We start from the raw sequence: 140,797 nt of genomic DNA, 5'->3' as shown, positions 1-140,797 counted from the left end.
GTGGGTGGCAGGAGATAGGGGCACCAGGGGAGGGGAAGGGAGGGCAGCTTGTAGGGCAGCTAGGCTTCCCCATTATCCTGGCGGAGCATCAAGGGGACTCTCAGTTAAGAGCCTCACTGTTGCAGCCTTGCTATGGGCTGGAGGTATCAAGGGCAGTGGCACAGTTAGACCACCCCAGGATCACCTACCAGCCAGGAGCTAAGGTGGGTGCATCTGCACCAGCAACCTTGAGCTCACCTCCGGTAATGGGGGCACAGCTTCAGCTTAGTTAAGGAGGTGTGTCTTAAAGGTGGATAGAGAGGGTGCTAGTCAGGTATTGAGGGGAAGGGCATTCCAGAGGTGTGGGGCAGTCAGTGAGAGGTTTAAGGCGGGAGAGGGCTTCAGATACAAAGGGGGTAGCAAGAAGACATCCTTGAGCAGAACGCAAGAGTCAGGATGGTGCATAGCGAGAAATTAGGGCTGAGATGTAAGGAGATGTAAGCAGGGGCAGAAGAGTATAAAGCTTTAAAAGTGAGGAGGAGAATTGAGTGTGTTCCTTATGCCCATCATTCATTACAGAAGGAAGTTCTTTGAAGCTGCTCAGAGGTACAATGAGTTCTCCTACAAAATCATAGTGCATAAAACTGAGAGGATTGAGCATTAAAACAACCATCTGTCCATGTCTGACCATGTCCGTGCATGTCCGTGCATGTCTGACCATGTCTGTCCATGTCTGACCATGTCCGTGCATGTCTGTCCATGTCTGACCATGTCCGTGCATGTCTGTCCATGTCTGACCATGTCCGTGCATGTCTGTCCATGTCTGACCATGTCCGTGCATGTCCGTGCATGTCTGTCCATGTCTGACCATGTCCGTGCATGTCTGTCCATGTCTGACCATGTCCGTGCATGTCTGTCCATGTCTGATCATGTCCGTGCATGTCTGTCCATGTCTGACCATGTCCGTGCATGTCTGTCCATGTCTGATCATGTCCGTGCATGTCTGTCCATATCTGTGCATGTCCGTGCATGTCTGTCCATGTCCGTGCATGTCTGTCCATGTCTGACCATGTCTGACCATGTCTGACCATGTCTGACCATGTCCGTGCATGTCCGTGCATGTCTGTCCATGTCTGTCCATGTCTGACCATGTCTGACCATGTCTGACCATGTCTGACCATGTCTGACCATGTCCGTGCATGTCCGTGCATGTCTGTCCATGTCTGTCCATGTCTGACCATGTCTGACCATGTCCGTGCATGTCCGTGCATGTCTGTCCATGTCTGACCATGTCTGACCATGTCCGTGCATGTCCGTGCATGTCTGTCCATGTCTGTCCATGTCTGTCCATGTCTGACCTGGCAGACTGTCCCTTGCTCCGGAGGTGAAGGGGCGTGGGATCACCCAAATCTCACCCATGTGTGAGTCCCAGCCTCACCCACCAGGGTGGGGGGCCTGTGTATGTAGTGAAGACCCAGGACACAGACGATGCCACGGCGTAAGCACGCTACCAAACCGCTGTAACACGGAAATATTACTTTTATTAATATATATATATTATAATGGAAAGAAGAGCAAGTATTTTAGTAGCTTAACTTATGGTTGTCCGCTCACCAATTTCAGTATTATAATAAATAATCAATCAAAGCACAGCCGGTGCATAGGAATGGTGTTACACACAAACCCAAAACCAGGAGACCAAAGCACAGCCGGTGCATAGGAATGGTGTTACACACAAACCCAAAACCAGGAGACCAAAGCACAGCCGGTGCATAGGAATGGTGTTACACACAAACCCAAAGCCAGGAGACCAAAGCACAGCCGGTGCATAGGAATGGTGTTACACACAAACCCAAAACCAGGAGACCAAAGCACAGCCGGTGCATAGGAATGGTGTTACACACAAACCCAAAGCCAGGAGACCAAAGCACAGCCGGTGCATAGGAATGGTGTTACACACAAACCCAAAACCAGGAGACCAAAGCACAGCCGGTGCATAGGAATGGTGTTACACACAAACCCAAAGCCAGGAGACCAAAGCACAGCCGGTGCATAGGAATGGTGTTACACACAAACCCAAAACCAGGAGACCAAAGCACAGCCGGTGCATAGGAATGGTGGTACACACAAACCCAAAACCAGGAGACCAAAGCACAGCCGGTGCATAGGAATGGTGTTACACACAAACCCAAAACCAGGAGACCAAAGCACAGCCGGTGCATAGGAATGGTGTTACACACAAACCCAAAACCAGGAGACCAAAGCACAGCCGGTGCATAGGAATGGTGTTACACACAAACCCAAAACCAGGAGACCAAAGCACAGCCGGTGCATAGGAATGGTGTTACACACAAACCCAAAACCAGGAGACCAAAGCACAGCCGGTGCATAGGAATGGTGTTACACACAAACCCAAAACCAGGAGACCAAAGCACAGCCGGTGCATAGGAATGGTGTTACACACAAACCCAAAACCAGGAGACCAAAGCACAGCCGGTGCATAGGAATGGTGTTACACACAAACCCAAAACCAGGAGACCAAAGCACAGCCGGTGCATAGGAATGGTGTTACACACAAACCCAAAACCAGGAGACCAAAGCACAGCCGGTGCATAGGAATGGTGTTACACACAAACCCAAAACCAGGAGACCAAAGCACAGCCGGTGCATAGGAATGGTGTTACACACAAACCCAAAACCAGGAGACCAAAGCACAGCCGGTGCATAGGAATGGTGTTACACACAAACCCAAAACCAGGAGACCAAAGCACAGCCGGTGCATAGGAATGGTGTTACACACAAACCCAAAACCAGGAGACCAAAGCATCTCCCAAGTAGTTGCACTCCATCGCTGCTGAGATAGAGGGGGTTAAATACTCCCCGACACAATGTCTAATTGGCTTGTAAGGGTACACAAAGTGACTGCTCCCAGCACTGCGGGGGGACAGTTACCACTAAAAATAATACCATTTTATTAGCAAAAACAACGGCGCACACTCATAATAAAACCAGTTAAAATATGTGTAACCAGGGTCCCTCCGGTCCCCCTGTCTCCCGGTTTCTTTCCCCCTTGCGTGTGTGCTGCTGCGGGGGCTCCCGGCGACCTCAGTGACAGGGCGCCGCCATCTTTGTGTTGGCACGTGAACGGAGGCTTGCGCATGCGCAGAAGCGATGCGGCGGCCATGTTAGGGTTGGCGTGCAGAGTCGTGCATGTACAGGGCGTCGCGAATGCGCAGAGGCCTAAGCGGCGGCCATTACATGTAGAGCCTGAGCAGTGGAGTGTCATTGAAGTAGCGGCAGCCATTACAGGGTTGCGCAGGCGCGGCAGACATAGCGCATGCAGCCCCAATGTTAAAGAGGGCTATAACGGACTACAACTCCCAGCAGCCTCTGGGGACTGCCCTTTCACCCACATCACGTGCAGCCAGCCAGCAAATAGAGTTTGCAGCTTCTCCTGTTGGAGACGGATACAATGTTGCACAGAGAGCACGCTAGTCAGTTGGATCCAGGAAGAGATTGGGGAAGGTAGTGTACAGAGAGCAGTGCTCTGCTGTACTAGGCCACAGACACCCCAGGCCCCAGGTAGGCCCCACTCCCCACTAGGTTAGTGGGTAAGTTCATAGGGAAGGCCCCTTAGGTAGGGACCCTGCCCTTAGCTGAGTGTGAGTCTAGTCAGTGACACAGCTGTAGTGCTGTGTGCTCTGACAAGAAGAGACAGTGTGGCTTGCAGTGCTGTGTGCTCTGACAAGAAGAGACAGTGTGGCTTTGCAGTGCTGTGTGCTCTGACAAGAAGAGACAGTGTGGCTTTGCAGTGCTGTGTGCTCTGACAAGAAGAGACAGTGTGGCTTTGCAGTGCTGTGTGCTCTGACAAGGAGAGACAGTGCGGCTTTGCAGTGCTGTGTGCTCTGACAAGAAGAGACAGTGTGGCTTGCAGTGCTGTGTGCTCTGACAAGAAGAGACAGTGTGGCTTTGCAGTGCTGTGTGCTCTGACAAGAAGAGACAGTGTGGCTTGCAGTGCTGTGTGCTCTGACAAGAAGAGACAGTGTGGCTTGCAGTGCTGTGTGCTCTGACAAGAAGAGACAGTGTGGCTTGCAGTGCTGTGTGCTCTGACAAGAAGAGACAGTGTGGCTTGCAGTGCTGTGTGCTCTGACAAGAAGAGACAGTGTGGCTTTGCAGTGCTGTGTGCTCTGACAAGAAGAGACAGTGTGGCTTTGCAGTGCTGTGTGCGCTGACAAGAAGAGACAGTGACACAGCTGCAGTGCTGTGTGCTCTGACAAGAAGAGACAGTGTGGCTTTGCAGTGCTGTGTGCTCTGACAAGAAGAGACAGTGTGGCTTGCAGTGCTGTGTGCTCTGACAAGAAGAGACAGTGTGGCTTTGCAGTGCTGTGTGCTCTGACAAGAAGAGACAGTGTGGCTTTGCAGTGCTGTGTGCTCTGACAAGAAGAGACAGTGTGGCTTTGCAGTGCTGTGTGCTCTGACAAGAAGAGACAGTGTGGCTTTGCAGTGCTGTGTGCTCTGACAAGAAGAGACAGTGTGGCTTTGCAGTGCTGTGTGCTCTGACAAGAAGAGACAGTGTGGCTTTGCAGTGCTGTGTGCTCTGACAAGGAGAGACAGTGTGGCTTTGCAGTGCTGTGTGCTCTGACAAGAAGAGACAGTGTGGCTTGCAGTGCTGTGTGCTCTGACAAGAAGAGACAGTGTGGCTTTGCAGTGCTGTGTGCTCTGACAAGGAGAGACAGTGTGGCTTTGCAGTGCTGTGTGCGCTGACAAGAAGAGACAGTGTGGCTTTGCAGTGCTGTGTGCGCTGACAAGAAGAGACAGTGTGGCCTGCAGTGCTGTGTGCTCTGACAAGGAGAGACAGTGTTGCTTTGCAGTGCTGTGGGCTCTGACAAGGAGAATGGTGTTACACACAAACCCAAAACCAGGAGACCAAAGCACAGCCGGTGCATAGGAATGGTGTTACACACAAACCCAAAACCAGGAGACCAAAGCACAGCCGGTGCATAGGAATGGTGTTACACACAAACCCAAAACCAGGAGACCAAAGCACAGCCGGTGCATAGGAATGGTGTTACACACAAACCCAAAACCAGGAGACCAAAGCACAGCCGGTGCATAGGAATGGTGTTACACACAAACCCAAAACCAGGAGACCAAAGCACAGCCGGTGCATAGGAATGGTGGTACACACAAACCCAAAACCAGGAGACCAAAGCACAGCCGGTGCATAGGAATGGTGTTACACACAAACCCAAAACCAGGAGACCAAAGCACAGCCGGTGCATAGGAATGGTGTTACACACAAACCCAAAACCAGGAGACCAAAGCACAGCCGGTGCATAGGAATGGTGTTACACACAAACCCAAAACCAGGAGACCAAAGCACAGCCGGTGCATAGGAATGGTGTTACACACAAACCCAAAACCAGGAGACCAAAGCACAGCCGGTGCATAGGAATGGTGTTACACACAAACCCAAAACCAGGAGACCAAAGCACAGCCGGTGCATAGGAATGGTGTTACACACAAACCCAAAACCAGGAGACCAAAGCACAGCCGGTGCATAGGAATGGTGTTACACACAAACCCAAAACCAGGAGACCAAAGCACAGCCGGTGCATAGGAATGGTGTTACACACAAACCCAAAACCAGGAGACCAAAGCACAGCCGGTGCATAGGAATGGTGTTACACACAAACCCAAAACCAGGAGACCAAAGCACAGCCGGTGCATAGGAATGGTGTTACACACAAACCCAAAACCAGGAGACCAAAGCACAGCCGGTGCATAGGAATGGTGTTACACACAAACCCAAAACCAGGAGACCAAAGCACAGCCGGTGCATAGGAATGGTGTTACACACAAACCCAAAACCAGGAGACCAAAGCATCTCCCAAGTAGTTGCACTCCATCGCTGCTGAGATAGAGGGGGTTAAATACTCCCCGACACAATGTCTAATTGGCTTGTAAGGGTACACAAAGTGACTGCTCCCAGCACTGCGGGGGGACAGTTACCACTAAAAATAATACCATTTTATTAGCAAAAACAACGGCGCACACTCATAATAAAACCAGTTAAAATATGTGTAACCAGGGTCCCTCCGGTCCCCCTGTCTCCCGGTTTCTTTCCCCCTTGCGTGTGTGCTGCTGCGGGGGCTCCCGGCAACCTCAGTGACAGGGCGCCGCCATCTTTGTGTTGGCACGTGAACGGAGGCTTGCGCATGCGCAGAAGCGATGCGGCGGCCATGTTAGGGTTGGCGTGCAGAGTCGTGCATGTACAGGGCGTCGCGAATGCGCAGAGGCCTAAGCGGCGGCCATTACATGTAGAGCCTGAGCAGTGGAGTGTCATTGAAGTAGCGACAGCCATTACAGGGTTGCGCAGGCGCGGCAGACATAGCGCATGCAGCCCCAATGTTAAAGAGGGCTATAACGGACTACAACTCCCAGCAGCCTCTGGGGACTGCCCTTTCACCCACATCACGTGCAGCCAGCCAGCAAATAGAGTTTGCAGCTTCTCCTGTTGGAGACGGATACAATGTTGCACAGAGAGCACGCTAGTCAGTTGGATCCAGGAAGAGATTGGGGAAGGTAGTGTACAGAGAGCAGTGCTCTGCTGTACTAGGCCACAGACACCCCAGGCCCCAGGTAGGCCCCACTCCCCACTAGGTTAGTGGGTAAGTTCATAGGGAAGGCCCCTTAGGTAGGGACCCTGCCCTTAGCTGAGTGTGAGTCTAGTCAGTGACACAGCTGTAGTGCTGTGTGCTCTGACAAGAAGAGACAGTGTGGCTTGCAGTGCTGTGTGCTCTGACAAGAAGAGACAGTGTGGCTTTGCAGTGCTGTGTGCTCTGACAAGAAGAGACAGTGTGGCTTTGCAGTGCTGTGTGCTCTGACAAGAAGAGACAGTGTGGCTTTGCAGTGCTGTGTGCTCTGACAAGGAGAGACAGTGCGGCTTTGCAGTGCTGTGTGCTCTGACAAGAAGAGACAGTGTGGCTTGCAGTGCTGTGTGCTCTGACAAGAAGAGACAGTGTGGCTTTGCAGTGCTGTGTGCTCTGACAAGAAGAGACAGTGTGGCTTGCAGTGCTGTGTGCTCTGACAAGAAGAGACAGTGTGGCTTGCAGTGCTGTGTGCTCTGACAAGAAGAGACAGTGTGGCTTGCAGTGCTGTGTGCTCTGACAAGAAGAGACAGTGTGGCTTGCAGTGCTGTGTGCTCTGACAAGAAGAGACAGTGTGGCTTTGCAGTGCTGTGTGCTCTGACAAGAAGAGACAGTGTGGCTTTGCAGTGCTGTGTGCGCTGACAAGAAGAGACAGTGACACAGCTGCAGTGCTGTGTGCTCTGACAAGAAGAGACAGTGTGGCTTTGCAGTGCTGTGTGCTCTGACAAGAAGAGACAGTGTGGCTTGCAGTGCTGTGTGCTCTGACAAGAAGAGACAGTGTGGCTTGCAGTGCTGTGTGCTCTGACAAGAAGAGACAGTGTGGCTTTGCAGTGCTGTGTGCTCTGACAAGAAGAGACAGTGTGGCTTTGCAGTGCTGTGTGCTCTGACAAGAAGAGACAGTGTGGCTTTGCAGTGCTGTGTGCTCTGACAAGAAGAGACAGTGTGGCTTTGCAGTGCTGTGTGCTCTGACAAGAAGAGACAGTGTGGCTTTGCAGTGCTGTGTGCTCTGACAAGAAGAGACAGTGTGGCTTTGCAGTGCTGTGTGCTCTGACAAGAAGAGACAGTGTGGCCTGCAGTGCTGTGTGCTCTGACAAGAAGAGACAGTGTGGCTTTGCAGTGCTGTGTGCTCTGACAAGGAGAGACAGTGTGGCTTTGCAGTGCTGTGTGCTCTGACACGAAGAGACAGTGTGGCTTTGCAGTGCTGTGTGCTCTGACACGAAGAGACAGTGTGGCTTTGCAGTGAGTGCTGTGTGCTCTGACAAGGAGAGACAGTGTGGCTTTGCAGTGCTGTGTGCTCTGACAAGAAGAGACAGTGTGGCTTTGCAGTGCTGTGTGCGCTGACAAGAAGAGACAGTGTGGCTTTGCAGTGCTGTGTGCGCTGACAAGAAGAGACAGTGTGGCCTGCAGTGCTGTGTGCTCTGACAAGGAGAGACAGTGTGGCTTTGCAGTGCTGTGTGCTCTGACAAGGAGAGACAGTGTGGCTTTGCAGTGCTGTGTGCTCTGACAAGAAGAGACAGTGTGGCTTGCAGTGCTGTGTGCTCTGACAAGAAGAGACAGTGTGGCTTTGCAGTGCTGTGTGCTCTGACAAGGAGAGACAGTGTGGCTTTGCAGTGCTGTGTGCGCTGACAAGAAGAGACAGTGTGGCTTTGCAGTGCTGTGTGCGCTGACAAGAAGAGACAGTGTGGCCTGCAGTGCTGTGTGCTCTGACAAGGAGAGACAGTGTTGCTTTGCAGTGCTGTGGGCTCTGACAAGGAGAGACAGTGTGGCTTTGCAGTGCTGTGTGCTCTGACAAGAAGAGACAGTGTGGCTTTGCAGTGCTGTGTGCTCTGACAAGAAGAGACAGTGTGGCTTTGCAGTGCTGTGTGCTCTGACAAGAAGAGACAGTGTGGCTTTGCAGTGCTGTGTGCTCTGACAAGAAGAGACAGTGTGGCTTTGCAGTGCTGTGTGCGCTGACAAGAACAGACAGTGTGGCTTTGCAGTGCTGTGTGCTCTGACAAGAAGAGACAGTGTGGCTTTGCAGTGCTGTGTGCTCTGACAAGAAGAGACAGTGTGGCTTTGCAGTGCTGTGTGCTCTGACAAGGAGAGACAGTGTGGCTTTGCAGTGCTGTGTGCTCTGACAAGAAGAGACAGTGTGGCTTTGCAGTGCTGTGTGCTCTGAAAAGAAGAGACAGTGTGGCTTTGCAGTGCTGTGTGCACTGACAAGGAGAGACAGTGTGGCTTGCAGTGCTGTGTGCTCTGACAAGAAGAGACAGTGTGGCTTTGCAGTGCTGTGTGCTCTGACAAGAAGAGACAGTGTGGCTTTGCAGTGCTGTGTGCTCTGACAAGAAGAGACAGTGTGGCTTGCAGTGCTGTGTGCTCTGACAAGGAGAGACAGTGTGGCTTTGCAGTGCTGTGTGCTCTGACAAGAAGAGACAGTGTGGCTTTGCAGTGCTGTGTGCTCTGACACGAAGAGACAGTGTGGCTTTGCAGTGCTGTGTGCTCTGACAAGAAGAGACAGTGTGGCTTTGCAGTGCTGTGTGCTCTGACAAGAAGAGACAGTGTGGCTTTGCAGTGCTGTGTGCTCTGACAAGGAGAGACAGTGTGGCTTGCAGTGCTGTGTGCTCTGACAAGAAGAGACAGTGTGGCTTTGCAGTGCTGTGTGCTCTGACAAGAAGAGACAGTGTGGCTTGCAGTGCTGTGCGCTCTGACAAGAAGAGACAGTGTGGCTTTGCAGTGCTGTGTGCTCTGACAAGAAGAGACAGTGTGGCTTTGCAGTGCTGTGTGCTCTGACAAGAAGAGACAGTGTGGCTTTGCAGTGCTGTGGGCTCTGACAAGAAGAGACAGTGTGGCTTTGCAGTGCTGTGTGCGCTGACAAGAAGAGACAGTGTGGCTTTGCAGTGCTGTGTGCTCTGACAAGGAGAGACAGTGTGGCTTTGCAGTGCTGTGTGCTCTGACAAGAAGAGACAGTGTGGCTTGCAGTGCTGTGTGCTCTGACAAGAAGAGACAGTGTGGCTTTGCAGTGCTGTGCGCTCTGACACGGAGAGACAGTGTGGCTTTGCAGTGCTGTGTGCTCTGACAAGAAGAGACAGTGTGGCTTTGCAGTGCTGTGTGCTCTGACAAGAAGAGACAGTGTGGCTTTGCAGTGCTGTGTGCTCTGACAAGAAGAGACAGTGTGGCTTTGCAGTGCTGTGTGCTCTGACAAGAAGAGACAGTGTGGCTTTGCAGTGCTGTGTGCTCTGACAAGAAGAGACAGTGTGGCTTTGCAGTGCTGTGTGCTCTGACAAGAAGAGACAGTGTGGCTTTGCAGTGCTGTGTGCTCTGACAAGAAGAGACAGTGTGGCTTTGCAGTGCTGTGTGCTCTGACAAGAAGAGACAGTGTGGCTTTGCAGTGCTGTGTGCTCTGACAAGAAGAGACAGTGTGGCTTTGCAGTGCTGTGTGCTCTGACAAGAAGAGACAGTGTGGCTTGCAGTGCTGTGTGCTCTGACAAGAAGAGACAGTGTGGCTTTGCAGTGCTGTGTGCTCTGACAAGAAGAGACAGTGTGGCTTTGCAGTGCTGTGTGCTCTGACAAGGAGAGACAGTGTGGCTTTGCAGTGCTGTGTGCTCTGACAAGAAGAGACAGTGTGGCTTTGCAGTGCTGTGTGCTCTGACAAGAAGAGACAGTGTGGCTTTGCAGTGCTGTGTGCACTGACAAGGAGAGACAGTGTGGCTTTGCAGTGCTGTGTGCTCTGACAAGAAGAGACAGTGTGGCTTTGCAGTGCTGTGTGCTCTGACAAGGAGAGACAGTGTGGCTTTGCAGTGCTGTGTGCGCTGACAAGAAGAGACAGTGTGGCTTTGCATTGCTGTGTGCTCTGACAAGGAGAGACAGTGTGGCTTTGCAGTGCTGTGTGCTCTGACAAGAAGAGACAGTGTGGCTTTGCAGTGCTGTGTGCTCTGACAAGAAGAGACAGTGTGGCTTTGCAGTGCTGTGTGCTCTGACACGAAGAGACAGTGTGGCTTTGCAGTGCTGTGTGCTCTGACAAGAAGAGACAGTGTGGCTTGCAGTGCTGTGTGCTCTGACAAGAAGAGACAGTGTGGCTTTGCAGTGCTGTGTGCTCTGACAAGAAGAGACAGTGACACAGCTGCAGTGCTGTGCGCTCTGACAAGAAGAGACAGTGTGGCTTTGCAGTGCTGTGTGCTCTGACAAGGAGAGACAGTGTGGCTTGCAGTGCTGTGTGCACTGACAAGAAGAGACAGTGTGGCTTTGCAGTGCTGTGTGCTCTGACAAGAAGAGACAGTGTGGCTTGCAGTGCTGTGTGCTCTGACAAGAAGAGACAGTGTGGCTTTGCAGTGCTGTGTGCTCTGACAAGAAGAGACAGTGTGGCTTTGCAGTGCCGTGTGCTCTGACAAGAAGAGACAGTGTGGCTTGCAGTGCTGTGTGCTCTGACAAGGAGAGACAGTGTGGCTTTGCAGTGCTGTGTGCTCTGACAAGGAGAGACAGTGTGGCTTTGCAGTGCTGTGTGCTCTGACAAGAAGAGACAGTGTGGCTTGCAGTGCTGTGTGCTCTGACAAGAAGAGACAGTGTGGCTTGCAGTGCTGTGTGCACTGACAAGAAGAGACAGTGTGGCTTTGCAGTGCTGTGTGCTCTGACAAGAAGAGACAGTGTGGCTTTGCAGTGCTGTGTGCTCTGACAAGAAGAGACAGTGTGGCTTTGCAGTGCTGTGTGCTCTGACAAGAAGAGACAGTGACACAGCTGCAGTGCTGTGGGCTCTGACAAGAAGAGACAGTGTGGCTTTGCAGTGCTGTGTGCTCTGACAAGAAGAGACAGTGTGGCTTTGCAGTGCTGTGTGCTCTGACAAGAAGAGACAGTGTGGCTTTGCAGTGCTGTGTGCTCTGACAAGAAGAGACAGTGTGGCTTTGCAGTGCTGTGTGCTCTGACAAGAAGAGACAGTGTGGCTTTGCAGTGCTGTGTGCTCTGACAAGAAGAGACAGTGTGGCTTTGCAGTGCTGTGTGCTCTGACAAGAAGAGACAGTGACACAGCTGCAGTGCTGTGGGCTCTGACAAGAAGAGACAGTGTGGCTTTGCAGTGCTGTGTGCTCTGACAAGAAGAGACAGTGTGGCTTTGCAGTGCTGTGTGCTCTGACAAGAAGAGACAGTGTGGCTTTGCAGTGCTGTGTGCTCTGACAAGAAGAGACAGTGTGGCTTTGCAGTGCTGTGTGCTCTGACAAGAAGAGACAGTGACACAGCTGCAGTGCTGTGGGCTCTGACAAGAAGAGACAGTGTGGCTTTGCAGTGCTGTGTGCTCTGACAAGAAGAGACAGTGTGGCTTTGCAGTGCTGTGTGCTCTGACAAGAAGAGACAGTGTGGCTTTGCAGTGCTGTGTGCTCTGACAAGAAGAGACAGTGTGGCTTTGCAGTGCTGTGTGCTCTGACAAGAAGAGACAGTGTGGCTTTGCAGTGCTGTGTGCGCTGACAAGAAGAGACAGTGTGGCTTTGCAGTGCTGTGTGCGCTGACAAGAAGAGACAGTGTGGCTTGCAGTGCTGTGTGCTCTGACAAGAAGAGACAGTGTGGCTTTGCAGTGCTGTGTGCTCTGACAAGAAGAGACAGTGTGGCTTTGCAGTGCTGTGTGCTCTGACAAGAAGAGACAGTGTGGCTTTGCAGTGCTGTGTGCTCTGACAAGAAGAGACAGTGTGGCTTTGCAGTGCTGTGGGCTCTGACAAGAAGAGACAGTGTGGCTTTGCAGTGCTGTGTGCTCTGACAAGAAGAGACAGTGTGGCTTTGCAGTGCTGTGTGCGCTGACAAGAAGAGACAGTGTGGCTTGCAGTGCTGTGTGCTCTGACAAGAAGAGACAGTGTGGCTTTGCAGTGCTGTGTGCTCTGACAAGAAGAGACAGTGTGGCTTTGCAGTGCTGTGTGCTCTGACAAGAAGAGACAGTGTGGCTTTGCAGTGCTGTGTGCTCTGACAAGAAGAGACAGTGTGGCTTTGCAGTGCTGTGTGCGCTGACAAGAAGAGACAGTGTGGCTTGCAGTGCTGTGTGCTCTGACAAGAAGAGACAGTGTGGCTTTGCAGTGCTGTGTGCTCTGACAAGAAGAGACAGTGTGGCTTTGCAGTGCTGTGTGCTCTGACAAGAAGAGACAGTGTGGCTTTGCAGTGCTGTGTGCTCTGACAAGAAGAGACAGTGTGGCTTTGCAGTGCTGTGTGCTCTGACAAGAAGAGACAGTGTGGCTTTGCAGTGCTGTGTGCTCTGACAAGAAGAGACAGTGTGGCTTGCAGTGCTGTGTGCTCTGACAAGGAGAGACAGTGTGGCTTTGCAGTGCTGTGTGCTCTGACAAGAAGAGACAGTGTGGCTTTGCAGTGCTGTGTGCTCTGACAAGAAGAGACAGTGCGGCTTTGCAGTGCTGTGTGCTCTGACAAGGAGAGACAGTGTGGCTTTGCAGTGCTGTGTGCTCTGACAAGGAGAGACAGTGTGGCTTTGCAGTGCTGTGGGCTCTGACAAGAAGAGACAGTGTGGCTTTGCAGTGCTGTGTGCTCTGACAAGAAGAGACAGTGTGGCTTTGCAGTGCTGTGTGCTCTGACAAGAAGAGACAGTGTGGCTTTGCAGTGCTGTGGGCTCTGACAAGAAGAGACAGTGTGGCTTTGCAGTGCTGTGTGCTCTGACAAGAAGAGACAGTGTGGCTTTGCAGTGCTGTGTGCGCTGACAAGGAGAGACAGTGTGGCTTTGCAGTGCTGTGTGCGCTGACAAGAAGAGACAGTGTGGCTTTGCAGTGCAGCCACAGCAGTTAGTTTGGCACTTTCAGTGCGAGGGGGGGTTTGCTTTCTACAGTACAGTGCTATGTGATATCACCGGTGCCAGTTGCATGCGGTGATCGCGGCCTGTGTCTGGGCTCAGACAGGCTCTACTACAAGAGACATTCTGTGGGTGCGACGCTCCACGAGGGAGACACCTCACATGGAGGCGGATTCCTGTTCCTGCGTCAGACCCTTTTTGAAGAGCTTTACACCCAGGCACGGGCGTGTGCCCGGGCAGGTATCTATACGTGCACCAACTATACACACGTGAGCAGCGCTGCCACACATCTGGGCGGGGGTCCAGGACACTGGGACACTGGTGCCGAGCACCCGATTATTGTGGGCACTGCATGGTTGGGTTACTATTGGGCGGAGAGGCCAAGGGCCTGTACAAGGGGATATTGGGGGCCAATGCATGTTTGTTACGCATAGAGCTGTTGATACTCTATATGATGATACTGCGTGTTATGTTACTGATCCCTATAGTAAACCCTTTTAGCCATAACCTTTGGTGTGGGCTGGTTATTTTATAGATGTTCCTATGTGAGGGCCACTCTACACTCCTAGAATCTCACATAGGTGGAGGCGCTGATTGAAGAAACGTTCCAGAGAAGCACCCCAGGTTCCCATCAGCGGAGGCTCAGGCCTCCTGTGAACCTGCAGGTATACGCAACACACCTGGTAACATATAGGTTCCCCCTCTCATACACTCTATATGCGATTGGGTGGGGGAATACCCGTTACATATGGGTGATAAGCTAACCTTTGTATTGTATTGTATTGTATGTCTTTATTTATATAGCGCCATTAATGTACATAGCGCTTCACAGCAGTAATACATGTGGTAATCCAATAAATAACAGATAATATAAATAACAGATCATGGGAATAAGTGCTTTAGACATTAAGGAAGAGGAGTCCCTGCTCCGAGGAGCTTACAGTCTAATTGGTAGGTAGGGAGAACATACAGAGACAGTAGGAGGGAGTTCTGGTAAGTGCGTCTGCAGGGGGCCAAGCTTTATGTATCGTGTGTTCAGAATATCCATAGTGCTATTCATATGCTTCTTTAAGCAAGTGTGTCTTAAGGTGGGTCTTAAAGGTGGATAGAGAGGGTGCTAGTCGGGTACTGAGGGGAAGGGCATTCCAGAGGTGAGGGGCAGTCAATGAAAAAGGTTTAAGGCGGGAGAGGGCTTTAGATACAAAGGGGGTAGAAAGAAGACATCCTTGAGAAGAACGCAAGAGTCTGGATGGTGCATAACGAGAAATTAGGGCTGAGATGTAAGGAGGGGCAGAAGAGTGTAAAGCTTTAAAAGTGAGGAGAAGAATGGAGTGTGAGATGCGGGATTTGATTGGAAGCCAGGAGAGGGATTTCATGAGGGGAGATGCTGAGACAGATCTAGGAAAGAGTAGAGTGATTCTGGCAGCAGCGTTAAGGATAGATTGTAGGGGAGACAGGTGAGAGGCAGGAAGGCCGGACAGCAGGAGGTTACAGTAATCAAGACGGGAGAGAATGAGGGCCTGAGTCAGAGTTTTAGCAGTCGAGCAACAGTGGAAAGGGCGTATCTTTGTTATATTGCGGAGGAAAAAGCGACAGGTTTTAGAAATTTTTTGAATGTGAGGGGCAAATGTGAGAGAGGAGTCGAGTGTGACCCCAAGGCAGCGTGCTTGGGCTACTGGGTGAATGATCGTAGTTCCAACAGTAATGTGGAAGGAGGTAGTAGGGCCAGGTTTGGGAGGAAGTATGAGGAGTTCTGTTTTAGCCATGTTGAGTTTAAGGCGGCGGAGGGCCATCCAGGATGATATAGCAGAGAGACATTCAGAAACTTTGGTTTGTACAGTAGGTGTAAGGTCGGGTGTTGAGAAATATATTTGTGTGTCGTCAGCATAGAGGTGATAATTAAACCCAAAAGATGTTATTAGGTCACCTAGAGAAAGTGTATACAGAGAAAAGAGAAGAGGTCCCAGGACAGAGCCTTGGGGTACCCCCACAGAGAGATCAATAGAGGAGGAGGAGGTATTAGCAGAAGAGACACTGAAAGTACGATGGGAGAGGTAGGATGAGATCCAGGATAGAGCTTTGTTCCGAATGCCAAGAGTATGGAGAATGTGAAGGAGAAGAGGGTGGTCCACGGTGTCAAATGCTGGGAACAAGTGGTGGTCCCCAAATCACTATATGGACAGTCCCTAGTAGTGGTTGCTTGAATGTTCCGTGTATGGGTGAATCATTAGGGAGGTGGGTATAGAGTACCTGTTTGGGTTCCAATTAGCCCCTTAGTTAATGAATTATCCAAGATAAATTGTATACTGATACAAAGATGGATTAAGGGTCATTAACACAACCTCCTCTCCAAGTGTGCAAGTGAACGCTAGCTGTGTTTAGTGGGTGCAGAGGCATTTACTCAATGGGATCGGGAATGTGCAATGCTGGAAATGAAACATACTGCAATATATATGAAGATAAGTTATAGTATCCGCTCATAATAGTAGTCTCGCCAGCATTGCCGTGTATACCTTGTCGGCGCTACAAGCACCCGCCACCCATCACAGCAAACCGCCCCCCAGTATACCGGAACACTCTCACCCGTGACCTCCGCGAAGTCAACGCGATGACGTCATACCCGACGTACGTTTCGCGCTCGGGGCTAGCACTTTCTCAACTTGGGAGGGAAGTATTTTAGTAGCCAAAAAGAGCTAAAAACTTAAAATGTCTGTGAGAGCCGCGACCATAGCAGTACTGGGTAATGTACATAGAGTATACATGCACAAAAAGGTAAGTACACAAAGCTATATGGAGTACCCCAATATATAGATATATGTACAGTGTCTATAGATACTCTGGGAGTAAGTAGGTTTGTGGTTATACCTATTAGTACAGGGGCGGCCAACTCCAGCCCTCAAGGGTCACCAACTCTGACTCAGGCCCTCATTCTCTCCCGTCTTGATTACTGCAACCTCCTGCTGTCCGGCCTTCCTGCCTCTCACCTGTCTCCCCTACAATCTATCCTAAATGCTGCTGCCAGAATCACTCTACTCTTTCCTAGATCTGTCTCAGCATCTCCCCTCATGAAATCCCTCTCCTGGCTTCCGATCAAATCCCGCATCTCACACTCCATTCTTCTCCTCACTTTTAAAGCTTTACACTCTTCTGCCCCTACTTACATCTCATCCCTAATTTCTCGCTATGCACCATCCAGACTCTTGCATTCTTCTCAAGGATGTCTTCTTTCTACCCCCTTTGTATCTAAAGCCCTCTCCCGCCTTAAACCTTTTTCACTGACTGCCCCACACCTCTGGAATGCCCTTCCCCTCAGTACCCGACTAGCACCCTCTCTATCCACCTGTAAAACCCACCTTAAGGCCTGGGACCCGATGCGCCCGGCGGCGCGGGCGGCTGCACGCGAGTTCCCCACCAGCAGGGGAATCCTCCCGAGCCGGTCCCGGTCCCCCCTGGCTGCACAGCTCACTACACGCTGTGACGCGTCAGCCGCTACGGGGTACAAGAGAATGGTGATCCCTAGCGTTGACGCGTCACGTGGTGTGGCTGTGAGCCAATGAGGAGGGGAGGCTTCGGGAGGAGGGGAGGCTTCGGGGAGCGGGGAGGAGTGTGGAGTGTCTGTCTCTGTGTGCGTGCGTGTGTGTGTGTATGCGTGTGTGTGTGTATGTATGCGTGTGTGTGTGTGTGTGTGTATGTATGCGTGTGTGTGTATGTATGCGTGTGTGTGTGTGTGTGTGTGTATGTATGTATGTGTATGAGTGCCTGCCTGCGTGTGTGTGTGTGAGAGAGAGAGAGTGCCTGCGTGTGTGTATGACAGCCCGAGCCCGTGGAGGGAGGGGGGGGGGAGAGTAGCGGGTCCCTCCGCTCAAGCCATGCCCCCCCTCCCGCTCAAGCCTCCCACTCCCGCCCACCTCCCGCTCCCGCTCCCTACAGACCGCATATCGCGGTCTGTGTATGTCAGCGCCCCGCCTGTCTGCAGTGCGGGAGCGCTGACGGAGGGAGCGGGGCCTTAGCCTAAGACACACTTGCTTAAAGAAGCATATGAATAGCACTGTGGATATTCTGAACACATGATAGATAAAGCTTGGCCCCCTGCAGACGCACTTACCAGAACTCCCTCCTACTGTCTCTGTACGTTCTCCCTACCTACCAATTAGACTGTAAGCTCCTCGGGGCAGGGACTCCTCTTCCTTAATGTTACTTTTATGTCTGAAGCACTTATTCCCTTGATCTGTTATTTATATTATCTGTTATTTATATGATTACCACGTGTATTACTGCTGTGAAGCGCTATGTACATTAATGGCGCTATATAAATAAAGACATACAACTAACTAACTAACCAACTAACTAACTGCTAAACTGAGACTGTGTGAGCGAAACGAAAGCTGACGTCTGTAGCCTGCTGTGTTGATGTGACGATGTGACGATGTGACGATGTGACGATGTGACAATGTGACGAGCCACAATGTGACCCTTCGGAATATATCCTAACTGCTGCGTAGTTACACAGGTGCAGAAACCCGTGTTATGAGTGTGATGGCGCGCAGAGCCAGGTATAAGTGCAATTCTTACATAAGAACGTGCGTACTGACTTATTCACTATAACAATATAAAATATAAGCAGATCATTTTCTCTCGTCTGCGATTGGTTGGTTCCCGCACCTTGGCGAACAGCGTCCTGCGCAGCCGTGATCACTTCACGCAACGCTTTTCACCGGATCCCCGGTTTCGTCAGGAGTCTCCGGTGAAACGCGTTGAGTGAAGGGATCGCTGCTCACGGTGTTGCTGGTTCTCCGATTCTACGTCCGGGCATTACAACCAGGGGGTGCGGGAACCAACCAATCGCAGACGAGACGCGGGGAGAGGACAGGAGCGCTGGGAGCACTCGGGGTCCCAGCTGGTGACGACGCGATCTTCTGTCTGATAAATGCCTGTTATATTCTGACACCATCACTGGAAGATACATTATTATCAGTCCGCACTATCCGGCTTTTTATTCTGCCCACGATGGTTGCCACACACCCAGGCGCATAGGGACATATATTGCCACTGATTTATTAGCAGTATGTGAGTACACATTCTATAGGTTACTGAAGACCGAACCTGCCCACCCTGAGAGACGTATTGCACTATTTGTCTTTCTGTCACATATTTGCTCTCCCCGTAACCTGGACTTCGACGTTGTTACAAAGCCCAGACTGGCAGCTGGACGTGCGCTGGTACTGTGCCATGCTGTGTCCCACGCCAGTTACGCTCGCAATACGGTCACAGCAGCTTATCAGAGTTCAGCCAATAGCATGTGAATAACTGATCCGCTGTTAATGACCCATTTATAAGTTTAACCCTTTGTGAGCCCCCCTCTTCCCTGCGTGCCAGATTGCGATCTCCCCTAGGAAACGAACGGCAGGCCTCATGATATACAGTAGCAGTTATGTCATGGGACCCTCAAAGGGTTAATCCCACTCTCCTCTGTCCCGTCTGAGAACGTTCGCCGCTGTAGCGCGCTCTCTGCGGATTGTTCTGCAGCACGCTATCTGCGGATTGTTCTGCAGCGTGCTCTCTGCGGATTGTTCTGCTAGCCGCTCTTCCCTGCGCTCCCACTATCCCCATCTCCAAAACGCAACCACAATCCCACCTCATGGAGAAAACCTTCCAGGGGTCTTCCCCTAATGCCCGCCAGCCTCTGGGAAGTGGGTGTTCAGAGGGTGCTCTCTGCCCGTCCCACAGTATTTCTGCCCCTGACACTTTATTAGACACTCACACTGTTTGCAGGACTAAAATCATACTGCTCAGATTGTAAGCTCTTGGGAGCAGGCCCTCCCTCCCACAATGACTATTTAAGTTAGACGCACGCGTCCCTGTATAGTATTGTTCACGTGTACAGCGCAGGTTCAGCGTTATATTATAATAAATACATACTAATGTTGCTTTTAGTTTTTGGAATTGTTGGAATCTACATTTATTTCCTATAAATAGCTGCATTTGCATAGAAACGCGTGGGAAATGGTACTGCCAAAAAAACCAGCACATTTACCAAAGAGAGAGGTTTCCGGAGAAATCGCGGGATTTGGGGCGTTGATAAACTTCATGCACTTTTTGTTCCCCACTTCTGCATCAGTTTTTCAGCTGGAAGATCTCGACCTACGAACCCCCAAAGTGACCCGGCAAAAGGTCGCCAGGAGCGGCGACTGGGAGTCAGCGATGTTCCCCCGCGTCAGAGAGGCCGTGGGAGAAACCTTCCGGGTGTTTCTGAATCGCCTACGGCGAGGAGCGGGAAATACATCCAGAATATGGACGTGGAATGTGTCCGCTGCCCTGCCCTGATCAGATGTTCCCGTCGCACAGACACACGCCGTGGAACAAACAATGTAACCCCCAGTGCAGTCCCTCGTGCCCCCCACACAGAGTGTTTCCCTCTCCTCGTTGCATCCCCGGGGGTCTGCTCCCCGTGCTATGACACCGTACATGGGTATCCCAGCTCCGGGAGTTATCAGGGAGGATCTGGTCTTGCAGAGGACTTTCCTGGAGCAGATTGAGGTGTAGCCGCTAATTTATCACCCTCTTGTTTATCAGCCGTGTGCAATAGGTTACCGATTCCCTGGCACTGTGTGTGTTTATTTGGGTGAATGTTGCAATAATATTCACCTTGGTGATCTTTATAAAAAGGACTTTACGCTTTGGGTGGGACACTTGAACACATCCATTGTAATTCTTTACATGTGGAGGGGAATCGCATTGCTTAAAACAGCAATACGGTGTAGCTCTGGTTCCTAGCGAACGCAGGCCACTACCATATGCTGTATAACCTGCAGGCTCACAGGGCCTGAGCCTCCGCCACGGAGAGCCTGGGGTACGTACAATACTTATAACTTGGTGCAGCGCCTCCACCTGCGACAGCTTCCGCCCGAGGGGAAGGGGTTCTTCGCAGGAACTTATGTACATTAACACACACACACAGCAATATACCTTAACCAATTAACTTTACTGGCCCGAACTCAATGACACAACCTCTCTCTTATTCTATCAGAAACCGGTGTCCCTCTGTGAGGGGACACTACACTCAGCGTCCTGCCGAACGCTCACTCTCCCCCTCCCTTCACCGGGTGATCCCACCCCGTGTCCAGTTCCCTCTGGTAATAAGTCCCCCCACCCTCCAGTGAGACAGTGAATGTATATGTATGTGACTGCGCAGCCACCGTGTCCTGAGTGAATGATGGTACCGTTGGTGCACTTGACGTTTACCTGCCGGGCACTCCTGTACCCGGTCCTGCAACAGTCTTCACAAAGGATCAGCGTGGGCCTAGATGACGTCACCTGTAGGTATCCGGGGCGATCCCACCCAGACACGTAGCAACTTGGTAGCGGGGTCTGCGCCCAGACCTCCCGCCGACTTAGAACTGTCCCGGTAGCGATCACGTAACAGCAAGGGAATCCGGAACCTGTCTGTGGCCAGTCCCTAACTCAGCTTCACACTACTGGGGCTCAGGTCCTAACTGGGCCTGGGGCATGAGGCCTAGGTAGGGGGAGGACTGCCTCCCTACACCGAAGCTCCTTCTCCTTCCTCCTACAGCCAGCTCTGACACAACGTGAGCGCCCCCACCTCCTTTTCCTCCCTTCCTCGCACCTGATTGGTCCTTGCACGTCACGGGGACCCGTGGGGCTGATGGGACCCGTAGTTCCCCAACCTCCCTCCTATCCGAGCTCTCCTCCTTCGCGGGCTTATCTCACTTTGTCCCGCGCATGCGCAACCTCCTGCCGGACCAGATCTGCGCCTGCGCCAACCTTAACATGGCGGCTCCCTCTACGCGGAACCTCCGTTATCGGAGCGTTCCCTAGGTGCAGCCTCTCCCACCCCACAACAACCAATGGTGGTAAAAGGGTCCCGGCTACAACGGGTTACGGGTTATAATTTTAACACAATATATATTTATTTTCTTATTATAGGTGTAACCAGGTCCCCTCTGGTCCCCCGGTTCTGCAGCACTTACCCCTTTCCTCCGCTTACCTGATAACTGGGGGGGCTGTAGCGGGTTGCTAGGGAGGCGAGCGCATCGCTGGAGGCTCCGCGGCTCTCTCTGCAGGGCGCCGCCATGTTGGTGTGCGGGCACATGCGCAGAGGGAGTCTTGACAGCCATTGCAGTTCGCGCATGAGCAGGACATCAGGCGCGCGAGGTGAAGGCTCTGTGGGGACTACAACCCCCAGCAGCCTTAGGGGCTGCACTCACATGTCGCGAACCAGCCAATAGGGATGCCTGATTCCCCTGCACAGGACTGGATACATTTGGCGCACTCAGACCTCGGGTTTCAGTCGGAGCTGGGACACAGAGAGGTGAGGGTGTATGTGTGCAGGGGTCTATGACCCCTGTACTAGGCCAGAATACCCTACCCCCAGTAGGCCCCGACTCCCCTGAAAGCTTGTGGCTGCTACAGGGACAGGCCCTTAGACAGGGACACTGCCCCATTAGCTTCTCAGTATCAGGGACACAGCAGCGATGCTGCGCAGCACTGGCGGCCTGTGGTCTGGGACCAGACCATTGCTGCATCCTAGAGACTATCTTCGTGTGGGACACTCCAGCTGGATACCACCTTACGCGGAGGCGGACTCCATCGCGGAGGCGGACTTCATCGCTGGATCAGCGGATCCTGTCTGTTATCCGTTGGCGCGCCCGGGGGCTGGAACACCCGACAGGTATCTACTACACTAAGTGCACCAATCATTACACCTAGACTAGTGGGCAGCGCTGTCTCACACATTGAGGGGTTGGGTGTGGGACACTTGGGACACGGTGTTGGGAACACGGTGGTGGGTTATGGCCGTGCCAGGCTTGGTGGGTAGCTGTGGGCGGGACATATGTTCTGGCCAATAGGAAAAGCACCTACGATCGCCATCTTTTCCTTAGTCAGCCCATTGCCTCCCACTGGGCAGGCGCCACTGCATCCAGCAGACCAGAAGGTTTCCCCCCAGGAGGTCTCTGTTCTCCAGAACCAGTACTCCACCCTGCCCCATCCACTTAGCACCCCGACAGCTCTCAACATCCCGTCTCCTCCTCCATCTATGGACTCTACGCAGACTAGCTGGCACCTTAACGATATGCCTGGGCTGTCTGTATAGAGCCTTATAGTAAACGCAAAACACAATATAAAGTACACTTTATTACAGAATATACTTTGGGGGACCTTATACTTGTAGCCCCGGTAAGAAATAGGGGCTATATATCTTTCTCCTACTGGTGTAAGTCCTGTTAAGGGCAGGCCACCAGTAGCTATCATGGGTTTCCCCAGCTTCAAGCCCTGCCAGGATTGGTGGAGGTAGGCACCTGACTCTGTGGCTTATGCAAGAGACCCAGGGGAAGGGCCTGCTGACATCATGATGGGCAGGGCTGTCTCGATTTAGTGGGCTGCTCCTGTGAGTCTGGAGTTAGTTAGTGAGTTAGTACTTTTGGAGAGGAGTGTTGGAGTGCTGCACGTCAGAGAGAGAGTGCTGAAGCAGAGTTTGAGCTTGGAGCATGCCAGGGAGAGGAGTAGAGCTGATAGCACAATAGTGAAGTGGACCAATGCCCCTCACCCTGCAGAGGGGGAGGGGAGAGTTAGCCTCACCCTGAGGGCCTATACCTTGGGGTGGAAGATGTGGAGTACTGGAGCTCCAGACAGCCCATCCTGAGGGTGTTCTTCTGGAGGAAGGAGAAGCCTGTACCCTGTCTTGCTGTATGCTGTAAATCTGCTGGTGGCGAATAAAGACATTGCTGCTTTTATCTAAGACTGTGTGTGAGATTGGAATCTCTCTTCCCTGAGTGGGTATTCTCTGTAAGGGTTCCACCCCATATCCCTGGGGCTTATAGAGATGGAGGCGCTGCACCGTTGCTAGAGAAGATGGAGGCCTATACCCCAGAAGCCTGTCCCTGTTATCCCCAATACCAACGTGGGAGACTCAGGCCCTCCTGTTCCTCACAGGTATGCACCACCAACATGCATGTAGCCAGCCCTCACTACACCCTAGAGGTCCAGTCTGCGACCAGGGGGGGGGGGGGGGACATGGGTTACATACTTATAAGGGAAATAACTTGGGGATATTTGGGCTCGAAATCCAGGAGTCTGGGGGACACAGGGAAGCCTCAGTGTAATTCACCCTGCGTACCGGCAAATCATGCCCGCTCGCTGGGGAGAATTAAATGATTACCAGCAACTTTGGCCCCCCAACTCCTGCAACCAAAATAATTGTATTTCCACCCAAATATCCCCCTTAAAATGGACACACAAGAAATGTCACAGTTCTAGGGCTAAGGGAACATGAAATAGGAAAAAACAGGTTCATGGTATTTTCCTGCATGTACCGTCCCGGGTCCCTGGCTTATGGAGGTACCAGGGACCCCATGGGTTCAGGGGTAACCAGCGGGGTTAACCTTTATTAGATAGCCTGGTTACCCCCTCCCGTCACAAGGGGGTCTCCGGAGGGAAGTATCCCTGGAAGCAGGGGGTCTCCGGAGGGAAGTAACCCTGGAAGCAGGGGGTCTCCGGAGGGAAGTATCTCTGGAAGCAGGGGGTCTCCGGAGGGAAGTAACCCTGGAAGCGGGGGGTCTCCGGAGGGAAGTATCTCTGGAAGCAGGGGGTCTCCGGAGGGAAGTAACCCTGGAAGCGGGGGGTCTCCGGAGGGAAATATCTCTGGAAGCGGGGGTCTCCGGAGGGAAGTATCTCTGGAAGCAGGGGGTCTCCGGAGGGAAGTATCTCTGGAAGCAGGGGGTCCCCGGAGGGAAGTATCTCTGGAAGCAGGGGGTCTCCGGAGGGAAGTATCTCTGGAAGCAGGGGGTCTCCGGAGGGAAGTATCTCTGGAAGCGGGGGGTCTCCGGAGGGAAGTATCTCTGGAAGCAGGGGGTCTCCGGAGGGAAGTATCTCTGGAAGCGGGGGGTCTCCGGAGGGAAGTATCTCTGGAAGCGGGGGGTCTCCGGAGGGAAGTATCTCTGGAAGCGGGGGGTCTCCGGAGGGAAGTATCTCTGGAAGCGGGGGGTCTCCGGAGGGAAGTATCTCTGGAAGCGGGGGGTCTCCGGAGGGAAGTATCTCTGGAAGCGGGGGGTCTCCGGAGGGAAGTATCTCTGGAAGCAGGGGGTCTCCGGAGGGAAGTAACCCTGGAAGCAGGGGGTCTCCGGAGGGAAGTATCTCTGGAAGCAGGGGGTCCCCGGAGGGAAGTATCTCTGGAAGCGGGGGGTCTCCGGAGGGACGTATCTCTGGAAGCGGGGGGTCTCCGGAGGGAAGTATCTCTGGAAGCAGGGGGTCTCCGGAGGGAAGTATCTCTGGAAGCAGGGGGTCTCCAGAGGGAAGTATCTCTGGAAGCGGGGGGTCTCCGGAGGGAAGTATCTCTGGAAGCAGGGGGTCCCCGGAGGGAAGTATCTCTGGAAGCAGGGGGTCCCCGGAGGGAAGTATCTCTGGAAGCAGGGGGTCTCCAGAGGGAAGTATCTCTGGAAGCGGGGGGTCTCCGGAGGGAAGTATCCCTGGAAGCAGGGGGTCTCCGGAGGGAAGTATCTCTGGAAGCGGGGGGTCTCCGGAGGGAAGTATCTCTGGAAGCAGGGGGTCTCCGGAGGGAAGTATCTCTGGAAGCAGGGGGTCCCCGGAGGGAAGTATCTCTGGAAGCAGGGGGTCCCCGGAGGGAAGTATCTCTGGAAGCGGGGGGTCTCCGGAGGGAAGTATATCTGGAAGCAGGGGGTCTCCGGAGGGAAGTGTCTCTGGAAGCGGGGGGTCTCCGGAGGAAGTATCTCTGGAAGCGGGGGGTCTCCGGAGGGAAGTATCTCTGGAAGCAGGGGGTCTCCGGAGGGAAGTATCTCGGGAAGCACAGGGTCTCCGGAGGGAAGTATCTCGGGAAGCAGGGGGTCTCCGGAGGGAAGTATCTCTGGAAGCAGGGGGTCTCCAGAGGGAAGTATCTCTGGAAGCAGGGGGTCCCCGGAGGGAAGTATCTCTGGAAGCGGGGGGTCTCCGGAGGGAAGTATCTCTGGAAGCAGGGGGTCCCCGGAGGGAAGTATCTCTGGAAGCAGGGGGTCCCCGGAGGGAAGTATCTCTGGAAGCAGGGGGTCTCCGGAGGGAAGTATCTCTGGAAGCGGGGGGTCTCCGGAGGGAAGTATCTCTGGAAGCAGGGGGTCTCCGGAGGGAAGTATCTCTGGAAGCAGGGGGTCCCCGGAGGGAAGTATCTCTGGAAGCGGGGGGTCTCCGGAGGGAAGTATCTCTGGAAGCAGGGGGTCCCCGGAGGGAAGTATCTCTGGAAGCAGGGGGTCCCCGGAGGGAAGTATCTCTGGAAGCAGGGGGTCTCCGGAGGGAAGTATCTCTGGAAGCGGGGGGTCTCCGGAGGGAAGTAACCCTGGAAGCAGGGGGTCTCCGGAGGGAAGTATCTCTGGAAGCAGGGGGTCCCCGGAGGGAAGTATCTCTGGAAGCAGGGGTTCTCCGGAGGGAAGTATCTCTGGAAGCAGGGGGTCTCCGGAGGGAAGTATCTCTGGAAGCAGGGGGTCCCCGGAGGGAAGTATCTCTGGAAGCAGGGGTTCTCCGGAGGGAAGTATCTCTGGAAGCAGGGGTTCTCCGGAGGGAAGTATCCCTGGAAGCAGGGGGTCCCCGGAGGGAAGTATCTCTGGAAGCAGGGTGTCTCCGGAGGGAAGTATCTCTGGAAGCAGGGTGTCTCCGGAGGGAAGTATCTCTGGAAGCGGGGGGTCTCCGGAGGGAAGTATCTCTGGAAGCAGGGGGTCTCCGGAGGGAAGTATCTCTGGAAGCGGGGGGTCCCCGGAGGGAAGTATCTCTGGAAGATGGGGGTCTCCGGAGGGAAGTATCTCTGGAAGCACGAGGTCTCCGGAGGGAAGTATCTCTGGAAGCAGGGGGTCTCCGGAGGGAAGTATCTCTGGAAGCGGGGGGTCTCCAGAGGGAAGTATCTCTGGAAGCAGGGGGTCCCCGGAGGGAAGTATCTCTGGAAGCAGGGGGTCTCCGGAGGGAAGTATCCCTGGAAGCAAGGGGTCTCCGGAGGGAAGTATCTCTGGAAGCGGGGGGTCTCCGGAGGGAAGTATCTCTGGAAGCAGGGGGTCTCCGGAGGGAAGTATCTCTGGAAGCGGGGGGTCCCCGGAGGGAAGTATCTCTGGAAGCGGGGGGTCTCCGGAGGGAAGTATCTCTGGAAGCAGGGGGTCTCCGGAGGGAAGTATCTCTGGAAGCGGGGGGTCTCCGGAGGGAAGTATATCTGGAAGCAGGGGGTCTCCGGAGGGAAGTATCTCTGGAAGCAGGGGGTCTCCGGAGGGAAGTATCTCTGGAAGCAGGGGGTCTCCGGAGGGAAGTATCTCGGGAAGCAGGGGGTCTCCGGAGGGAAGTATCTCTGGAAGCGGGGGGTCCCCGGAGGGAAGTATCTCTGGAAGCGGGGGGTCTCCGGAGGGAAGTATCTCTGGAAGCAGGGGGTCTCCGGAGGGAAGTATCTCTGGAAGCAGGGGGTCCCCGGAGGGAAGTATCTCTGGAAGCAGGGGGTCTCCGGTGGGAAGTATCTCTGGAAGCAGGGGGTCTCCGGAGGGAAGTATCTCTGGAAGCAGGGGGTCTCCGGAGGGAAGTATCTCTGGAAGCAGGGGGTCTCCGGAGGGAAGTATCTCTGGAAGCAGGGGGTCTCCGGAGGGAAGTAACCCTGGAAGCAGGGGGTCTCCGGAGGGAAGTATCTCTGGAAGCAGGGGGTCTCCGGAGGGACGTATCTCTGGAAGCAGGGGGTCTCCGGAGGGAAGTATCTCTGGAAGCAGGGGGTCTCCGGAGGGAAGTATCTCTGGAAGCGGGGGGTCTCCGGAGGGAAGTATCTCTGGAAGCGGGGGATCTCCGGAGGGAAGTATCTCTGGAAGCAGGGGGTCCCCGGAGGGAAGTATCTCTGGAAGCGGGGGGTCTCCGGAGGGAAGTATCTCGGGAAGCGGGGGGTCTCCGGAGGGAAGTATCTCTGGAAGCGGGGGGTCTCCGGAGGGAAGTATCTCTGGAAGCGGGGGGTCTCCGGAGGGAAGTATCTCGGGAAGCGGGGGGTCTCCGGAGGGAAGTATCTCTGGAAGCGGGGGGTCTCCGGAGGGAAGTATCTCGGGAAGCGGGGGGTCTCCGGAGGGAAGTATCTCTGGAAGCGGGGGGTCTCCGGAGGGAAGTATCTCTGGAAGCAGGGGGTCTCCGGAGGGAAGTATCTCGGGAAGCAGGGGGTCTCCGGAGGGAAGTATCTCTGGAAGCAGGGGGTCTCCGGAGGGAAGTATCTCGGGAAGCAGGGGGTCTCCGGAGGGAAGTATCTCTGGAAGCAGGGGGTCTCCGGAGGGAAGTATCTCTGGAAGCAGGGGGTCTCCCGAGGGAAGTATCTCTGGAAGCAGGGGGTCTCCGGAGGGAAGTATCTCTGGAAGCAGGGGGTCTCCGGAGGGAAGTATCTCTGGAAGCAGGGGGTCTCCGGAGGGAAGTATCTCTGGAAGCAGGGGGTCTCCGGAGGGAAGTATCTCTGGAAGCAGGGGGTCTCCGGAGGGAAGTATCTCTGGAAGCGGGGGGTCTCCGGAGGGAAGTAACCCTGGAAGCGGGTGGTCTCCGGAGGGAAGTATCTCTGGAAGCGGGGGGTCTCCGGAGGGAAGTATCTCTGGAAGCGGGGGGTCCCCGGAGGGAAGTATCTCTGGAAGCGGGGGGTCTCCGGAGGGAAGTATCTCTGGAAGCAGGGGGTCTCCGGAGGGAAGTATCTCTGGAAGCAGGGGGTCCCCGGAGGGAAGTATCTCTGGAAGCAGGGGGTCTCCGGAGGGAAGTATCTCTGGAAGCAGGGGGTCTCCGGAGGGAAGTATCTCTGGAAGCAGGGGGTCTCCGGAGGGAAGTATCTCTGGAAGCAGGGGTTCTCCGGAGGGAAGTATCTCTGGAAGCAGGGGGTCCCCGGAGGGAAGTATCTCTGGAAGCAGGGGGTCTCCGGAGGGAAGTATCTCTGGAAGCAGGGGTTCTCCGGAGGGAAGTATCTCTGGAAGCAGGGGGTCCCCGGAGGGAAGTATCTCTGGAAGCAGGGGGTCTCCGGAGGGAAGTATCTCGGGAAGCAGGGGGTTTCCGGAGGGAAGTATCTCTGGAAGCAGGGGGTCTCCGGAGGGAAGTATCCCTGGAAGCAGGGGGTCTCCGGAGGGAAGTATCTCTGGAAGCAGGGGGTCCCCGGAGGGAAGTATCTCTGGAAGCGGGGGGTCTCCGGAGGGAAGTAACCCTGGAAGCGGGTGGTCTCCGGAGGGAAGTATCTCTGGAAGCGGGGGGTCTCCGGAGGGAAGTATCTCTGGAAGCGGGGGGTCCCCGGAGGGAAGTATCTCTGGAAGCGGGGGGTCTCCGGAGGGAAGTATCTCTGGAAGCAGGGGGTCTCCGGAGGGAAGTATCTCTGGAAGCAGGGGGTCCCCGGAGGGAAGTATCTCTGGAAGCAGGGGGTCTCCGGAGGGAAGTATCTCTGGAAGCAGGGGGTCTCCGGAGGGAAGTATCTCTGGAAGCAGGGGGTCTCCGGAGGGAAGTATCTCTGGAAGCAGGGGGTCTCCGGAGGGAAGTATCTCTGGAAGCAGGGGGTCTCCGGAGGGAAGTAACCCTGGAAGCAGGGGGTCTCCGGAGGGAAGTATCTCTGGAAGCAGGGGGTCTCCGGAGGGACGTATCTCTGGAAGCAGGGGGTCTCCGGAGGGAAGTATCTCTGGAAGCAGGGGGTCTCCGGAGGGAAGTATCTCTGGAAGCGGGGGGTCTCCGGAGGGAAGTATCCCTGGAAGCGGGGGGTCTCCGGAGGGAAGTATCTCTGGAAGCAGGGGGTCTCCGGAGGGAAGTATCTCTGGAAGCGGGGGGTCTCCGGAGGGAAGTATCTCTGGAAGCGGGGGATCTCCGGAGGGAAGTATCTCGGGAAGCAGGGGGTTTCCGGAGGGAAGTATCTCTGGAAGCAGGGGGTCTCCGGAGGGAAGTATCCCTGGAAGCAGGGGGTCTCCGGAGGGAAGTATCTCTGGAAGCAGGGGGTCCCCGGAGGGAAGTATCTCTGGAAGCGGGGGGTCTCCGGAGGGAAGTAACCCTGGAAGCGGGTGGTCTCCGGAGGGAAGTATCTCTGGAAGCGGGGGGTCTCCGGAGGGAAGTATCTCTGGAAGCGGGGGGTCCCCGGAGGGAAGTATCTCTGGAAGCGGGGGGTCTCCGGAGGGAAGTATCTCTGGAAGCAGGGGGTCTCCGGAGGGAAGTATCTCTGGAAGCAGGGGGTCCCCGGAGGGAAGTATCTCTGGAAGCAGGGGGTCTCCGGAGGGAAGTATCTCTGGAAGCAGGGGGTCTCCGGAGGGAAGTATCTCTGGAAGCAGGGGGTCTCCGGAGGGAAGTATCTCTGGAAGCAGGGGGTCTCCGGAGGGAAGTATCTCTGGAAGCAGGGGGTCTCCGGAGGGAAGTAACCCTGGAAGCAGGGGGTCTCCGGAGGGAAGTATCTCTGGAAGCAGGGGGTCTCCGGAGGGACGTATCTCTGGAAGCAGGGGGTCTCCGGAGGGAAGTATCTCTGGAAGCAGGGGGTCTCCGGAGGGAAGTATCTCTGGAAGCGGGGGGTCTCCGGAGGGAAGTATCCCTGGAAGCGGGGGGTCTCCGGAGGGAAGTATCTCTGGAAGCAGGGGGTCTCCGGAGGGAAGTATCTCTGGAAGCGGGGGGTCTCCGGAGGGAAGTATCTCTGGAAGCGGGGGATCTCCGGAGGGAAGTATCTCTGGAAGCAGGGGGTCCCCGGAGGGAAGTATCTCTGGAAGCGGGGGGTCTCCGGAGGGAAGTATCTCGGGAAGCGGGGGGTCTCCGGAGGGAAGTATCTCTGGAAGCGGGGGGTCTCCGGAGGGAAGTATCTCTGGAAGCGGGGGGTCTCCGGAGGGAAGTATCTCGGGAAGCGGGGGGTCTCCGGAGGGAAGTATCTCTGGAAGCGGGGGGTCTCCGGAGGGAAGTATCTCGGGAAGCGGGGGGTCTCCGGAGGGAAGTATCTCTGGAAGCGGGGGGTCTCCGGAGGGAAGTATCTCTGGAAGCAGGGGGTCTCCGGAGGGAAGTATCTCGGGAAGCAGGGGGTCTCCGGAGGGAAGTATCTCGGGAAGCAGGGGGTCTCCGGAGGGAAGTATCTCTGGAAGCAGGGGGTCTCCGGAGGGAAGTATCTCTGGAAGCAGGGGGTCTCCCGAGGGAAGTATCTCTGGAAGCAGGGGGTCTCCGGAGGGAAGTATCTCTGGAAGCAGGGGGTCTCCGGAGGGAAGTATCTCTGGAAGCAGGGGGTCTCCGGAGGGAAGTATCTCTTGAAGCAGGGGGTCTCCGGAGGGAAGTATCTCTGGAAGCAGGGGGTCTCCGGAGGGAAGTATCTCTGGAAGCGGGGGGTCTCCGGAGGGAAGTAACCCTGGAAGCGGGTGGTCTCCGGAGGGAAGTATCTCTGAAAGCGGGGGGTCTCCGGAGGGAAGTATCTCTGGAAGCGGGGGGTCCCCGGAGGGAAGTATCTCTGGAAGCGGGGGGTCTCCGGAGGGAAGTATCTCTGGAAGCGGGGGGTCTCCGGAGGGAAGTATCTCTGGAAGCGGGGGGTCTCCGGAGGGAAGTATCTCTGGAAGCGGGGGGTCTCCGGAGGGAAGTATCTCTGGAAGCGGGGGGTCTCCGGAGGGAAGTATCTCTGGAAGCGGGGGGTCTCCGGAGGGAAGTATCTCTGGAAGCTGGGGGTCCCCGGAGGGAAGTATCTCTGGAAGCAGGGGGTCTCCGGAGGGAAGTATCTCTGGAAGCAGGGGGTCTCCGGAGGGAAGTATCTCTGGAAGCAGGGGGTCTCCGGAGGGAAGTATCTCTGGAAGCGGGGGGTCTCCGGAGGGAAGTATCTCTGGAAGCAGGGGGTCCCCGGAGGGAAGTATCTCTGGAAGCAGGGGGTCTCCGGAGGGAAGTATCTCTGGAAGCAGGGGTTCTCCGGAGGGAAGTATCTCTGGAAGCAGGGGGTCCCCGGAGGGAAGTATCTCTGGAAGCAGGGGGTCTCCGGAGGGAAGTATCTCGGGAAGCAGGGGGTTTCCGGAGGGAAGTATCTCTGGAAGCAGGGGGTCTCCGGAGGGAAGTATCCCTGGAAGCAGGGGGTCTCCGGAGGGAAGTATCTCTGGAAGCAGGGGGTCCCCGGAGGGAAGTATCTCTGGAAGCAGGGGGTCCCCGGAGGGAAGTATCTCGGGAAGCAGGGGGTCTCCGGAGGGAAGTATCTCGGGAAGCAGGGGGTCTTCCTCCAAGGCATTTAAATTAATGCCGGGGGATAGCGTGAGGTCTCTGTAACTTCACTTACCTTGTCTTTAGCGACGCCATGGCAACACGGCGTGATGTGACATCACGGTGGCATGGCAACGTGATGTCACCTCGCGAGAGCCGGTAAGGGGGGTGGGGGGGGGGTGCGAGCAGGAAGGGGGCACAGTAGGGAAAGATTGCACACCCCTAAGTTAGAGGAGGCGTTATACAGAGCAGCTATATAAGCATTTATGGGACTAGTTAAAGGGAGCAGTTAGGCGGGAGTTATAGGAAGCGTAATAGGAGCAGTTGGGGAGGAGTTATTGTAACGGTGAGGGGGTAACCAGGCGCACTAATAAAGGTTACGCCCGTTTGGTTACCTCTGATCCATATTTTGGGGTTCCAGAGTGTTAGCTCTTGAGCCTAACTGTTGTATATACATGCCATGTAATTATGCAACAATACAGAATGCGTTTTTACCTTTCCAGGGATGCCAGCGAGCAGGGTGCCAGCAAGCAGGGAGTGCCAGCGCCCAGGGAGTGCCAGCGAGCAGGGAGTGCCAGCGAGCAGGGAGTGCTGGGCTATGAGTTTCACTGGAGGTTTTGCGGAGAAAGTGTTGTCAGAATGTGTCTAGATAATCGGGGTCCAGAGTTGCTGGATACCCCAAAAATATATCCGAGAATCATGCCTGATTCCGGGATACATATAGGCACATTGCCCCGGCAATATCTCCCCTTGAAAACGCTTGCGCGACTCACCGCTAGGGTTCCCTGCTTCAGCACAGCCCAGAAAGGTAAATGGGACATAGGGATGTTTGGTGTCCCTGTAACTATGAGGTCCTTAGTTTAAGGGGGATTCCCAGGTCACTCAGAACCAGTATAGAGGTTCTGGGGTGCTCCAACCATATATAAAGTTGTGAGGGGATTTTTAAAGTCCAGTCCAAGCCTGTTAGACAGTGTGTGGGGAATAAAGGCTAATAGAAAATACAGTGCCGCTTTTATTCTATTCCCCATACCCAGAGACCTTGGACAGGAAACAGTATATTGTATTAATAGTTGTTTAATACGGTATGTACTGTTGTGCACGGTATTTTAAGCTGGGACTTTCAGAACCAATGTTCTGAATGAGTCACTGGGTTACCAGCTTGGTGCCAGCATGTCTACTCAGACATCGGAGATGAAAGCCACAGAGGATGCCAGAGGTGTGAAGAACATTTGGGCAGGAGGGAAGGGCTCAAGTACCCACGTCCTGGGATGAATGGAAGTCCTCTGGGCTCCCATTTACCCCACCAGACCTTGGAGGAACCTGACCCAGCGGGTGGCTTCTGAATAGCAAGTGGCTAAGGTGGCAATCTTGCGCATGGCTCTTGGCTGATTCAGAATCCCCACTTGCCCAGCTTCAGAAGACTGGCATCGCTCTGATAGCAGTTATAGGGAGCGATTATAGCAGTTAGGGGAGGAGTTATAGCAGTTAGGGGAGCAGTTAGGGGAGGAGTTATAGGAGCAGTTGGGAGAGGGGTTATAAGAAGGAGTTATAGGGAGTAGTTATAGCAGTTAGGGGAGGAGCTATAAACAGTTAGGGGAGGAGCTATAGAAACACTTAGCGGGGCAGTTAAGGGAGGCATTATAGGAGCAGTTATGGGAGGAGTTATAGGAGCAGTTAGGGGAGGAGTTATAGGGAGTGGTTATAGGAGCAGTTAGGGGAGGAGTTATAGGGAGCGGTTATAGGAGCAGTTAGGAGAGGGATTATAGGAGCAGTTAGGAGGGGTTATAGGGAGGGGTTATAGGAGCAGTTAGGAGAGGGGTTATAGGAGCAGTTAGGAGAGGGGTTATAGGGAGCGGTTATAGGAGCAGTTAGGAGAGGGGTTATAGGGAGGGGTTATAGGAGCAGTTAGGGGAGCGGTTATAGGAGCAGTTAGGAGAGGGGTTATAGGGAGCGGTTATAGGAGCAGTTAGGAGAGGGATTATAGGGAGCGGTTATAGGAGCAGTTAGGGGAGGAGTTATAGGGAGCGGTTATAGGAGCAGTTAGGGGAGGAGTTATAGGGAGCGGTTATAGGAGCAGTTAGGAGAGGGGTTGTAGGGAGCAGTTAGGGGAGGAGTTATAGGGAGCAGTTGGGGGAGGAGTTATAGGGAGCGGTTAGGAGGGGTTATAGGAGCAGTTAGGAGAGGGGTTATAGGAGCAGTTGGGGGAGGAGTTATAGGGAGTGGTTATAGGAGCAGTTAGGAGAGGGGTTACAGCATTTCGATGAGTTGTAAGGAGGGGTTATAGGAGCAGTTAGGAGAGGGGTTATAGGAGCAGTTAGGGGAGGCGTTATAGGAGCAGTTAGGGGAGGGATTATAGGGAGCGGTTATAGGAGCAGTTAGGAGAGGGGTTATAGGAGCAGTTAGGAGAGGGATTATAGGGAGCGGTTATAGGATCACTTAGGAAAGGGATTATAGGGAGCGGTTATAGGAGCAGTTAGGAGAGGGGTTATAGGGAGTGGTTATAGGACCAGTTAGGAGAGGGGTTGTAGGAGCAGTTAGGAGAGGGGTTATAGGGAGCGGTTATAGGAGCAGTTAGGAGAGGGGTTATAGGGAGCGGTTATAGGAGCAGTTAGGAGAGGGGTTATAGGGAGCGGTTATAGGAGCAGTTAGGAGAGGGGTTATAGGGAGCGGTTATAGGAGCAGTTAGGAGAGGGGTTATAGGAGCAGTTAGGAGAGGGGTTATAGGGAGGGGTTATAGGAGCAGTTAGGGGAGGCGTTATAGGAGCAGTTAGGGGAGGGGGTGCAGCATTTTGATGAGTAAGGAGGGGTTATAGAAGCCACGCACATTAGGTGACTCCCCCGGGCAACCTGGCGTTTTTCTTGTTCCTAGGAGGGATTGTGATTGGTCGGTAAGAGAACATCATTTTTATGTCACTGGCAGATTGGTCATGTGATCACCTTCCAGCCCCCAAAGTGTTAAAGGGGCGGTCTCTCCTAGAAGCAAAAGATGCCAATATCAGTAACCAGGTTAAGGGGTCACACCTTGATGCATCTTTTACCAAAATGTCACACCTGTAACCATTTAAAACCCCTGCTGCTTTGTGACCCTTGTGAATGGGGATGTGGGGGGGGGGGGGGGGGCTCGTTCCCCTGGCTGCTCCCGTTTCAGTCCCCCCCTATATTTGGCTCTGATAAGGACAGGCTTGGATTGGGGATGTGGAAACTCCCCATCGCCAAATACCTCCCTATTCCCAGACCTCCCACACAGGAATGTGTGCTTTGCTGCACAAGGGACAAATACAGCCCAATATTTGCTTTAAACGGTATATGCTTACAAAGTGCTCTGCGGTCATGTACCCGGGACAGCCCCCTCCCCGCCTGACCGAACCGTTCATCATACTGAACACGTGTGCAGCACAGAATAAGTGAATAAACTGTATATAGCTCACAAGTCTCTTCTTCACCTTGCACATGTTGGTTGTATCCCTGCAGCGCCGAAGAGACGTGGGAGGTGTAAAGGTTTGTGATAATCACATTGCTGAAGAACTTTCCATCTGGTCGACTAAAGCGCATCATGTTACTGGGAGGGAAAGGGTGCTGGGGACGGGAGGGAAAGGGTGCTGGGGACGGGAGGGAAAGGGTGCTGGGGACGGGAGGGAAAGGGTGCTGGGGACGGGAGGGAAAGGGTGCTGGGGACGGGAGGGAAAGGGTGCTGGGGACGGGAGGGAAAGGGTGCTGGGGACGGGAGGGAAAGGGTGCTGGGGACGGGAGGTTTGACTTCTGGGCTTACAACAGCAATACATGGGAAACACTCAGCCCTGTGAGCGGTCTCCTGTTTCTACCAGTGCTGAGGAACGGGATAATAATAATAAAAGGACACAGAAAAGAGACTCGTGTGACTTTGCGTGTTCTTTTAAGAGATAAAGGAGAAGTGCTTTGGAGTTCCAGTAGCCGCGAAGGTCACTCGCAGATTGTGACTCGTGCCCCTCACTGTTTCCCAGCTCAGGCAATGGGAGTGAACGATGTCAGATAATCTCACACTTTATCCCTCAAAAACATACAAAAGACCAAATGAAACAAAGAAGTCCATAAAATTCTCATGCACCAACACCCTGCTCCCCATCTCACCCCCCAACACCCTGCTCCCCATCTCATCCCCCAACACCCTGCTCCCCATCTCATCACCCAACACCCTGCTCCCCATCTCATCCCCAACACCCTGCTCCCCATCTCATCCACCAACACCCTGCTCCCCATCTCATCCAGACAAACATCTCCCTCTCCCCATCTCATCCAGACAAACATCTCCCTCTCCCCATCTCATCCAGACAAACATCTCCCTCTCCCCATCTCATCCAGACAAACATCTCCCTCTCCCCATCTCATCCAGACAAACATCTCCCTCTCCCCATCTCATCCAGACAAACATCTCCCTCTCCCCATCTCATCCAGACAAACATCTCCCTCTCCCCATCTCATCCAGACAAACATCTCCCTCTCCCCATCTCATCCAGACAAACATCTCCCTCTCCCCAGACCATTGCAGGGTTTCTCCTTCTCCGCTTACCCAACTAGGTTATCTTTCCCACCAAAACAAAGACACAGAGCTGGTGTCTCCTTCAGACTCACAGAGATCTCCGGCGCCCATGGGACCGGGCTCCGGTTTAAATGAAAAACCATCCGACATTGAACACCGTACAGAGACCCCTCTGCCTCTTCTCATGTGCCGATGCAAAGTCCTTCTGGGCCTCAGTCCATCCAACCAGGGAAGGAAGGGGCCCTCGGGGCGACACCTGCCAGCTGGAGCTCATTTCCAGAAGACCACGTTCCAGAGCTGTAGCCAGCACGGGTAGACGAAGAGCGCAATGAATGGGAAGAGCATGGAGCCATAGAGGTAGTGGTCCAACATGCCCCCAGCTATGGCCTGCAGGAAGAGCTGCCAGCACTCGAGCAAGCTGACGGGATACTCTATCAGCTCTCGGTACAGGAAGATGCTGCCCATGAGGGTGGTGGCTGGAGTGACTAGCACGAGGAGAGCTGCGTACAGGACCCTGGGAAGAGAGAGAAGAGAGGGGACGACTCGCATTATTACACGACTAGAACGGTGTGATAAGCTGGGAACTGCGAAGGTGGCATGTAAATAGCAAAGCAAGAGACAAACTCCATCGTATCTTCATCATAATTTAATATTGCAGGAGACACGGGTGCCCAATGCTCCATCAAATTGACAAAACATATATGGTAATGAGCTGTACTTCGGCTCTGCTTTACCCAACGCGTTACTCTCACCGAAAGAGTTTAAATCCTGAAACGCGTTGGGTCAGGCGTGACGTCGGCGCAGGGCAGACAGCCATTACTTGTTGTGCATTGCTTGTGACCCGAATTGCTTATTCGTGGCTAATATTATCGGAAGATACTACTCTCTGGCGTTTGTTGGTCCCCGGTTTTGCCGGGTACCGGATTATACGGAGAGGTTCTCTCCGGCACAGGACACGGCCCGTTCGGGTTCTTATCGGCACTACAACGGTTCCTACAGTCTAACAGACTGGGGGCTTTGCACACCGCGCTTGGACATGTGCTTCTGTTGCATTTTGCATAGCCCTTAAAGCCCAGAGGGAGAAACGCGTCGGCCCACTTCTGTCTTTCTATGATCCCCCAGTACTTTATGGCGAGGGATGGTGCTGCTGTGATCTGTGATAACAAAGGTAGAAGTTTGTTTCTCCCCCTGACTTGGTGCTGAGCGGTTCTGGTTCTCTCTGCTGGTGGAGATTACGGCTGGCGCTGAACACTCGCCCATATCAGGGATTTGCCGGAGCGGGCACTTACTTGGGTCCGGCAGGTTGGACGATGGCCGCTACAGGGACGATAGTGACGGCAAGCAGGAAGCCCAGAGAGAAGTTTATCAGAGCGATGCAGCCCAGCAGCACCGCCAGGTACAGGAGCGAGATCAGCTTCAGGGTCATCCAGCCCTGCTCTGATCCGGCACCGCTCAGGGCCCTGTGAAGGGAGGACAGAGGCAGAACCGACATCAGCCCAGGTGTAACACACGTGGTCTGCAAGCTCACACATGCGCCACGTGGTCCGCAAGCTTACACATGCTCCGCAAGCTTACACATGCGCCACGTGGTCCGCAAGCTTACACATGCTCCGCAAGCTTACACATGCTCCACGTGGTCTGCAAGCTTACACATGCGCCACGTGGTCCGCAAGCTTACACATGCTCCGCAAGCTTACACATGCTCCACGTGGTCTGCAAGCTTACACATGCTCCGCAAGCTTACACATGCTCCACGTGGTCTGCAAGCTTACACATGCGCCACGTGGTTCGCAAGCTTACACATGCGCCGCGTGATCTGCAAGCTTACACATGCGCTGCGTGGTCTGCAAGCTTACACATGCGCCGCGTGATCTGCAAGCTGACACATGCGCCGCGTGATCTGCAAGCTTACACATGCGCTGCGTGGTCTGCAAGCTTACACATGCTCCGCGTAGTCTGCAAGCTTACACATGCGCCACGTGGTTCGCAAGCTTACACATGCGCCGCGTGATCTGCAAGCTTACACATGCGCTGCGTGGTCTGCAAGCTTACACATGCGCTGCGTGGTCTGCAAGCTTACACATGCTCCGCGTGGTCTGCAAGCTTACACATGCTCCGCAAGCTTACACATGCTCCGCGTGGTCTGAAAGATAACACATGCTCCGCGTGGTCTGCATGCATACATATGCTCCGCAAGCTTACACATGCTCCACGTGGTCTGAAAGATAACACATGCTCCGCGTGGTCTGCATGCATACATATGCTCTGCAAGCTTACAAATGCTCCGCAAGCTTACAAATGCTCCGCATGGTCTGCACGCTTACACATGCGCCGCGTGGTCTGCAAGCTCACACATGCGCCACGTGGTCTGCAAGCTTACACATGCTCCGCGTGGTCTGCAAGCTCACACATGCTCCGCGTGGTCTGCAAGCTCACACATGTTCCACGTGGTCTGCACGCTTACACATGCGCCGCGTGGTCTGCAAGCTAACACATGCGCCGCGTGGTCTGCAAGCTCACACATGCTCCGCTAGCCCTGTGTGCTGGTATAATACTCCTCGGTCAGTACCTGTGAGTATTGTGGGGCAGTGCCAGCCCTGTATGTGTGTATATAATACTCCCCGGTAGTACCTGTGAGTATTGTGGGGCAGTGCCAGCTCTGTGTGTGTATATAATACTCCCCGGTCAGTACCTGTGAGTATTGTGGGGCAGTGCCAGCCCTGTGTGTGTATATAATACTCCCCGGTCAGTACCTGTGAGTATTGTGAGGCAGTGCCAGCCCTGGGTGTGTGTATATAATACTCCCCGGTCAGTACCTGTGAGTATTGTGGGGCAGTGCCAGCCCTGGGTGTGTGTATATAATACTCCTCGGTCAGTACCTGTGAGTATTGTGGGGCAGTGCCAGCCCTGGGTGTGTATATAATACTCCCCGGTCAGTACCTGTGAGTATTGTGGGGCAGTGCCAGCCCTGGGTGTGTGTATATAATACTCCTCGGTCAGTACCTGTGAGTATTGTGGGGCAGTGCCAGCCCTGGGTGTGTGTATATAATACTCCCCGGTCAGTACCTGTGAGTATTGTGGGGCAGTGCCAGCCCTGTGTGTGTGTATATAATACACCCCGGTCAGTACCTGTGAGTATTGTGGGGCAGTGCCAGCCCTTGGTGTGTGTAAATAATACTCCCCAGTCAGTACCTGTGAGTATTGTGGGGCAGTGCCAGCTCTGTGTGTGTATATAATACTCCCCGGTCAGTACCTGTGAGTATTGTGGGGCAGTGCCAGCCCTGTGTGTGTGTATATAATACTCCCCGGTCAGTACCTGTGAGTATTGTGGGGCAGTGCCAGCCCTGTGTGTGTGTATATAATACTCCCCGGTCAGTACCTGTGAGTATTGTGGGGCAGTGCCAGCCCTGTGTGTGTGTGTATAATACTCCCCGGTCAGTACCTGTGAGTATTGTGGGGCAGTGCCAGCCCTGTGTGTGTATAATACTCCCCGGTCAGTACCTATGAGTATTGTGGGGCAGTGCCAGCTCTGTGTGTGTATATAATACTCCCCGGTCAGTACCTGTGAGTATTGTGGGGCAGTGCCAGCCCTGTGTGTGTGTATATAATACTCCCCGGTCAGTACCTGTGAGTATTGTGGGGCAGTGCCAGCCCTGTGTGTGTATAATACTCCCCGGTCAGTACCTATGAGTATTGTGGGGCAGTGCCAGCTCTGTGTGTGTATATAATACTCCCCGGTCAGTACCTGTGAGTATTGTGGGGCAGTGCCAGCCCTGTGTGTGTATATAATACTCCCCGGTCAGTACCTGTGAGTATTGTGGGGCAGTGCCAGCCCTGTGTGTGTGTATATAATACTCCCCGGTCAGTACCTGTGAGTATTGTGGGGCAGTGCCAGCCCTGGGTGTGTGTATATAATACTCCCCGGTCAGTACCTGTGAGTATTGTGGGGCAGTGCCAGCCCTGTGTGTGTATAATACTCCCCGGTCAGTACCTGTGAGTATTGTGGGGCAGTGCCAGCCCTGTGTGTGTGTATATAATACTCCCCGGTCAGTACCTGTGAGTATTGTGGGGCAGTGCCAGCCCTGTGTGTGTGTGTATATAATACTCCCCGGTCAGTACCTGTGAGTATTGTGGGGCAGTGCCAGCCCTGTGTGTGTGTATATAATACTCCCCGGTCAGTACCTGTGAGTATTGTGGGGCAGTGCCAGCCCTGTGTGTGTGTATATAATACACCCCGGTCAGTACCTGTGAGTATTGTGGGGCAGTGCCAGCCCTTGGTGTGTGTAAATAATACTCCCCAGTCAGTACCTGTGAGTATTGTGGGGCAGTGCCAGCTCTGTGTGTGTATATAATACTCCCCGGTCAGTACCTGTGAGTATTGTGGGGCAGTGCCAGCCCTGTGTGTGTGTATATAATACTCCCCGGTCAGTACCTGTGAGTATTGTGGGGCAGTGCCAGCCCTGTGTGTGAGTATATAATACTCCCCGGTCAGTACCTGTGAGTATTGTGGGGCAGTGCCAGCCCTGTGTGTGTGTATATAATACTCCCCGGTCAGTACCTGTGAGTATTGTGGGGCAGTGCCAGCCCTGTGTGTGTATAATACTCCCCGGTCAGTACCTATGAGTATTGTGGGGCAGTGCCAGCTCTGTGTGTGTATATAATACTCCCCGGTCAGTACCTGTGAGTATTGTGGGGCAGTGCCAGCCCTGTGTGTGTGTATATAATACTCCCCGGTCAGTACCTGTGAGTATTGTGGGGCAGTGCCAGCCCTGTGTGTGTGTATATAATACTCCCCGGTCAGTATCTGTGAGTATTGTGGGGCAGTGCCAGCCCTGGGTGTGTGTATATAATACTCCCCGGTCAGTACCTGTGAGTATTGTGGGGCAGTGCCAGCCCTGTGTGTGTATAATACTCCCCGGTCAGTACCTATGAGTATTGTGGGGCAGTGCCAGCTCTGTGTGTGTATATAATACTCCCCGGTCAGTACCTGTGAGTATTGTGGGGCAGTGCCAGCCCTGTGTGTGTGTATATAATACTCCCCGGTCAGTACCTGTGAGTATTGTGGGGCAGTGCCAGCCCTGTGTATGTGTGTATATAATACTCCCCGGTCAGTACCTGTGAGTATTGTGGGGCAGTGCCAGCCCTGGGTGTGTGTATATAATACTCCCCGGTCAGTACCTGTGAGTATTGTGGGGCAGTGCCAGCCCTGGGTGTGTGTATATAATACTCCTCGGTCAGTACCTGTAAGTATTGTGAGGCAGTGCCAGCCCTGGGTGTGTGTATAATACTCCCCGGTCAGTACCTGTAAGTATTGTGAGGCAGTGCCAGCCCTGGGTGTGTGTATAATACTCCCCGGTCAGTACCTGTGAGTATTGTGGGGCAGTGCCAGCCCTGGGTGTGTGTATATAATACTCCTCGGTCAGTACCTGTGAGTATTGTGGGGCAGTGCCAGCCCTGGGTGTGTGTATATAATACTCCTCGGTCAGTACCTGTAAGTATTGTGAGGCAGTGCCAGCCCTGGGTGTGTGTATAATACTCCCCGGTCAGTACCTGTGAGTATTGTGGGGCAGTGCCAGCCCTGGGTGTGTGTATATAATACTCCTCGGTCAGTACCTGTGAGTGTTGTGGGGAGGTGCCAGCCCTGGGTGTGTGTGTTTATAATACTCCCCGGTCAGTACCTGTGAGTATTGTGGGGCAGTCCCAGCCCTGTGTGTGTGTATATAATACTCCCCGGTCAGTACCTGTGAGTATTGTGGGGCAGTGCCAGCCCTGTGTGTGTGTATATAATACTCCCCGGTCAGTACCTGTGAGTATTGTGGGGCAGTGCCAGCCCTGGGTGTGTGTATATAATACTCCCCGGTCAGTACCTGTGAGTATTGTGGGGCAGTGCCAGCCCTGGGTGTGTGTATATAATACTCCCCGGTCAGTACCTGTGAGTATTGTGGGGCAGTGCCAGCCCTGTGTGTGTATAATACTCCCCGGTCAGTACCTGTGAGTATTGTGGGGCAGTGCCAGCCCTGTGTGTGTGTATATAATACTCCCCGGTCAGTACCTGTGAGTATTGTGGGGCAGTGCCAGCCCTGTGTGTGTGTGTATATAATACTCCCCGGTCAGTACCTGTGAGTATTGTGGGGCAGTGCCAGCCCTGTGTGTGTGTATATAATACTCCCCGGTCAGTACCTGTGAGTATTGTGGGGCAGTGCCAGCCCTGTGTGTGTGTATATAATACACCCCGGTCAGTACCTGTGAGTATTGTGGGGCAGTGCCAGCCCTTGGTGTGTGTAAATAATACTCCCCAGTCAGTACCTGTGAGTATTGTGGGGCAGTGCCAGCTCTGTGTGTGTATATAATACTCCCCGGTCAGTACCTGTGAGTATTGTGGGGCAGTGCCAGCCCTGTGTGTGTGTATATAATACTCCCCGGTCAGTACCTGTGAGTATTGTGGGGCAGTGCCAGCCCTGTGTGTGAGTATATAATACTCCCCGGTCAGTACCTGTGAGTATTGTGGGGCAGTGCCAGCCCTGTGTGTGTGTATATAATACTCCCCGGTCAGTACCTGTGAGTATTGTGGGGCAGTGCCAGCCCTGTGTGTGTATAATACTCCCCGGTCAGTACCTATGAGTATTGTGGGGCAGTGCCAGCTCTGTGTGTGTATATAATACTCCCCGGTCAGTACCTGTGAGTATTGTGGGGCAGTGCCAGCCCTGTGTGTGTGTATATAATACTCCCCGGTCAGTACCTGTGAGTATTGTGGGGCAGTGCCAGCCCTGTGTGTGTGTATATAATACTCCCCGGTCAGTACCTGTGAGTATTGTGGGGCAGTGCCAGCCCTGGGTGTGTGTATATAATATTCCCCGGTCAGTACCTGTGAGTATTGTGGGGCAGTGCCAGCCCTGTGTGTGTATAATACTCCCCGGTCAGTACCTATGAGTATTGTGGGGCAGTGCCAGCTCTGTGTGTGTATATAATACTCCCCGGTCAGTACCTGTGAGTATTGTGGGGCAGTGCCAGCCCTGTGTGTGTGTATATAATACTCCCCGGTCAGTACCTGTGAGTATTGTGGGGCAGTGCCAGCCCTGTGTATGTGTGTATATAATACTCCCCGGTCAGTACCTGTGAGTATTGTGGGGCAGTGCCAGCCCTGGGTGTGTGTATATAATACTCCCCGGTCAGTACCTGTGAGTATTGTGGGGCAGTGCCAGCCCTGGGTGTGTGTATATAATACTCCTCGGTCAGTACCTGTAAGTATTGTGAGGCAGTGCCAGCCCTGGGTGTGTGTATAATACTCCCCGGTCAGTACCTGTAAGTATTGTGAGGCAGTGCCAGCCCTGGGTGTGTGTATAATACTCCCCGGTCAGTACCTGTGAGTATTGTGGGGCAGTGCCAGCCCTGGGTGTGTGTATATAATACTCCTCGGTCAGTACCTGTGAGTATTGTGGGGCAGTGCCAGCCCTGGGTGTGTGTATATAATACTCCTCGGTCAGTACCTGTAAGTATTGTGAGGCAGTGCCAGCCCTGGGTGTGTGTATAATACTCCCCGGTCAGTACCTGTGAGTATTGTGGGGCAGTGCCAGCCCTGGGTGTGTGTATATAATACTCCTCGGTCAGTACCTGTGAGTGTTGTGGGGAGGTGCCAGCCCTGGGTGTGTGTGTTTATAATACTCCCCGGTCAGTACCTGTGAGTATTGTGGGGCAGTCCCAGCCCTGTGTGTGTGTATATAATACTCCCCGGTCAGTACCTGTGAGTATTGTGGGGCAGTGCCAGCCCTGTGTGTGTGTATATAATACACCCCGGTCAGTACCTGTGAGTATTGTGGGGCAGTGCCAGCCCTTGGTGTGTGTAAATAATACTCCCCAGTCAGTACCTGTGAGTATTGTGGGGCAGTGCCAGCTCTGTGTGTGTATATAATACTCCCCGGTCAGTACCTGTGAGTATTGTGGGGCAGTGCCAGCCCTGTGTGTGTGTATATAATACTCCCCGGTCAGTACCTGTGAGTATTGTGGGGCAGTGCCAGCCCTGTGTGTGTGTATATAATACTCCCCGGTCAGTACCTGTGAGTATTGTGGGGCAGTGCCAGCCCTGTGTGTGTGTATATAATACTCCCCGGTCAGTACCTGTGAGTATTGTGGGGCAGTGCCAGCCCTGTGTGTGTATAATACTCCCCGGTCAGTACCTATGAGTATTGTGGGGCAGTGCCAGCTCTGTGTGTGTATATAATACTCCCCGGTCAGTACCTGTGAGTATTGTGGGGCAGTGCCAGCCCTGTGTGTGTGTATATAATACTCCCCGGTCAGTACCTGTGAGTATTGTGGGGCAGTGCCAGCCCTGTGTGTGTGTATATAATACTCCCCGGTCAGTACCTGTGAGTATTGTGGGGCAGTGCCAGCCCTGGGTGTGTGTATATAATACTCCCCGGTCAGTACCTGTGAGTATTGTGGGGCAGTGCCAGCCCTGTGTGTGTATAATACTCCCCGGTCAGTACCTATGAGTATTGTGGGGCAGTGCCAGCTCTGTGTGTGTATATAATACTCCCCGGTCAGTACCTGTGAGTATTGTGGGGCAGTGCCAGCCCTGTGTGTGTGTATATAATACTCCCCGGTCAGTACCTGTGAGTATTGTGCGGCAGTGCCAGCCCTGTGTGTGTGTGTATATAATACTCCCCGGTCAGTACCTGTGAGTATTGTGGGGCAGTGCCAGCCCTGGGTGTGTGTATATAATACTCCCCGGTCAGTACCTGTGAGTATTGTGGGGCAGTGCCAGCCCTGGGTGTGTGTATATAATACTCCTCGGTCAGTACCTGTAAGTATTGTGAGGCAGTGCCAGCCCTGGGTGTGTGTATAATACTCCCCGGTCAGTACCTGTAAGTATTGTGAGGCAGTGCCAGCCCTGGGTGTGTGTATAATACTCCCCGGTCAGTACCTGTGAGTATTGTGGGGCAGTGCCAGCCCTGGGTGTGTGTATATAATACTCCTCGGTCAGTACCTGTGAGTATTGTGGGGCAGTGCCAGCCCTGGGTGTGTGTATATAATACTCCTCGGTCAGTACCTGTAAGTATTGTGAGGCAGTGCCAGCCCTGGGTGTGTGTATAATACTCCCCGGTCAGTACCTGTGAGTATTGTGGGGCAGTGCCAGCCCTGGGTGTGTGTATATAATACTCCTCGGTCAGTACCTGTGAGTGTTGTGGGGAGGTGCCAGCCCTGGGTGTGTGTGTTTATAATACTCCCCGGTCAGTACCTGTGAGTATTGTGGGGCAGTGCCAGCCCTGGGTGTGTGTATATAATACTCCCCGGTCAGTACCTGTGAGTGTTGTGGGGCAGTGCCAGCCCTGTGTGTGTGAGTGTATATATAATACTCGGTCAGTACCTGTGAGTATTGTGGGGCAGTGCCAGCCCTGGGTGTGTGTATATAATACTCCTCGGTCAGTACCTGTGAGTGTTGTGGGGAGGTGCCAGCCCTGGGTGTGTGTGTTTATAATACTCCCCGGTCAGTACCTGTGAGTATTGTGGGGCAGTGCCAGCCCTGGGTGTGTGTATATAATACTCCCCTGTCAGTACCTGTGAGTATTGTGGGGCAGTTCCAACCCTGGGTGTGTGTATATAATACTCCCCGGTCAGTACCTGTGAGTATTGTGGGGCAGTGCCATCCCGGTGTGTGTGTGTATATAATACTCCTCGGTCAGTACCTGTGAGTATTGTGGGGCAGTGCCAGCCCTGGGTGTGTGTATATAATACTCCCCGGTCAGTACCTGTGAGTATTGTGGGGCAGTGCCAGCCCTGTGTGTGTATATAATACTCCCCGGTCAGTACATGTGAGTATTGTGGGGCAGTGCCAGCCCTGGGTGTGTGTATATAATACTCCTCGGTCAGTACCTGTAAGTATTGTGAGGCAGTGCCAGCCCTGGGTGTGTGTATAATACTCCCCGGTCAGTACCTGTGAGTATTGTGGGGCAGTGCCAGCAGTGGGTGTGTGTATATAATACTCCTCGGTCAGTACCTGTGAGTATTGTGGGGCAGTGCCAGCTCTGTGTGTATATAATACTCCCCGGTCAGTACCTGTGAGTATTGTGGGGCAGTGTCAGCTCTGTGTGTGTATATAATACTCCCCGGTCAGTACCTGTGAGTATTGTGGGGCAGTGCCAGCCCTGGGTGTGTGTATATAATACTCCTCGGTCAGTACCTGTGAGCATTGTGGGGCAGTGCCAGCCCTGTGTGTGTATATAATACTCCCCGGTCAGTACCTGTGAGTATTGTGGGGCAGTGCCAGCCCTGGGTGTGTGTATAATACTCCCCGGTCAATACCTGTGAGTATTGTGGGGCAGTGCCAGCTCTGGGTGTGTGTATATAATACTCCCCGGTCAGTACCTGCGAGTATTGTGGGGCAGTGCCAGCCCTGGGTGTGTGTATATAATACTCCCCGGTCAGTACCTGTGAGTATTGTGGGGCAGTGCCAGCCCTGGGTGTGTGTATATAATACTCCCCGGTCAGTACCTGTGAGTATTGTGGGGCAGTGCCAGCCCTGGGTGTGTGTATATAATACTCCCCGGTCAGTACCTATGAGTATTGTGGGGCAGTGCCAGCCCTGGGTGTGTGTATATAATACTCCCCGGTCAGTACCTGTGAGTATTGTGGGGCAGTGCCAGCCCTTTGTGTGTGTATAATACTCCCCGGTCAGTACCTGTGAGTATTGTGGGGCAGTGCCAGTCCTGTGTGTGTGTATAATACTCCCCGGTCAGTACCTGTGAGTATTGTGGGGCAGTGCCAGCTCTGGGTGTGTGTATATAATACTCCCCGGTCAGTACCTGTGAGTATTGTGGGGCACTGCTAGTCCTGTGTGTGTATAATACTCCCCGGTCAGTACCTATGAGTATTGTGGGGCAGTGCCAGCTCTGGGTGTGTGTATATAATACTCCCCGGTCAGTACCTGTGAGTATTGTGGGGCAGTGCCAGCCCTGGGTGTGTGTATATAATACTCCCCGGTCAGTACCTGTGAGTATTGTGGGGCAGTGCCAGCCCTGGGTGTGTGTATATAATACTCCCCGGTCAGTACCTGTGAGTATTGTGGGCCAGTGCCAGCCCTGTGTGTGTGTATAATACTCCCCGGTCAGTACCTGTGAGTATTGTGGGGCAGTGCCAGCCCTGTGTGTGTGTGTATAATACTACCCGGTCAGTACCTGTGAGTATTGTGGGGCAGTGCCAGCCCTGTGTGTGTGTGTATAATACTCCCCGGTCAGTACCTGTGAGTATTGTGGGGCAGTGCCAGCCCTGGGTGTGTGTATATAATACACCCCGGTCAGTACCTGTGAGTATTGTGGGGCAGTGCCAGCCCTTGGTGTGTGTAAATAATACTCCCCAGTCAGTACCTGTGAGTATTGTGGGGCAGTGTCAGCTCTGTGTGTGTGTATATAATACTCCCCGGTCAGTACCTGTGAGTATTGTGGGGCAGTGCCAGCCCTGGGTGTGTGTATATAATACTCCTCGGTCAGTACCTGTGAGCATTGTGGGGCAGTGCCAGCCCTGTGTGTGTATATAATACTCCCCGGTCAGTACCTGTGAGTATTGTGGGGCAGTGCCAGCCCTGGGTGTGTGTATAATACTCCCCGGTCAGTACCTGTGAGTATTGTGGGGCAGTGCCAGCTCTGGGTGTGTGTATATAATACTCCCCGGTCAGTACCTGCGAGTATTGTGGGGCAGTGCCAGCCCTGGGTGTGTGTATATAATACTCCCCGGTCAGTACCTGTGAGTATTGTGGGGCAGTGCCAGCCCTGGGTGTGTGTATATAATACTCCCCGGTCAGTACCTGTGAGTATTGTGGGGCAGTGCCAGCCCTGGGTGTGTGTATATAATACTCCCCGGTCAGTACCTATGAGTATTGTGGGGCAGTGCCAGCCCTGGGTGTGTGTATATAATACTCCCCGGTCAGTACCTGTGAGTATTGTGGGGCAGTGCCAGCCCTTTGTGTGTGTATAATACTCCCCGGTCAGTACCTGTGAGTATTGTGGGGCAGTGCCAGTCCTGTGTGTGTGTATAATACTCCCCGGTCAGTACCTGTGAGTATTGTGGGGCAGTGCCAGCTCTGGGTGTGTGTATATAATACTCCCCGGTCAGTACCTGTGAGTATTGTGGGGCACTGCTAGTCCTGTGTGTGTATAATACTCCCCGGTCAGTACCTATGAGTATTGTGGGGCAGTGCCAGCTCTGGGTGTGTGTATATAATACTCCCCGGTCAGTACCTGTGAGTATTGTGGGGCAGTGCCAGCCCTGGGTGTGTGTATATAATACTCCCCGGTCAGTACCTGTGAGTATTGTGGGGCAGTGCCAGCCCTGGGTGTGTGTATATAATACTCCCCGGTCAGTACCTGTGAGTATTGTGGGCCAGTGCCAGCCCTGTGTGTGTGTATAATACTCCCCGGTCAGTACCTGTGAGTATTGTGGGGCAGTGCCAGCCCTGTGTGTGTGTGTATAATACTACCCGGTCAGTACCTGTGAGTATTGTGGGGCAGTGCCAGCCCTGTGTGTGTGTGTATAATACTCCCCGGTCAGTACCTGTGAGTATTGTGGGGCAGTGCCAGCCCTGGGTGTGTGTATATAATACACCCCGGTCAGTACCTGTGAGTATTGTGGGGCAGTGCCAGCCCTTGGTGTGTGTAAATAATACTCCCCAGTCAGTACCTGTGAGTATTGTGGGGCAGTGTCAGCTCTGTGTGTGTATATAATACTCCCCGGTCAGTACCTGTGAGTATTGTGGGGCAGTGCCAGCCCTGGGTGTGTGTATATAATACTCCTCGGTCAGTACCTGTGAGCATTGTGGGGCAGTGCCAGCCCTGTGTGTGTATATAATACTCCCCGGTCAGTACCTGTGAGTATTGTGGGGCAGTGCCAGCCCTGGGTGTGTGTATAATACTCCCCGGTCAGTACCTGTGAGTATTGTGGGGCAGTGCCAGCTCTGGGTGTGTGTATATAATACTCCCCGGTCAGTACCTGCGAGTATTGTGGGGCAGTGCCAGCCCTGGGTGTGTGTATATAATACTCCCCGGTCAGTACCTGTGAGTATTGTGGGGCAGTGCCAGCCCTGGGTGTGTGTATATAATACTCCCCGGTCAGTACCTGTGAGTATTGTGGGGCAGTGCCAGCCCTGGGTGTGTGTATATAATACTCCCCGGTCAGTACCTATGAGTATTGTGGGGCAGTGCCAGCCCTGGGTGTGTGTATATAATACTCCCCGGTCAGTACCTGTGAGTATTGTGGGGCAGTGCCAGCCCTTTGTGTGTGTATAACACTCCCCGGTCAGTACCTGTGAGTATTGTGGGGCAGTGCCAGTCCTGTGTGTGTGTATAATACTCCCCGGTCAGTACCTGTGAGTATTGTGGGGCAGTGCCAGCTCTGGGTGTGTGTATATAATACTCCCCGGTCAGTACCTGTGAGTATTGTGGGGCAGTGCCAGCCCTGGGTGTGTGTATATAATACTCCCCGGTCAGTACCTGTGAGTATTGTGGGGCAGTGCCAGCCCTGGGTGTGTGTATATAATACTCCCCGGTCAGTACCTGTGAGTATTGTGGGCCAGTGCCAGCCCTGTGTGTGTGTATAATACTCCCCGGTCAGTACCTGTGAGTATTGTGGGGCAGTGCCAGCCCTGTGTGTGTGTGTATAATACTACCCGGTCAGTACCTGTGAGTATTGTGGGGCAGTGCCAGCCCTGTGTGTGTGTGTATAATACTCCCCGGTCAGTACCTGTGAGTATTGTGGGGCAGTGCCAGCCCTGGGTGTGTGTATATAATACTCCCCGGTCAGTACCTGTGAGTATTGTGGGGCAGTGCCAGCCCTGGGTGTGTGTATATAATACTACCCGGTCAGTACCTGTGAGTATTGTGGGGCAGTGCCAGCCCTCCCCGGTCAGTACCTGTGAGTATTGTGGGGCAGTGCCAGCCCTGTGTGTGTGTATAATACTCCCCAGTCAGTACCTGTGAGTATTGTGGGGCAGTGCCAGCCCTGGGTGTGTGTATATAATACACCCCGGTCAGTACCTGTGAGTATTGTGGGGCAGTGCCAGCCCTTGGTGTGTGTAAATAATACTCCCCAGTCAGTACCTGTGAGTATTGTGGGGCAGTGCCAGCCCTGGGTGTGTGTATATAATACTCCCCGGTCAGTACCTTTGAGTATTGTGGGGCAGTGCCAGGCCTGGGTGTGTATATAATACTCCCCGGTCAGTACCTGCGAGTATTGTGGGGCAGTGCCAGCCCTGGGTGTGTATATAATACTCCCCGGTCAGTACCTGTGAGTATTGTGGGGCAGTGCCAGCCCTGGGTGTGTATATAATACTCCCCGGTCAGTACCTGTGAGTATTGTGGGGCAGTGCCAGCCCTGGGTGTGTGTATATAATACTCCCCGGTCAGTACCTGTGAGTATTGTGGGGCAGTGCCAGCCTTGTGTGTGTATATAATACTCCCCGGTCAGTACCTGTGAGTATTGTGGGGCAGTGCCAGCCCTGGGTGTGTGTATATAATACTCCCCGGTCAGTACCTGTGAGTATTGTGGGGCAGTGCCAGCCCTGGGTGTGTGTATATAATACTCCCCGGTCAGTACCTGTGAGTATTGTGGGGCAGTGCCAGCAGTGGGTGTGTGTATATAATACTCCCCGGTCAGTACCTGTGAGTATTGTGGGGCAGTGCCAGCCCTGTGTGTGTATATAATACTCCCCGGTCAGTACCTGTGAGTATTGTGGGGCAGTGCCAGCCCTGGGTGTGTATATAATACTCCCCGGTCAGTACCTGTGAGTATTGTGGGGCAGTGCCAGCCCTGTGTGTGTATATAATACTCCCCGGTCAGTACCTGTGAGTATTGTGGGGCAGTGCCAGCCCTGGGTGTGTGTATATAATACTCCCCGGTCAGTACCTGTGAGTATTGTGGGGCAGTGCCAGCCCTGCCACATATATAGCGATGGCGATCAGTACCACGGCCTCGGACTCTGACACGGGGAAGTGTTCCGTGGCCATCTCCTGGCCCAGGACGGGCAGGTAGTAGAGGCAGAGGCCCGTGGCGTGAGCGATCACTATGGGGGTGACCAGAGACAGGAACCCAGGCCTGGAATCCTAAACACAAGGACAGGGTCAGAAGGTCACCGCAGGCAGGAACACGGTGACCATCACCGACGCCACGGCCCGGCGCTTACTGGCAGAGTACGGGTGAGAGGGGCCCTGCGCTTACCGGCAGAGTACGGGTGAGAGGGGCCCTGCGCTTACCGGCAGAGTACGGGAGAGGGGGGCCCGGCACTTACCGGCAGAGTACGGGAGAGGGGCCCGGCGCTTACCGGCAGAGTACGGGTGAGAGGGGCCCGGCGCTTACCGGCAGAGTACGGGTGAGAGGGGCCCGGCGCTTACCGGCAGAGTACGGGTGAGGGGCCCTGCGCTTACCGGCAGAGTATGGTAGAGGGGCCCTGCGCTTACCGGCAGAGTACGGGAGAGGGGCCCGGCGCTTACCGGCACAGTACGGGTTACATTAGGAAGCGAAAGTCTTAGAGGCATTAGAGGGGCGTCGGCGTTAGAGGGGCGTCGGCATTAGAGGGGCGTCGGCATTAGAGGGGCGTCGGCATTAGAGGGGCGTCGGCATTAGAGGGGCATTAGAGGGGCGTCGGCCTTGGAGGGGCGTCGGCCTTGGAGGGGCGTCGGCCTTGGAGGGGCGTCGGCCTTGGAGGGGCGTCGGCCTTGGAGGGGCGTCGGCCTTGGAGGGGCGTCGGCCTTGGAGGGGCGTCGGCCTTGGAGGGGCGTCGGCGTTGGAGGGGCGTCGGCGTTGGAGGGGCGTCGGCGTTGGAGGGGCGTCGGCGTTGGAGGGGCGTCGGCGTTGGAGGGGCGTCGGCGTCGGCGTGGCGTCGGCGTTGGAGGGGCGTCGGCGTTGGAGGGGCGTCGGCGTTGGAGGGGCGTCGGCGTTGGTGGGGCGTCGGCGTTGGAGGGGCGTCGGCATTAGAGGGGCGTCGGCATTAGAGGGGCGTCGGCATGAGAGGGGCGTCGGCACTAGAGGGGCGTCGGCACTAGAGGGGCGTCGGCACTAGAGGGGCGTCGGCACTAGAGGGGCGTCGGCACTAGAGGGGCGTCGGCACTAGAGGGGCGTCGGCACTAGAGGGGCGTCGGCACTAGAGGGGCGTCGGCACTAGAGGGGCGTCGGCACTAGAGGGGCGTCGGCACTAGAGGGGCGTCGGCACTAGAGGGGCGTCGGCATTAGAGGGGCGTCGGCACTAGAGGGGCGTCCTCTTACACACGGCTCCAGAATGTGCTGCAGCGCCCCCTAGCAGAGAATGGGTTAATCTCACCCTCTAAGACTTTACATAATCCCTGCTCTCCCCTCACATCACCCCCCCCCCCCCCCACACATTCAAATGTACCCCCCCACATCCAGGTGTACTTGCTCTCCCCTCACATGACACCCCCACATGCAGGTGTACCCCCCCCCACCCCACATGCAGGTGTACACCCCCCCACCCCCTACTTCCAGGCGTACCTGCTCCCCTCTCACATGTTCCCCCCCAGACCCAGCTGCACCTGCTCCCCTCTCATGACCCCCCCCTACTTCCAGGTGTACCTGCTCCCCCCTCACATGTCCCCCCCAGACCCAGCTGCACCTGCTCCCCCCTCACATGTCCCCCCCAGACCCAGGTGTACCTGCTCCCCCCTCACATGTCCCCCCCAAACCCAGCTGTACCTGCTCTCCTCCGCCTGCTGTCTCCCCGTCCTCCGTCACTCCCTCTGACCGGCTCAGCTTAATCCACAGGTCCAGAGAGTGGTCACCAGGTTAAGGAAACGGTGGTAATGACCTTAGACATGCAGAGGGTGCGTCTCCGGCCGTGTCCCGGGGCGGCATGGGGGGGGGGGGAGGGCGGTTACAGCCTCACCAGGAGTGAGGGAGAGGTGTGAGAAGGGAGAGGTGTGAGGAGGGAGAGGTGTGAGGAGGGAGAGGTGTGAGGAGGGAGAGGTGTGAGGAGGGAGAGGTGTGAGGAGGGAGGGAGAGGTGTGAGGAGGGAGAGGTGTGAGGAGGGAGGGAGAGGTGTGAGGAGGGAGAGGTGTGAGGAGGGAGGGAGAGGTGTGAGGAGGGAGAGGTGTGAGGAGGGAGGGAGAGGTGTGAGGAGGGAGAGGTGTGAGGAGGGAGGGAGAGGTGTGAGGAGGGAGGGAGAGGTGTGAGGAGGGAGGGAGAGGTGTGAGGAGGACGTGTTACACGGCCTCCGGCCACCTTGTCTCTGGGTACTTCCTGAGCTGGGTCAGGGCGGCCCCCCCCCTCCTTGGTCAGGGCGGCCCCCCCCCCCTCCTTGGTCAGGGCGGCCCCCCCCTCTCTCTGGGTCAGGGCAGCCCCCCCCCCTCTCTCTGGGTCAGGCCCCCCCCTCTCTCGCTGGGTCAGGCCCCCCCTCTCTCGCTGGGTCAGGCCCCCCCCTCGATGGGTCAGGCCTCGCCTCTCTCGCTGGGTCAGGCCCCCCCCCCTCGCTGGGTCAGGCCCCCCCTCTCTCGCTGGGTCAGGCCCCCCCCCTCTCTCGCTGGGTCAGGCCCCCCCCCTCTCTCGCTGGGTCAGGCCCCCCCTCTCTCGCTGGGTCAGGCCCCCCCCGCTCTCGCTGGGTCAGGCCCCCCCCTCTCTCGCTGGGTCAGGCCCCCCCCCTCTCTCGCTGGGTCAGGCCCCCCCCCTCTCTCGCTGGGTCAGGCCCCCCCCTCTCTCGCTGGGTCAGGCCCCCCCCCCCTCGCTGGGTCAGGCCCCCCCTCTCTCGCTGGGTCAGGCCCCCCCCTCTCTCGCTGGGTCAGGCCCCCCCCTCTCTCGCTGGGTCAGGCCCCCCCCCTCGCTGGGTCAGGCCCCCCCTCTCTCGCTGGGTCAGGGCCCCCCTCTCTCGCTGGGTCAGGGCCCCCCTCTCTCGCTGGGTCAGGCCCCCCCCCTCTCTCGCTGGGTCAGGCCCTCCCCCTCTCTCGCTGGGTCAGGCCCCCCCCTCTCTCGCTGGGTAAGGCAGGCCCCCCCCTCTCTCGCTGGGTCAGGCCCCCCCCTCTCTCGCTGGGTCAGGCCCCCCCTCTCTCGCTGGGTCAGGCCCCCCCCGCTCTCGCTGGGTCAGGCCCCCCCCTCTCTCGCTGGGTCAGGCCCCCCCTCTCTCGCTGGGTCAAGCCCCCCTCTCTCTCGCTGGGTCAGGCCCCCCCCCCCTCGCTGGGTCAGGCCCCCCCTCTCTCGCTGGGTCAGGCCTCCCCCTCTCTCGCTGGGTCAGGCCCCCCCCCCCTCGCTGGGTCAGGCCCCCCCTCTCTCGCTGGGTCAGGCCTCCCCTCTCTCGCTGGGTCAGGCCCCCCCCCCTCGCTGGGTCAGGCCCCTCCTCTCTCGCTGGGTCAGGTCCCCCCTCTCTCGCTGGGTCAGGCCCCCCCTCTCTCGCTGGGTCAGGACCCCCTCTCTCGCTGGGTCAGGCCCCCCCCCTCTCTCGCTGGGTCAGGCCCCCCCCCTCTCTCGCTGGGTCAGGCCCCCCCTCTCTCGCTGGGTCAGGACCCCCTCTCTCGCTGGGTCAGGCCCCCCCCTCTCTCGCTGGGTCGGTCCCCCCCTCTCTCGCTGGGTCAGGCCCCCCCCTCTCTCGCTGGGTCGGTCCCCCCCTCTCTCGCTGGGTCAGGCCCCCCCTCTCTCGCTGGGTCAGGCCCCCCCTCTCTCGCTGGGTCAGGCCCCCCCCCTCTCTCGCTGGGTCAGGCCCCCCCCTCTCTCGCTGGGTCAGGCCCCCCCCCTCTCTCGCTGGGTCAGGCCCCCCCTCTCTCGCTGGGTCAGGCCCCCCCCTCTCTCGCTGGGTCAGGCCCCCCCCTCTCTCGCTGGGTCAGGCCCCCCCCTCTCTCGCTGGGTCAGGCCCCCCCCTCTCTCGCTGGGTCAGGCCCCCCCTCTCTCGCTGGGTCAGGTCCCCCTCTCTCGCTGGGTCAGGCCCCCCCTCTCTCGCTGGGTCAGGACCCCCTCTCTCGCTGGGTCAGGCCCCCCCTCTCTCGCTGGGTCAGGCCCCCCTCTCTCGCTGGGTCAGGCCCCCCCTCTCTCGCTGGGTCAGGCCCCCCCCCTCTCTCGCTGGGTCAGGCCCCCCCTCTCTCGCTGGGTCAGGCCCCCCCCCCTCTCTCGCTGGGTCAGGCCCCCCCCCTCTCTCGCTGGGTCAGGCCCCCCCTCTCTCGCTGGGTCAGGCCCCCCCCGCTCTCGCTGGGTCAGGCCCCCCCCTCTCTCGCAGGGTCAGGCCCCCCCTCTCTCGCTGGGTCAGGCCCCCCCCCCCTCGCTGGGTCAGGCCCCCCCTCTCTCGCTGGGTCAGGCCCCCCCTCCCTCGCTGGGTCAGGCCCCCCTCGCTGGGTCAGGCCCCCCCCTCTCTCGCTGGGTCAGGCCCCCCTCGCTGGGTCAGGCCCCCCCCTCTCTCGCTGGGTCAGGGCCCCCCTCTCTCGCTGGGTCAGGCCCCCCCCCTCTCTCGCTGGGTCAGGCCCCCCCCTCTCTCGCTGGGTCAGGCCCCCCCCTCTCTCGCTGGGTCAGGCCCCCCCCTCTCTCGCTGGGTCAGGCCCCCCCCTCTCTCGCTGGGTCAGGCCCCCCCTCTCTCGCTGGGTCAGGCCCCCCCTCTCTCGCTGGGTCAGGACCCCCTCTCTCGCTGGGTCAGGCCCCCCCTCTCTCGCTGGGTCAGGCCCCCCCTCTCTCGCTGGGTCAGGCCCCCCCTCTCTCGCTGGGTCAGGCCCCCCCCCTCTCTCGCTGGGTCAGGCCCCCCCCCTCTCTCGCTGGGTCAGGCCCCCCCTCTCTCGCTGGGTCAGGCCCCCCCCGCTCTCGCTGGGTCAGGCCCCCCCCTCTCTCGCAGGGTCAGGCCCCCCCTCTCTCGCTGGGTCAGGCCCCCCCCCCTCGCTGGGTCAGGCCCCCCCTCTCTCGCTGGGTCAGGCCCCCCCCTCTCTCGCTGGGTCAGGCCCCCCCCCCTCGCTGGGTCAGGCCCCCCGCCCCTCGCTGGGTCAGGCCCCCCCTCTCTCGCTGGGTCAGGCCCCCCCTCTCTCGCTGGGTCAGGTCCCCCCCTCTCTCGCTGGGTCAGGCCCCCCCCTCTCTCGCTGGGTCAGGCCCCCCCCTCTCTCGCTGGGTCAGGCCCCCCTCGCAGGATCAGGCCCCCCCCCTCGCTTGGTCAGGCCCCCCTTCTCTCGCTGGGTCAAGCCCCCCTCTCTCGCTGGGTCAGGCCCCCCCTCTCTCGCTGGGTCAAGCCCCCCTCTCTCGCTGGGTCAGGCCCCCCCTCTCTCGCTGGGTCAGGCCCCCCCTCTCTCGCTGGGTCAGGCCCCCCCTCTCTCGCTGGGTCAGGCCCCCCCCCTCTCTCGCTGGGTCAGGCCCCCCCCCCCTCGCTGGGTCAGGCCCCCCCCCCTCGCTGGGTCAGGCCCCCCCCCCTCGCTGGGTCAGGCCCCCCCCCCCCTCGCTGGGTCAGGCCCCCCCCTCTCTCGCTGGGTCAGGCCCCCCCCCTCTCTCGCTGGGTCAGGCCCCCCCCTCCCTCGCTGGGTCAGGCCCCCCCCTCTCTCGCTGGGTCAGGCCCCCCCCCCCTCGCTGGGTCAGGCCCCCCCCTCTCTCGCTGGGTCAGGCCCCCCCTCTCTCGCTGGGTCAGGCCCCCCCCTCTCTCGCTGGGTCAGGCCCCCCCCTCTCTCGCTGGGTCAGGCCCCCCCCCTCTCTCGCTGGGTCAGGCCCCCCCCCCTCGCTGGGTCAGGCCCCCCCTCTCTCGCTGGGTCAGGCCCCCCCCCCTCTCTCGCTGGGTCAGGCCCCCCCTCTCTCGCTGGGTCAGGCCCCCCCTCTCTCGCTGGGTCAGGCCCCCCCTCTCTCGCTGGGTCAGGCCCCCCCCCTCTCTTGCTGGGTAAGGCCCCCCCTCTCTCGCTGGGTCAGGCCCCCCCCCTCTCTCGCTGGGTCAGGCCCCCCCCCTCTCTCGCTGGGTCAGGCCCCCCTCTCTCGCTGGGTCAGGCCCCCCCCCTCTCTCGCTGGGTCAGGCCCCCCCCCTCTCTCGCTGGGTCAGGCCCCCCCCCCTCTCTCGCTGGGTCAGGCCCCCCCCCTCTCTCGCTGGGTCAGGCCCCCCCCCTCTCTCGCTGGGTCAGGCCCCCCCTCTCTCGGTCAGGCCCCCCCTCTCTCGCTGGGTCAGGCCCCCCCCCTCTCTCGCTGGGTCAGGCCTCCCCTCTCTCGCTTGGTCAGGCGGCCCCCCACTCTCGCTGGGTCAGGCCCCCCCCCCTCTCTCGCTGGGTCAGGCCCCCCCCTCTCTCGCTGGGTCAGGCCCCCCCATCTCTCGCTGGGTCGGGCCCCCCCCTCTCTCGCTGGGTCGGGCCCCCCCCTCTCTCGCTGGGTCGGCCCCCCCCCTCTCTCGCTGGGTCAGGCCCCCCCCCCTCGCTGGGTCAGGCCCCCCTCTCTCGCTGGGTCAGGCCCCCCCCTCTCTCGCTGGGTCAGGCCCCCCCCCTCTCTCGCTGGGTCAGGCCCCCCCCCTCTCTCGCTGGGTCAGGCCCCCCCCCTCTCTCGCTGGGTCAGGCCCCCCCTCTCTCGGTCAGGCCCCCCCTCTCTCGCTGGGTCAGGCCCCCCCCTCTCTCGCTGGGTCAGGCCCCCCCTCTCTCGGTCAGGCCCCCCCTCTCTCGCTGGGTCAGGCCCCCCCCCTCTCTCGCTGGGTCAGGCCCCCCCTCTCTCGCTGGGTCAGGCCCCCCCCTCTCTCGCTGGGTCAGGCCCCCCCCCACTCTCGCTGGGTCAGGCCCCCCCCCTCTCTCGCTGGGTCAGGCCCCCCCCCTCTCTCGCTGGGTCAGGCCCCCCCCCCTCTCTCGCTGGGTCAGGCCCCCCCCTCTCTCGCTGGGTCGGGCCCCCCCCTCTCTCGCTGGGTCGGGCCCCCCCCTCTCTCGCTGGGTCGGCCCCCCCCCTCTCTCGCTGGGTAAGGCAGGCCCCCCCCCTCGCTGGGTCAGGCCCCCCCTCTCTCGCTGGGTCAGGCCCCCCCCTCTATCGCTGGGTCAGGCCCCCCCCTCTCTCGCTGGGACAGGCCCCCCCCTCTCTCGCTGGGTCAGGCCCCCCCCCCTCTCTCGCTGGGTCAGGCCCCCCCCCTCTCTCGCTGGGTAAGGCAGGCCCCCCCCTCTCTCGCTGGGTCAGGCCCCCCCCCTCGCTGGGTCAGGCCCCCCCTCTCTCGCTGGGTCAGGCCCCCCCCTCTATCGCTGGGTCAGGCCCCCCCCCTCTCGCTGGGTCAAGCCCCCCTCTCTCGCTGGGTCAGGCCCCCCTCTCTCGCTGGGTCAGGCCCCCCCTCTCTCGCTGGGTCAGGCCCCCCCCCTCTCTCGCTGGGTCAGGCCCCCCTCTCTCGCTGGGTCAAGCCCCCCTCTCTCGCTGGGTCAGGCCCCCCTCTCTCGCTGGGTCAAGCCCCCCTCTCTCGCTGGGTCAGGCCCCCCCTCTCTCGCTGGGTCAGGCCCCCCCCCTCTCTCGCTGGGTCAGGCCCCCCCCCCTCTCTCGCTGGGTCAGGCCCCCCTCTCTCGCTGGGTCAAGCCCCCCTCTCTCGCTGGGTCAGGCCCCCCTCTCTCGCTGGGTCAGGCCCCCCCCTCTCTCGCTGGGTCAGGCCCCCCCTCCCTCGCTGGGTCAGGCCCCCCCTCTCTCGCTGGGTCAGGTCCCCCCTCGCTGGGTCAGGCCCCCCCTCTCTCGCTGGGTCAGGCCCCCCCCTCTCTCGCTGGGTCAGGCCCCCCCTCTCTCGCTGGGTCAGGCCCCCCCCTCTCTCGCTGGGTCAGGCCCCCCCCCCTCGCTGGGTCAGGCCCCCCCTCTCTCGCTGGGTCAGGCAGGCCCCCCCCCTCGCTGGGTCAGGCCCCCCCTCTCTCGGGCCAATATCCTAAAGTGTGATAAGACCGTGGCTAGGTGTAAAGATCTCCTGGAAGCCAGGTTAACATTAATAAGCTTGTATGAAAACTCTGGTGCATGCTGGGAGGAAACAAAACACGAAATTAAGGTTTTTTTCAAGAAGAAAGCGCGTAATTATCATAATTTGAAGTATAAGAAATATTTGTCACTCAGACTGAAATTATATCGCGCTTTTTCTGCCATACAAAGCGGGGAAGAGGTAAAGGCAGAATACATCCGTGACATAAAAGGACAAATGAAGGAGTGACAGTATAATCGCCTCTCCTCCCTGTATAATCGCCTCTCCTCCCTGTATAATCGCCTCTCCTCCCTGTATAATCGCCTCTCCTCCCTGTATAATCGCCTCTCCTCCCTGTATAATCGCCTCTCCTCCCTGTATAATCGCCTCTCCTCCCTGTATAATCGCCTCTCCTCCCTGTATAATCGCCTCTCCTCCCTGTATAATCGCCTCTCCTCCCTGTATAATCGCCTCTCCTCCCTGTATAATCGCCTCTCCTCCCTGACCCACGAGGGGGAATGTGGGGATTTTACACGTTTCACACCTGATATTTTTGAGCAGTGTAAAGAAAGGAAACAGAAGAGGGCTTTATATGAGTTATGGGATGAAAAGCAGGAATCTGTCACAGATCCGGCGAAATTACTTGACTTGGCGACTTCTTTTTATGAGAAAATATATAATGGGAAAAAGATAGCAAAAAGCAACACTGACAAAGTTTTAAAACAATGTAATACGCCTAAATCAGAACCAGAGGATTGTGCGGCCATAGTTTCCCCCATCTCTGTAACGGAGGTAGAAACAGCTATCAGATCCTTGGGAAAAAACAAAACTCCTGGTTCTGATGGCTTAACTTCCGAGTTCTATCAGTTTTTCTGTGAGGTTCTGAGCCCAGTACTGAGCGATCTGTACAATGAGGCTTTGAATGAGACCGGATTATCATCCTCGCAGTCTCAGTCCATATTAACTTTACTGTATAAAAAAGGTGACAGTAGAGATATAAAAAACTGGCGCCCAATAGCGTTATTGAATACGGATTATAAAATTCTAGCAAAGATTTTGTGTACCAGGTTGGGATCTGTAGCGGAAACGCTCATAAGTACGAGCCAGTCCTGTGGGATCCAAGGAAGGAAGATCGCCATCTGTCTTATAAGTGTCAGAGAGATATTTGAGCAGGCAAAAAGTGGGGCCTTAGAAGGTTACATTGTTAATTTAGATCAGGAGAAGGCCTTTGATAGAGTCAATCATTTGTATTTTTTTAGTGTCTTAGAGACTTATGGTTTGCCAACTCAGTTCATATCATGGTTGAAAACTCTATATGACAAAGCCGAAGGGAAACCAATTGTAAATGGCTGGATTGGATCCTGCTTTCGTATTAGATCAGGAGTACGTCAAGGATGTCCACTCAGCCCCTTACTATATGTGTTTGCTATAGACCCTTTTTTACGTATGTTAGAAGACAATAGAGACATCCAGCCAATACCAAAGATTTGTATAAAATGTATAGCGTATGCAGATGATGTATCTATTCTAATAACATCAAGAAAATGTTATGAAAGTATACTTTCTGAATTTAAAAAATACTCTGACATCTCAGATTCCCAGATAAATAAAAGTAAGTCCATTGCACTGTGGATAGGACCCTGCATACAGCTGCACCGGAGACAGAGAAACTGCATGCAACTGCACCTGATACAGAGAGACTACAAGCAGCTGAGGGTTACAGCCAGGTGCAGGAATTAGCAGCCACACCCAAGGCAGACACACAGCAAACAGCCCAGGCTAAGAGCCTGAATGATGCTGGCAGTACACCTGAGACAGAGCAGCAAACAGCCCAGGCACAGGAAGAAGTGTCTGAAATAGAAAGGCTGAAGCAGTGGAGAACGCTGAAGCAGTTGAGGCTTTTGAGGCGCAAGAAATGGAGATTCCTAAAGTGGGAGAGAAATCCATACAGCCTGCAGCAGCATCAAAGCCCTTGGCAGAAACAGGAGCGGCAAAGGCAAAGTCCTTAGGTGAAGCAGGAACTGCAGCAAAACCAACAGGAGCGGCTGAGCCAGCTCCCCCCCAGCAGTCAGCATGGAGTACAAGACGCCCAGGTACATCTTATATGTCATTTGATGATGCCAGAAAGCGCAGGAACGTAGTCAGGCTGCATTATTGGGGGGATATGGTTCCTATACCGGACAGATTTGTTGTAGGAAAAGACTTGATGAAAGTTTCTCTTGGCTTCCAACCCAGTGAGGTTTATGCTTTGTTACATGCTCCTAATAGCAGGAACTATGAAGTCAGCTTTAAGACACCAGAAGGGCTAGAAAAATTCTGGTTTCGTTACAGAGAAGTGAAGGATAATCCAGAATGGGAATTCTTTAAAGTTATCCAGGTATCTCGCCCTGTGACCGTGGAAGTGAATATTATCTTTGATATTGAGACTGTAGCGGTTGAAGATATATGTTTTTGGCTACAAAGACAGTGCGATGTTCTGTCCGATCCAGTGAAAAGTATGGATACTGAAGGTTTCTGGAATGGGGGCTACAAGTTTTAAGTTAAGCTCAGGTACACACACAATGTGGCATGTCACCTCCCAAACACCATATATATTGGAAGGGATCGCGGGCGATGTTTTTATTGGGGACAGCCTAAAAAGTGTTTTAAATGTGATTCCCCCAGGCACTTAAGCTCAGCGTGTGACAAAATCAGGTGCACTTTGTGTGGTTCTATTGGTCATCACAGCTCTGAGTGTGACAAGGATATTGTCTGCAACCTGTGCTATAAATGTGGTCATTCCTTTAAATATTGCCCAGAAGCCGAACACAACCATTATGGGCAGAATGACACAGAGTCATCAGAAAGCCTTCAACTTGCACCTGCAGAAGAGGTTTTAAAGTCTCTGGGTCTGACATATACGTTTCCAGCCCAAAGGGGGTCAGACGGAGAGCACAGGAGTGATCTGAGTTTTGTACCTAACACAGAGAATTCTACTCAGGAAGGTGATGTACCCTGCAAAGATGGCGGCGAACCCTGCAAAGATGGCGGCGAACCCTGCAAAGATGGCGGCGAACCCTGCAAAGATGGCGGCGAACCTCGCAAAGATGGCGATAATGAATGGGAAACAATAACAAGTAAAAACAAGACTGCCCAAACCAGCTCAGCTAGCAAGAAAACTACAGAAACTGTCCAAGAAGAGATCTCGCTGCACAATACATATGAGGTATTGGGGGAAAAGAGTTGGGGCGAAAAGATGGATGACGCAGAACCCGATATGTCGGACAGTCAGACCTCGCATCGGTCTGGATCTATTCAGGACATTGAGATGGCCGGACCATCAAATAAGAGAAATCTGCCATCAGAGAGTCCCCCCGGGAGAAAGAAAATGGTCAAAAAGAAAAATGGTGCAAAAAAGAAAAAAAAAAAGGTGATGGTGATTCACTAAATATGCAAAGTGCCGCTCTCCGCTGAAGGAGGCAACTAATTAATGTGTATAGTACAGGCATACCCCGGTTTAAGGACACTCACTTTAAGTACACTCGCGAGTAAGGACATATCGCCCAATAGGCAAACGGCAGCTCACGCATGCGCCTGTCAGCACGTCCTGAACAGCAATACCAGCTCCCTACCTTTCCCGAAGCTGTGCGCAAGTGTGGAGACTATAGAGCCTGTTACAAATGAGTTATTTATATCAGTTATGCACGGATATGACGATTGCAGTAGAGTACATGCATTGATAAATGGGAAAAAAGGTAGTGCTTCACTTTAAGTACATTTTCGCTTTACATACATGCGCCGGTCCCATTGCGTACGTTAATGCGGGGTATGCCTGTATTAAGGGAAAAAGATACAGACTCAAGTCTTTTCTATTCTAAAGGACATTAAGAATTAGATTTTCTTTTTGCAGGAAACTTGCCTGATTACTTTGTGTTATTTATCTATCAGTAAAGTGTATAAAGCAGGGGGAATCTGAGAGGTTGGAGAGATGCGTTTAGATATCTTTGAAAAGGGAATCTCTCTAAGATAAATGTAATGTGTATGTGATTCTCTGGGTGCTATTCTGTAAGTATTGTGTGTATTTGTAAATATTTGTATTTTGTATTTAAAATAAAAAAGATTCCCCTCACACTCACTACTACACCATGTATACACAGCACAGGTACAGCGCGGGCAGCGGCAGTGCCAGCCTCCCCCTCACACACACTACTACACCATGTATACACAGCACAGGTACAGCGCGGGCAGCGACAGTGCCAGCCTCCCCCTCACACACTACTACACCATGTATACACAGCACAGGTACAGCGCGGGCAGTGCCAGCCTGCCCCTGACACACACTACTACACCATGTATACACAGCACAGATACAGTGTGGGCAGCGGCAGTGCCAGCCTCCCCCTCACACACACTAGTACACCATGTATACACAGCACAGATACAGCGTGGGCAGCGGCAGTGCCAGCCTCCCCCTCACACACACTAGTACACCATGTATACACAGCACAGGTACAGCGCGGGCAGCGACAGTGCCAGCCTCCCCCTCACACACACTACTACACCATGTATACACAGCACAGGTACAGCACGGGCAGCGGCAGTGCCAGCCTCCCCCTCACACACACTACTACACCATGTATACACAGCACAGGTACAGCGCGGGCAGCGGCAGTGCCAGCCTCCCCCTCACACACACTACTACACCATGTATACACAGCACAGGAACAGCGCGGGCAGCGGCAGTGCCAGCCTCCCACTCACACACAGGAAGGGGAGGAGCTGTGAGCCAAGATGGCGGCAGACCCTGGAGGAGGGAGAGGAGTGGGAACCAGGTCTAAGCTAATCTGAATGCGGATAAGAAAGTTTCACTGGAAGCTAAAGTGCAGAAACTTCTGCAAAAGAAAGAGTCAGAAAATATGGAAAAAGAGATGAATGAAAATGTTGGGCAGAAAGAATCTGAAATGGAGAATACTGAAAGTCCGGCTCAGAACCAGACGGGTAAGAGAACTGCGGCTAAAACCAGCTCAAGGTCTAATGAAGCCAGGAGTAAAAGGCAGGCAGAGCATGAGAAAAGGAGACTTGGGGGTCACAAAAATTGTTATCCCACAAATTGGCAAGGACGTACACACTAATGCACAGGCAAATACAGCTACACCTGAGACAGAGACCCTGCAAGCAACTGCACCTGACGCAGTGACCCCGCAAACAACTGTACCTGACGCAGAGACCCTGCATACAGCTGCACCGGAGATAGAGAAACTGCACCTGATACAGAGAGACTACAAGCAGCTGATGGTTGCAGACAGGTGCAGGAATTAGCAGTCACACCCAAGGCAGACATGCAGCAAACAGCCCAGGTTGAGAGCCTGAATGATGCTGGCAATACACCTGAGACAGAGCAGCAAACAGCCCAGGCACAGGAAGAAGTGTCTGAAATAGAAATGGCTGAAGCAGTGGAGAACGCTGAAGCAGTAGAGGCTTTTGAGGCGCAAGAAATGGAGATTCCAAAAGTGGGAGAGAAATCCATACAGCCTGCAGCAGCATCAAAGCCCTTAGCAGAAACAGGAGCGGCAAAAGCAAGGTCCTTAGCTGAAGCAGGAACGGCAGCAAAAACCAACAGGAGCGGCTGAGCCAGCTCCCCCACAGCAGTCAGCATGGAGTACAAGACGCCCAGGTACATCTTATTTGTCATTTGATGATGCCAGAAAGCGCAGGAACGTAGTCAGGCTGCATTATTGGGGGGATATGGTTCCTATACCGGACAGATTTGTTGTAGGAAAAGACTTGAACAAAGTTTCTCTTGGCTTCCAACCCAGTGAGGTGTTTGCTTTGTTACATGCTCCTAGTAGCAGAAACTACGAAGTCAGCTTTAAGACACCAGAAGGGCTAGCAAAATTCTGGTTTCGTTACAGAGAAGTGAAGGATAATCCTGAATGGGAATTCTTTAAAGTTATCCAGGTTTCTCGCCCTGTGACCGTGGAAGTGAATATTATCTTTGATATTGAGACTGTAGCGGTTGAAGATACAGGCATACCCCACATTAACGTACGCAATGGGACCGGAGCATGTATGTAAAGCGAAAATGTACTTAAAGTGAAGCACTACAGTACCTTTCCCCACTTATCGATGCATGTACTGTACTGCAATCGTCATATACGTGCATAACTGATGTAAATAACACATGTGTAACAGGCTCTATAGTCTCCCCGCTTGCGCACAGCTTCGGTGCAGGTAGGGAGCTGGTATTGCTGTTCAGGACGTGCTGACAGGTGCATGCGTGAGCTGCCGTTTGCCTATTGGGCGATATGTACTTACTCGCGAGTGTACTTAAAGTGAGTGTCCTTAAACCGGGCTGCAAAGACAGTGCGATGTTCAGTCCGGTCCAGTGAAAAGTATGGATGCTGAAGGTTTCTGGAATGGGGGCTACAAGTTTAAAGTTAAGCTCAGATACACACACAATGTGGCATGTCACCTCCCAAACGCCATATATATTGGAAGGGATCGCGGGCGATGTTTTTATTGGGGACAGCCTAAAAAGTGTTTTAAATGTGATTCCCCCAGGCACTTAAGCTCAGCGTGTGACAAAATCAGGTGCACTTTGTGTGGTTCTATTGGTCATCACAGCTCTGAGTGTGACAAGGACATTGTCTGCAACCTGTGCTATAAATGTGGTCATTCCTTTAAAGATTGCCCAGAAGCCGAACACAACCATTACAGGCAGAATGACACAGAGTCATCAGAAAGCCTTCAACTTGCACCTGTGGAAGAGGTTTTAAAGTCTCTGGTTCTGACATATACGCTTCCAGCCCAAAGGGGGTCAGACGGAGAGCACAGGAGTGATCTGAGTTTTGTACCTAACACAGAGAATTCTACTCAGGAAGGTGATGTACCCTGCAAAGATGGCGGCGAACCCTGCAAAGATGGCGGCGAACCCTGCAAAGATGGCGGCGAACCCTGCAAAGATGGCGGCGAACCCTGCAAAGATGGCGGCGAACCCTGCAAAGATGGCGGCGAACCGCGCAAAGATGGCGGCAAACCTCGCAAAGATGGCTATAATGAATGGGAAACAATAACAAGTAAAAACAAGGCTGCCCAAACCAGCTCAGCTAGCAAGAAAACTACAGAAACTGTCCAAGAAGAGATCTCGCTGCACAATACATATGAGGTATTGGAGGAAAAGAGTTGGGGTGAAAAGATGGATGACGCAGACCCGATATGTCGGACAGTCAGACCTCGCATCGGTCTGGATCTATTCAGGACATTGAGATGGCCGGACCATCGAATAAGAGAAATCTGCCATCAGAGAGTCCCCCGGGAGAAAGAAAATGGACAAAAAGAAAAATGGTGCAAAAAAGAAAAAAAAGTAAGTATTGTGTGTATTTGTAAATAATTCTATTTTGTATTTAAAATAAAAAAGATTCCCCTCACACACACTACTACACCATGTATACGCAGCACAGGTACAGCGCGGGCAGCGGCAGTGCCAGCCTCCCTCTCACACACACCACAGGTACAGCGCGGGCAGCGGCAGTGCCAGCCTCCCCCTCTCACACACTACTACATCATGTATACCCAGCACAGGCAAAGCACGGGCAGTGGCAGTGCCAGCCTCCCCCTCACACACACTACTACACCATGTATACCCAGCACAGGTACAGCGCGGGCAGCGGCAGTGCCAGCCTCCCCCTCACACACACTACTACACCATGTATACACAGCACAGGTACAGCGCGGGCAGCGGCAGTGCCAGCCTCTCCCTCACACACCCCACTACACCATGTATACACAGCACAGATACAGCGCGGGCAGCGGCAGTGCCAGCCTCCCTCTCACACACACTACTACACCATGTATACACAGCACAGGTACAGCGCGGGCAGCGGCAGTGCCAGCCTCCCCCTCACACACACTACTACACCATGTATACACAGCACAAGTACAGCACGGGCAGCGGCAGTGCCAGCTTCCCCCTCACACACACTCCTACACCATGTATACACAGCACAGGTACAGCGCGGGCAGTGCCAGCCTCCCCCTCACACACACTACTACACCATGTATACACAGCACAGGCACAGCGCGGGCAGTGCCAGCCTCCCCCCCCTCACACACACTACTACACCATGTATACACAGCACAGGTACAGCGTGGGCAGTGCCAGCCTCCCCCTCACACACACTACTACACCATGTATACACAGCACAGGCACAGCACGGGCAGCGGCAGTGCCAGCCTCCCCCTCACACACACTACTACACCATGTATAAACAGCACAGGTACAGCGCGGACAGCGGCAGTGCCAGCCTCCCCTCACACACACTACTACACCATGTATACACAGCACAGGTACAGCGCGGGCAGTGCCAGCCCCCCCTCACACACACTACTACACCATGTATATACAGCACAGGTACAGTGCGGGCAGCGGCAGTGCCAGCTTCCCCCTCACACACACTACTACACCATGTATACACAGCACAGATACAGCGCGAGCAGCGGCAGTGCCAGCCTCCCCCTCACACACACTACTACACCATGTATACACAGCACAGGTACAGCGCGGGCAGTGCCAGCCTCCCCTCACACACACTACTACACCATGTATACCCAGCACAGGCACAGCACGGGCAGCTTCAGTGCCAGCTTCCCCCCCACACACACTACTACACCATGTATACACAGCACAGGTACAGCGCGGGCAGTGCCAGCCTCCCTCTCACACACACTACTACACCATGTATACACAGCACAGATACAGCGCGGGCAGCGCCAGCCTCCCCCTCACACACACTACTACACCATGTATACACAGCACAGGTACAGCGCGGGCAGTGCCAGCCTCCCCTCACACACACACTACTACACCATGTATACACAGCACAGGTACAGCGCGGGCAGCGGCAGTGCCAGCCTCCCCCTCACACACACTACTACACCATGTATACACAGCACAGGTACAGCGCGGGCAGCGCCAGCCTCCCCCTCACACACACTACTACACCATGTATACACAGCACAGGTACAGCGCGGGCAGCGGCAGTGCCAGCTTCCCCCTCACACACACTACTACACCATGTATACACAGCACAGATACAGCGCGAGCAGCGGCAGTGCCAGCCTCCCCCTCACACACACTACTACACCATGTATACACAGCACAGGTACAGCGCTGGCAGCGGCAGCCTCCCCCTCACACACACTACTACACCATGCATACACAGCACAGGTACAGCGCGGGCAGTGCCAGCCTCCCCCTCACACACACTACTACCCCATGTATACACAGCACAGGTACAGCACGGGCAGTGCCAGCCTCCCCCTCACACACACTACTACACCATGTATACACAGCACAGGTACAGCGCGGGCAGCGCAGTGCCAGCATCCCCCTCACACACACTACTACACCATGTATACACAGCACAGATACAGCGCGAGCAGCGGCAGTGCCAGCCTCCCCCTCACACACACTACTACACCATGTATACACAGCACAGATACAGCGCGAGCAGCGGCAGTGCCAGCCTCCCCCTCACACACACTACCACACCATGTATACAAAGCACAGGTACAGCGCGGGCAGTGCCAGCCTCCCCCTCACACACACTACTACACCATGTATACACAGCACAGGTACAGCGCGGGCAGCGGAAGTGCCAGCCTCCCCCTCACACACACTACTACAGCATGTATACACAGCACAGGTACAGCGCAGGCAGCGGCAGTGCCAGCCTCCCCCTCACACACACTCCTACACCATGTATACACAGCACAGGTACAGCGCGGGCAGTGCCAGCCTCCCCCTCACACACACTACTACACCATGTATACACAGCACAGGTACAGCGGCAGTGCCAGCCTCCCCCTCACACACACTACTACACCATGTATACACAGCACAGGTACAGCGCGGGCAGTGGCAGTGCCAGCCTCCCCCTCACACACACTACTACAGCATGTATACACAGCACAGGTACAGCGCGGGCAGCGGCAATGCCAGCCTCCCCCTCACACACACTACTACACCATGTATACACAGCACAGGTACAGCGCGGGCAGTGCCAGCCTCCCCCTCACACACACACTACTACACCATGTATACGCAGCACAGGTACAGCGCGGGCAGTGCCAGCCTCCCCCTCACACACACTACTACACCATGTATACACAGCACAGGTACAGCGCGGGCAGCGGCAGTGCCAGCCTCCCCCTCACACACACTTCTACACCATGTATACACAGCACAGGTACAGCGCAGGCAGCGGCAGTGCCAGCCTCCCTCTCACACACTACTACACCATGTATACACAGCACAGGTACAGCGCGGGCAGCGGCAGTGCCAGCCTCCCCCTCACACACTACTACACCATGTATACACAGCGCAGGTACAGCGCGGGCAGCGGCAGTGCCAGCCTCCTCCTCACACACTACTACAGCATGTATACACAGCACAGGTACAGCGCAGGCAGCGGCAGTGCCAGCCTCCCCCTCACACACACTACTACACCATGTACACACAGCACAGGTACAGCGCGGGCAGCGGCAGTGCCAGCCTCCCCCTCACACACACACAGCACAGGTACAGCGCGGGCAGCGGCAGCCTCCCCCTCACACACACTACTACACCATGTATACACAGCACAGGTACAGCGCAGGCAGCGGCAGTGCCAGCTTCCCCCTCACACACACTCCTACACCATGTATACACAGCACAGGTACAGCGCGGGCAGTGCCAGCCTCCCCCTCACACACACTACTACACCATGTATACACAGCACAGGTACAGCGCGTGCAGGGGCAGTGCCAGCCTCCCCCCCACACACACTACTACACCATGTATACACAGCACAGGTACAGCGCGGGCAGTGCCAGCCTCCCCCTCACACACACTCCTACACCATGTATACACAGCACAGGCACAGCACGGGCAGCGGCAGTGCCAGCCTCCCCCTCACACACACTACTACACCATGTATACACAGCACAGGTACAGCGCGGGCAGCGGCAGTGCCAGCCTCCCCCTCACACACACTACTACACCATGTATACACAGCACAGGTACAGCGCAGGCAGCGGCAGTGCCAGCCTCCCCCTCACACACACTACTACACCATGTATACACAGCACAGGTACAGCGCGGGCAGTGCCAGCCTCCCCCTCACACACACTACTACACCATGTATACACAGCACAGGTACAGCGCGGGCAGCGGCAGTGCCAGCCTCCCCCTCACACACACTTCTACACCATGTATACACAGCACAGGTACAGCGCGGGCAGTGCCAGCCTCCTCCTCACACACACTTCTACACCATGTATACACAGCACAGGTACAGCGCGGGCAGCGGCAGTGCCAGCCTCCCCCTCACACACACTTCTACACCATGTATACACAGCACAGGTACAGCGCAGGCAGCGGAAGTGCCAGCCTCCCTCTCACACACTACTACACCATGTATACACAGCACAGGTACAGCGCGGGCAGCGGCAGTGCCAGCCTCCCCCTCACACACACTACTACACCATGTATACACAGCACAGGTACAGCGCGGGCAGCGGCAGTGCCAGCCTCCCCCTCACACACACTACTACACCATGTATACACCGCACAGGTACAGCGCGGGCAGTGCCAGCCTCCCTCTCACACACTACTACACCATGTATACACAGCACAGGTACAGCGCGGGCAGCGGCAGTGCCAGCCTCCTCCTCACACACTACTACAGCATGTATACACAGCACAGGTACAGCGCAGGCAGCGGCAGTGCCTGCCTCCCCCTCACACACACACAGCACAGGTACAGCGCGGGCAGCGGCAGTGCCAGCCTCCCCCTCACACACACACAGCACAGGTACAGCGCGGGCAGCGGCAGTGCCAGCCTCCCCTCACACACACACTACTACACCATGTATACACAGCACAGGTACAGCGCGGGCAGCGGCAGTGCCAGCCTCCCCCTCACACACACTACTACACCATGTATACACAGCACAGGTACAGCGCAGGCAGTGCCAGCCTCCCCCTCACACACACTACTACACCATGTATACACAGCACAGGTACAGCGCAGGCAGTGCCAGCTTTCCCTTCACACACACTACTACACCATGTATACACAGCACAGGTACAGCGCAGGCAGCGGCAGTGCCAGCCTCCCCCTCACACACACTACTACACCATGTATACACAGCACAGGTACAGCGCAGGCAGCGGCAGTGCCAGCCTCCCCCTCACACACACTACTACACCATGTATACACAGCACAGGTACAGCGCAGGCAGTGCCAGCCTCCCCCTCACACACACACACACAGCACAGGTACAGCGCGGGCAGCGGCAGTGCCAGCCTCCCCCTCACACACACACAGCACAGGTACAGCGCGGGCAGCGGCATTGCCAGCCTCCCCCTCACACACACACAGCACAGGTACAGCGCGGGCAGCGGCAGTGCCAGCCTCCCCCTCACACACACACAGCACAGGTACAGCGCGGGCAGCGGCAGTGCCAGCCTCCCCCTCACACACACACAGCACAGGTACAGCGCGGGCAGCGGCAGTGCCAGCCTCCCCCTCACACACACACAGCACAGGTACAGCGCGGGCAGCGGCAGTGCCAGCCTCCCCCTCACACACACACAGCACAGGTACAGCGCGGGCAGCGGCAGTGCCAGCCTCCCCCTCACACACACACAGCACAGGTACAGCGCGGGCAGCGGCAGTGCCAGCCTCCCCCTCACACACACACAGCACAGGTACAGCGCGGGCAGCGGCAGTGCCAGCCTCCCCCTCACACACCATGACGCGATAGAAGGATTTTTCCATCACACGTAGTGCGTTAGTTTTTGGGCCGTAGCAAAGGATATCTTGAGGATGAGGATGAGGATGATGAAGCCAATGGCCGGCATGTAGATCCCGATCGAGACGAAGCGGGACAAGGAGGGCATCAGGTAGAAGAAGTAGGACTGGTGGAGGCGCTCCGATAGGTTGTTCAGTTTCCGGAACATTCCTTCTAGGGTCCTGGGGAGAACAAGGAAAGTGGCAGAAAGGAGGGACGTCTCCAACCGTGTCTGTCAATCCCACCAGGGGGCAGTCTCCAACCGTGTCTGTCCCTCCCACCAGGGGGCAGTCTCCAACCGTGTCTGTCCCTCCCACCACGGGGCAGTCTCCAACCGTGTCTGTCCCTCCCACCACGGGGCAGTCTCCAACCGTGTCTGTCCCTCCCACCAGGGGGCAGTCTCCAACCGTGTCTGTCCCTCCCACCAGGGGGCAGTCTCCAACCGTGTCTGTCCCTCCCACCAGGGGGCAGTCTCCAACCGTGTCTGTCCCTCCCACCAGGGGGCAGTCTCCAACTGTGTCTGTCCCTCCCACCACGGGGCAGTGTCCAACCGTGTCTGTCCCCAACCGTGTCTGTCCCTCCCACCAGGAGCAGTCTCCAACCGTGTCTGTCCCTCCCACCAGGGGGCAGTCTCCAACCGTGTCTGTCCCTCCCACCACGGGGCAGTCTCCAACCGTGTCTGTCCCTCCCACCAGGGGGCAGTCTCCAACCGTGTCTGTCCCTCCCACCAGGGGGCAGTCTCCAACCGTGTCTGTCCTTCCCACCAGGGGGCAGTCTCCAACCGTGTCTGTCCCTCCCACCACAGGGCAGTCTCCAACCGTGTCTGTCCCTCCCACCAGGGGGCAGTCTACAACCGTGTCTGTCCCTCCCACCACGGGGCAGTCTCCAACAGTGTCTGTCCCTCCCACCAGGGGGCAGTCTCCAACCGTGTCTGTCCCTCCCACCACGGGGCAGTCTCCAACCGTGTCTGTCCCTCCCACCAGGGGGCAGTCTCCAACAGTGTCTGTCCCTCCCACCAGGGGGCAGTCTCCAACCGTGTCTGTCCCTCCCACCAGGGGCAGTCTCCAACCGTGTCTGTCCCTCCCACCACGGGGCAGTCTCCAACCGTGTCTGTCCCTCCCACCAGGGGGCAGTCTCCAACAGTGTCTGTCCCTCCCACCAGGGGGCAGTCTCCAACCGTGTCTGTCCCTCCCACCAGGGGCAGTCTCCAACCGTGTCTGTCCCTCCCACCAGGGGGCAGTCTCCAACCGTGTCTGTCCCTCCCACCACGGGGCAGTCTCCAACCGTGTCTGTCCCTCCCACCACGGGGCAGTCTCCAACCGTGTCTGTCCCTCTCACCACGGGGCAGTCTCCAACCGTGTCTGTCCCTCCCACCAGGGGGCAATCTCCAACCGTGTCTGTCCCTGCCACCACGGGGCAGTCTCCAACCGTGTCTGTCCCTCCCACCACGGGGCAGTCTCCAACCGTGTCTGTCCCTCCCACCACGGGGCAGTCTCCAACCGTGTCTGTCCCTCCCACCACGGGGCAGTCTCCAACCGTGTCTGTCCCTCCCACCAGGGGGCAGTCTCCAACCGTGTCTGTCCCTCCCACCAGGGGGCAGTCTCCAACCGTGTCTGTCCCTCCCACCAGGGGGCAGTCTCCAACCGTGTCTGTCCCTCCCACCAGGGGGCAGTCTCCAACCATGTCTGTCCCTCCCACCAGGGGGCAGTCTCCAACTGTGTCTGTCCCTCCCACCACGGGGCAGTGTCCAACCGTGTCTGTCCCCAACCGTGTCTGTCCCTCCCACCAGGAGCAGTCTCCAACCGTGTCTGTCCCTCCCACCAGGGGGCAGTCTCCAACCGTGTCTGTCCCTCCCACCACGGGGCAGTCTCCAACCGTGTCTGTCCCTCCCACCAGGGGGCAGTCTCCAACCGTGTCTGTCCCTCCCACCAGGGGGCAGTCTCCAACCGTGTCTGTCCTTCCCACCAGGGGGCAGTCTCCAACCGTGTCTGTCCCTCCCACCACAGGGCAGTCTCCAACCGTGTCTGTCCCTCCCACCAGGGGGCAGTCTACAACCGTGTCTGTCCCTCCCACCACGGGGCAGTCTCCAACAGTGTCTGTCCCTCCCACCAGGGGGCAGTCTCCAACCGTGTCTGTCCCTCCCACCACGGGGCAGTCTCCAACCGTGTCTGTCCCTCCCACCAGGGGGCAGTCTCCAACAGTGTCTGTCCCTCCCACCAGGGGGCAGTCTCCAACCGTGTCTGTCCCTCCCACCAGGGGCAGTCTCCAACCGTGTCTGTCCCTCCCACCACGGGGCAGTCTCCAACCGTGTCTGTCCCTCCCACCAGGGGGCAGTCTCCAACAGTGTCTGTCCCTCCCACCAGGGGGCAGTCTCCAACCGTGTCTGTCCCTCCCACCAGGGGCAGTCTCCAACCGTGTCTGTCCCTCCCACCAGGGGGCAGTCTCCAACCGTGTCTGTCCCTCCCACCACGGGGCAGTCTCCAACCGTGTCTGTCCCTCCCACCACGGGGCAGTCTCCAACCGTGTCTGTCCCTCTCACCACGGGGCAGTCTCCAACCGTGTCTGTCCCTCCCACCAGGGGGCAATCTCCAACCGTGTCTGTCCCTGCCACCACGGGGCAGTCTCCAACCGTGTCTGTCCCTCCCACCACGGGGCAGTCTCCAACCGTGTCTGTCCCTCCCACCACGGGGCAGTCTCCAACCGTGTCTGTCCCTCCCACCACGGGGCAGTCTCCAACCGTGTCTGTCCCTCCCACCAGGGGGCAATCTCCAACCGTGTCTGTCCCTCCCACCACGGGGCAGTCTCCAACCGTGTCTGTCCCTCTCACCACGGGGCAGTCTCTAACCGTGTCTGTCCCTCCCACCAGGGGGCAGTCTCCAACCGTGTCTGTCCCTCCCACCAGGGGACAGTCTCCAACCGTGTCTGTCCCTCCCACCACGGGGCAGTCTCCAACCGTGTCTGTCCCTCCCACCACGGGGCAGTCTCCAACCGTGTCTGTCCCTCCCACCACGGGGCAGTCTCCAACAGTGTCTGTCCCTGCCACCATGGGGCAGTCTCCAACCGTGTCTGTCCCTCCCACCAGGGGCTATGTCCAACCGTGTCTGTCCCTCCCACCACGGGGCTACGTCCTGCACTATTACCCTTTCCCATTTTCATCTATCAGTCTCTTTCAATACTTCTCACAATTACCACACTTTCCCTCTCACTCTCTCCCTACCTGTGGAACGTGCTTCCCTCTCACTAATCTCTCCCTACCTGTGGAACGCGCTTCCCTCTCACTAATCTCTCCCTACCTGTGGAACGCGCTTCCCTCTCACTAATCTCTCCCTACCTGTGGAACGCGCTTCCCTCTCACTCATCTCTCCCTACTTTTGGAACGCGCTTCCCTCTCCCACTAATCTCTCCCTACCAGTGGAACGCGCTTCCCTACCTGTGGAACGGGCTTCCCTCACTAATTTCTCCCTACCTGTGGAACGGGCTTCCCTGTCTCCCTACCTATGGAATGCGCTTCCCTCCCTAATCTCTCCCTACCTGTGAAACGGGCTTCCCTGTCTCCCTACCTGTGGAACGCGCTTCCTTCCCTAATCTCTCCCTACCTGTGGAACGGGCTTCCCTCACTAATTTCTCCCTACCTGTGGAACGGGCTTCCCTCACTAATCTCTCCCTGCCTGTGGAACGCGCTTCCCTCTCCCTACCTGTGGAACGCGCTTCCATCTCTCCCTACCTGTGGAACGGGCTTCCCTGTCTCCCTACCTGTGGAATGCGCTTCCCTCCCTAATCTCTCCCTATCTGTGAAACGGGCATCCCTCTCTCCCTACCTGTGGAACGCGCTTCCCTCTCTCCCTACCTGTGGAACGCGCTTCCCTCTCTCCCTACCTGTGGAACGCGCTTCCCTCTCTCCCTACCTGTGGAACGCGCTTCCCTCTCTCCCTACCTGTGGAACGCGATTCCCTCTCTAACTACATGTGGAACGCGCTTCCCTCTCTCCCTACCTGTGGAACGCGCTTCCACTCAATTGTCCAGCACCTGAAGTTTTCACATTCAGAGCCCAGCTGAAAACTAATCTCTCTAAAGAACCAGCTGATTAAACTCTGAGTCTCTGCTACGACCTCCAGATGAGCCGCATCTCCCCTGTTTGCACTTATAATAATGTATCTGTAAGCCTCACAATATACCACTTAGAGTGTAAGCTCTGTGTGGCAGTGTCTCCTTTTGCCTTACGTTGTTATTTGTGTGTTGCACTTATCCCCACTGATGTGTCGTTTATTTACCTTGTATGGTCATTTTATAAGGCGCTGCGTAAATTGTCAGCGCTATATAAATACAATTCTACATACAATAAAAGCAGAAAGGACCCATGGTCTCTGTCCCCCCTCTCCCTCCCCCCCCCCACATGGTGACGGTGACAAAGATGGCCTCCAACCACAAGGTTACGTAGTGACAAGATGGACTAATGACTACAGAAAGCCTTGGTACGATACAGAAGACACAAAGAACAGCTCCCGTGCCTGGCGAGTCAGTCCCCAGGGGATCCTGCATCTCGTCTTCTCTACTGACCCCAACAATACCGCACCCCAATAATCCCGCACCCCAACAAAACCGCACCCCAATCATACCGCACCCAAATCATACCACACCCCAATCATACCGCACCCCAATCATACCGCACCCCAATCATACCTCACCCCAACAAAACCGCACCCCAACAATACCGCACCCCAATAAAGGTGTCGGGAACAGTAATGAGGGGGGGTATACTTACTTTCCCAGGAGGTTCATGTCGTACTTATACGGGCGGAAGCTGTTGATGCCGCGCAGGGTGATGGCCTCGATGTGGTAGCGCAGGAAGAGGCCGTGATCTCCCTGGGGGCGGCCGGAGCCCTGCTTAAGCACCATGAGCAGCATGGTGTGCAGGTTGTGGATGTATCCGGGCAAGGTGTCATAGTCCCCGCGCTGCAGCTGCACGAGAGAGAGACCTCCGTGTCACAGAAAGGAGCGGGGCGGGAGCACAGGAAGGAGGCAGGTCCGGAGCGGGAGCACAGGAAGGAGGCAGGTCCGGAGCGGGGACGGGAGCACAGAAAGGAGGCAGGTCCGGAGCGGGGACGGGAGCACAGAAAGGAGGCAGGTCCGGAGCGGGGACGGGAGCACAGGAAGGAGGCAGGTCCGGAGCGGGGACGGGAGCACAGAAAGGAGGCAGGTCCGGAGCGGGGACGGGAGCACAGAAAGGAGGCAGGTCCGGAGCGGGGACGGGAGCACAGAAAGGAGGCAGGTCCGGAGCGGGGACGGGAGCACAGGAAGGAGGCAGGTCCGGAGCGGGGACGGGAGCACAGAAAGGAGGCAGGTCCGGAGCGGGGACGGGAGCACAGAAAGGAGGCAGGTCCGGAGCGAGGACGGGAGCACAGGAAGGAGGCAGGTCCGGAGCGGGGACGGGAGCACAGGAAGGAGGCAGGTCCGGAGCGGGGACGGGAGCACAGAAAGGAGGCAGGTCCGGAGCGGGGACGGGAGAACAGAAAGGAGGCAGGTCCGGAGCGGGGACGGGAGCACAGAAAGGAGGCAGGTCCGGAGCGGGGCGGGAGCAGAGAAAGGAGGCAGGTCCGGAGCGGGGACGGGAGCACAGAAAGGAGGCAGGTCCGGAGCGGGGACGGGAGCACAGAAAGGAGGCAGGTCCGGAGCGGGGACGGGAGCACAGAAAGGAGGCAGGTCCGGAGCGGGGACGGGAGCACAGAAAGGAGGCAGGTCCGGAGCGGGGACGGGAGAACAGGAAGGAGGCAGGTCCGGAGAGAGGACGGGAGCACAGAAAGGAGGCAGGTCCGGAGCAGGGACGGGAGCACAGAAAGGAGGCAGGTCCGGAGCGGGGACGGGAGCACAGGAAGGAGGCAAGTCCGGAGCGGGGACGGGAGCACAGAAAGGAGGCAGGTCCGGAGCGGGGACGGGAGCACAGGAAGGAGGCAGGTCCGGAGCGGGAGCACAGGAAGGAGGCAAGTCCGGTGCGGGGACGGGAGCAGAGAAAGGAGGCAGGTCCGGAGCGGGAACGGGAGCACAGAAAGGAGGCAGGTCCGGAGCGGGGTCGGGAGCACAGAAAGGAGGCAGGTCCGGAGCGGGGACGGGAGCACAGGAAGGAGGCAGGTCCGGAGCGGGGACGGGAGCAGAGAAAAGAGGCAGGTCCGGAGCGGGAACGGGAGCACAGGAAGGAGGCAGGTCCGGAGCAGGGACGGGAGCACAAAGGAGGCAGGTCCGGAGCGGGGACGGGAGCACAGAAAGGAGGCAGGTCCGGAGCGGGGACGGGAGCACAGGAAGGAGGTAGGTCCAGAGCGGGGACGGGAGCACAGAAAGGAGGCAGGTCCGGAGCGAGGACGGGAGCACAGAAAGGAGGCAGGTCCGGAGCGGGGACGGGAGCACAGAAAGGAGGCAGGTTCGGAGCGGGGACGGGAGCACAGAAAGGAGGCAGGTCCGGAGCGGGGACGGGAGCACAGGAAGGAGGCAGGTCCGGAGCGAGGACGGAAGCACAGAAAGGAGGCAGGTCCGGAGCGGGGACGGGAGCACAGAAAGGAGGCAGGTCCGGAGCAGGGACGGGAGCACAGAAAGGAGGCAGGTCCGGAGCGGGGACGGGAGCACAGGAAGGAGGCAGGTCCGGAGCGGGGACGGGAGCAGAGAAAGGAGGCAGGTCCGGAGCGGGGACGGGAGCACAGAAAGGAGGCAGGTCCGGAGCGGGGACGGGAGCACAGGAAGGAGGCAGGTCCGGAGCGGGGGCGGGAGCACAGGAAGGAGGCAGGTCCGGAGCGGGGGCGGGAGCACAGGAAGGAGGCAGGTCCGGAGCGGGGACGGGAGCAGAGAAAGGAGGCAGGTCCGGAGCGGTAACGGGAGCAGAGAAAGGAGGCAGGTCCGGAGCGGCGACGGGAGCAGAGAAAGGAGGCAGGTCCGGAGCGGGGACGGGAGCACAGAAAGGAGGCAGGTCCGGAGCGGGGACGGGAGCACAGGAAGGAGGCAGGTCCGGAGCGTGGACGGGAGCACAGGAAGGAGGCAGGTCCGGAGCGAGGACGGGAGCACAGGAAGGAGGCAGGTCCGGAGCGTGGACGGGAGCACAGGAAGGAGGCAGGTCCGGAGCGGGGACGGGAGCACAGAAAGGAGGCAGGTCCGGAGCGGGGACGGGAGCACAGAAAGGAGGCAGGTCCGGAGCGGGGACGGGAGCACAGAAAGGAGGCAGGTCCGGAGCGGGGACGGGAGCACAGGAAGGAGGCAGGTCCGGAGCGGGGACGGGAGCACAGGAAGGAGGCAGGTCCGGAGCGTGGACGGGAGCACAGAAAGGAGGCAGGTCCGGAGCGAGGACGGGAGCACAGGAAGGAGGCAGGTCCGGAGCGGGGACGGGAGCACAGAAAGGAGGCAGGTCCGGAGCGGGGACGGGAGCACAGAAAGGAGGCAGGTCCGGAGCGGGTACGGGAGCACAGGAAGGAGGCAGGTCCGGAGCGTGGACGGGAGCACAGGAAGGAGGCAGGTCCGGAGCGGGGACGGGAGCACAGGAAGGAGGCAGGTCCGGAGCGTGGACGGGAGCACAGAAAGGAGGCAGGTCCGGAGCGGGGACGGGAGCACAGAAAGGAGGCAGGTCCGGAGCGTGGACGGGAGCACAGGAAGGAGGCAGGTCCGGAGCGGGGACGGGAGCACAGGAAGGAGGCAGGTCCGGAGAGGGAACGGGAGCACAGGAAGGAGGCAGGTCCGGAGCGGGGACGGGAGCACAGAAAGGAGGCAGGTCCGGAGCGAGGACGGGAGCACAGAAAGGAGGCAGGTCCGGAGCGAGGACGGGAGCACAGGAAGGAGGCAGGTCCGGAGCGGGGACGGGAGCACAGGAAGGAGGCAGGTCCGGAGCGGGGACGGGAGCAGAGAAAGGAGGCAGGTCCGGAGCGGGGACGGGAGCACAGAAAGGAGGCAGGTCGGGGAGCAGAGAAAGGAGGCAGGTCCGGAGCGGGGACGGGAGCACAGGAAGGAGGTAGGTCCGGAGCGGGGACGGGAGCACAGAAAGGAGGCAGGTCCGGAGCGGGGACGGGAGCACAGGAAGGAGGCAGGTTCGGAGCGGGGACGGGAGCACAGAAAGGAGGCAGGTCCGGAGCGGGGACGGGAGCACAGGAAGGAGGCAGGTCCGGAGCGGGGGCGGGAGCACAGGAAGGAGGCAGGTCCGGGAGCAGAGAAAGGTAGGCAGGTCCGGAGCGGGGACGGGAGCACAGAAAGGAGGCAGGTCCGGAGCGAGGACGGGAGCACAGAAAGGAGGCAGGTCCGGAGCGAGGACGGGAGCACAGAAAGGAGGCAGGTCCGGAGCAGGGACGGGAGCACAGGAAGGAGGCAGGTCCGGAGCGGGGACGGGAGCACAGAAAGGAGGCAGGTCCGGAGCGGGGACGGGAGCACAGGAAGGAGGCAGGTCCGGAGCGGGGACGGGAGCACAGGAAGGAGGCAGGTCCGGAGCGGGGACGGGAGCACAGGAAGGAGGCAGGTCCGGAGCGGGGGCGGGAGCACAGGAAGGAGGCAGGTCCGGAGCGAGGACGGGAGCACAGAAAGGAGGCAGGTCCGGAGAGAGGACGGGAGCACAGAAAGGAGGCAGGTCCGGAGCAGGGACGGGAGCACAGGAAGGAGGCAGGTCCGGAGCGGGGACGGGAGCACAGAAAGGAGGCAGGTCCGGAGCGGGACGGGAGCACAGGAAGGAGGCAGGTCCGGAGCGGGGACGGGAGCACAGGAAGGAGGCAGGTCCGGGAGCAGAGAAAGGAGGCAGGTCCGGAGCGGGGACGGGAGCAGAGAAAGGAGGCAGGTCCGGAGCGAGGACGGGAGCACAGAAAGGAGGCAGGTCCGGAGCGGGGACGGGAGCACAGGAAGGAGGCAGGTCCGGAGCGAGGATGGGAGCACAGGAAGGAGGCAGGTCCGGAGCGGGGACGGGAGCACAGAAAGGAGGCAGGTCCGGAGCGGGGACGGAAGCACAGAAAGGAGGCAGGTCCGGAGCGGGGACGGGAGCACAGGAAGGAGGCAGGTCCGGAGCGGGGACGGGAGCACAGGAAGGAGGCAGGTCCGGGAGCAGAGAAAGGAGGCAGGTCCGGAGCGGGGACGGGAGCAGAGAAAGGAGGCAGGTCCGGGAGCAGAGAAAGGAGGCAGGTCCGGAGCGGGGACGGGAGCAGAGAAAGGAGGCAGGTCCGGAGCGAGGACGGGAGCACAGAAAGGAGGCAGGTCCGGAGCGGGGACGGGAGCACAGGAAGGAGGCAGGTCCGGAGCGGGGACGGGAGCACAGAAAGGAGGCAGGTCCGGAGCGAGGACGGGAGCACAGAAAGGAGGCAGGTCCGGAGCGGGGACGGGAGCAGAGAAAGGAGGCAGGTCTGGAGCGGGGACGGGAGCAGAGAAAGGAGGCGGGTCCGGAGCGGGGACGGGAGCACAGAAAGGAGGCAGGTCCGGAGCGAGGACGGGAGCACAGAAAGGAGGCAGGTCCGGAGCGGGGACGGGAGCAGAGAAAGGAGGCAGGTCCGGGAGCACAGGAAGGAGGCAGGTCCGGAGCGGGGACGGGAGCACAGGAAGGAGGCAGGTCCGGAGCGGGGACGGGAGCACAGGAAGGAGGCAGGTTCGGAGCGGGGACGGGAGCACAGAAAGGAGGCAGGTCCGGAGCGGGGACGGGAGCACAGAAAGGAGGCAGGTCCGGAGCGAGGACGGGAGCAGAGAAAGGAGGCAGGTCCGGAGCGGGGACGGGAGCAGAGAAAGGCGGCAGGTCCGGAGCGGGGACGGGAGCACAGAAAGGAGGCAGGTCCGGAGCGGGGACGGGAGCACAGAAAGGAGGCAGGTCCGGAGCGGGGACGGGAGCACAGGAAGGAGGCAGGTCCGGAGCGGGGACGGGAGCACAGAAAGGAGGCAGGTCCGGAGCGGGGACGGGAGCACAGGAAGGAGGCAGGTCCGGAGCGGGGACAGGAGCACAGAAAGGAGGCAGGTCCGGAGCGGGGACGGGAGCACAGGAAGGAGGCAGGTCCGGAGCGGGGACGGGAGCACAGAAAGGAGGCAGGTCCGGAGCGGGGGCGGGAGCACAGTAAGGAGGCAGGTCCGGAGCGGGGACGGGAGCACAGGAAGGAGGCAGGTCCGGAGCGGGGACGGGAGCACAGAAAGGAGGCAGGTCCGGAGCGGGGACGGGAGCACAGAAATGAGGCAGGTCCGGAGCGAGGACGGGAGCACAGGAAGGAGGCAGGTCCGGAGCGGGGACGGGAGCACAGAAAGGAGGCAGGTCCGGAGCGGGGACGGGAGCACAGGAAGGAGGCAGGTCCGGAGCGGGGACGGGAGCACAGGAAGGAGGCAGGTCCGGAGCGGGGACGGGAGCACAGAAAGGAGGCAGGTCCGGAGCGGGGACGGGAGCACAGGAAGGAGGCAGGTCCGGAGCGGGGACGGGAGCACAGAAAGGAGGCAGGTCCGGAGCGGGGACGGGAGCACAGGAAGGAGGCAGGTCCGGAGCGGGGACGGGAGCACAGAAAGGAGGCAGGTCCGGAGCGGGGACGGGAGCACAGAAAGGAGGCAGGTCCGGAGCGGGTACGGGAGCACAGAAAGGAGGCAGGTCCGGAGCGGGGACGGGAGCACAGAAAGGAGGCAGGTCCGGAGCGAGGACGGGAGCACAGGAAGGAGGCAGGTCCGGAGCGGGGACGGGAGCACAGGAAGGAGGCAGGTCCGGAGCGGGTACGGGAGCACAGAAAGGAGGCAGGTCCGGAGCGGGGACACGAGCACAGAAAGGAGGCAGGTCCGGAGTGGGAGCGGGAGCACAGGAAGGAGGCAGGTCCGGAGCGGGGACGGGAGCACAGGAAGGAGGCAGGTCCGGAGCGGGAGCACAGGAAGGAGGCAGGTCCGGAGCGGGGATGGGAGAAGAGAAAGGTAGGCAGGTCCGGAGCGGGGACGGGAGCACTGAAAGGAGGCAGGTCCGGAGCGGGGACGGGAGCACAGAAAGGAGGCAGGTCCGGAGCGTGGACGGGAGCACAGAAAGGAGGCAGGTCCGGAGCGGGGACGGGAGCACAGGAAGGAGGCAGGTCCGGAGCGGGGACGGGAGCACAGGAAGGAGGCAGGTCCGGAGCGGGGACGGGAGCACAGAAAGGAGGCAGGTCCGGAGCGGGGACGGGAGCACAGGAAGGAGGCAGGTCCGGAGCGGGGACGGGAGCACAGAAAGGAGGCAGGTCCGGAGCGGGAGCACAGGAAGGAGGCAGGTCCGGAGCGGGGACGGGAGCACAGGAAGGAGGCAGGTCCGGAGCGGGGACGGGAGCACAGAAAGGAGGCAGGTCCGGAGCGAGGACGGGAGCACAGGAAGGAGGCAGGTCCGGAGCGGGGACGGGAGCACAGAAAGGAGGCAGGTCCGGAGCGGGTACGGGAGCACAGAAAGGAGGCAGGTCCGGAGCGGGGACACGAGCACAGAAAGGAGGCAGGTCCGGAGTGGGAGCGGGAGCACAGGAAGGAGGCAGGTCCGGAGCGGGAGCACAGGAAGGAGGCAGGTCCGGAGCGGGGACGGGAGCACAGGAAGGAGGCAGGTCCGGAGCGGGGACGGGAGCACAGAAAGGAGGCAGGTCCGGAGCGAGGACGGGAGCACAGGAAGGAGGCAGGTCCGGAGCGGGGACGGGAGCACAGAAAGGAGGCAGGTCCGGAGCGGGGACGGGAGCACAGAAAGGAGGCAGGTCCGGAGCGGGGACGGGAGCACAGGAAGGAGGCAGGTCCGGAGCGGGGACGGGAGCACAGGAAGGAGGCAGGTCCGGAGCGGGGACGGGAGCACAGGAAGGAGGCAGGTCCGGAGCGGGGGCGGGAGCACAGGAAGGAGGCAGGTCCGGAGCGAGGACGGGAGCACAGAAAGGAGGCAGGTCCGGAGCGAGGACGGGAGCACAGAAAGGAGGCAGGTCCGGAGCAGGGACGGGAGCACAGGAAGGAGGCAGGTCCGGAGCGGGGACGGGAGCACAGAAAGGAGGCAGGTCCGGAGCGGGACGGGAGCACAGGAAGGAGGCAGGTCCGGAGCGGGGAAGGGAGCACAGGAAGGAGGCAGGTCCGGGAGCAGAGAAAGGAGGCAGGTCCGGAGCGGGGACGGGAGCAGAGAAAGGAGGCAGGTCCGGAGCGAGGACGGGAGCACAGAAAGGAGGCAGGTCCGGAGCGGGGACGGGAGCACAGGAAGGAGGCAGGTCCGGAGCGAGGATGGGAGCACAGGAAGGAGGCAGGTCCGGAGCGGGGACGGGAGCACAGAAAGGAGGCAGGTCCGGAGCGGGGACGGAAGCACAGAAAGGAGGCAGGTCCGGAGCGGGGACGGGAGCACAGGAAGGAGGCAGGTCCGGAGCGGGGACGGGAGCACAGGAAGGAGGCAGGTCCGGGAGCAGAGAAAGGAGGCAGGTCCGGGAGCAGAGAAAGGAGGCAGGTCCGGAGCGGGGACGGGAGCAGAGAAAGGAGGCAGGTCCGGGAGCAGAGAAAGGAGGCAGGTCCGGAGCGGGGACGGGAGCAGAGAAAGGAGGCAGGTCCGGAGCGAGGACGGGAGCACAGAAAGGAGGCAGGTCCGGAGCGGGGACGGGAGCACAGGAAGGAGGCAGGTCCGGAGCGGGGACGGGAGCACAGAAAGGAGGCAGGTCCGGAGCGAGGACGGGAGCACAGAAAGGAGGCAGGTCCGGAGCGGGGACGGGAGCAGAGAAAGGAGGCAGGTCTGGAGCGGGGACGGGAGCAGAGAAAGGAGGCAGGTCCGGAGCGGGGACGGGAGCACAGAAAGGAGGCAGGTCCGGAGCGAGGACGGGAGCACAGAAAGGAGGCAGGTCCGGAGCGGGGACGGGAGCAGAGAAAGGAGGCAGGTCCGGGAGCACAGGAAGGAGGCAGGTCCGGAGCGGGGACGGGAGCACAGGAAGGAGGCAGGTCCGGAGCGGGGACGGGAGCACAGGAAGGAGGCAGGTTCGGAGCGGGGACGGGAGCACAGAAAGGAGGCAGGTCCGGAGCGGGGACGGGAGCACAGAAAGGAGGCAGGTCCGGAGCGAGGACGGGAGCAGAGAAAGGAGGCAGGTCCGGAGCGGGGACGGGAGCAGAGAAAGGCGGCAGGTCCGGAGCGGGGACGGGAGCACAGAAAGGAGGCAGGTCCGGAGCGGGGACGGGAGCACAGAAAGGAGGCAGGTCCGGAGCGGGGACGGGAGCACAGAAAGGAGGCAGGTCCGGAGCGGGGACGGGAGCACAGGAAGGAGGCAGGTCCAGAGCGGGGACGGGAGCACAGAAAGGAGGCAGGTCCGGAGCGGGGGCGGGAGCACAGTAAGGAGGCAGGTCCGGAGCGGGGACGGGAGCACAGGAAGGAGGCAGGTCCGGAGCGGGGACGGGAGCACAGAAAGGAGGCAGGTCCGGAGCGGGGACGGGAGCACAGAAAGGAGGCAGGTCCGGAGCGGGGACGGGAGCACAGGAAGGAGGCAGGTCCGGAGCGGGGACGGGAGCACAGAAAGGAGGCAGGTCCGGAGCGGGGACGGGAGCACAGAAAGGAGGCAGGTCCGGAGCGGGGACGGGAGCACAGGAAGGAGGCAGGTCCGGAGCGGGGACGGGAGCAGAGAAAGGAGGCAGGTCCGGAGCGGGGACGGGAGCACAGAAAGGAGGCAGGTCCGGAGCGAGGACGGGAGCACAGGAAGGAGGCAGGTCCGGAGCGGGGACGGGAGCACAGAAAGGAGGCAGGTCCGGAGCGGGGACGGGAGCACAGGAAGGAGGCAGGTCCGGAGCGGGGACGGGAGCAGAGAAAGGAGGCAGGTCCGGAGCGGGGACGGGAGCACAGAAATGAGGCAGGTCCGGAGCGAGGACGGGAGCACAGGAAGGAGGCAGGTCCGGAGCGGGGACGGGAGCACAGAAAGGAGGCAGGTCCGGAGCGGGGACGGGAGCACAGGAAGGAGGCAGGTCCGGAGCGGGGACGGGAGCACAGGAAGGAGGCAGGTCCGGAGCGGGGACGGGAGCACAGAAAGGAGGCAGGTCCGGAGCGGGGACGGGAGCACAGGAAGGAGGCAGGTCCGGAGCGGGGACGGGAGCACAGAAAGGAGGCAGGTCCGGAGCGGGGACGGGAGCACAGGAAGGAGGCAGGTCCGGAGCGGGGACGGGAGCACAGAAAGGAGGCAGGTCCGGAGCGGGGACGGGAGCACAGAAAGGAGGCAGGTCCGGAGCGGGTACGGGAGCACAGAAAGGAGGCAGGTCCGGAGCGGGGACGGGAGCACAGAAAGGAGGCAGGTCCGGAGCGAGGACGGGAGCACAGGAAGGAGGCAGGTCCGGAGCGGGGACGGGAGCACAGGAAGGAGGCAGGTCCGGAGCGGGTACGGGAGCACAGAAAGGAGGCAGGTCCGGAGCGGGGACACGAGCACAGAAAGGAGGCAGGTCCGGAGTGGGAGCGGGAGCACAGGAAGGAGGCAGGTCCGGAGCGGGGACGGGAGCACAGGAAGGAGGCAGGTCCGGAGCGGGAGCACAGGAAGGAGGCAGGTCCGGAGCGGGGATGGGAGCAGAGAAAGGTAGGCAGGTCCGGAGCGGGGACGGGAGCACAGAAAGGAGGCAGGTCCGGAGCGGGGACGGGAGCACAGAAAGGAGGCAGGTCCGGAGCGTGGACGGGAGCACAGAAAGGAGGCAGGTCCGGAGCGAGGACGGGAGCACAGGAAGGAGGCAGGTCCGGAGCGGGGACGGGAGCACAGAAAGGAGGCAGGTCCGGAGCGGGTACGGGAGCACAGAAAGGAGGCAGGTCCGGAGCGGGGACACGAGCACAGAAAGGAGGCAGGTCCGGAGCGGGAGCGGGAGCACAGGAAGGAGGCAGGTCCGGAGCGGGAGCACAGGAAGGAGGCAGGTCCGGAGTGGGAGCGGGAGCACAGGAAGGAGGCAGGTCCGGAGCGGGAGCACAGGAAGGAGGCAGGTCCGGAGCGGGGACGGGAGCACAGGAAGGAGGCAGGTCCGGAGCGGGGACGGGAGCACAGAAAGGAGGCAGGTCCGGAGCGAGGACGGGAGCACAGGAAGGAGGCAGGTCCGGAGCGGGGACGGGAGCACAGAAAGGAGGCAGGTCCGGAGCGGGTACGGGAGCACAGAAAGGAGGCAGGTCCGGAGCGGGGACACGAGCACAGAAAGGAGGCAGGTCCGGAGTGGGAGCGGGAGCACAGGAAGGAGGCAGGTCCGGAGCGGGAGCACAGGAAGGAGGCAGGTCCGGAGCGGGGACGGGAGCACAGGAAGGAGGCAGGTCCGGAGCGGGGACGGGAGCACAGAAAGGAGGCAGGTCCGGAGCGGGGACGGGAGCACAGGAAGGAGGCAGGTCCGGAGCGGGTACGGGAGCACAGAAAGGAGGCAGGTCCGGAGCGGGGACACGAGCACAGAAAGGAGGCAGGTCCGGAGTGGGAGCGGGAGCACAGGAAGGAGGCAGGTCCGGAGCGGGGACGGGAGCACAGGAAGGAGGCAGGTCCGGAGCGGGAGCACAGGAAGGAGGCAGGTCCGGAGCGGGGATGGGAGCAGAGAAAGGTAGGCAGGTCCGGAGCGGGGACGGGAGCACAGAAAGGAGGCAGGTCCGGAGCGGGGACGGGAGCACAGAAAGGAGGCAGGTCCGGAGCGTGGACGGGAGCACAGAAAGGAGGCAGGTCCGGAGCGAGGACGGGAGCACAGGAAGGAGGCAGGTCCGGAGCGGGGACGGGAGCACAGAAAGGAGGCAGGTCCGGAGCGGGTACGGGAGCACAGAAAGGAGGCAGGTCCGGAGCGGGGACACGAGCACAGAAAGGAGGCAGGTCCGGAGCGGGAGCGGGAGCACAGGAAGGAGGCAGGTCCGGAGCGGGAGCACAGGAAGGAGGCAGGTCCGGAGTGGGAGCGGGAGCACAGGAAGGAGGCAGGTCCGGAGCGGGAGCACAGGAAGGAGGCAGGTCCGGAGCGGGGACGGGAGCACAGGAAGGAGGCAGGTCCGGAGCGGGGACGGGAGCACAGAAAGGAGGCAGGTCCGGAGCGAGGACGGGAGCACAGGAAGGAGGCAGGTCCGGAGCGGGGACGGGAGCACAGAAAGGAGGCAGGTCCGGAGCGGGTACGGGAGCACAGAAAGGAGGCAGGTCCGGAGCGGGGACACGAGCACAGAAAGGAGGCAGGTCCGGAGTGGGAGCGGGAGCACAGGAAGGAGGCAGGTCCGGAGCGGGAGCACAGGAAGGAGGCAGGTCCGGAGCGGGGACGGGAGCACAGGAAGGAGGCAGGTCCGGAGCGGGGACGGGAGCACAGAAAGGAGGCAGGTCCGGAGCGAGGACGGGAGCACAGGAAGGAGGCAGGTCCGGAGCGGGGATGGGAGCAGAGAAAGGTAGGCAGGCCCGGAGCGGGGACGGGAGCAGAGAAAGGTAGGCAGGCCCGGAGCGGGGACGGGAGCACAGGAAGGAGGCAGGTCCGGAGCGGGAGCACAGGAAGGAGGCAGGTCCGGAGCGGGGACGGGAGCACAGGAAGGAGGCAGGTCCGGAGCGGGGACGGGAGCACAGAAAGGAGGCAGGTCCGGAGCGAGGACGGGAGCACAGGAAGGAGGCAGGTCCGGAGCGGGGACGGGAGCACAGAAAGGAGGCAGGTCCGGAGCGGGTACGGGAGCACAGAAAGGAGGCAGGTCCGGAGCGGGGACACGAGCACAGAAAGGAGGCAGGTCCGGAGTGGGAGCGGGAGCACAGGAAGGAGGCAGGTCCGGAGCGGGGACGGGAGCACAGGAAGGAGGCAGGTCCGGAGCGGGGACGGGAGCACAGGAAGGAGGCAGGTCCGGAGCGGGGACGGGAGCACAGAAAGGAGGCAGGTCCGGAGCGAGGACGGGAGCACAGGAAGGAGGCAGGTCCGGAGCGGGGACGGGAGCACAGAAAGGAGGCAGGTCCGGAGCGGGGACGGGAGCACAGGAAGGAGGCAGGTCCGGAGCGGGGACGGGAGCACAGAAAGGAGGCAGGTCCGGAGCGAGGACGGGAGCACAGGAAGGAGGCAGGTCCGGAGCGGGGATGGGAGCAGAGAAAGGAGGCAGGTCCGGAGCGGGGACGGGAGCACAGGAAGGAGGCAGGTCCAGAGCGGGGATGGGAGCAGAGAAAGGAGGCAGGCCCGGAGCGGGGACGGGAGCACAGGAAGGAGGCAGGTCCAGAGCGGGGATGGGAGCACAGGGGGAGGGCAGGAAGTGACCGGCGATGTGACCAGGAGGTGACAGGGGGGCAGCACAGGGGGGACAGGAAGTGACCGGCGATGTGGCCCCAAGGTGACCAGGAGGTGAGAGACAGTACAGGGGAGGGGGCAGGAGGTGACCGGCGATGTGGCCCCGAGGTGACCAGGAGGTGACAGAGGGAAGCACAGGGGGGCAGGAAGTGACTGGCGATGTGGCCGCGAGGTGACCAGGAGGTAACACAGAGGGGCAGCACCGGGCGGGGGGGGGGGGGCAGGAGGTGACCGGTGATGTGGCCCCGAGGTGACCAGGAGGTAACACAGAGGGGCAGCACCGGGCGGGGGGGGGGGGGGGGGCAGGAGGTGACCGGTGATGTGGCCGCGAGGTGACCAGGAGGTGAGAGGCAGCACGGGGGGGTGGGGGGGCGAAGGTGACCAGGCCTCACCTTGCCCTGGAGGGTGCAGAGCAGAGAGTTCTTCTGGCAGAAGGCGTGGAACAGATTCACCAGGTCCAGGTTTGGCAGCTGCCCGTTCAGCCCTTCCAGCGCCACGTCGAAGCTGGTGAGCACATCGCTGCCCACCTCCAGGGAGATAGCGGCCTGAATGGCACCAGCTCGCCCTATCATCACCGAGGACTTTATCTCTGGGAGGATACAAGGGAGAGGGTGAGAACAAAGCCCCCGGACCCTCCCAGTGTGTGCGATAGCCCCTGGACCCTCCCAGTGTGTGCGATAGCCCCGGTCTCACAGTGTGGGAGATGGCCCCGGTCTCACAGTGTGGGAGATAGCCCCGGTCTCACAGTGTGGGAGATAGCCCCGGTCTCACAGTGTGGGAGATGGCCCCGGTCTCACAGTGTGGGAGATGGCCCCGGTCTCACAGTGTGGGAGATAGCCCCGGTCTCACAGTGTGGGAGATGGCCCCGGTCTCACAGTGTGGGAGATAGCCCCGGTCTCACAGTGTGGGAGATAGCCCCTGGACCCTCCCAGTGTGTGTGCAATAGCCCCGGTCTCCCAGTGTGCGATATAGCCCCGGTCTCACAGTGTGGAGATAGCCCCGGTCTCACAGTGTGGGAGATAGCCCCGGTCTCACAGTGTGGGAGATAGCCCCGGTCTCACAGTGTGGGAGATGGCCCCGGTCTCACAGTGTGGGAGATAGCCCCGGTCTCACAGCGTGGGAGATAGCCCCGGTCTCACAGCGTGGGAGATAGCCCCGGTCTCACAGCGTGGGAGATAGCCCCGGTCTCACAGCGTGGGAGATAGCCCCGGTCTCACAGCGTGGGAGATAGCCCCGGTCTCACAGTGTGGGAGATAGCCCCGGTCTCACAGTGTGGGAGATAGCCCCGGTCTCACAGTGTGGGAGATAGCCCCGGTCTCACAGTGTGGGAGATAGCCCCGGTCTCACAGTGTGGGAGATGGCCCCGGTCTCACATTGTGGGAGATAGCCCCGGTCTCACAGTGTGGGAGATAGCCCCGGTCTCACAGTGTGGGAGATAGCCCCGCTCTCACAGTGTGGGAGATAGCCCCGCTCTCACAGTGTGGGAGATAGCCCCGCTCTCACAGTGTGGGAGATAGCCCCGCTCTCACAGTGTGGGAGATAGCCCCGCTCTCACAGTGTGGGAGATAGCCCCGCTCTCACAGTGTGGGAGATAGCCCCGCTCTCACAGTGTGGGAGATAGCCCCGCTCTCACAGTGTGGGAGATAGCCCCGCTCTCACAGTGTGGGAGATAGCCCCGCTCTCACAGTGTGGGAGATAGCCCCGCTCTCACAGTGTGGGAGATAGCCCCGCTCTCACAGTGTGGGAGATAGCCCCGCTCTCACAGTGTGGGAGATAGCCCCGCTCTCACAGTGTGGGAGATAGCCCCGCTCTCACAGTGTGGGAGATAGCCCCGGTCTCACAGTGTGGGAGATAGCCCCGGTCTCACAGTGTGGGAGATAGCCCCGGTCTCACAGTGTGGGAGATAGCCCCGGTCTCACAGTGTGGGAGATAGCCCCGGTCTCACAGTGTGGGAGATAGCCCCGGTCTCACAGTGTGGGAGATAGCCCCGGTCTCACAGTGTGGGAGATAGCCCCGGTCTCACAGTGTGGGAGATAGCCCCGGTCTCACAGTGTGGGAGATAGCCCCGGTCTCACAGTGTGGGAGATGGCCCCGGTCTCACAGTGTGGGAGATGGCCCCGGTCTCACAGTGTGGGAGATGGCCCCGGTCTCACAGTGTGGGAGATGGCCCCGGTCTCACAGTGTGGGAGATGGCCCCGGTCTCACAGTGTGGGAGATGGCCCCGGTCTCACAGTGTGGGAGATGGCCCCGGTCTCACAGTGTGGGAGATGGCCCCGGTCTCACAGTGTGGGAGATGGCCCCGGTCTCACAGTGTGGGAGATGGCCCCGGTCTCACAGTGTGGGAGATGGCCCCGGTCTCACAGTGTGGGAGATGGCCCCGGTCTCACAGTGTGGGAGATGGCCCCGGTCTCACAGTGTGGGAGATGGCCCCGGTCTCACAGTGTGGGAGATGGCCCCGGTCTCACAGTGTGGGAGATAGCCCCGGTCTCACAGTGTGGGAGATAGCCCCGGTCTCACAGTGTGGGAGATAGCCCCGGTCTCACAGTGTGGGAGATAGCCCCGGTCTCACAGTGTGGGAGATAGCCCCGGTCTAACATTGTGGGAGATGGCCCCGGTCTCACAGTGTGGGAGATGGCCCCGGTCTCACAGTGTGGGAGATGGCCCCGGTCTCACAGTGTGGGAGATGGCCCCGGTCTCACAGTGTGGGAGATGGCCCCGGTCTCACAGTGTGGGAGATGGCCCCGGTCTCACAGTGTGGGAGATGGCCCCGGTCTCACAGTGTGGGAGATGGCCCCGGTCTCACAGTGTGGGAGATGGCCCCGGTCTCACAGTGTGTGCGATGGCCCCGGTCTCACAGTGTGGGAGATAGCCCCGGTCTAACATTGTGGGAGATAGCCCCGGTCTCACAGTGTGGGAGATGGCCCCGGTCTCACAGTGTGGGAGATGGCCCCGGTCTCACAGTGTGGGAGATGGCCCCGGTCTCACAGTGTGGGAGATGGCCCCGGTCTCACAGTGTGGGAGATGGCCCCGGTCTCACAGTGTGGGAGATAGCCCCGTGACAGTCTTCCCGGCACAGGGCGACACCAAGGGCTGTCCCTGCCGGCACAAGGAGGCACGACACTTGCAGCCATGCTGATTAACCCCCTCCCTGCCCGAGTAGAGCCCCCAGGCGCCGTGGGGTCTCGGTTACCGGTCACGTTGACGTCGTGGTACCCCTCCAGCCACGCCTCCATCCCCATCAGGTCATGCTCGTTCACCAGGAAGATGATGTCCTTGGCCCAGTATATCTGCCCTGCGGGGGACACAGAGAAGCTCCTGTAACCAGGCCCGGGAAACCACAAGCCGCCACGTGCTGCGTCTCCGGGATCAGAAAGCCACGGTCCCTCACTACCGCATGGGACCTCCCACTGACCACGTGCCCCGGCCAGACGAGCACACAGTACCGTGGCATGAGAACACAGAGCAGGGCGCTCCGCGCGGGGAGACTCTGCCCTGTGTGTGTGCGTGCTCCGTATAGTGACTCTGCCCTGTGTGTGTGCGTGCTCCGTATAGTGACTCTGCCCTGTGTGTGTGTGCTCAGTATAGTGACTCTGCCCTGTGTGTGTGTGCTCAGTATAGTGACTCTGCCCTGTGTGTGTGCGTGCTCCGTATAGTGACTCTGCCCTGTGTGTGTGCATGCTCCGTATAGTGACTCTGCCCTGTGTGTGACTCTGCCCTGTGTGTGCGTGCTCCGTATAGTGACTCTGCCCTGTGTGTGTGTGCGTGCTCCGTATAGTGACTCTGCCCTGTGTGTGTGCGTGCTCCGTATAGTGACTCTGCCCTGTGTGTGTGCGTGCTCCGTATAGTGACTCTGCCCCGTGTGGTTGCGTGCTCCGTATAGTGACTCTGCCCTGTGTGTGTGCGTGCTCCGTATAGTGACTCTGCCCTGTGTGTGTGCGTGCTCCGTATAGTGACTCTGCCCTGTGTGTGCGTGCTCCGTATAGTGACTCTGCCCTCTGTGTGCGTGCTCCGTATAGTGACTCTGCCCTGTGTGCGTGCTCCGTATAGTGCCTCTGCCCTGTGTGTGCGTGCTCCGTATAGTGACTCTGCCCTGTGTGTGTGCGTGCTCCGTATAGTGACTCTGCTCTGTGTGTGCGTGCTCCGTATAGTGACTCTGCCCTCTATGTGCGTGCTCCGTATAGTGACTCTGCCCTGTGTGTGACTCTGCCCTGTGTGTGCGTGCTCCGTATAGTGACTCTGCCCTGTGTGTGCGTGCTCCGTATAGTGACTCTGCCCTCTGTGTGCGTGCTCCGTATAGTGACTCTGCCCTGTGTGTGTGCGTGCTCCGTATAGTGACTCTGCCCTGTGTGTGCGTGCTCCGTATAGTGACTCTGCTCTGTATGTGTGCGTGCTCCGTATAGTGACTCTGCCCTGTGTGCGTGCGTGCTCCGTATAGTGACTCTGCCCTGTGTGTGCGTGCTCAGTATAGTGACTCTGCCCTGTGTGTGTGTGCGTGCTCCGTATAGTGACTCTGCCCTGTGTGTGTGCATGCTCCGTATAGTGACTCTGCCCTGTGTGTGTGCGTGCTCCGTATAGTGACTCTGCCCTGTGTGTGCGTGCTCCGTATAGTGACTCTGCCCTGTGTGCGTGCTCCGTATAGTGACTCTGCCCTGTGTGTGTGCGTGCTCCATATAGTGACTCTGCCCTGTGTGTGCGTGCTCCGTATAGTGACTCTGCCCTGTGTGTGCGTGCTCCGTATAGTGACTCTGCCCTGTGTGTGTGCGTGCTCCATATAGTGACTCTGCCCTGTGTGTGTGCGTGCTCCGTATAGTGACTCTGCCCTGTGTGTGTGCGTGCTCCGTATAGTGACTCTGCCCTGTGTGTGCGTGCTCCGTATAGCGACTCTGCCCTGTGTGTGTGCGTGCTCCGTATAGTGACTCTGCCCTGTGTGTGCGTGCTCCGTATAGTGACTCTGCCCTGTGTGTGTGCGTGCTCCATATAGTGACTCTGCCCTGTGTGTGTGCGTGCTCCGTATAGTGACTCTGCCCTGTGTGTGTGCGTGCTCCGTATAGTGACTCTGCCCTGTGTGTGTGCGTGCTCCGTATAGTGACTCTGCCCTGTGTGCGTGCTCCGTATAGTGACTCTGCCCTGTGTGTGTGCGTGCTCAGTATAGTGACTCTGCCCTGTGTGTGTGCGTGCTCCGTATAGTGACTCTGCCCTGTGTGTGTGCGTGCTCCGTATAGCGACTCTGCCCTGTGTGTGTGCGTGCTCCGTATAGTGACTCTGCCCTGTGTGTGCGTGCTCCGTATAGTGACTCTGCCCTGTGTGTGTGCGTGCTCCGTATAGTGACTCTGCCCTGTGTGTGCGTGCTCCGTATAGTGACTCTGCCCTCTGTGTGCGTGCTCCGTATAGTGACTCTGCCCTGTGTGCGTGCTCCGTATAGTGCCTCTGCCCTGTGTGTGCGTGCTCCGTATAGTGACTCTGCCCTGTGTGTGTGCGTGCTCCGTATAGTGACTCTGCTCTGTGTGTGCGTGCTCCGTATAGTGACTCTGCCCTCTGTGTGCGTGCTCCGTATAGTGACTCTGCCCTGTGTGTGTGCGTGCTCCGTATAGTGACTCTGCCCTGTGTGTGCGTGCTCCGTATAGTGACTCTGCCCTGTGTGTGCGTGCTCCGTATAGTGACTCTGCCCTCTGTGTGCGTGCTCCGTATAGTGACTCTGCCCTGTGTGTGTGCGTGCTCCGTATAGTGACGCTGCCCTGTGTGTGCGTGCTCCGTATAGTGACTCTGCTCTGTGTGTGTGCGTGCTCCGTATAGTGACTCTGCCCTGTGTGCGTGCGTGCTCCGTATAGTGACTCTGCCCTGTGTGTGCGTGCTCAGTATAGTGACTCTGCCCTGTGTGTGTGTGCGTGCTCCGTATAGTGACTCTGCCCTGTGTGTGTGCATGCTCCGTATAGTGACTCTGCCCTGTGTGTGTGCGTGCTCCGTATAGTGACTCTGCCCTGTGTGTGTGTGCATGCTCCGTATAGTGACTCTGCCCTCTGTGTGCGTGCTCCGTATAGTGACTCTGCCCTGTGTGCGTGCTCCGTATAGTGACTCTGCCCTGTGTGTGTGCGTGCTCCGTATAGTGACTCTGCCCTGTGTGTGCGTGCTCCGTATAGTGACTCTGCCCTGTGTGTGCGTGCTCCGTATAGCGACTCTGCCCTGTGTGTGTGCGTGCTCCGTATAGTCACTCTGCCCTGTGTGTGCGTGCTCCGTATAGTGACTCTGCCCTGTGTGTGTGCGTGCTCCGTATAGTGACTCTGCCCTGTGTGTGTGCGTGCTCCGTATAGTGACTCTGCCCTGTGTGTGTGCGTGCTCCGTATAGTGACTCTGCCCTCTGTGTGTGCGTGCTCCGTATAGTGACTCTGCCCTGTGTGTGTGCGTGCTCAGTATAGTGACTCTGCCCTGTGTGTGCGTGCTCCGTATAGTGACTCTGCCCTGTGTGTGCGCTCAGTATAGTGACTCTGCCCTGTGTGTGTGCGTGCTCCGTATAGTGACTCTGCCCTGTGTGTGTGCGTGCTCAGTATAGTGACTCTGCCCTGTGTGTGTGCGTGCTCCGTATAGTGACTCTGCCCTGTGTGTGTGCGTGCTCCGTATAGTGACTCTGCCCTGTGTGTGTGGGTGCTCCGTTTAGTGACTCTGCCCTGTGTGTGTGCGTGCTCTGTATAGTGACTCTGCTCTGTGTGTGACTCTGCTCTGTGTGTGACTCTGCCCTGTGTGTGCGTGCTCCGTATAGTGACTCTGCCCTGTGTGTGTGCGTGCTCCGTATAGTGACTCTGCCCTGTGTGTGTGGGTGCTCCGTTTAGTGACTCTGCCCTGTGTGTGTGCGTGCTCTGTATAGTGACTCTGCTCTGTGTGTGACTCTGCCCTGTGTTCGTGCGTGCTCCGTATAGTGACTCTGCCCTATATGTGTGGGTGCTCAGTATAGTGACTCTGCCCTGTGTGTGTGCGTGCTCCGTATAGTGACTCTGCCCTGTGTGTGCGTGCTCCGTATAGCGACTCTGCCCTGTGTGTGTGCGTGCTCCGTATAGTGACTCTGCCCTGTGTGTGCGTGCTCCGTATAGTGACTCTGCCCTGTGTGTGTGCGTGCTCCGTATAGTGACTCTGCCCTGTGTGTGCGTGCTCCGTATAGCGACTCTGCCCTGTGTGTGCGTGCTCCGTATAGCGACTCTGCCCTGTGTGTGTGCGTGCTCCGTATAGTGACTCTGCCCTGTGTGTGCGTGCTCCGTATAGTGACTCTGCCCTGTGTGTGTGCGTGCTCTGTATAGTGACTCTGCTCTGTGTGTGACTCTGCCCTGTGTTCGTGCGTGCTCCGTATAGTGACTCTGCCCTATATGTGTGGGTGCTCCGTATAGTGACTCTGCCCTGTGTGTGTGCGTGCTCCGTATAGTGACTCTGCCCTGTGTGTGCGTGCTCCGTATAGTGACTCTGCCCTGTGTGTGCGTGCTCCGTATAGCGACTCTGCCCTGTGTGTGTGCGTGCTCCGTATAGCGACTCTGCCCTGTGTGTGTGCGTGCTCCGTATAGTGACTCTGCCCTGTGTGTGCGTGCTCCGTATAGTGACTCTGCCCTGTGTGTGCGTGCTCCGTATAGTGACTCTGCCCTGTGTGTGTGCGTGCTCCGTATAGTGACTCTGCCCTGTGTGTGCGTGCTCCGTATAGTGACTCTGCCCTGTGTGTGCGTGCTCCGTAGAGCGACTCTGCCGTGTGTGTGCGTGCTCCGTATAGTGACTCTGCCCTGTGTGTGCGTGCTCCGTATAGTGACTCTGCCCTGTGTGTGTGCGTGCTCCGTATAGTGACTCTGCCCTGTGTGTGTGCGTGCTCCGTATAGCGACTCTGCCCTGTGTGTGCGTGCTCCGTATAGCGACTCTGCCCTGTGTGTGCGTGCTCCGTATAGCGACTCTGCCCTGTGTGTGTGCGTGCTCCGTATAGTGACTCTGCCCTGTGTGTGCGTGCTCCGTATAGTGACTCTGCCCTGTGTGTGTGCGTGCTCTGTATAGTGACTCTGCTCTGTGTGTGACTCTGCCCTGTGTTCGTGCGTGCTCCGTATAGTGACTCTGCCCTATATGTGTGGGTGCTCCGTATAGTGACTCTGCCCTGTGTGTGTGCGTGCTCCGTATAGTGACTCTGCCCTGTGTGTGCGTGCTCCGTATAGTGACTCTGCCCTGTGTGTGCGTGCTCCGTATAGCGACTCTGCCCTGTGTGTGCGTGCTCCGTATAGTGACTCTGCCCTGTGTGTGCGTGCTCCGTATAGCGACTCTGCCCTGTGTGTGCGTGCTCCGTATAGTGACTCTGCCCTCTGTGTGCGTGCTCCGTATAGTGACTCTGCCCTGTGTGCGTGCTCCGTATAGTGACTCTGCCCTGTGTGTGCGTGCTCAGTATAGTGCCTCTGCCCTGTGTGTGCGTGCTCCGTATAGTGACTCTGCCCTTTGTGTGTGCGTGCTCCGTATAGTGACTCTGCCCTGTGTGTGCGTGCTCCGTATAGTGACTCTGCCCTGTGTGTGCGTGCTCCGTATAGTGACTCTGCCCTGTGTGTGTGCGTGCTCCGTATAGTGACTCTGCCCTGTGTGTGCGTGCTCCGTATAGTGACTCTGCCCTGTGTGTGTGCGTGCTCCGTATAGTGACTCTGCCCTGTGTGTGTGCGTGCTCCGTATAGTGACTCTGCCCTGTGTGTGTGCGTGCTCCGTATAGTGACTCTGCCCTGTGTGTGCATGCTCCGTATAGTGACACTGCTCTGTGTGTGTGCGTGCTCTGTATAGTGACTCTGCCCTGTGTGCACGTGCGTGCTCAGTATAGTGACTCTGTCCGGTGTGTGTGCGTGCTCAGTATAGTGACTCTGCTCTGTGTGTGTGCGTGCTCCGTATAGTGACTCTGCCCTGTGTGTGTGCTCCGTATAGTGACTCTGCCCTGTGTGCGTGCTCCGTATAGTAACTCTGCCCTCTGTGTGCGTGCTCCGTATAGTGACTCTGCCCTGTGTGCGTGCTCCGTATAGTGACTCTGCCCTCTGTGTGCGTGCTCCGTATAGTGACTCTGCCCTGTGTGCGTGCTCCGTATAGTGACTCTGCCCTGTGTGTGTGCGTGCTCCGTATAGTGACTCTGCCCTGTGTGTCTGCGTGCTCCGTATAGTGACTCTGCCCTGTGTGTGTGCGTGCTCCGTATAGTGACTCTGCCCTGTGTGTGTGCGTGCTCCGTATAGTGACTCTGCCCTGTGTGTGTGCGTGCTCCGTATAGTGACTCTGCCGTGTGTGTTCGTGCTCCGTATAGTGACTCTGCCCTGTGTGTGTGCGTGCTCCGTATAGTGACTCTGCTCTGTGTGTATGCGTGCTCCGTATAGTGACTCTGCCCTGTGTGTGACTCTGCCCTTTGTGCGCGTGCGTGCTCCGTACAGTGACTCTGCCCTGTGTGTGTATGTGCTCAGTATAGTGACTCTGAACTGTGTGTGTGCGTGCTCCGTATAGTGACTCTGCCCTCTTTGTGCGTGCTCCATATAGTGACTCTGCCCTGTGTTGCTCCGTATAGTGACTCTGCCCTCTGTGTGCGTACTCCGTATAGTGACTCTGCCCTGTGTGTCTGCGTGCTCCGTATAGTGACTCTGCCCTGTGTGTGTGCGTGCTCCGTATAGTGACTCTGCCCTGTGTGTGTGCGTGCTCCGTATAGTGACTCTGCCCTGTGTGTGTGCGTGCTCCGTATAGTGACTCTGCCCTGTGTGTGTGCGTGCTCCGTATAGTGACTCTGCCCTGTGTGTGTGCGTGCTCAGTATAGTGACTCTGCCCTGTGTGTGCGTGCTCCGTATAGTGACTCTGCCCTGTGTGCACGTGCGTGCTCAGTATAGTGACTCTGCCCTGTGTGTGCGTGCTCAGTATAGTGCCTCTGCCCTGTGTGTGCGTGCTCCGTATAGTGACTCTGCCCTGTGTGTGTGCGTGCTCCGTATAGTGACTCTGCCCTGTGTGTGTGCGTGCTCCGTATAGTGACTCTGCCCTGTGTGTGCGTGCTCCGTATAGTGACTCTGCCCTGTGTGTGTGTGTGTGCATGCTCCGTATACTGACTCTGCCCTGTGTGTGTGCGTGCTCCGTATAGTGACTCTGCCCTGTGTGTGTGCGTGCTCCGTATAGTGACTCTGCCCTGTGTGTGCGTGCTCCGTATAGTGACTCTGCTCTGTGTGTGACTCTGCCCTGTGTGCGCGTGCGTGCTCCGTATAGTGACTCTGCCCTGTGTGTGTGCGTGCTCCGTATAGTGACTCTGCCGTGTGTGCTCCGTATAGTGACTCTGCCCTGTGTGCGCGTGCGTGCTCCGTATAGTGACTCTGCCCTGTGTGTGCGTGCTCCGTATAGTGACTCTGCCCTGTGTGTCTGCGTGCTCCGTATAGTGACTCTGCCCTGTGTGTGTGCGTGCGTGCTCAGTATAGTGACTCTGCCCTGTGTGTGCGTGCTCCGTATAGTGACTCTGCCCTGTGTGTGTGTGTGCGTGCTCAGTATAGTGACTCTGCCCTGTGTGTGCGTGCTCCGTATAGTGACTCTGCCCTGTGTGTCTGCGTGCTCCGTATAGTGACTCTGCCCTGTGTGTGTGCGTGCTCCGTATAGTGACTCTGCCCAGTGTGTGTGCGTGCTCCGTATAGTGACTCTGCCCTGTGTGTCTGCGTGCTCCGTATAGTGACTCTGCCCTGTGTGTGTGCGTGCATGCTCAGTATAGTGACTCTGCCCTGTGTGTGCGTGCTCCGTATAGTGACTCTGCCCTGTGTGTGTGTGTGCGTGCTCAGTATAGTGACTCTGCCCTGTGTGTGCGTGCTCCGTATAGTGACTCTGCCCTGTGTGTCTGCGTGCTCCGTATAGTGACTCTGCCCTGTGTGTGTGCGTGCTCCGTATAGTGACTCTGCCCAGTGTGTGTGCGTGCTCCGTATAGTGACTCTGCCCTATGTGTGTGCGTGCTCCGTATAGTGACTCTGCCCTGTGTGTGTGCGTGCTCCGTATAGTGACTCTGCCCTGTGTGTGCGTGCTCCATATAGTGACTCTGCCCTGTGTGTGCGTGCTTCATATAGTGACTCTGCTCTGTGTGTGACTCTGCCCTGTGTGCGCATGCGTGCTCAGTATAGTGACTGTGCCCTGTGTGTGTGCGTGCTCCGTATACTGACTCTGCCCTGTGTGTGTGCGTGCTCCGTATAGTGACTCTGCCCTGTGTGTGTGCGTGCTCCGTATAGTGACTCTGCCCTGTGTGTGTGCGTGCGTGCTCCGTATAGTGACTCTGCCCTGTGTGTGCGTGCTCCGTATAGTGACTCTGCCCTGTGTGTGTGCATGCTCCGTATAGTGACTCTACCCTGTGTGTCTGCGTGCTCCGTATAGTGACTCTGCCCTGTGTGTGTGCGTGCTCCGTATAGTGACTCTGCCCTGTGTGTGTGCGTGCTCCGTATAGTTACTCTGCCCTGTGTGTCTGCGTGCTCCGTATAGTGACTCTGCCCTGTGTGTGTGTGTGCGTGCTCCGTATAGTGACTCTGCCCTGTGTGTGTGCGTGCTCCGTATAGTGACTCTGCCCTGTGTGTGCGTGCTCCGTATAGTGACTCTGCCCTGTGTGTGTGCGTGCTCCGTATAGTGACTCTGCCCTGTGTGTGTGTGTGCGTGCTCCGTATAGTGACTCTGCCCTGTGTGTGTGCGTGCTCCGTATAGTGACTCTGCCCTGTGTGTGTGCGTGCTCCTTATAGTGACTCTGCCCTGTGTGTGTGCGTGCTCCGTATAGTGACTCTGCCCTGTGTGTCTGCATGCTCCGTATAGTGACTCTGCCCTGTGTGTGTGCGTGCTCCGTATAGTGACTCTGCCCTGTGTGTGCGTGCTCCGTATAGTGACTCTGCCCTGTGTGTGCGTGCTCCATATAGTGACTCAGCCCTGTGTGTGTGTGCTCCATATAGTGACTCTGCTCTGTGTGTGACTCTGCCCTGTGTGCGCATGCGTGCTCAGTATAGTGACTCTGCCCTGTGTGTGTGCGTGCTCCGTATAGTGACTCTGCTCTGTGTGTGACTCTGCCCTGTGTGCACATGCGTGCTCAGTATAGTGACTCTGCCCTGTGTGTGTGCGTGCTCCGTATAGTGACTCTGCCCTGTGTGTGTGCGTGCTCCGTATAGTGACTCTGCCCTGTGTGTGTGCGTGCTCTGTTTAGTGACTCTGCCCTGTGTGTGTGTGTGCTCTGTATAGTGACTCTGCCCTGTGTGTGTGCTCCGTATAGTGACTCTGCCCTGTGTGTGCGCGTGCTCCGTATAGTGACTCTGCCCTGTGTGTGCGTTCTCTGTATAGTGACTCTGCTGTGTGTGACTCTGCCCTGTGTGCGCGTGCGTGCTCAGTATAGTGACTCTGCTCTGTGTGTGTGTGCTCCGTATAGTGACTCTGCCCTCTGTGTGCGTGCTCAGTATAGTGACTCTGCCCAGTGTGTGTGCGTGCTCCGTATAGTGACTCTGCCCTCTGTGTGCGTGCTCCGTATAGTGACTCTGCCCTGTGTGTGACTCTGCCCTGTGTGCGCTCAGTATAGTGACTCTGCCCTGTGTGTGTGCGTGCTCCGTATAGTGACTCTGCCCTGTGTGTGCGTGCTCCGTATAGTGACTCTGACCTGTCTGTGTGCGTGCTCCGTATAGTGACTCTGCCCTGTGTGTGTGCGTGCTCCGTATAGTGACTCTGCCCTGTGTGTGTGCGTGCTCCGTATAGTGACTCTGCCCTGTGTGTGTGCGTGCTCCGTATAGTGACTCTGCCCTGTGTGTGTGCGTGCTCCGTATAGTGACTCTGCCCTGTGTGTGCGTGCTCCGTATAGTGACTCTGCCCTGTGTGTGTGCATGCTCCGTATAGTGACTCTGCCCTGTGTGTCTGCGTGCTCCGTATAGTGACTCTGCCCTGTGTGTGTGCGTGCTCCGTATAGTGACTCTGCCCTGTGTGTGTGCGTGCTCCGTATAGTGACTCTGCCCTGTGTGTGCGTGCTCCATATAGTGACTCTGCCCTGTGTGTGTGTGCTCCATATAGTGACTCTGCTCTGTGTGTGACTCTGCCCTGTGTGCGCATGCGTGCTCAGTATAGTGACTCTGCCCTGTGTGTGTGCGTGCTCCGTATAGTGACTCTGCTCTGTGTGTGACTCTGCCCTGTGTGCACATGCGTGCTCAGTATAGTGACTCTGCCCTGTGTGTGCGTGCTCTGTTTAGTGACTCTGCACTGTGTGTGTGCGTGCTCCGTATAGTGACTCTGCCCTGTGTGTGCGTGCTCCGTATAGTGACTCTGCCCTGTGTGTGCGTGCTCCGTATAGTGACTCTGCCCTATGTGTCTGCGTGCTCCGTATAGTGGCTCTGCCCTGTGTGTGCGTGCTCTGTATAGTGACTCTGCCCTGTGTGTGTGCTCCGTATAGTGACTCTGCCCTGTGTGAGCGCGTGCTCCGTATAGTGACTCTGCCCTGTGTGTGCGTTCTCTGTATAGTGACTCTGCTGTGTGTGACTCTGCCCTGTGTGCGCGTGCGTGCTCAGTATAGTGACTCTGCTCTGTGTGTGTGCGTGCTCAGTATAGTGACTCTGCCCAGTGTGTGTGCGTGCTCCGTATAGTGACTCTGCCCTCTGTGTGCGTGCTCCGTATAGTGACTCTGCCCTGTGTGTGACTCTGCCCTGTGTGCGCTCAGTATAGTGACTCTGCCCTGTGTGTGTGCGTGCTCCGTATAGTGACTCTGCCCTGTGTGTGCGTGCTCCGTATAGTGACTCTGCCCTGTCTGTGTGCGTGCTCCGTATAGTGACTCTGCCCTGTGTGTGTGCGTGCTCCGTATAGTGACTCTGCCCTGTGTGTGTGCGTGCTCCGTATAGTGACTCTGCCCTGTGTGTGTGCGTGCTCCGTATAGTGACTCTGCCCTGTGTGTGTGCGTGCTCCGTATAGTGACTCTGCCCTGTGTGTGCGTGCTCAGTATAGTGACTCTGCCCTATGTGTGTTTGTGCGTGCTCCGTATAGTGACTCTGCCCTGTGTGTGCGTGCTCCGTATAGTGACTCTGCCCTGTGTGTGTGGGTGCTCCGTATAGTGACTCTGCCCTATGTGTGTGCGTGCTCCATATAGTGACTCTGCCCTATGTGTGTGCGTGCTCTGTATAGTGACTCTGCCCTGTGTGTGCGTGCTCCGAATAGTGACTCTGCCCTGTGTGTGTGCGTGCTCCGTATAGTGACTCTGCCCTGTGTGTGTGTGTGTGTGTGTGTGTGCGTGCTCCGTATAGTGACTCTGCCCTCTGTGTGCGTGCTCCGTATAGTGACTCTGCCCTGTGTGTGTGCGTGCTCTGTATAGTGACTCTGCCCTGTGTGTGCGTGCTCTGTATAGTGACTCTGCATGGTGTGTGTGCGTGCTCCGTATAGTGACTCTGCCCTGTGTGTGTGCGTGCTCCGTATAGTGACTCTGCCCTGTGTGCGTGCGTGCTCCATATAGTGACTCTGCCCTGTGTGCGTGCGTGCTCCGTATAGTGACTCTGCCCTGTGTGTGTGCGTGCTCCGTATAGTGACTCTGCCCTGTGTGTGTGCGTGCTCTGTATAGTGACTCTGCCCTGTGTATAGTGACTCTGCCCTGTGTGTGTGCATGCTCCGTATAGTGACTCTGCCCTCTGTGTGTGCGTGCTCCGTATAGTGACTCTGCCCTGTGTGTGCGTGCTCAGTATAGTGACTCTGCCCTGTGTGTGCGTGCTCCGTATAGTGACTCTGCCCTGTGTGTGTGCGTGCTCCGTATAGTGACTCTGCCCTGTGTGTGTGCATGCTCCGTATAGTGACTCTGCCCTCTGTATGTGCGTGCTCCGTATAGTGACTCTGCCCTGTGTGTGTGCGTGCTCCGTATAGTGACTCTGCCCTGTGTGTGTGCGTGCTCCGTATAGTGACTCTGCCCTGTGTGTTCGTGCTCAGTATAGTGACTCTGCTCTGTGTGTGACTCTGCCCTGTGTGCGCTCAGTATAGTGACTCTGCCCTGTGTGTGTGAGTGTTCCGTATAGTGACTCTGCCCTGTGTGTGTGCGTGCTCCGTATAGTGACTCTGCCCTGTGTGTGTGCGTGCTCCGTATAGTGACTCTGCCCTGTGTGTGTGCGTGCTCCGTATAGTGACTCTGCCCTGTGTGTGTGCGTGCTCCGTATAGTGACTCTGCCCTGTGTGTGTGCGTGCTCCGTATAGTGACTCTGCCCTGTGTGTGTGCGTGCTCCGTATAGTGACTCTGCCCTGTGTGTGTGCGTGCTCCGTATAGTGACTCTGCCCTGTGTGTGTGCGTGCTTCGTATAGTGACTCTGCCCTGTGTGTGCGTGCTCCGTATAGTGACTCTGCCCTGTGTGTGTGCGTGCTCCGTATAGTGACTCTGCCCTGTGTGTGTGCGTGCTCTGTATAGTGACTCTGCCCTGTGTGTGTGCATGCTCCGTATAGTGACTCTGCCCTGTGTGTGCGTGCTCAGTATAGTGACTCTGCCCTGTGTGTGCGTGCTCCGTATAGTGACTCTGCCCTGTGTGTGTGTGTGTGTGTGTGTGCGCGTGCTCCGTATAGTGACTCTGCCCTCTGTGTGCGTGCTCCGTATAGTGACTCTGCCCTGTGTGTGTGCGTGCTCTGTATAGTGACTCTGCCCTGTGTGTGCGTGCTCTGTATAGTGACTCTGCCCTGTGTGTGTGCGTGCTCCGTATAGTGACTCTGCCCTGTGTGTGTGTGTGTGTGTGTGTGTGCGTGCTCCGTATAGTGACTCTGCCCTCTGTGTGCGTGCTCCGTATAGTGACTCTGCCCTGTGTGTGTGCGTGCTCTGTATAGTGACTCTGCCCTGTGTGTGCGTGCTCTGTATAGTGACTCTGCCCTGTGTGTGTGCGTGCTCCGTATAGTGACTCTGCCCTGTGTGTGCGTGCTCCGTATAGTGACTCTGCCCTGTGTGTGCGTGCTCCGTATAGTGACTCTGCCCTGTGTGTGTGCGTGCTCCGTATAGTGGCTCTGCCCTGTGTGTGCGTGCTCCGTATAGTGACTCTGCCCTGTGTGTGTGCGTGCTCCGTATAGTGACTCTGCCCTGTGTGCGTGCGTGCTCCGTATAGTGACTCTGCCCTGTGTGCGTGCGTGCTCCGTATAGTGACTCTGCCCTGTGTGTGTGCGTGCTCCGTATAGTGACTCTGCCCTGTGTGTGTGCGTGCTCTGTATAGTGACTCTGCCCTGTGTATAGTGACTCTGCCCTGTGTGTGTGCATGCTCCGTATAGTGACTCTGCCCTCTGTGTGTGCGTGCTCCGTATAGTGACTCTGCCCTGTGTGTGCGTGCTCAGTATAGTGACTCTGCCCTGTGTGTGCGTGCTCCGTATAGTGACTCTGCCCTGTGTGTGTGCGTGCTCCGTATAGTGACTCTGCCCTGTGTGTGTGCATGCTCCGTATAGTGACTCTGCCCTCTGTATGTGCGTGCTCCGTATAGTGACTCTGCCCTGTGTGTGTGCGTGCTCCGTATAGTGACTCTGCCCTGTGTGTGTGCGTGCTCCGTATAGTGACTCTGCCCTGTGTGTGTGCGTGCTCCGTATAGTGACTCTGCCCTGTGTGTGTGCATGCTCCGTATAGTGACTCTGCCCTGTGTGTGTGCGTGCTTCGTATAGTGACTCTGCCCTGTGTGTGCGTGCTCCGTATAATGACTCTGCCCTGTGTGTGTGCGTGCTCCGTATAGTGACTCTGCCCTGTGTGTGTGCGTGCTCCGTATAGTGACTCTGCCCTGTGTGTGTGCGTGCTCCGTATAGTGACTCTGCCCTGTGTGTGTGTGAGTGTTCCGTATAGTGACTCTGCCCTGTGTGTGTGCGTGCTCCGTATAGTGACTCTGCCCTGTGTGTGTGCGTGCTCCGTATAGTGACTCTGCCCTGTGTGTGTGCGTGCTCCGTATAGTGACTCTGCCCTGTGTGTGTGCGTGCTCCGTATAGTGACTCTGCCCTGTGTGTGTGCATGCTCCGTATAGTGACTCTGCCCTGTGTGTGTGCGTGCTTCGTATAGTGACTCTGCCCTGTGTGTGCGTGCTCCGTATAGTGACTCTGCCCTGTGTGTGTGCGTGCTCCGTATAGTGACTCTGCCCTGTGTGTGTGCGTGCTCTGTATAGTGACTCTGCCCTGTGTGTGTGCATGCTCCGTATAGTGACTCTGCCCTCTGTGTGTGCGTGCTCCGTATAGTGACTCTGCCCTGTCTGTGTGCGTGCTCAGTATAGTGACTCTGCCCTGTGTGTGCGTGCTCCGTATAGTGACTCTGCCCTGTGTGTGTGCGTGCTCCGTATAGTGACTCTGCCCTGTGTGTGTGCATGCTCCGTATAGTGACTCTGCCCTCTGTATGTGCGTGCTCCGTATAGTGACTCTGCCCTGTGTGTGTGCGTGCTCCGTATAGTGACTCTGCCCTGTGTGTGCGTGCTCAGTATAGTGACTCTGCTCTGTGTGTGACTCTGCCCTGTGTGCGCTCAGTATAGTGACTCTGCCCTGTGTGTGTGAGTGTTCCGTATAGTGACTCTGCCCTGTGTGTGTGCGTGCTCCGTATAGTGACTCTGCCCTGTGTGTGTGCGTGCTCCGTATAGTGACTCTGCCCTGTGTGTGTGCGTGCTCCGTATAGTGACTCTGCCCTGTGTGTGTGCGTGCTCCGTATAGTGACTCTGCCCTGTGTGTGTGCGTGCTCCGTATAGTGACTCTGCCCTGTGTGTGTGCGTGCTCCGTATAGTGACTCTGCCCTGTGTGTGTGCGTGCTCCGTATAGTGACTCTGCCCTGTGTGTGCGTGCTCAGTATAGTGACTCTGCCCTATGTGTGTTTGTGCGTGCTCCGTATAGTGACTCTGCCCTGTGTGTGCGTGCTCCGTATAGTGACTCTGCCCTGTGTGTGTGGGTGCTCCGTATAGTGACTCTGCCCTATGTGTGTGCGTGCTCCATATAGTGACTCTGCCCTATGTGTGTGCGTGCTCTGTATAGTGACTCTGCCCTGTGTGTGCGTGCTCCGAATAGTGACTCTGCCCTGTGTGTGTGCGTGCTCCGTATAGTGACTTTGCCCTGTGTGTGTGCGTGCTCCGTATAGTGACTCTGCCCTGTGTGTGTGTGTGTGTGTGTGCGTGCTCCATATAGTGACTCTGCCCTCTGTGTGCGTGCTCCGTATAGTGACTCTGCCCTGTGTGTGTGCGTGCTCTGTATAGTGACTCTGCCCTGTGTGTGCGTGCTCTGTATAGTGACTCTGCCCTGTGTGTGTGCGTGCTCCGTATAGTGACTCTGCCCTGTGTGTGCGTGCTCCGTATAGTGACTCTGCCCTGTGTGTGCGTGCTCCGTATAGTGACTCTGCCCTGTGTGTGTGCGTGCTCCGTATAGTGGCTCTGCCCTGTGTGTGCGTGCTCCGTATAGTGACTCTGCCCTGTGTGTGTGCGTGCTCCGTATAGTGACTCTGCCCTGTGTGCGTGCGTGCTCCGTATAGTGACTCTGCCCTGTGTGCGTGCGTGCTCCGTATAGTGACTCTGCCCTGTGTGTGTGCGTGCTCCGTATAGTGACTCTGCCCTGTGTGTGTGCGTGCTCTGTATAGTGACTCTGCCCTGTGTATAGTGACTCTGCCCTGTGTGTGTGCATGCTCCGTATAGTGACTCTGCCCTCTGTGTGTGCGTGCTCCGTATAGTGACTCTGCCCTGTGTGTGCGTGCTCAGTATAGTGACTCTGCCCTGTGTGTGCGTGCTCCGTATAGTGACTCTGCCCTGTGTGTGTGCGTGCTCCGTATAGTGACTCTGCCCTGTGTGTGTGCATGCTCCGTATAGTGACTCTGCCCTCTGTATGTGCGTGCTCCGTATAGTGACTCTGCCCTGTGTGTGTGCGTGCTCCGTATAGTGACTCTGCCCTGTGTGTGTGCGTGCTCCGTATAGTGACTCTGCCCTGTGTGTGCGTGCTCAGTATAGTGACTCTGCTCTGTGTGTGACTCTGCCCTGTGTGCGCTCAGTATAGTGACTCTGCCCTGTGTGTGTGAGTGTTCCGTATAGTGACTCTGCCCTGTGTGTGTGCGTGCTCCGTATAGTGACTCTGCCCTGTGTGTGTGCGTGCTCCGTATAGTGACTCTGCCCTGTGTGTGTGCGTGCTCCGTATAGTGACTCTGCCCTGTGTGTGTGCGTGCTCCGTATAGTGACTCTGCCCTGTGTGTGTGCATGCTCCGTATAGTGACTCTGCCCTGTGTGTGTGCGTGCTTCGTATAGTGACTCTGCCCTGTGTGTGCGTGCTCCGTATAGTGACTCTGCACTGTGTGTGTGCATGCTCCGTATAGTGACTCTGCCCTGTGTGTGTGCGTGCTCTGTATAGTGACTCTGCCCTGTGTGTGTGCATGCTCCGTATAGTGACTCTGCCCTCTGTGTGTGCGTGCTCCGTATAGTGACTCTGCCCTGTGTGTGCGTGCTCAGTATAGTGACTCTGCCCTGTGTGTGCGTGCTCCGTATAGTGACTCTGCCCTGTGTGTGTGCGTGCTCCGTATAGTGACTCTGCCCTGTGTGTGTGCGTGCTCCGTATAGTGACTCTGCCCTCTGTATGTGCGTGCTCCGTATAGTGACTCTGCCCTCTGTGTGTGCGTGCTCCGTATAGTGACTCTGCCCTGTGTGTGCGTGCTCAGTATAGTGACTCTGCCCTGTGTGTGTGCGTGCTCCGTATAGTGACTCTGCCCTGTGTGTGTGCGTGCTCCGTATAGTGACTCTGCCCTGTGTGTGTGCATGCTCCGTATAGTGACTCTGCCCTGTGTGTGTGCGTGCTCTGTATAGTGACTCTGCCCTGTGTGTGTGCATGCTCCGTATAGTGACTCTGCCCTCTGTGTGTGCGTGCTCCGTATAGTGACTCTGCCCTGTGTGTGCGTGCTCAGTATAGTGACTCTGCCCTGTGTGTGCGTGCTCCGTATAGTGACTCTGCCCTGTGTGTGTGCGTGCTCCGTATAGTGACTCTGCCCTGTGTGTGTGCGTGCTCCGTATAGTGACTCTGCCCTCTGTATGTGCGTGCTCCGTATAGTGACTCTGCCCTCTGTGTGTGCGTGCTCCGTATAGTGACTCTGCCCTGTGTGTGCGTGCTCAGTATAGTGACTCTGCCCTGTGTGTGCGTGCTCCGTATAGTGACTCTGCCCAGTGTGTGTGCGTGCTCCGTATAGTGACTCTGCCCTGTGTGTGTGCGTGCTCCGTATAGTGACTCTGCCCTGTGTGTGTGTGCGCTCAGTATAGTGACTCTGCCCTGTGTGTGTGAGTGTTCCGTATAGTGACTCTGCCCTGTGTGTGTGCGTGCTCCGTATAGTGACTCTGCCCTGTGTGTGTGCGTGCTCCGTATAGTGACTCTGCCCTGTGTGTGTGCGTGCTCCGTATAGTGACTCTGCCCTGTGTGTGTGCGTGCTCCGTATAGTGACTCTGCCCTGTGTGTGTGCGTGCTTCGTATAGTGACTCTGCCCTGTGTGTGCGTGCTCCGTATAGTGACTCTGCCCTGTGTGTGTGCGTGCTCCGTATAGTGACTCTGCCCTGTGTGTGTGCGTGCTCTGTATAGTGACTCTGCCCTGTGTGTGTGCGTGCTCCGTATAGTGACTCTGCCATCTGTGTGTGCGTGCTCCGTATAGTGACTCTGCCCTGTGTGTGCGTGCTCAGTATAGTGACTCTGCCATCTGTGTGTGCGTGCTCAGTATAGTGACTCTGCCATCTGTGTGTGCGTGCTCAGTATAGTGACTCTGCCCTGTGTGTGCGTGCTCCGTATAGTGACTCTGCCCTGTGTGTGTGCGTGCTCCGTATAGTGACTCTGCCCTGTGTGTGTGCGTGCTCCGTATAGTGACTCTGCCCTGTGTGTGTGCGTGCTCCGTATAGTGACTCTGCCCTGTGTGTACGTGCTCCGTATAGTGACTCTGCCCTGTGTGTGTGCATGCTCCGTATAGTGACTCTGCCCTGTGTGCGTGCTCCGTATAGTGACTCTGCCCTGTGTGTGCGTGCTCAGTATAGTGACTCTGCCCTGTGTGTGTGCGTGCTCCGTATAGTGACTCTGCCCTGTGTGTGTGTGCATGCTCCGTATAGTGACTCTGCCCTCTGTGTGCGTGCTCCGTATAGTGACTCTGCCCTGTGTGTGTGCGTGCTCCGTATAGTGACTCTGCCCTGTGTGTGTGCGTGCTCCGTATAGTGACTCTGCCCTCTGTGTGTGCGTGCTCAGTATAGTGACTCTGCCCTGTGTGTGTGCGTGCTCAGTATAGTGACTCTGCCCTGTGTGTGCGTGCTCCGTATAGTGACTCTGCCCTGTGTGTGTGCATGCTCCGTATAGTGACTCTGCCCTGTGTGTGTGGGTGCTCCGTATAGTGACTCTGCCCTGTGTGTGTGCGTGCTCTGTATAGTGACTCTGCTCTGTGTGTGACTCTGCCCTGTGTTCGTGCGTGCTCCGTATAGTGACTCTGCCCTATATGTGTGGGTGCTCCGTATAGTGACTCTGCCCTGTGTGTGTGCGTGCTCCGTATAGTGACTCTGCCCTGTGTGTGCGTGCTCCGTATAGTGACTCTGCCCTGTGTGTGCATGCTCCGTATAGCGACTCTGCCCTGTGTGTGTGCGTGCTCCGTATAGTGACTCTGCCCTGTGTGTGCGTGCTCCGTATAGTGACTCTGCCCTGTGTGTGTGCGTGCTCCGTATAGTGACTCTGCCCTGTGTGTGCGTGCTCCGTATAGTGACTCTGCCCTGTGTGTGCGTGCTCCGTATAGCGACTCTGCCCTGTGTGTGTGCGTGCTCCGTATAGTGACTCTGCCCTGTGTGTGCGTGCTCCGTATAGTGACTCTGCCCTGTGTGTGTGCGTGCTCTGTATAGTGACTCTGCTCTGTGTGTGACTCTGCCCTGTGTTCGTGCGTGCTCCGTATAGTGACTCTGCCCTATATGTGTGGGTGCTCCGTATAGTGACTCTGCCCTGTGTGTGTGCGTGCTCCGTATAGTGACTCTGCCCTGTGTGTGCGTGCTCCGTATAGTGACTCTGCCCTGTGTGTGCGTGCTCCGTATAGCGACTCTGCCCTGTGTGTGTGCGTGCTCCGTATAGTGACTCTGCCCTGTGTGTGTGCGTGCTCCGTATAGTGACTCTGCCCTGTGTGTGTGCGTGCTCCGTATAGTGACTCTGCCCTGTGTGTGCGTGCTCCGTATAGTGACTCTGCCCTGTGTGTGCGTGCTCCGTATAGCGACTCTGCCCTGTGTGTGTGCCTGCTCCGTATAGTGACTCTGCCCTGTGTGTGCGTGCTCCGTATAGTGACTCTGCCCTGTGTGTGTGCGTGCTCCGTATAGTGACTCTGCCCTGTGTGTGCATGCTCCGTATAGTGACACTGCCCTGTGTGTGTGCGTGCTCTGTATAGTGACTCTGCCCTGTGTGCACGTGCGTGCTCAGTATAGTGACTCTGTCCGGTGTGTGTGCGTGCTCAGTATAGTGACTCTGCTCTGTGTGTGTGCGTGCTCCGTATAGTGACTCTGCCCTGTGTGTGTGCTCCGTATAGTGACTCTGCCCTGTGTGCGTGCTCTGTATAGTGACTCTGCCCTCTGTGTGCGTGCTCCGTATAGTGACTCTGCCCTGTGTGTGTGCTCCGTATAGTGACTCTGCCCTGTGTGCGTGCTCCGTATAGTGACTCTGCCCTCTGTGTGCGTGCTCCGTATAGTGACTCTGCCCTGTGTGCGTGCTCCGTATAGTGACTCTGCCCTGTGTGTGTGCGTGCTCCGTATAGTGACTCTGCCCTGTGTGTCTGCGTGCTCCGTATAGTGACTCTGCCCTGTGTGTGTGCGTGCTCCGTATAGTGACTCTGCCCTGTGTGTGTGCGTGCTCCGTATAGTGACTCTGCCCTGTGTGTGTGCGTGCTCCGTATAGTGACTCTGCCGTGTGTGTTCGTGCTCCGTATAGTGACTCTGCCCTGTGTGTGTGCGTGCTCCGTATAGTGACTCTGCCCTGTGTGTGTGCGTGCTCCGTATAGTGACTCTGCCGTGTGTGTTCGTGCTCCGTATAGTGACTCTGCCCTGTGTGTATGCGTGCTCCGTATAGTGACTCTGCCCTGTGTGTGCGTGCTACGTATAGTGACTCTGCTCTGTGTGTGACTCTGCCCTTTGTGCGCGTGCGTGCTCCGTATAGTGACTCTGCCCTGTGTGTGTATGTGCTCAGTATAGTGACTCTGAACTGTGTGTGTGCGTGCTCCGTATAGTGACTCTGCCCTGTGTGTGCGTGCTCAGTATAGTGACTCTGCCCTGTGTGTGCGTGCTCCGTATAGTGACTCTGCCCAGTGTGTGTGCGTGCTCCGTATAGTGACTCTGCCCTGTGTGTGTGCGTGCTCCGTATAGTGACTCTGCCCTGTGTGTGTGCATGCTCCGTATAGTGACTCTGCCCTGTGTGTGTGCGTGCTCTGTATAGTGACTCTGCCCTGTGTGTGTGCATGCTCCGTATAGTGACTCTGCCCTCTGTGTGTGCGTGCTCCGTATAGTGACTCTGCCCTGTGTGTGCGTGCTCAGTATAGTGACTCTGCCCTGTGTGTGCGTGCTCCGTATAGTGACTCTGCCCTGTGTGTGTGCGTGCTCCGTATAGTGACTCTGCCCTGTGTGTGTGCGTGCTCCGTATAGTGACTCTGCCCTCTGTGTGTGCGTGCTCCGTATAGTGACTCTGCCCTGTGTGTGCGTGCTCAGTATAGTGACTCTGCCCTGTGTGTGCGTGCTCCGTATAGTGACTCTGCCCAGTGTGTGTGCGTGCTCCGTATAGTGACTCTGCCCTGTGTGTGTGCGTGCTCCGTATAGTGACTCTGCCCTGTGTGTGTGTGCGCTCAGTATAGTGACTCTGCCCTGTGTGTGTGAGTGTTCCGTATAGTGACTCTGCCCTGTGTGTGTGCGTGCTCCGTATAGTGACTCTGCCCTGTGTGTGTGCGTGCTCCGTATAGTGACTCTGCCCTGTGTGTGTGCGTGCTCCGTATAGTGACTCTGCCCTGTGTGTGTGCGTGCTCCGTATAGTGACTCTGCCCTGTGTGTGTGCGTGCTTCGTATAGTGACTCTGCCCTGTGTGTGCGTGCTCCGTATAGTGACTCTGCCCTGTGTGTGTGCGTGCTCCGTATAGTGACTCTGCCCTGTGTGTGTGCGTGCTCTGTATAGTGACTCTGCCCTGTGTGTGTGCGTGCTCCGTATAGTGACTCTGCCATCTGTGTGTGCGTGCTCCGTATAGTGACTCTGCCCTGTGTGTGCGTGCTCAGTATAGTGACTCTGCCATCTGTGTGTGCGTGCTCAGTATAGTGACTCTGCCATCTGTGTGTGCGTGCTCAGTATAGTGACTCTGCCCTGTGTGTGCGTGCTCCGTATAGTGACTCTGCCCTGTGTGTGTGCGTGCTCCGTATAGTGACTCTGCCCTGTGTGTGTGCGTGCTCCGTATAGTGACTCTGCCCTGTGTGTGTGCGTGCTCCGTATAGTGACTCTGCCCTGTGTGTGCGTGCTCCGTATAGTGACTCTGCCCTGTGTGTGTGCATGCTCCGTATAGTGACTCTGCCCTGTGTGCGTGCTCCGTATAGTGACTCTGCCCTGTGTGTGCGTGCTCAGTATAGTGACTCTGCCCTGTGTGTGTGCGTGCTCCGTATAGTGACTCTGCCCTGTGTGTGTGCATGCTCCGTATAGTGACTCTGCCCTGTGTGTGTGCGTGCTCCGTATAGTGACTCTGCCCTGTGTGTGTGTGCATGCTCCGTATAGTGACTCTGCCCTCTGTGTGCGTGCTCCGTATAGTGACTCTGCCCTGTGTGTGTGCGTGCTCCGTATAGTGACTCTGCCCTGTGTGTGTGCGTGCTCCGTATAGTGACTCTGCCCTCTGTGTGTGCGTGCTCAGTATAGTGACTCTGCCCTGTGTGTGTGCGTGCTCAGTATAGTGACTCTGCCCTGTGTGTGCGTGCTCCGTATAGTGACTCTGCCCTGTGTGTGTGCGTGCTCCGTATATTGACTCTGCCCTGTGTGTGTGTGCATGCTCCGTATAGTGACTCTGCCCTGTGTGCGTGCTCCGTATAGTGACTCTGCCCTGTGATTGTGCATGCTCCGTATAGTGACTCTGCCCTGTGTGTCTGCGTGCTCCGTATAGTGACTCTGCCCTGTGTGTGTGCGTGCTCCGTATAGTGACTCTGCCCTGTGTGTGTGCGTGCTCCGTATAGTGACTCTGCCCTGTGTGTCTGCGTGCTCCGTATAGTGACTCTGCCCTGTGTGTGTGCATGCTCCGTATAGTGACTCTGCCCTGTGTGTCTGCGTGCTCCGTATAGTGACTCTGCCCTGTGTGTGTGCGTGCTCCGTATAGTGACTCTGCCCTGTGTGTGTGCGTGCTCCGTATAGTGACTCTGCCCTGTGTGTGCGTGCTCCATATAGTGACTCTGCCCTGTGTGTGTGTGCTCCATATAGTAACTCTGCTCTGTGTGTGACTCTGCCCTGTGTGCGCATGCGTGCTCAGTATAGTGACTCTGCCCTGTGTGTGTGCGTGCTCCGTATAGTGACTCTGCTCTGTGTGTGACTCTGTCCTGTGTGCACATGCGTGCTCAGTATAGTGACTCTGCCCTGTGTGTGTGCGTGCTCCGTATAGTGACTCTGCCCTGTGTGTGTGCGTGCTCCGTATAGTGACTCTGCCCTGTGTGTGTGCGTGCTCTGTTTAGTGACTCTGCACTGTGTGTGTGCGTGCTCCGTATAGTGACTCTGCCCTGTGTGTGCGTGCTCCGTATAGTGACTCTGCCCTGTGTGTGCGTGCTCTGTATAGTGACTCTGCCCTATGTGTCTGCGTGCTCCGTATAGTGGCTCTGCCCTGTGTGTGCGTGCTCTGTATAGTGACTCTGCCCTGTGTGTGTGCGTGCTCCGTATAGTGACTCTGCCCTGTGTGTGCGTTCTCTGTATAGTGACTCTGCTGTGTGTGACTCTGCCCTGTGTGCGCGTGCGTGCTCAGTATAGTGACTCTGCTCTGTGTGTGTGTGCTCCGTATAGTGACTCTGCCCTCTGTGTGCGTGCTCAGTATAGTGACTCTGCCCAGTGTGTGTGCGTGCTCCGTATAGTGACTCTGCCCTCTGTGTGCGTGCTCCGTATAGTGACTCTGCCCTGTGTGTGACTCTGCCCTGTGTGCGCTCAGTATAGTGACTCTGCCCTGTGTGTGTGCGTGCTCCGTATAGTGACTCTGCCCTGTGTGTGTGCTTGCTCCGTATAGTGACTCTGGTAGGGGTAGCTGGGGGACCTAATAAAGAGAAATCCCAGCTATTTACCCCTAAAAAAACATGTAACTTGGCGGTCCTAGTAATATTTCCACCAGCCAAATGTCCTTAATATCTGGGGAAGAACAGGGAAAGTGCAAATGTAACCCAGGTCTGTAAGAATGTATTTCACAGCCTGTATTCTGTCTTCCCTGTGACAATCCTCCCCCCAGATTAGATATCTAGTATTGTGTGGTGATGGAATTAACATGTCAGCCCTGCATATTGTATTGTATTGTATTGCTTGCTTGGTTGGTGGGCGGGGGAGGGGACATTATGGGCCCGGCTATGGGTTGGGAGTATATAAGAGCTTGCTTGGTTGGTGGGCGGGGAGGGGACATTATGGGCCGGCTATGGGTTGGGAGCATATAAGAGCTTGCTTGGTTGGTGGGCGGGGGAGGGGACATTATGGGCCCGGCTATGGGTTGGGAGTATATAAGAGCTTGCTTGGTTGGTGGGTGGGGGAGGGGACATTATGGACTCGGCTGTGGGTTGGGAGTATATAAGAGCTTGCTTGGTTGGTGGGCGGGGGAGGGGACATTATGGGCCCGGCTTTGGGTTGGGAGTATTGTATTGTATTGTATTGTATTGTATGTCTTTATTTATATAGCGCCATTAATGTACATAGCGCTTCACAGTAGTAATACATGGGGTAATCAAATAAATAACAGATAATATAAATAACAGATCATGGGAATAAGTGCTTCAGACATAAAAGTAACATTAAGGAAGAGGAGTCCCTGCCCCGAGGAGCTTACAGTCTAATTGGTAGGTAGGGAGAACGTACAGAGACAGGAGGAGGGAGTTCTGGTAAGTGTGTCTGCAGGGGGCCAAGCTTTATGTATCATGTGTTCAGAATATCCACAGTGCTATTCATATGCTTCTTTAAGCAAGTGTGTCTTAAGTTGGGTCTTAAAGGTAGATAGAGAGGGTGCTAGTCGGGTACTGAGGGGAAGGGCATTCCAGAGGTGTGGGGCAGTCAGTGAAAAAGGTTTAAGGCGGGAGAGGTGCTTTAGATACAAAGGGGGTAGAAAGAAGACATCCTTGAGCAGAACGCAAGAGTCTGGATGGTGCATATCGAGAAATTAGGGCTGAGATGTAAGGAGGGGCAGAAGAGTGTAAAGCTTTAAAAGTGAGGAGAAGAATGGAGTGTGAGATGCAGGATTTGATCGGAAGCCAGGAGAGGGATTTCAGGAGGGGAGATGCTGAGACAGATCTAGGAAAGAGTAGAGTGATTCTGGCAGCAGCGTTTAGGATAGATTGTAGGGGAGACAGGTGAGAGGCAGGAAGGACGGACAGCAGGAGGTTACAGTAATGAAGACGGGAGAGAATGAGGGCCTGAGTCAGAGTTTTAGCAGTCGAGCAACAGAGGAAAGGGCGTATCTTTGTTATATTGCGGAGGAAAAAGCGACAGGTTTTAGAAATGTTTTGAATGTGAGGGGCGAATGTGAGAGAGGAGTCGAGTGTGACCCCTAGGCAGCGTGCTTGGGCTACTGGGTGAATGATCGTAGTTCCAACAGTAATGTGGAAGGCGGAAGTAGGGCCAGGTTTGGGAGGAAGTATGAGGAGTTCTGTTTTAGCCATGTTGAGTTTAAGGCGGCGGAGGGCCATCCAGGATGATATAGCAGAGAGACATTCAGAAACTTTGGTTTGTACAGCAGGTGTAAGGTCGGGTGTTGAAAAGTATATTTGTGTGTCATCAGCATCACCCAAAAGATGTAATTAGGTCACCTAGAGAGAGTGGGAGGGAGTTTCTGTAATCCCTTTGGCTGAACTGTTCTATAGAAAAGATATGATCAGAACAAAGGAATGGCACTAGTTAATAGAATCAGTTACCAGGTCTGAGCCCCAGGCACTGTTTCTCTTGGCTGGCTACCCTTGCTCAATGTTAAAGTATAGCCACCAAGGGGCATATAAGGAACACTGTTGATCAGAGCTGGAGACTAACAGAGGGAGAGACACTCTGGGAAGGAGTGTGGAGCTGGACTGTGACCAGCTGGAGGTACATGTCAGAGGGGCTGCTGTGTGTTCAGCACACTGATACCCTGAAGCAGAGAAGCGGACAGGGGAAACCCATTTGAAGTGGGTCCCTGCACCTATGAAAGGTAGATCTCATCCCCCAGAACCCCGTAAGTGTGTAGATTTTTGTATTTTGTATTCTTGTGTGTTTCCGAGGTCTTATCCCAATAAACCTCATTTTATTTCACTGCCTTGTTTTGCCTTGTGACTGATCCCTTAAATATAAATGGTGTTAAAAGACCTGGTCTCCCATGACAGGCTTTGCTCCTGAGAATGAGAAGACACAGAGACACGTGGCGGACGCTTCTCCCACCGCGGTTCTGTTGCGTATAACAGACGTTGGGTAATTACCGTGCCCCTGCCAGGTCGGCAAAGTATGGCAGGGAAAATAGTAAATAACATTCCCACATAGTGTGAGCAAATTCCCCCGTCTCAGCCAGGTCTGCAACCCCGCCCGTCCCCATTATCTCTTAGTACACAGTGCTTCTGCTGCAGCCTGGGATTCTGGGTAATATAATAACCCTCAAAGTGATGGCATTGAGAGGGTAACACGCAGTACTTTCAGAAATACTCTGCAGTATCTGATTGTTCGGGTGCCCCCCGTGCCCCCGTGGCTCCTGTGGCTCCCGCGTCTCCGTAAAACCCCAGGCCTGCCCGTGTCTCCGTGCCACACTGCGCGTCTCACCTCGGAAGTACGATGCCAGCGCCAGCATGAGCCCGACAGCCTGGTGGTTATTCTGCCCGTCGCTGCAGGGGGCGCTCAGAACCAGGGACTCGGTGCTGGCTGCACGCGGCGCCCGCAGGATCCCGTACACATTGGTACCCTTCACCATCTGCAGACAGAAACATCACAACCATCATCATCATCACACTGCACCGAGACCTTACCGCGGCCGGGCCACTGACCGATGCGGCCGGGCCACCGACCGGTGCGGCCGGGCCACCGACCGGTGCGGCCGGGCCACCGACCGGTGCGGCCGGGCCACCGACCGGTGCGGCCGGGCCACCGACCGGTGCGGCCGGGCCACCGACCGGTGCGGCCGGGCCACCGACCGGTGCGGCCGGGCCACCGACCGGTGCGGCCGGGCCACCGACCGGTGCGGCCGGGCCACCGACCGGTGCGGCCGGGCCACCGACCGGTGCGGCCGGGCCACCGACCGGTGCGGCCGGGCCACCGACCGGTGCGGCCGGGCCACCGACCGGTGCGGCCGGGCCACCGACCGGTGCGGCCGGGCCACCGACCGGTGCGGCCGGGCCACCGACCGGTGCGGCCGGGCCACCGACCGGTGCGGCCGGGCCACCGACCGGTGCGGCCGGGCCACCGACCGGTGCGGCCGAGCCACCGACCGGTGCGGCCGAGCCACCGACCGGTGCGGCCGGGCCACCGACCGGTGCGGACGGGCCACCGACCGGTGCGGCCGGGAGCATTGCATCTGCTGAAAATCCTAGGGAAGGCGTTATTTATTGACTTGTACAGCGCCCGCCTTACCAGAGCGCTGTACATTGGTTATTAAAGCTTCCTTTGTTGGTGGGCGGGGGGGGAGGGGACATTATGGGCTCGGCTATGGGATGGGAGTATATAAGAGCTTGCTTGGTTGGTGGGCGGGGAGGGGACATTATGGGCCCGGCTTTGGGTTGGGAGTATATAAGAGCTTCCTTTGTTGGTGGGCGGGGGAGGGGACATTATGGGCTCGGCTATGGGATGGGAGTATATAAGAGCTTGCTTGGTTGGTGGGCGGGGGAGGGGACATTATGGGCCCGGCTTTGGGTTGGGAGTATATAAGAGCTTGCTTGGTTGGTGGGCGGGGGAGGGGACATTATGGGCCGGCTATGGGTTGGGAGTATATAAGAGCTTGCTTGGTTGGTGGGCGGGGAGGGGACATTATGGGCCCGGCTTTGGGTTGGGAGTATATAAGAGCTTGCTTGGTTGGTGGGCGGGGGAGGGGACATTATGGGCCGGCTATGGGTTGGGAGTATATAAGAGCTTGCTTGGTTGGTGGGCGGGGAGGGGACATTATGGGCCCGGCTTTGGGTTGGGAGTATATAAGAGCTTGCTTGGTTGGTGGGCGGGGGAGGGGACATTATGGGCCGGCTATGGGTTGGGAGTATATAAGAGCTTCCTTGGTTGGTGGGCGGGGAGGGGACATTATGGGCCTGGCTATGGGTTGGGAGTATATAAGAGCTTGCTTGGTTGGTGGGCGGGGAGGGGACATTATGGGCCGGCTATGGGTTGGGAGTATATAAGAGCTTGCTTGGTTGGTGGGCGGGGGAGGGGATATTATGGGCTCGGCTATGGGTTGGGAGTATATAAGAGCTTGCTTGGTTGGTGGGCGGGGGAGGGGACATTATGGGCCGGCTATGGGTCTGGAGTATATAAGAGCTTGCTTGGTTGGTGGCGGGGGAGGGGACATTATGGGCCTGGCTATGGGTTGGGAGTATATAAGAGCTTGCTTGGTTGGTGGGCGGGGGAGGGGACATTATGGGCCGGCTATGGGTTGGGAGTATATAAGAGCTTCCTTGGTTGTTGGGCGGGGGAGGGGATATTATGGGCTCGGCTATGGGTTGGGAGTATATAAGAGCTTGCTTGGTTGGTGGGCGGGGGAGGGGACATTATGGGCTCGGCTATGGGTTGGGAGTATATAAGAGCTTGCTTGGTTGGTGGGCGGGGGAGGGGACATTATGGGCCCGGCTATGGGTTGGGAGTATATAAGAGCTTGCTTGGTTGGTGGGCGGGGAGGGGACATTATGGGCCGGCTTTGGGTTGGGAGTATATAAGAGCTTCCTTGGTTGGTGGGCGGGGAGGGGACATTATGGGCCTGGCTATGGGTTGGGAGTATATAAGAGCTTGCTTGGTTGGTGGGCGGGGAGGGGACATTATGGGCCGGCTATGGGTTGGGAGCATATAAGAGCTTGCTTGGTTGGTGGGCGGGGGAGGGGACATTATGGGCCCGGCTATGGGTTGGGAGTATATAAGAGCTTGCTTGGTTGGTGGGCGGGGGAGGGAACATTATGGGCCGGCTATGGGTTGGGAGTATATAAGAGCTTCCTTGGTTGTTGGGCGGGGGAGGGGATATAATGGGCTCGGCTATGGGTTGGGAGTATATAAGAGCATGCTTGGTTGGTGGGCGGGGGAGGGGACATTATGGGCTCGGCTATGGGTTGGGAGTATATAAGAGCTTGCTTGGTTGGTGGGCGGGGGAGGGGACATTATGGGCCCGGCTATGGGTTGGGAGTATATAAGAGCTTGCTTGGTTGGTGGGCGGGGAGGGGACATTATGGGCCGGCTATGGGTTGGGAGCATATAAGAGCTTGCTTGGTTGGTGGGCGGGGGAGGGGACATTATGGGCCCGGCTATGGGTTGGGAGTATATAAGAGCTTGCTTGGTTGGTGGGCGGGGGAGGGAACATTATGGGCCAGGCTATGGGTTGGGAGTATATAAGAGCTTGCTTGGTTGGTGGGCGGGGGAGGGGACATTATGGGCCGGCTATGGGATGGGAGTATATAAGAGCTTGCTTGGTTGGTGGGCGGGGGAGGGGACATTATGGGCCCGGCTATGGGTTGGGAGTATATAAGAGCTTGCTTGGTTGGTGGGCGGGGGAGGGGACATTATGGGCCTGGCTTTGGGTTGGGAGTATATAAGAGCTTGCTTGGTTGGTGGGCGGGGAGGGGACATTATGGGCCGGCTATGGGTTGGGAGAACATAAGAGCTTCCATGGTTGTTGGGCGGGGGAGGGGATATTGTGGGCTCGGCTATGGGTTGGGAGTATATAAGAGCTTGCTTGGTTGGTGGGCGGGGGAGGGGACATTATGGGCCCGGTTATGGGTTGGGAGTATATAAGAGTTGGGTTGGTGGGCATGGGAGGGGACATTATGGGCCTGGCTTTGGGTTGGGAGTATATAACAGCTTGCTTGGTTGGTGGGCGGGGGAGGGAACATTATGGGCCCGGTTATGGGTTGGGAGTATATAAGAGTTGGGTTGGTGGGCATGGGAGGGGACATTATGGGCCTGGCTTTGGGTTGGGAGTATATAACAGCTTGCTTGGTTGGTGGGCGGGGGAGTAGACATTATGGGCCGGCTATGGGTTGGGAGTATATAAGAGCTTGCTTGGTTGGTGGGCGGGGAGGGGACATTATGGGCCCGGCTATGGGTTGGGAGTATATAAGAGCTTCCTTTGTTGGTGGGCGGGGGAGGGGACATTATGGGCTCGGCTATGGGATGGGAGTATATAAGAGCTTGCTTGGTTGGTGGGCGGGGGAGGGGACATTATGGGCCCGGCTTTGGGTTGGGAGTATATAAGAGCTTCCTTGGTTGGTGGGCGGGGAGGGGACATTATGGGCCTGGCTATGGGTTGGGAGTATATAAGAGCTTGCTTGGTTGGTGGGCGGGGGAGGGGACATTATGGGCCGGCTATGGGTTGGGAGTATATAAGAGCTTCCTTGGTTGTTGGGCGGGGGAGGGGATATTATGGGCTCGGCTATGGGTTGGGAGTATATAAGAGCTTGCTTGGTTGGTGGGCGGGGGAGGGGACATTATAGGCTCGGCTATGGGTTGGGAGTATATAAGAGCTTGCTTGGTTGGTGGGCGGGGGAGGGGACATTATGGGCCCGGCTATGGGTTGGGAGTATATAAGAGCTTGCTTGGTTGGTGGGCGGGGAGGGGACATTATGGGCCAGCTTTGGGTTGGGAGTATATAAGAGCTTCCTTGGTTGGTGGGCGGGGAGGGGACATTATGGGCCTGGCTATGGGTTGGGAGTATATAAGAGCTTGCTTGGTTGGTGGGAGGGGACATTATGGGCCGGCTATGGGTTGGGAGTATATAAGAGCTTGCTTGGTTGGTGGGCGGGGGAGGGGACATTATGGGCCCGGCTATGGGTTGGGAGTATATAAAAGCTTGCTAGGTTGGTGGGCGGGGGAGGGGACATTATGGGCCCGGCTATGGGTTGGGAGTATATAAGAGCTTGCTTGGTTGGTGGGCGGGGGAGGGAACATTATGGGCCCGGCTATGGGTTGGGAGTATATAAGAGCTTGCTTGGTTGGTGGGCGGGGGAGGGGACATTATGGGCCGGCTATGGGATGGGAGTATATAAGAGCTTGCTTGGTTGGTGGGCGGGGAGGGGACATTATGGGCCCGGCTATGGGTTGGGAGTATATAAGAGCTTGCTTGGTTGGTGGGCGGGGGAGGGGACATTATGGGCCTGGCTTTGGGTTGGGAGTATATAAGAGCTTGCTTGGTTGGTGGGTGGGGAGGGGACATTATGGGCCGGCTATGGGTTGGGAGTACATAAGAGCTTCCATGGTTGTTGGGCGGGGGAGGGGATATTGTGGGCTCGGCTATGGGTTGGGAGTATATAAGAGCTTGCTTGGTTGGTGGGCGGGGGAGGGGACATTATGGGCCCGGTTATGGGTTGGGAGTATATAAGAGTTGGGTTAGTGGGCATGGGAGGGGACATTATGGGCCTGGCTTTGGGTTGGGAGTATATAACAGCTTGCTTGGTTGGTGGGCGGGGGAGGGAACATTATGGGCCCGGTTATGGGTTGGTAGTATATAAGAGTTGGGTTGGTGGGCATGGGAGGGGACATTATGGGCCTGGCTTTGGATTGGGAGTATATAACAGCTTGCTTGGTTGGTGGGCGGGGGAGTAGACATTATGGGCCGGCTATGGGTTGGGAGTATATAAGAGCTTGCTTGGTTGGTGGGCGGGGGAGGGGACATTATGGGCCGGCTATGGGTTGGGAGTATATAAGAGCTTGCTTGGTTGATGGGCGGGGGAGGGGACATTATGGGCCCGGCTTTGGGTTGGGAGTATATAAGAGCTTGCTTGGTTGGTGGGCGGGGGAGGGGACATTATGGGCCGGCTATGGGTTGGGAGTATATAAGAGCTTGCTTGGTTGGTGGGCGGGGGGGATGGGGACATTATGGGCCGGCTATGGGTTGGGAGTATATAAGAGCTTGCTTGGTTGGTGGGCGGGGGAGGGGACATTATGGGCCGGCTATGGGTTGGGAGTATATAAGAGTTGGGTTGGTGGGCGGGGGAGGGGACATTATGGGCCCGGCTATGGGTTGGGAGTATATAAGAGCTTGCTTGGTTGGTGGGTGGGGGAGGGGACATTATGGACTCGGCTGTGGGTTGGGAGTATATAAGAGCTTGCTTGGTTGGTCGGCGGGGGAGGGGACATTATGGGCCCGGCTATGGGTTGGGAGTATATTAGAGTTGGGTTGGTGGGCGGGGGAGGGGACATTATGGGCCTGGCTATGGGTTGGGAGTATATAAGAGTTGGGTTGGTGGGCAGGGGAGGGGACATTATGGGCCCGGCCATGGGTTGAGAGTAAATAAGAGCTTGCTTGGTTGGTGGGCGGGGAGGGGACATTATGGGCACGGCTATGGGTTGGGAGTATATAAGAGCTTGCTTGCTTGGTGGGCGGGGGAGGGGACATTATGGGCCCGGCTTTGGGTTGGGAGTATATAAGAGCTTGCTTGGTTGGTGGGCGGGGGAGGGGACATTATGGGCCTGGCTATGGGTTGGGAGTATATAAGAGCTTGCTTGGTTGGTGGGTGGGGGAGGGGACATTATGGGCCCGGCTATGGGTTGGGAGTATATAAGAACTTGCTTGGTTGGTGGGCGGGGGAGGGGACATTATGGGCCGGCTATGGGTTGGGAGTATATAAGAGCTTGCTTGGTTGATGGGCGGGGGGGGGGAACATTATGGGCCTGGCTATGGTTTGGGAGTATATAAGAGCTTGCTTGGTTGGTGGGCGGGGGAGGGGACATTATGGGCCCGGCTTTGGGTTGGGAGTATAAGAGCTTGCTTGGTTGGTGGGCGGGGGAGGGGACATTATGGGCCCGGCTATGGGTTGGGAGTATATAAGAGCTTGCTTGGTTGGTGGGCGGGGGAGGGGAAATTATGGGCCCGGCTATGGGTTGGGAGTATATAAGAGCTTGCTTGGTTGGTGGGTGGGGGAGGGGACATTATGGACTCGGCTGTGGGTTGGGAGTATATAAGAGCTTGCTTGGTTGGTCGGCGGGGGAGGGGACATTATGGGCCCGGCTATGGGTTGGGAGTATATTAGAGTTGGGTTGGTGGGCGGGGGAGGGGACATTATGGGCCTGGCTATGGGTTGGGAGTATATAAGAGTTGGGTTGGTGGGCAGGGGAGGGGACATTATGGGCCCGGCCATGGGTTGAGAGTATATAAGAGCTTGCTTGGTTGGTGGGCGGGGAGGGGACATTATGGGCACGGCTATGGGTTGGGAGTATATAAGAGCTTGCTTGCTTGGTGGGCGGGGGAGGGGACATTATGGGCCCGGCTTTGGGTTGGGAGTATAAGAGCTTGCTTGGTTGGTGGGTGGGGGAGGGGACATTATGGGCCGGCTATGGGTTGGGAGTATATAAGAGCTTGCTTGGTTGGTGGGCGGGGGAGGGGACATTATGGGCCCGGCTTTGGGTTGGGAGTATATAAGAGCTTGCTTGGTTGGTGGGCGGGGGAGGGGACATTATGGGCCTGGCTATGGGTTGGGAGTATATAAGAGCTTGCTTGGTTGGTGGGTGGGGGAGGGGACATTATGGGCCCGGCTATGGGTTGGGAGTATATAAGAACTTGCTTGGTTGGTGGGCGGGGGAGGGGACATTATGGGCCGGCTATGGGTTGGGAGTATATAAGAGCTTGCTTGGTTGATGGGCGGGGGGGGGGAACATTATGGGCCTGGCTATGGTTTGGGAGTATATAAGAGCTTGCTTGGTTGGTGGGCGGGGGAGGGGACATTATGGGCCCGGCTTTGGGTTGGGAGTATAAGAGCTTGCTTGGTTGGTGGGCGGGGGAGGGGACATTATGGGCCCGGCTATGGGTTGGGAGTATATAAGAGCTTGCTTGGTTGGTGGGCGGGGGAGGGGAAATTATGGGCCCGGCTATGGGTTGGGAGTATATAAGAGCTTGCTTGGTTGGTGGGCGGGGAAGGGAACATTATGGGCTCGGCTATGGGTTGGGAGTATATAAGAGCTTGCTTGGTTGGTGGGCGGGGGAGGGGACATTATGGGCCCGGCTTTGGGTTGGGAGTATATAAGAGCTTGCTTGGTTGGTGGGCGGGGAGGGGACATTATGGGCCGGCTATGGGTTGGGAGTATATAAGAGCTTGCTTGGTTGGTGGGCGGGGAGGGGACATTATGGGCCCGGCTTTGGTTGGGAGTATATAAGAGCTTGCTTGGCTGGTGGGCGGGGAGGGGATATTATGGGCCCGGCTTTGGGTTAGGAGTATATAAGAGCTTGCTTGGTTGGTGGGCGGGGAGGGGACATTATGGGCCGGCTATGGGTTGGGAGTATATAAGAGCTTGCTTGGTTGGTGGGCGGGGGAGGGGACATTATGGGCCCGGCTTTGGGTTGGGAGTATTGTATTGTATTGTATTGTATTGTATGTCTTTATTTATATAGCGCCATTAATGTACATAGCGCTTCACAGCAGTAATACATGTGGTAATCCAATAAATAACAGATAATATAAATAACAGATCATGGGAATAAGTGCTTTAGACATTAAGGAAGAGGAGTCCCTGCTCCGAGGAGCTTACAGTCTAATTAGTATATAAGAGCTTGCTTGGTTGGTGGGCGGGGGAGGGGACATTATGGGCCCGGCTTTGGGTTGGGAGTATATAAGAGCTTGCTTGGTTGGTGGGCAGGGGAGGGGACATTATGGGCCGGCTATGGGTTGGGAGTATATAAGAGCTTGCTTGGTTGGTGGGCGGGGAGGGGACATTATGGGCCGGCTATGGGTTGGGAGTATATAAGAGCTTGCTTGGTTGGTGGGCGGGGGAGGGGACATTATGGGCCTGGCTATGGGTTGGGAGTATATAAGAGCTTGCTTGGTTGGTGGGGGGGGAGGGGACATTATGGGCACGGCTATGGATTGGGAGTATATAAGAGTTGGGTTGGTGGGCGGGGGAGGGGACATTATGTGCCCGGCTATGGGTTGGGAGTATATAAGAGCTTGCCTGGTTGGTGGGGCGGGGAGGGGACATTATGTGCCCGGGTATGGGTTGGGAGTATATAAGAGCTTGCTTGGTTGGTAGGTGGGCGGGGAGGGGACATTATGTGCCCGGGTATGGGTTGGGAGTATATAAGAGCTTGGTTGGTGGCGGGGGAGGGGACATTATAGGCCCGGCTGTGGGTTGGAAGTATATAAGAGCTTGCTTGGTTGGTGGGCAGGGGAGGGAACATTATGGGCCGGCTATGGGTTGGGAGTATATAAGAGCTTGGTTGGTGGGCGGGGGAGGGGACATTATGGGCCAGCTATGGGATGGGGAGTATATAAGAGCTTGCTTGGTTGGTGGGCGGGGGAGGGGACATTATGGGCCAGCTATGGGATGGGAGTATATAAGAGCTTGCTTGGTTGGTGGGGGGGGGGGGGGGACATTATGGACCCGGCTATGGGTGGGGAGTATATAAGAGCTTGCTTGGTTGGTGGGCGGGGGAGGGGACATTATGGGCCTGGCTTTGGGTTGGGAGTATATAAGAGCTTGCTTGGTTGGTGGGCGGGGGAGGGGACATTATAGGCCCGGCTATGGGTTGGGAGTATATAAGAGCTTGCTTGGTTGGTGGGGCGGGGGAGGGACATTATGGGCCGGCTATGGTTGGAGTATATAAGAGCTTGGTTGGTGGGCGGGGGAGGGGACATTATGGACCCGGCTATGGGTTGGGAGTATATAAGAGCTTGCTTGGTTGGTGGGGAGGAGGGGACATTATGGACCCGGCTATTGGGTTGGGAGTATATAAGAGCTTGCTTGGTTGGTGGGTGGGGGAGGGGACATTATGGGCCCGGCTATGAGTTGGGAGTATATAAGAGCTTGCTTGGTTGGTGGGCGGGGGAGGGGACATTATGGGCCCGGCTATGGGTTGGGAGTATATAAGAGCTTGCTTGGTTGGTGGGGGGGGGAAGGGACATTATGGACCCGGCTATGGGTTGGGAGTATATAAGAGCTTGCTTGGTTGGTGGGCGGGGGAGGGGGACATTATAGGCCCGGCTATGGTTGGGAGTATATAAGAGCTTGCGTGGTTGGTGGGAGGGGGGGGGGACATTATGGGCTCGGCTATGGGTTGGGAGTATATAAGAGCTTGCTTGGTTGGTGGTCGGGGGGGGGGGACATTATGTGCCCGGCTATGGGTTGGGAGTATATAAGAGATTGCTTGTTTGGTGTCAGGGAGGGGACATTATGGGCCCGGCTATGGGTTGGGAGTATATAAGAGCTTGCTTGGTTGGTGGGCGGGGAGGGGGACATTATGGGCCGGCTATGGGATGGGAGTATATAAGAGCTTGCTTGGTTGGTGGGCGGGGGAGGGGACATTATGGGCCCGGCTATGGGTTGGGAGTATATAAGAGCTTGCTTGGTTGGTGGGCGGGGGAGGGGACATTATGGGCCCGGCTATGGGTTGGGAGTATATAAGAGCTTGCTTGGTTGGTGGGCGGGGGAGGGAACATTATGGGGCACGGCTATGGGTTGGGAGTATATAAGAGCTTGGTTGGTGGGCAGGGGATGGGGACATTATGGGCCCGGCTATGGTTGGGGAGAATATAAGAGCTTGCTTGGTTCGTGGGCGGGGGAGGGAACATTATGGGCCGGCTATGGGTTGGGAGTATATAAGAGCTTGCTTGGTTGGTGGGCGGGGAGGGGACATTATGGGCCCGGCTATGGGTTGGGAGTATATAAGAGCTTGCTTGGTTGGTGGGCGGGGAGGGGACATTATGGGCCTGGCTTTGGGTTGGGAGTATATAAGAGCTTCCTTGGTTGATGGGAGGGGGAGGGGACATTATGGGCCGGCTATGGGTTGGGAGTATATAAGAGCTTCCTTGGTTGATGGGCGGGGGGAGGGGACATTATGGGCCCGGCTATGGGTTGGGAGTATATAAGAGTTGGGTTGGTGGGCGGGGGAGGGGACATTATGGGCTCGGCTATGGGTTGGGAGTATATAAGAGTTGGGTTGGTGGGCGGGGGAGGGGACATTATGGGCCCGGCTATGGGTTGGGAGTATATAAGAGCTTGCTTGGTTGGTGGGCGGGGGAGGGGACATTATGGGCCCGGCTATGGGTTGGGAGTATATAAGAGCTTGCTTGGTTGGTGGGCGGGGGAGGGGACATTATGGACCCGGCTATGGGTTGGGAGTATGTAAGAGCTTGCTTGGTTGGTGGGCGGGGGAGGGGATATTATGGACCCGGCTATGGGTTGGGAGTATATAAGAGCTTGCTTGGTTGGTGGGCGGGGGAGGGGACATTATGGGCTCGGCTATGGGTTGGGAGTATATAAGAGTTGGGTTGGTGGGCGGGGGAGGGGACATTATGGGCCCGGCTATGGGTTGGGAGTATATAAGAGCTTGCCTGGTTGGTGGGTGGGGGAGGGGACATTATGGGCCCGGCTTTGGGTTGGGAGTATATAAGAGCTTGCTTGGTTGGTGGGGCGGGGGAGGGGACATTATGGGCCCGGCTATGGTTGGTGAGTATATAAGAGCTTGCTTGGTTGGTGGGCGGGTGGGAGGGGATATTATGGGCCGGCTATGGGTTGGAGTATATAAGAGCTTGCCTGGTTGGTGGGTGGGGGAGGGGGACATTATGGCCCGGCTTTGGGTTGGGAGTATTTAAGAGCTTGCTTGGTTGGTGGGCGGGGGAGGGGACATTATGGGCCGGCTATGGGTTGGGAGTATATAAGAGCTTGCTTGGTTGGTGGGTGGGGGAGGGGACATTATGGGCCCGGCTATGGGTTGGGAGTATATAAGAGCTTGCTTGGTTGGTGGGTGGGGGAGGGGACATTATGGGCCCAGCTTTGGGTTGGGAGTATATAAGAGCTTGCTTGGTTGGTGGGCGGGGGAGGGAACATTATGGGCCCGGCTTTGGTTTGGGAGTATTTAAGAGCTTGCTTGGTTGGTGGGCGGGGGGAGGGGGACATTATGGGCCCGGCTATGGGTTGGGGAGTATATAAGAGCTTGCTTGGTTGGTGGGGTGGGGGGAGGGGACATTATGGGCCCGGCTATGGGTTGGGAGTATATAAGAGCTTGCTTGGTTGGTGGGCGGGGGAGGGGGACATTATGGGCCCGGCTATGGGTTGGGAGTATATAAGAGCTTGCTTGGTTGGTGGGCGGGGGAGGGGGACATTATGGGCCCGGCTATGGGTTGGGAGTATATAAGAGCTTGCCTGGTTGGTGGGTGGGGGAGGGGACATTATGGGCCCGGCTTTGGGTTGGGAGTATATAAGAGCTTGGTTGGTTGGTGGGCGGGGGAGGGGACATTATGGGCCGGCTTTGGGTTGGGAGTATATAAGAGCTTGCCTGGTTGGTGGGCGGGGAGGGGACATTATGGGCCGGCTATGGGTTGGGAGTATATAAGAGCTTGCCTGGTTGGTGGGTGGGGGAGGGGACATTATGGGCCCGGCTTTGGGTTGGGAGTATATAAGAGCTTGCTTGGTTGGTGGGTGGGGGAGGGGACATTATGGGCCCGGCTTTGGGTTGGGAGTATATAAGAGCTTGCCTGGTTGGTGGGTGGGGGAGGGGACATTATGGGCCCGGCTTTGGGTTGGGAGTATATAAGAGCTTGCCTGGTTGGTGGGCGGGGGAGGGGACATTATGGGCCCGGCTTTGGGTTGGGAGTATATAAGAGCTTGCCTGGTTGGTGGGCGGGGGAGGGGACATTATGGGCCGGCTTTGGGTTGGGAGTATATAAGAGCTTGGTTGGTTGATGGGCGGGGGAGGGGACATTATGGGCCGGCTATGGGTTGGGAGTATATAAGAGTTGGGTTGATGGGCGGGGGAGGGGACATTATGGGCCCGGCTTTGGGTTGGGAGTATATAAGAGCTTGCTTGGTTGGTGGGCGGGGGAGGGGACATTATGGGCCCGGCTATGGGTTGGGAGTATATAAGAGCTTGCCTGGTTGGTGGGCGGGGGCGGGGACATTATGGGCCCGGCTTTGGGTTGGGAGTATATAAGAGCTTGGTTGGTTGGTGGGCGGGGGAGGGGACATTATGGGCCCGGCTATGGGTTGGGAGTATATAAGAGCTTGCCTGGTTGGTGGGTGGGGGCGGGGACATTATGGGCCCGGCTATGGGTTGGGAGTATATAAGAGCTTGCTTGGTTGGTGGGCGGGGGAGGGGATATTATGGGCCGGCTACGGGATGGGAGTATATAAGAGCTTGCTTGGTTGGTGGGCGGGGAGGGGACATTATGGGCCCGGCTATGGGTTGGGAGTATATAAGAGCTTGCTTGGTTGGTGGGCGGGGGAGGGGACATTATGGGCCCGGCTATGGGTTGGGAGTATATAAGAGCTTGCCTGGTTGGTGGGTGGGGGCGGGGACATTATGGGCCCGGCTTTGGGTTGGGAGTATATAAGAGCTTGCTTGGTTGGTGGGCGGGGGAGGGGACATTATGGGCCCGGCTTTGGGTTGGGAGTATATAAGAGCTTGCTTGGTTGGTGGGCGGGGGAGGGGACATTATGGGCCCGGCTATGGGTTGGGAGTATATAAGAGCTTGCTTGGTTGGTGGGCGGGGGAGGGGACATTATGGGCCGGCTATGGGTTGGGAGTATATAAGAGCTTGCTTGGTTGGTGGGCGGGGGAGGGGACATTATGGGCCCGGCTATGGGTTGGGAGTATATAAGAGCTTGCCTGGTTGGTGGGTGGGGGCGGGGACATTATGGGCCCGGCTATGGGTTGGGAGTATATAAGAGCTTGCTTGGTTGGTCGGCGGGGGAGGGGACATTATGGGCCCGGCTATGGGTTGGGAGTATATAAGAGCTTGCCTGGTTGGTGGGTGGGGGAGGGGACATTATGGGCCCGGCTTTGGGTTGGGAGTATATAAGAGCTTGCCTGGTTGGTGGGTGGGGGAGGGGACATTATGGGCCCGGCTATGGGTTGGGAGTATATAAGAGCTTGCCTGGTTGGTGGGTGGGGGCGGGGACATTATGGGCCCGGCTTTGGGTTGGGAGTATATAAGAGCTTGCTTGGTTGGTCGGCGGGGGAGGGGACATTATGGGCCCGGCTATGGGTTGGGAGTATATAAGAGCTTGCCTGGTTGGTGGGTGGGGGAGGGGACATTATGGGCCCGGCTTTGGGTTGGGAGTATATAAGAGCTTGCCTGGTTGGTGGGTGGGGGAGGGGACATTATGGGCCCGGCTATGGGTTGGGAGTATATAAGAGCTTGCCTGGTTGGTGGGTGGGGGCGGGGACATTATGGGCCCGGCTTTGGGTTGGGAGTATATAAGAGCTTGCTTGGTTGGTGGGCGGGGGTTGGGGTCAGGTCTCTGGATTTAATCTGGTCGGTGGCACGGGATGGGTCTGACAGTGGGGACAGTGCGTTACATGGTGAAGCGCTTTCACTTCCCTGCAGCTTCAACTGGAGCTTTAACCCTTTGCCGGCAGTGGCGGTGTAGGGCAATGCTGGGTAATGAGTTAAGTGGTTAATATATATATATATATATATATATCAGGGTTATGTATGTGAAACACCACGCGAGGAACAGAGACACGTGTGGGACACGCATGAGACACGCCAGCGCTCCCCACCGGGGTTACTTACGTATCGCTCCGTGGCCTCGTCTGGAAACGGCAGCGTTCGGACGAAGCTCTGCGTGTACACCTCCAGGCCCACACCACGCATGGTGCTCTCCAGCCAGGCCACAGGAGTCCCGCTGCACAGAGAGACGCGCGGTGCAAATCAGGACTGAGTACCAACCCCCCCCTCTCCATATTATACCAGCTCATCCATCTGCATCAGGAACAACTGGGGAGAGCTAGGGAGTATAACGTGAGAGAGTGCGCGGAGAGAGAGCGCAAGAGTGAGAGAGCGAACGCGCAAGAGTGAGAGAGAGAGAGCGCGCAAGAGTGAGAGAGAGTGAGCGCGCAAGAGTGAGAGAGAGTGAGCGCACGCGAGTGAGAGAGAGTGAGCGCACGCGAGTGAGAGAGAGTGAGCGCACGCGAGTGAGAGAGAGTGAGCGCACGCGAGTGAGTGAGAGCGAGCGCACGCGAGTGCGCAAGAGTGAGAGCGAGCGCACGCGAGTGAGTGAGAGCGAGCGCACGCGAGTGAGTGAGAGCGAGCGCACGCGAGTGAGTGAGAGCGAGCGCACGCGAGTGAGTGAGAGCGCACGCGAGTGAGTGAGAGCGAGCGCGAGTGAGTGAGAGCGAGCGCGAGTGAGTGAGAGCGAGCGCGAGTGAGTGAGAGCGAGCGCGAGTGAGAGCGAGCGCGAGTGAGTGAGAGCGAGCGCGAGTGAGTGAGAGCGAGCGCGAGTGAGTGAGAGCGAGCGCGAGTGAGTGAGTGAGAGCGAGCGCGAGTGAGTGAGTGAGAGCGAGCGAGCGCGAGTGAGTGAGAGCGAGCGCGAGTGAGTGAGAGCGAGCGCGAGTGAGTGAGAGCGAGCGCGAGTGAGTGAGAGCGAGCGCGAGTGAGAGCGAGCGCGAGTGAGTGAGAGCGAGCGCGAGTGAGTGAGAGCGAGCGCGAGTGAGTGAGAGCGAGCGCGAGTGAGTGAGAGCGAGCGCGAGTGAGAGCGAGCGCACACGAGTGAGAGCGAGCGCACACGAGTGAGAGCGAGCGCACACGAGTGAGAGCGAGCGCACACGAGTGAGAGCGAGCGCACACGAGTGAGAGCGAGCGCACACGAGTGAGAGCGAGCGCACACGAGTGAGAGCGAGCGCACACGAGTGAGAGCGAGCGCACACGAGTGAGAGCGAGCGCACACGAGTGAGAGCGAGCGCACACGAGTGAGAGCGAGCGCACACGAGTGAGAGCGAGCGCACACGAGTGAGAGCGAGCGCACACGAGTGAGAGCGAGCGCACACGAGTGAGAGCGAGCGCACACGAGTGAGAGCGAGCGCACACGAGTGAGAGCGAGCGCACACGAGTGAGAGCGAGCGCACACGAGTGAGAGCGAGCGCACACGAGCGAGCGCACACGAGCGAGCGCACACGAGCGAGCGCACACGAGCGAGCGCACACGAGCGAGCGCACACGAGCGAGCGCACACGAGCGAGCGCACACGAGCAAGCGCACACGAGCGAGCGCACACGAGAGAGCGCACACGAGAGATCGCACACGAGTGAGCGCACACGAGAGAGCGCACACGAGAGAGCGCACACGAGAGAGCGCACACGAGTGAGCGCACACGAGTGAGAGAGAGCGCACACGAGTGAGAGAGCGCACACGAGTGAGAGAGAGCGCACACGAGTGAGAGAGAGCGCACACGAGTGAGAGAGAGCGCACACGAGTGAGAGAGAGCGCACACGAGTGAGAGAGAGCGCACACGAGTGAGAGAGAGCGCACAAGAGTTAGAGAGAGCGCACAAGAGTGAGAGAGAGCGCACAAGAGTGAGAGAGAGCGCACAAGAGTGAGTGAGAGAGCGCACAAGAGTGAGTGAGAGGGCACAAGAGTGAGTGAGAGAGCGCACAAGAGTGAGTGAGAGAGCGCACAAGAGTGAGTGAGAGAGCGCAACAGAGTGTGTGAGAGAGCGCACAAGAGTGAGAGAGCGAGCGCACAAGAGTGAGAGAGCGAGCGCACAAGAGTGAGAGAGCGAGCGCACAAGAGTGAGAGAGCGAGTGCACAAGAGTGAGAGAGAGAGCGAGCGCACAAGAGTGAGAGATTGAGCGCACAAGAGTGAGAGGGCGAGCGCACAAGAGTGAGAGGGCGAGCGCACAAGAGTGAGAGGGCGAGCACACAAGAGTGAGAGGGCGAGCGCACAAGAGTCAGAGAGCGCACAAGAGTCAGAGAGCGCACAAGAGTGAGAGAGCGCACAAGAGTGGACAGAGAGAGTGAGAGAGAGTGCACAAGAGTGAAAGAGAGAGTGCACAAGAGTGAGAGAAAGAGTGCACGAGAGAGAGAGAGAGAGAGAGAGAGAGTGCACAAGAGTGAGAGAGAGAGTGCACAAGAGTGAGAGAGAGAGTGCACAAGAGTGAGAGAGAGAGTGTGCACAAGAGTGAGAGAGAGAGTGCACAAGAGTGAAAGAGACGCGGCAGGAGAGTGCACAAGAGTGAGTGCACAAGAGTGAGTGCACAAGAGTGAGTGCACAAGAGTGAGTGCACAAGAGTGAGTGCACAAGAGTGAGTGCACAAGAGTGAAAGAGAGTGCACAAGGAGTGAAAGAGAGTGCACAAGAGTGAAAGAGAGTGCACAAGAGTGAAAGAGAGTGCACAAGAGTGAAAGAGAGTGCACAAGAGTGAAAGAGTGCACAAGAGTGAAAGAGTGCACAATGAAGTGCACAAGAGTGAAAGTGCCACAAGAGTGAGAGTGCACAAGAGTGAAAGAGTGCACAAGAGTGAAAGAGAGCGCGCGCACAAGAGTGAGAGAGAGTGCACAAGAGTGAGAGAGAGAGAGAGAGAGAGAGCATAAGAGTGTGAGAGAGAGTGCACAAGAGTGAGAGAGAGAGTGCACAAGAGTGGGTGTGTGTGAGAGAGAGAGGTGCACAAGAGTGAGAGAGAGTGCAGAAGAGTGAGAGAGAGTGCAGAAGAGTGAAAGAGTGCAGAAGAGTGAGAGTGCAGAAGAGTGAAAGAGTGCACAAGAGTGAAAGAGTGCACAAGAGTGAAAGAGTGCACAAGAGTGAAAGAGTGCACAAGAGTGAAAGAGTGCACAAGAGTGAAAGAGTGCACAAGAGTGAAAGAGTGCACAAGAGTGAAAGAGTGCACAAGAGTGAAAGAGTGCACAAGAGTGAAAGAGTGCACAAGAGTGAAAGAGAGCGCGCAGAGAGCGCGTGCACAAGAGTGAGAGAGAGTGCACAAGAGTGAGAGAGAGAGAGAGAGAGAGCATAAGAGTGTGAGAGAGAGTGCACAAGAGTGAGAGAGAGAGTGCACAAGAGTGGGTGTGTGTGAGAGGAGAGAGTGCACAAGAGTGAGAGAGAGTGCAGAAGAGTGAGTGAGAGTGCACAAGAGTGAGTGATTGTGCACAAGAGTGAGTGAGTGTGCACAAGAGTGAGTCAGAGTGCACAAGAGTGAGTGAGAGAGTGCACAAGAGTGAGAGAGAGTGCACAAGAGAGAGCTCTGCACACAGGGGGTCATGATTTCTCACCTCCTTCTGGGGCTCTTATCCCCATCCTCTCCCCCTCTCCCTTTATCCCATCCTCTCCCCTCCCTTTATCCCCACCCTCCCCCCTCTCCCTTTATCCCCACCCTCCCCCCTCTCCCTTTATCCCCACCCTCCCCCCTCTCCCTTTATCCCCATCCTCTCCCCTCCCTTTATCCCCATCCTCTCCCCTCTCCTTTATCCCCATCCTCCCCTCTCCCTTTATCCCATCCTCTCCCTCTCCCTTATCCCATCCTCTCCCCATCCTTTCCCCTCTCCCTTTATCCCCATCCTGTCACCCCCATCCTCTCCCCTCTCCCTTAATCCCCAGCCTCTCCCCTTTATCCCCTTCTCCCCTCTCCCCTCCCCCAGTGCAGTGTAAATGTTATCAGGGTAACCTCAGAAGCTATAGACCCCCCATCCCGGGCCCCCAGGGGCCACTTACCCGGCTGCCTTCTTGTGCGCTGCAAAGTCACGGCGTAGGAGAGGGCGCGCTCCCCCGACACAAACTGCTCCTCCACCATCGTGGATCCCATGGCGTTCTCGGAGATGTACGTGCGCAGGGTGAAGGGGTGAAACGCCAGGCCCAGGAACCAGCCCAAACCAAGCAGTAACTGATCCCGCTGCAACACACAGTATATATCCCCCCGGGTAACTGATCCCGCTGCAACACACAGTAAATATCCCGCGGGTAACTGATCCCGCTGCAACACACAGTATATATACCCCGGGTAACTGATCCCGCTGCAACACACAGTATATATCCCCTCGGGTAACTGATCCCGCTGCAACACACAGTATATATCCCCCGGGTAACTGATCCCGCTGCAACACACAGTATATATCCCCCCGGGTAACTGATCCCGCTGCAACACACAGTATATATCCCCCCGGGTAACTGATCCCGCTGCAACACACAGTATATATACCCCCGGGTAACTGATCCCGCTGCAACACACAGTATATATCCCCTCGGGTAACTGATCCCGCTGCAACACACAGTATATATCCCCCGGGTAACTGATCCCGCTGCAACACACAGTATATATCCCCCCGGGTAACTGATCCCGCTGCAACACACAGTATATATCCCCCGGGTAACTGATCCCGCTGCAACACACAGTAAATATCCCTCCGGGTAACTGATCCCGCTGCAACACACAGTAAATATCCCCCCGGGTAACTGATCCCGCTGCAACACACAGTATATATACCCCCGGGTAACTGATCCCGCTGCACACACAGTATATATCCCCCCCGGGTAACCGATCACCCTGCAACACACAGTATATATCCCCCCGGGTAACCGATCCCGCTGCAACACACAGTATATATCCCCCCGGGTAACTGATCCCGCTGCAACACACAGTATATATCCCCCCGGGTAACTGATCCCGCTGCAACACACAGTATATATCCCCCCAGGTAACCGATCCCGCTGCAACACACAGTATATATCCCCCCGGGTAACTGATCCCGCTGCAACACACAGTATATATCCCCCCGGGTAACTGATCCCGCTGCAACACACAGTATATATACCCCGGGTAACTGATCCCGCTGCAACACACAGTATATATCCCCCCAGGTAACCGATCCCGCTGCAACACACAGTATATATCCCCCCGGGTAACCGATCCCGCTGCAACACACAGTAAATATCCCCCCGGGTAACTGATCCGCTGCAACACACAGTATATATCCCCCCGGGTAACTGATCCCACTGCAACACACAGTATATATCCCCCCGGGTAACCGATCCCACTGCAACACACAGTATATATCCCCCGGGTAACCGATCACCCTGCAACACACAGTATATATCCCCCCGGTAACTGATCCCGCTGCAACACACAGTAAATATCCCCCCGGGTAACTGATCCCGCTGCAACACACAGTATATATCCCCCCGGGTAACTGATCCCGCTGCAACACACAGTATATATACCCCCGGGTAACTGATCCCGCTGCACACACAGTATATATCCCCCCGGGTAACTGATCCCGCTGCAACACACAGTATATATCCCCCCGGGTAACTGGTTTCTATACACCGCGGGAGAGCGGGGGGGGAGGGGAGAGCGGGGGGGGAGGGGAGGGCGGGGGAGGAGGGGAGGGGGGGGTTGCTATACACCGCGGGAGAGCAGGGGGGGAGGGGAGGGGGGGGGAGGAGGGAAGGGGGGGTTGCTATACACCGCGGGAGAGCAGGGGGGGGGGGAGGGGAGGGGGGGAGGAGGGAAGGGGGGGGGAGGAGGGAAGGGGGGGGTTGCTATACACCGCGGGAGAGCGGGGGGGAGGGGAGGGGGGGGTTGCTATACACCGCGGGAGAGCGGGGGGGGGGAGGGGAGGGGGGGGTTGCTACACATCGCGGAGAGTGGGGGGGGGGAGGGGAGGGGAGGGGGGGTTGCTATACACCGCGGAGAGCGGGGGGAGGGGGGGGGGGGAGGAGGGGAGGGGGGGGGAGGAGGGGAGGGGGGGGTTGCTATACACCGCGGGAGAGCAGGGGGGGGGAGGGGAGGGGGCGGAGGAGGGGAGGGGGGGTTGCTATACACCGCGGGAGAGCGGGGGGGGGGAGAGGGGGGGGAGGAGGGGAGGGGGGGTTGCTATACACCGCGGGAGACCGGGGGTGGGGAAGGGGGGCAGGAGGGGAGGAGGGGTTGCTATACACCGTGGGAGAGCGGGGGGGAGGGGGGGGAGGGGGGGGGAGGGGGGGAGGAGGGGAGGAGGGGAGGGGGGGTTGCTATACACCGCAGGAGAGCGGGGGGGGGAAGGGGGGCAGGAGGGGGGGTTGCTATACACAGATAAACCTGACTCGAATCCCCGTGTCCCCTGGTGCCGGCTCTCACCTCCAGTCCTCAAACCCCCCAACAGGGACTGATTGAGCACCTGTGCTGAAGCAGGGATATCCCGAACCCTGTTGGCGGGTTTGGAGGGCTGGAGTTGAGCTCCGTCTGCCCTCGGGGGACCCTGGAAAGTAATGTCCCGTTCCCTCCCTGTGCCTCAGACTATAGCTCTACTGAGTATAACTACATAACCCTTCAACTGCCAGCCAGCCACGCCTCGGCTCTCTGCAGCAGAAGGGTTAACACATGACATGCCGGAAACTCACCACAGGGGGCTGTTGAGCCTGGTGATGACGCGGGACAGGGCCTGCCGGCGGTTTGGGTCGGAGAGGAGCCCCATGGTACGCCCGTCTCCTGCTCCTCCTCTCTCCACAATGACAGGATGGCTAGGGAGAAGAGACGCTGCGTTAGCGGGACGGGGGCACGCTCCGGCGGCATGGGGGGCGCGCTGCGGCGGCATGGGCGGCGCGCTCCGGCGGCATGGGGGCGCACTCCGGCGGCATGGGGGCGCGCTCCGGCTGCATGGGGGGCGCGCTCCGGCGGCATGGGGGCGCGCTCCGGCGGCACGGGGGCGCGCTCCGGCGGCGCGCTCCGGCGGCACGGGGGCGCGCTGCGGCGGCACGGGTGCGCGCTCCGGCGGCACGGGGGCGCGCTCCGGTGGCACGCTGCGTCAGCGGGACGAGGGCGCGCTCCGGCGGCAATGGGGCGCGCTCCGGCGGGATGGGGGCGCGCTGCAACGTTATCACACGGGCACTACTGCTATAGTATCCTCTCCCCCGCAGGAGGTACATACACAGCAAAGTAAGTTATGGCGACACAGTGAGAGCTCATTTGCATGTCACTACCCAGAATCCCTGGCTGCAGTGGCTTGTATGCTAAGAGATAATGGGAAGAGCAGGGTATGGGCCTCCCTGACATTCGAGAGGGAGAAAATAACAAAGGGAGAGGCACACAAAATATGCAAAAACGTGTCTTTTATTGGCCCTAAAAATGTAAGTTTCGGGTCCCCTCTGCAGCCTTTACCAGCAGCTCCCCTCCCCAGAGGGGGTGGCGAAACGTTACATTTTAGGGGCAACAGGAGACACATTTTTGCATATTTTTGGTGTACTTCTCCCTCCGACAGCAGCGCCCTCTCCAGTAATCTGGTCTGTACCGCACGTCTGTTCTATATACTATATCTATTTATAGATATATTAGGAGGGACACAGCTCTTTATTCATCCCAAATCATTACATGATTACCAGCAGCAGAGGGCACAGGTAGAATAAGAAATAGTGAGCGTTCTCTTGTCCTGCGTCAGGCGACTACAAGAATCCTACGTACAAGACGCGAGTAGGTCAAGCGCGTGCGTGTAAAAACATCACGAGGAATGGCTGCCCCTCCGCGGCCCCTCCATGATGTTTTTACACGCCCGCGCTTGACCTACTCGCATCTTGTACGTAGGATTCGTGTAGTCGCCTGACGCAGGACAGGAGAATGTTCATGGTTTTTTGTTTTTAATGTGTATTAAATATATATATTCATTTTTACTTGCTCTATCACTCTGATTTTGTCTTTTTTCCCTTTGTTAATGTTTTTATTTTTCTTTGCATTAATATTGGTGCATTGTCACTTAACAATATCACACTATGCTGCTGTGTTTATTGATTTCCATGTGCTGAGTGACGGGTTGGATCCTTTCACCTTATCCTTGGGACTTCGGGGATTTTTTTCAGCATTATTTTCTCACCTATGCGGTTGTATTCACTTGTATTATATAAGTTTTTGTTTTGCATCATATTGTGTGTTATTCACTATTTATAGGTGTAAGGGCGCCCCTATGTCTGTATTTGCATGTTATACACTAACCTAGGGTAGTTAGTTTTTTAGTCGGCAGCCCCCATTATATGTTTTTTCACTTAAATTTTATATTCACGGTTATTTTTGTAGTGTTATAATTTTATATCACACATGTTGGAATAGCGCTACACATAAATACACTTTTTTTCAGAATAAGAAATAGAATGACTTTATTAATATTAATATTTAATGGGTGCGATTCTGGTATTAATAATCAGAGACGTGTGAATGTGATCACAAGTGGGGTTTTATTTACTCTTTAAGCAGAAAGCCCAAATAAACTGAGGGGTCCCAAAGGCAAACCAACTGATTTTGGTGGGCCACATATAAATAGGTTCATAGTGTTTTGTGTCCTTTCTTATCACACAATTTTAGCAGGCCATCTTTGACCCATCCAATCCCGGCATCTGATCCCATTACCCATTCAGCCCAGAGCTTATGAAACTGCAATGCTAGTGAGACGCAGACAAGCTGAAATATATATATATATAATATATATATATATATATATATATATATATATATATATATATATATATATATATATATATATATATATAGTGATAAGATATATATCTTTAAATAATCTTATATAAACTATATATATATATATCTCACACACTGCACGTACATACATAACACATAATATGTATATATATACATAGATAGCAGAGCTGCTCTCACCTCCTGTCCCTGCAGTGTCTGAGAGGAGAGAGAGGAGAGAGAGAGAGAGAGAGAGAGACACAGAGACACACGAACAGAGGAGAGAGAACAGAGACACACGAACAGAGAAGAGAGAACAGAGACACACGAACAGAGAAGAGAGGACAGACACACACGAACAGAGAACAGAGAGACACACACACACACACAGAGAACAGAGACACACACACACCCACACACACACAGACACACGAGACACACAGACACACAGAGAACAGAGACACACACCCACACACACAGAGAACAGAGACACACACACACACAGAGAACAGAGACACACACACACACAGAGAACAGAGACACACACACACAGAGAAACAGACACACACACAGAGAACAGACACACACACACACACACACAGAGAACAGAGACACACACACACACACAGAGAACAGAGACACACACACA

General features: G+C 57.3%; 1 protein-coding gene across 1 annotated transcript; it reads right to left on the bottom strand.

Annotated features, from left to right (window-relative positions):
• Positions 1 to 35,399: 35,399 nt before the first annotated feature.
• GPAA1 (glycosylphosphatidylinositol anchor attachment 1) lies at positions 35,400 to 140,368 on the bottom strand. Its single transcript, XM_075580933.1, is given in 15 exon segments — positions 35,400 to 36,554; positions 37,330 to 37,500; positions 50,930 to 51,126; positions 52,730 to 52,807; positions 71,692 to 71,845; positions 76,426 to 76,622; positions 89,189 to 89,385; positions 91,987 to 92,088; positions 117,665 to 117,812; positions 131,524 to 131,635; positions 135,429 to 135,462; positions 135,465 to 135,594; positions 135,960 to 135,972; positions 138,093 to 138,212; positions 140,350 to 140,368. Coding segments are annotated over 14 exon segments (1,851 nt in total). The 5' UTR covers positions 138,167 to 138,212; positions 140,350 to 140,368; the 3' UTR covers positions 35,400 to 36,310.
• Between the last annotated feature and the right edge of the window lie 429 nt (positions 140,369 to 140,797).

Source organism: Ascaphus truei, chromosome 2 (genome assembly GCF_040206685.1).
Source record: "Ascaphus truei isolate aAscTru1 chromosome 2, aAscTru1.hap1, whole genome shotgun sequence".
Classification (NCBI taxonomy): domain Eukaryota; kingdom Metazoa; phylum Chordata; class Amphibia; order Anura; family Ascaphidae; genus Ascaphus; species Ascaphus truei.
The sequence above is the reverse complement of the archived record's forward strand: the minus strand, read 5'-3'. Positions and strand labels throughout refer to the sequence as shown.